The sequence below is a fragment of the Lissotriton vulgaris genome, chromosome 12 (assembly GCF_964263255.1).
Source record: "Lissotriton vulgaris chromosome 12, aLisVul1.2, whole genome shotgun sequence".
Classification (NCBI taxonomy): Eukaryota; Metazoa; Chordata; class Amphibia; order Caudata; family Salamandridae; genus Lissotriton; species Lissotriton vulgaris.
Window position 1 is genome coordinate 740,905,493 of NC_141700.1, and position 102,069 is coordinate 741,007,561.

Consider the following 102,069-nt stretch of genomic DNA (forward strand, 5'->3'; position numbering starts at 1 on the left):
CTGCTTCAAGGGTCAGAGCAGGGCCAGAGAATAGTTGCAAGTAGGCAACAAGGCGCCAGGAAGCAATTAGCAGCAGGTGTCCAAGTGGAAGTTCATTTGTTTGTAACCCTTTTGTAAAAGGTTACAAAGAAATTATGTTCAACTTTTGCACCTGCTGCTGTAACCCCTGCTTGGCTGAAAATTCGTCCCCGCTGATTCTCGGATTTTACTGCGATTTCGCAAGATTCGCGGAAAATCTGCAAATTTGTCCACGAAACGGATTTTACGCCCACCCTTAATAGGGACTTGTTCCAGATCCTTGGTGCATAGATGGAAAAGTCTTCCTGTCTTTATTTTATTTTTTTACACATCTGCAGTCCGATGGTGCCCTGGTTGCAGGTGTTTGCCAAGACCCACCACAAATGGTGAGGTAGTCTACAGGATGAGTGAGGCTGCTGGTTGTGATGGCTTTGTAAATGATGCATCTAGTTTTCAAGATGGTGAGGGCGGCAAGTGGAGCACAGGGTATTCTATCAGGATAGGCTTGATGTTATCAAATTTGTTTAAGACCAGGATACGTGTATAGGATACTGCTAAGGGGTGCCAAAGTGGAATCTGGGACTACATGGAGTAGGGTATATCCACCATACAAATATAAGTATGAGGGCATGAAAAGCAGTTTTGAATTAGCTTTCTGAAAGAAATTGGTTGACTTTCTTAGAGGAGAGAATTGGTAGAAGGCCATGTTTGTAGTTCTATACTGTAGTAGTAGTTGTACAATGCTTTATTTCTGTCACAGACCATCAAGCAATACACAAGTCAAAACAGATGAAGTTAAAAGTACTGTGAGTTAAAAATAAGACACATGGTCAACAAGACTAACCTGACATAACATTTCCACATAGAGAATGAAAATATACAAAACAAAAAAAATGCTATAAAGTGAGTATAAATATAGGTTAGATGGGGCATTTCCAAGGTGGCATCCATGCAATAGAACCCTTGCAGAGCTCCTCCATGCCTACTTCTAAATCAGTGGATCCCAGAGGGCTGGCCATTCCTTGGTGCTGGCACAAGATGGTGGCAGCATGAGATACTGACCTGGGACCTGTACGCCCAGATCGAAAGCCTCGGAGAGGCGATATCAACCGAGCGCCCATGCTGACCAGTCTGTAAGAAGGTGGCTGGGTGGTCTTGAGTGGGGTTGGAGGATGATCAGAAATCCAGACTCCCACCAGCGCACTGGGGCACATCCGGAGATTCAACAAAAGCTGGTAGTTGTGTGGCAAAGGATTGGCCGGGGTGAGGGTGAGAGGCCTATGGAGAGTTCGCTGGCTGTGCCACATCCCACCTCCCCCACATTGGAGCTGAGCTGAGAGCTCCTGGGACTCTACTGGCCTCCCAAACGATGGCGGCAACTTGAGGAGATAGCAGATCTGCAGCCCAGTGGCAGCCTAGCAGTGCCAACTCTTGTTCCGATAACCCCAGCACAGCACCAGGGCCATCCCGAGCACAAGATGGCAGCTAACAAAGGCTGGGAACTCACTGGGTGCCCAGACAGTGGTGGAGAAGGGAGAGCTTGTGTGTAGAGGCAATGGGATACTTGCAGTTTGGATCCCATGTCCTTCTACCCCAACAGAGCACTTTTTGGCGAGGGCCCCTGGTCAATGTACTGCTCATATACCTATTCACTGATTGGAGGCGGGGGAGGCTGGTTGACGAGGCGACAGTCCGGTATCAGAGGGCACAGACATTGAAGGGGCATTCTTGCAGTAAGCCTTGACCTTTGGTAATGACACCTGGTGAGACCAGCTGACCTGACCCTCAATAAATGAACACCAGCTGAATAGGAAATCCTCTGGTCAATGCGCTACTGGGCCAGATGATCTTATTGAGGGGACGTTGTAGGCCCAATCGACTTAGCATGAAGGAGCACACCCTAGCCCGCCACCACTGAGAGGTTGGGAGTCAGAATTTTGAAGCGCACATGAAAGAAGGGAAGTAGTAATAGAAAAGGTCACTCTGGTGCCCCATCTCTTCTTGCTCCTGGCTGTTAAAGGCCCTGGACAGGACAACATGAGGCTTGTGGCAGAAAGGAGTTTACCCAGCAATGTACACTAGCACCATCCGGCAGTGTGGGAGAGGGGTTCTGCCTGACTGCTGTCAGTGAAGAAAGATGCACGTGACCAGGAACACACTTGAGAAAGGACACCAGACCTATTTACAATGACTTTAGCCAGGCCCAAAAAGGACTCCACCATTAAAGACCTCCTCGCCAAGGGTTCCACCAAGCTAACGGGCCGGCCCTGGAATGAGCCTCTCTTAGTCATTCCACCACAGGTCCTCCGAAGAGACAGGATGAAAGTTAGGAGGCTCCAATCACACATGGATTTATGAAAGCCCTCTTCAGCATGCTGCAAGACAATATAGCGAACCTGAGGACGGAGATGACTTCAGAGGTTAAGGGCTTATGCCATGAGATGAGTGAGCTGGAACAACAAGTAGACTATGTGGAACAGTCTGGAGACACCTGAAAAGAAGAACTGGAGGAGTGTTTCAGGGAGATCCTAGAACCTAGAACCTAGAACTTAAAGACTGCAATGCTGACCTGAACTAGCACCTGAAAGACCAGGAAAATAGGTCCAGCAGATCCAACATCCGCATCAAGGAAGTCCCGTTGCAGGCAGATGCAGACGGCCTTGAGGAGTAAGTCTTACGATTATTTTGCCATATTGTCCTGGAGCTGGAGGGGAAGGATATTTCCTCTAGACCATACAAATAGGGCAGGCCTCCACCCCAGGTGCCCGACTCTCCACAAGACATTCTCACATGCCTCCATGATTAGCGAAAAAAGGAGATCATAATGTCTGCAGTGCGGGCTCTTTGAAGGGAACAAAGTCTGCCTGTTCCAGGATTTGTCCATTATTACCCTGCAGCGATGGTGTACCATGAAGCCAGTCAAAGGATTTTTGAGATACAAGGGGGTGCGTTACATGTGGGGACACCCCTTCCATCTTGTCTTTGTCTGGAATGGAGAAATTCATGTGGTCCGCACACTGCCTGAGGCAGCAGCGATTCTGGAGTTAGAGCTGGATCAAGGAGCTCCATCGCATCAGAAGAGCTCTCGGGTGTCCCCACAGGAGCCCCTGCCACCAGAGGTTTTACTCGGGCACGAACACAGCAGCAGCTTAGCAAACTGACCAAGATGGTAAGCATCAGAGAGAGGTCAGCACCATTGCAACAACTCACGGAGCAAGGCCAATCCCCAGAAAGGGAATATGAGTGACCAGTGTCGGGTTGAGACCTGGAATGGGAATGCTGATCACTACAAATGTTGAACATTATAGAAATGGTGATGTTGGTGTCTCAGCAGGACGTGCTGAGCTGGCATCGAGGAGGGTGCCTTCGAGTCCGTCTCCAACCAGCTGATAATCCACTGGCAGCGGCGGAAGCTACTGAACTTCCAACACTCCTTTGAGCACTGACACAAGCGACCGACGACATGGACCCCTACTACAGAATCACTTGTTTTGCACCATTTGTTGCTCTTGTTTCTCTTGTTTTAATGTTTATGCAGTTGTTATACATCACCATGCCACACTGTCACACCTCAACACACCTGAAGGGAGAGTGGACACCGACTGTTCCGACCGGAATACATGTAGCTGCTGGTAATTATACCACAAACACAAGGAGATGATGGACGGAGAGCATAAACCTTTCAGACACTCACCCCCAGTCACAGATCTAGGTTGAATCCATCATTGTTCTTTAGCTCACTTTGCCACCTTAGTTCAGACCCAGCTATGTGCAAATCAGTGTTGGCCCTGTGCTTAATGGGAACAGTCCAGCCTGAACTGCCAAGCTAGGTCTTACCTGAACCAGAAACAAGCATCTGTGGACCGGTTTTGAGGTGACACCCCTCATCAGCCAGGCTAGCAGGAATCCAGTGACAAAGTGAACAAGGGACCCACTTCTGGGCATACCCTTGCAACTTAGGGTGAACAAAGCAAACACAAGGAGATGATGGATGGAGTGCTGAAACTTTTCAGACACTCACCCGCAGTCACAGATCTCAGTTGAATCCATCATTATTCTTTAGCTCACTTGGGCACTTCAGTTCCGACCCAGCTATATGCAAATCAGTCTTGGCCCTGTGCCTCATGAGAACAGTCCAGCCCGAACTGCCAAGCTAGGTCTTTCCTAAACCGGAAACAAGCATCCTGGGACCGGTTTGGGGGTAAACCCCTCATTAGCCAGGCTAACTTGAATCCAGTAGCAAAGTGAGCAAGGGACCTACGTCTGGCCATACCCTGCAAATTAGGGTGAACAAAGCAAACACAAGGAGATGATGAACGGAGCGGGAAACTTTTCAGACACTCACCTCCAATCACACAACTACACCGCTACATGGTGCGGATAGGTAGCTTGAATATGAGGGGCCTAAACTCAACAACTAAGAGAGTAGCATTACAGGCCCAACTTAAGACCACCAACTGTGATATATGTCTCCTACTGGAGTCACCTTTGAAAAAAGATGGGTTGAATGCGATCTACAACATTTGACCATCAGTTCTGTTCTGCAGGGCTGGGGAAGAAGACAGGTGTTCCCATTCGTGATGCCACTCATTTCCATGGACGAGTCCTCCAAAAACACTCCGAAATCACTGTCTGCATGCTATTGTTGTGCATATCTCTCTATAACTACACTTTTATAGTAGCATGCATTTTAGCACCCAATGACCACCAGGAGCCCTTTATACATTAGACAATGGGTACCATCCTCACCATGCACAATTTAAAAATAGTAATGGGGAGACTTTATTTTGGTGCCTGATACCTCCATGGATTGATCACTTCAATGGGCAGGGCCCACCCGGTCATTCACCCCACAGGGAACCCGCTGGCTGAAATATGCAGGGTTGGTTGACGTCTGGAGGACATTACACCCTTCCACACAGTCTTAATCCTTTTTCTCAGCTACACATCAGTCCTATGCCAGAATTTATTACTTTTGAATCATTGTCATTTGAAGCAGTGCTCTCCTTTTTTTATCTTGGTATTGGCATTTTCAAGATAGAAACAAATACTTATTAGGCAGCAATATATCACAGAATTGAAGGACAAATGTGATCAAGCAACCATACCAGAAATCAAGGTCTCCAGTGGACTACATTAGTTGGGGTTCCATATGCAAGCGGATACATCCCATCCTTATATAGAAAGTTAATATCATAAGAGATTAGCAATATTATCAATAATAACAATCCTAACACTGGCTAGTAGGTGGGAGAGACCTCCCTAATAACATAGAGAAAGTAGAGAGGATACCACAGGAAACAATGTACTCATTAATAGTGTTCAGGACGTGAGTGGAGGTGGGAGAGAAAGTCTAATATGTAAATTATGTAAAAGGATAATAGTGAAACGAGTCTCCTCAAAATATTGCTGCTATACTGCCGCTTATAACCCCTCAATCTCAGAAATGTAACCGAGGAAGATAGGGTAGTTCCCAAGAGTGCACTGTGTTGCAGGTTAGGACTGAGATAGATGACTAATGTCCAATATATCACTGTTGTACCAAGAATTCGCTGGGACTCATTGAAGTTGTTAGGTGTTAAGGGGTGCTCTTTTCCACACTTTCAAGTACCACACATGTGGTTCAGGTTGGCTCTTTTTGGAGATGAATCCAAAAGCCTCTGCATCAGAGCTGTATCCCAAGAGGGATGCTGGAGAATTTGGCATTGTATTTACTTACATCCTTGAACCAGTTCCTCTGTTTTGTAAGATAGTGATGGTAAATGTGATAATGTACTGCTCACTAGTATTCTACTTTCTGGTAGTAAAAGTTGGCAGGATCCTCTGGTGATTTACCTGTTTCTTACATCAACTGAATGATTTTTACTTCCTGCGGAGGGCCATCTACTCCATGTCCACAACTCAGCTATATATTTATCATAAGCAGCACCCAGAGCCATGAAAAACACAACCTTACTTATTTATTATGAGTCAAGCTACTGCTGCTATGGGATCCGAAGCTCAATACAAGTATCCAAATAAGTATCTTACGATACCACCAATATCACAAAATCCAGGCTCCTTGCACAATTCTAGGTCCACATGAGAAAAATTAGATGATACCTGTACAGTACAAGAAGCATCATTAGAGAATGCATGCTGGTTATACAGTTCCAGCAGAACAACAAAATACAAATCAATATAGATAACAGGAATTAAATTCACTAATTGATTTGTCCATCCAGGAGCTCAAGCAGTAGCTCTTGGCCCCATAATTTTACTCATCCATCCATTCTTGAAAACAGTGATATGCACTACAAATCACCTACCTAGATAAGCAAACAGACTGCTTTACCAAATAATAAAACGAGCATTGGCAAAGCCAATGGGTCGGGTCTATGCAAGAGCTATTGGCTTTGTCAAAAAGTTATAGCCAAGTTGTACACCAGTGTGACTACTGTTCAGCATAGTTAAAGGTTACTGAGGTAAAGGAGAGTGGTGTGGAGTGAAGTGTCATGCAGTGGAGCAGAGTCGAGTGTCATGGAGTGGTGTGGAGTGTTGTGGACTATTGTGGAGGGAGAAGAGTGAAGTAGAGTGAAGTGATACAGAGTGTTATGGAATGGTGTATGTTAGATCTGGAGGTCTCTAGTTGGCAGAGGTAGGTATCACTGTCCAAATAGGGACCCTTGCTTCTAGTCAGGGTAAGGAGGAAACACTCTTCAGATAACCCCTGCTCACCCCCTTAGTAGCTTGGCACAAGCAGTCAGGCTTATCGAAGGCAATGTGTAAAGTATTTGTACCAACACTCAAAGTAACACAGTGAAAACACCACAAATGGACTCCACAACAGTTTAGAAAAATAAAGGTATTTTATCTCAACTAAACAAGACCAAAACGACAAACATCCAACATACACAGTTCAAGAATATGGTTTCAAAAGAGTTCTTAAGGTTGCAATAAAATAATCCACAGTTGCGTCACCTTTCAGCCAAAAGTACCTTTAGATGCGGCAAAACTTCCAAGTAAAGCTGCAGCATTGAAAAACAAGTGATGTGTCACTCCTGAGCCCCCCGGTGAGGCGATGCAACAACCCCGCTGGTCGCAACGGCCGTGTTGCGGTGACTCCGGTCTGTTTCGGGAGGGATGCGATACCTTGTATGGATTCCGGTGCGCAGATTTCGTAGGAAGCGTCTCGCAAAGGTACGATGTGACGATCTTCGGGGCAGCGACGATCTCTGGTGTGGCGATGATGTGCGGCTCAGCGTCGATCTTCTCCTCTCGCGGCCCCTCGATGCGATGGTTCTGCGATGACTCTTGCAGCGACGTGATGCGGTCCGCAAGCAAGCGGTGCAGCGATCTCACCCAGCGACGACAGGCTGCGATGGTAATCTTCCCGCACTGGACTGGTGCGTTCCGCAAGCGAAGGATGCGACGACTCTGGCAGCGGCAACAGGCGCTGCGAAGATCTCGGCCTTCGCGGCGGCGGGAATTTCACACAATGACGGGGATGCACTCCGCAAGTGAGCGATGCGTGAAACTTTGCAGAAAGTCTTTAGAATTTTTATTTCCAGCTTCCCAAGGCAGGTACAACTTCCAGAGGCACCACAACTGGCCGAAGCACTCTAGGACGGACGGAACTCTCTCAATAGAGTTCATGGACGCTGAGGGTGAAGTTCTTTTGTTCATGGGACTTCTTAACAGGGAGCCAGATCTTCTCAGGCCCTTGGAGATTCCTTCAAGCAAGGGGAAACAGCACAAAGCAAAGTCCTTCCCCTCTCCTTGGCAACAAAGCAACTGCAGGTCAGTCCACAAGCCCACAGCAGGACAGTCTTCCAGCTTTCTCCTCAGCAGAAGTTCCTTCTTGATTCCAGGATGATCTTATTTTCTGTTGTCTGGGCAGTCTTTCCTTTGTTCTCTAGAGACAGAGAGGCCTTGGCGTGTTCAGAACCAGTTGACGTCAGTTTCTGAGCTCTTTGTTTTTCTGTCTTCTCATTTCCTTTCAGAGAGAGGGGCAGGGTTGTCAGCTGCCCAGCAGGAGGTGGAGCCAGCATTGTGGAGGGAAATCACAGCGCTGGAGCACTTTTTTGACATGATTCCTTCTCTCCTTTCACAGTGAAGGGCAGAGACATCAGACACACCACAGGGGGTGGAGCCAGCACTGTGGAGGGCAGGCACAGACCTATTCTACAACTCTTCCCTCCCATCCAGTTGCAGATCTCTCTATTCACCACTGGGCAGACTCATTCTGTCTCCTGGAATCCCTCAGCCCTGTCACTCACAAACCAGACAGTCAATTCACAAACAGCCAAAGGCACACAGAAAGGTCAGACAAGAAAGCAGCCACTTTCTAAAAGTGCCATTTTCAAACACAGGATTTAAAAACGATCCTTCCTAAAAGATGTGTTATTAAATTCTGAGTTCAGGGATACCAGACTTCAATATTCTATCTTGCTCCTATGGGAAGATATGCTGGTAAACATTGTATACGGCATTCCCCATTATAGCCTATGGGCAGGATAGCCTTTCATATACTGAAAAATTAAAATGGCTGTGATTCACTACTAGAGCATGTCACCCACACTAGTACATGCTCTACCTTTCACATACACTGCACCCTGCCCAGGGGGGTACCTTGGGCCTTCCATAGAGGTGTCCAATGTGTACAGAAAGGGAATAGTTAGGCCTGGCCAGTGTGGACACTGGTCATGTCAGCATGGCAGTTAGCAACTGCACACAGGCACTGTGGTGGCAGGCCTGAGACACAATTTTAGAGCTACTCATGTGGGTGGCACAATCAGTGCTGCAGGCCCACTAGTAGCATTTGAATCACCAGGCCTGGCACACTCAGTGCACTTTACTAGGGACCTACTGGTAAAACAAATATGCCAATCATGGATAACCAATCACAATAACAATTTATACAGAGAGCATATGCACTTTAGCACTGAACAGTAGTGGTAAAGTGACCAGAGGCCTATTGCCAACAACCACAGGTCACGGAAAATAAAGGAGGAAGAAGCAAAAAGTGTGGGGATAACCCTGCAAAAAGGACCATTTCCAACAGTGTAGAGCAGAGCGAAGTGGCTAAGAAGGTATTGCCTAGAGTGGAGAAGAGTGTTATAGAGTAGAGTGGCATAGAGCAGAATAGATTTTCCTATTGTGGAGTTGCATAGAGTGGTGTAATGTAGCAGAGTGGAATGGCATAGAATGTAGTAGAGTGTTACAGACTCAAGTCGCTTAGAGGATAGAGAAGTGGCAGAGAGTAGAGTGGAGTGGTGTAGAGTGGAGAAAAGTAAAGTAGTGTGCCATAGAATAAAGTGGAGTAAAGTGGCATGCAGTAGCTAGAGGGAGTTGCATAGAGTGTTGTAGAGTGGAGTAGTGTTGCAGAGTTGCAAAGAGTGGTGCAGAGTGTTGTATAGTGCAGTGTCATAGAGTGGAGTATCATGGAGAGGAGTAAAGGGATGTGGGGCAAAGCAGAGTGGTGCAGAGCAGATTGGCGTAGAGTGTATTGGTTTTGCGTAAAGTGTTGTAGAATGCATTGGGTACAGTGCAGTGATGTAGAGTGGCATAGAGTGCAGTGCCATAGAGTAGAGTGGTGCAGAGTGGATTGTAGTGGTGTAGAGTGCAGTGGTTCTGAGTGCCATGGTTTAAAGTAGATTATTTTAGAGTAGCTTGAAGTGGCATAGAGGGCCGAGGTTCAGGATAGAATGGAGTGGTGCAGCATAGAGTACAGAGGTGTAAAGTAGAGTGTGTAAAGTGCAGTGTCCTTGAGTAGAGTGGTGTATAGAGTATTGGCATGGAGGGCAGGAGAGTGGTGCAGAGTTGAGTGGTGCAGAGTACAGTGCCGTGGCATAGAGTGCAGTGTTGTAAAGTGGAGTGGCAAAGAGTGCATTGCCATAGAGTGCATTAGCGTAGAGTGGAGTGCTGCAGAGTAGAGTGGTGTTACAGCACACAAATGATGGACTGAATGCTGACAATATAAACATGGGAACAGTCCAGACCGAACTGCCAGGCCCAGACGTGGGTCCTGTGCTCACTGTGCCACTGGATTCAAGCTCGCCTGGCTGAAGAAGGGTGACATACCCTGAAACCGGTCCCAGGATGCTTGTTTCAGGTCCAGGGAGGACCTGGCCGGGCAGTTAGGTCTGGACTATTCCCATGGGGCACAGGATCAAGACTGATTTGCATATGGCTGGGTCCAAACTGAGGCGATGTAGTGGGAAAAAGATCGATAGATTTAACCCAGATCTTTTGACTGGGGGAGAATGTTTGCATTGTCAGCATTCCATCCATCATTTGTTTTCTGTAACACTTTTTGCCCTAAGTGGGATGGGTATGCCCAGACATGAGTCCTTGCTCACTATGCCACTGGATTCAGCTAGCCTCGCTGAAGAAGGGTGATATACCCTGAAACCGGTCTCAGGATCCTTGTTTCCGGTCCAGGGAGGACCAGGCCTGGCAGTTCCGTCTGTACTGTTCCCATGGGGCACAGTGTCATCACTGATTCGCATATGGCTGGGTCCAAACTGGGATGGTGTGGTGAGCAAAAGAATGATGGATTAAACCCATATCCTTGTGACTGGGGGTGAATGTTTGCATTGTCCAATATTCCTTTCATCAACTGTTTCTTTTGCAGAGTAGAGTGGTGCAGAGAGCAGTGGCATAGGGTACAGTGGTGCAGAGTAGAATAGAGTGTTGTAGAGTGCAGTGACTTACAGCAGAATTATGTAGTTAGTTGTACCATGCAGTAGCATAGCGTGTAGTGGTGTAGAGCACACTGGTGCAAAGTAGAGAGGTGTTCAGTTCAGTGGCAGGGAGGGCAATCTTGCAGAGTAGTCTTGTAGAGTACAGTGGCATAGAGTGAAGTGGCATAGGATAGAGTGGCATAGAGTAGAGTGTCATAGAGTAGAATGGTGCATAGTAGAGTCCACAGAGAACAGTGGTGCAGAGTGGAAAAGAGTATTGTTGCATGCAGTTGTGTAGCATCCAGTGGCATAGAGTGCAGTGGAATAGAGTACAGTGGCGTAGAGTAAAGTGACCTAAATTACAGTGGTGCAGAGTGGAATACTGCAGAGTAAAGTGGCGCAGAGAGCAATGACATTGAGTACAGTGGTGCAGAGTAGAATAAAGTTATGTAGTGTGGAGTGGAGTGGTGAAGAGTGAGTGACGTAGAGTGGAATGGCATAGAGTTCAGTGGGACATGGTGCAGTGGCATAAAGTAGAATAGTGCAGAGTTAAAGCTATGCAGAGCGCATTTACACAGTAGATTGGTGCAGAGTAAAATAGAGTAGCATAGAGTGGAGTAGTGCAGAGTAGAGTAGAGTGATGCATTTTGTGATTGTTCCCATCTTATTTGAGAACAAAACAATAAACATGAAGAGCCTTCTTTACTGGACTTAATTTCCTCACATAGTTCAGTATACATCACCTTAGAACAAATGTAATGTTGTCACCTGCAAGACCCTAGGCAAAGGCACATGGAGGTATCTCCTTGAACTAAAGGTTGGGGAAATTAGTGTATGGCCTCCCTCTTCACCAAAGCATTCTGTTACTGACCTGGATATGCAGGTTTGGGGTGTCCTTTGGGTATAGGGACTGCTGACTGAGCCTAAAGGGACAAATGCAGAGGAACCTCAAGAGAAAAGGGAAAATGGTGGGATAGAGCAACTACATAAATGGTCTTGGTCATCTGTCCACAAGGAATTAGTGGAAGAGACAATTTCTTAGCTTATGGCCAATAGGGATGTGGCAGCATCACAGAGCAGTTACCCAAGCTGGCGAGGTAGTGCACAAGATAGTTCTATAGTTTTTGGAAGAAGAAAAGGTGGAGCTTGAGCTTGGGTGGGATCAGCCTGATCATATGTTAAAAGTGAGAGTCTCTGGTTACAAGGGCAGCTGTCAAGTTCAATGATGATATGGGTCTAGGCATCTCAGAATTGTTGACAGTTTGAAAATACCTAGTGTCATTCAATGAAATGGGGAGAGGATGTATCCTAACAGCTAGGGCGGTCAGCCTCGAAGCTGGGAAACTGGGTTTTAGTCTCAGCAATGATGCTAAACATCCTGTGATTCTGGGCAATTCACTTAATCTCCTCTTGCCTAACAAAAATAATTGTGTCCTTCTGAGACAAAACTGGTGTTCATGTAAAGCACTCTCATACCCGATGTCTCTGGTCTAGTTCGCGCTATATAAAACTTTAAAAAAAACATGGATCTAAGGACTCGCGTACTCAGTCGTGAGTGCTTAACCAAGCATGAGGAGAAGCCACTAACATGCACTAGTCAAAAGGGGCATGAATACTGTATACACTGTTGGACATGTCGGATGCTGAAAGGTGAAGTACGGAGAATAGAGAGTAGAGATTGTGATATCCACTATGGTGCATGGTTATTCTACAGGTTGAGCTGATGATCATATCTATTAGCAGGAGTGGTGGATAATGGGAATGCAAAATGGTGGACCTCACCACCCTTTTGGCTACTTTAGGGCCCACTTAAGTAGTAGCTGAGGTACTTGACTGACAATGAGACCATAGTAACATTGCGCTGGCAATAAAATCTATGTCCACATGTAATCCATTCACTAGAGGCTGCATTATTCAGAGGGCAATATTATGGAAGTATTCAGGATGGCAACAAGGAATTAGGATCCGTACTGAGTCTTGATCTAAACTCTAGACCACAGCTCATTCCAATCACGGATCCTTCAACATTGTGAAATGCTCTACCGGAGGATATAACGCAAAAACCTGATTTGTACCATTAGAAGTGTGGACAGTGAAAGACCGCCATTACCTAATAAGGAAATAGGGCCCACGGTATGAATGGCCATAAAAGTCCGATGGGGTCAATAACAGTAATTATTGCCCCCCTTGGGGAGGAGGTTTGGATACATATTAGTGAACACGGCTCATATTAGAAAGAGAACTCAGGAGCAGCAATAAATTAATGCCCAGCCAAAAGCAATAATAAATATTACCTTTTTAGCTCTACTCATGCAAAGGAAAGCTATGGCATTCACAGACAAGAAAACATTCCATTTCCCCCTTTAGGTTGAGGCTCTAATTTTTAAGCCCCTGTCTCAACGGGATTGGAGTTTATTAGACCTGGCACCATTGCATGGGTCTCCCCTGCACTTTTTGCCTTTGCCTTTTGCGTTTTTGCTGTGTGTTGGACTCTGTTTTGCTGGTCTAGAAACTTTGGCACTTTGGCGCGGCTCTCCAGTGCCAAAGTGCAAGTGCTCCCTTTGTAAAATGTTGTTATCGATAATTGATTCCATGATTGGAATTTTTGATTTACTTGTCAGAGCCTAGTATAGTGCACTGTGTGTGCCCAGGGCCTGTAAATCAAGTGCTGGTTGTGGGCTGCAGCACTGATTGTGCCACCCACAGAAGCAGCCTATAAAATGTAACTCTGGCCTACCATCGCAGAGCCTGTGAGCAGTCTGGGACTGCCATGTCGACTTTGCAAGTGCACACACTTGCCGGTCCCTAAACCTTCCCTTTTCTACATATTAGTCACCTCTAAGGTAGGCCCAATGTACTCCTGTGGCAGGGTGCATTGTGTGTGAAAGGTAAGACATGCCCTAATGTGTTTGGCATGTCCTGATGGTGAATTACTGCCACTTTTGTTTTTTCCTTATTGCAAGGCTGCCTATTCCCCTGGGGAGAATGGAGAGTTTGTTTAGAAAATCTTATAAACATAACTACCCGTGGGAACGAGGTAGAAAAAGTTTAGTATGCCTGAACTAAGAGTGTTAAAATTCATCTTTTAGTGAGGGTGATTTTTACATTCTGTGTTTGAAAATACCACTTTTAGAAAGTAGGTATTTTCTTGCTTAACCATCCAGTGTGCCTCTGCTAGGTTTATGCATTTCATGTCTGGTTATGGGATGACAAGGGCTCAAGAGGGGCAGTGGCTCCAGAAGTCTGATGAGTCAGGGCTGGGCTGAATAGACCTGGGCTGCATTCAGAGTCGGGAGGAGATTTACTTTTCACCTGAATGGGCCTGGTCTGCCTTCAACAATGTTGTCTCCACCTGCTGCCAGGAGCAGCAATAAATTAATGCCCAGCCAAAATGATTATTTTTAAAGCAAAAATAAATATTACATTTTTAGCTCTACTCATGCAAAGGAAAGCTATGGCATTCACAGACAAGAAAACATTCCTTTTCCCCCTTTAGGTTGAGGCTCTAATTTTTAAGCCCCTGTCTCAACGGGATTGGAGTTTATTAGACCTGGCACCATTGCATGGGTCTCCCCTACACTTTTTGACTTTGCCTTTTGCGTTTTTGCTGTGTGTTGGACTCTGTTTTGCTGGTCTAGAAACTTTGGCACTTTGGCGCGGCTCTCCAGTGCCAAAGTGCAAGTGCTTCCTTTGTAAAATGTTGTTATCGATAATTGATTCCATGATTGGAATTTTTGATTTACTTGTCAGAGCCTAGTATAGTGCACTGTGTGTGCCCAGGGCCTGTAAATCAAGTGCTGGTTGTGGGCTGCAGCACTGATTGTGCCACCCACAGAAGCAGCCTATAAAATGTAACTCTGGCCTACCATCGCAGAGCCTGTGAGCAGTCTGGGACTGCCATGTCGACTTTGCAAGTGCACACACTTGCCGGTCCCTAAACCTTCCCTTTTCTACATATTAGTCACCTCTAAGGTAGGCCCAATGTACTCCTGTGGGCAGGGTGCATTGTGTGTGAAAGGTAAGACATGCCCTAATGTGTTTGGCATGTCCTGATGGGGAATTACTGCCACTTTTGATTTTTCCTTATTGCAAGGCTGCCTAGTCCCCTGGGGAGAATGGAGAGTTTGTTTAGAAAATCTTATAAACATAACTACCCGTGGGAACGAGGTAGAAAAAGTTTAGTATGCCTGAACTAAGAGTGTTAAAATTCATCTTTTAGTGAGGGTGATTTTTACATTCTGTGTTTGAAAATACCACTTTTAGAAAGTAGGTATTTTCTTGCTTAACCATCCAGTGTGCCTCTGCTAGGTTTATGCATTTCATGTCTGGTTATGGGATGACAAGGGCTCCAGAAGTCTGATGAGTCAGGGCTGGGCTGAATAGACCTGGGCTGCATTCAGAGTCGGGAGGAGATTTACTTTTCACCTGAATGGGCCTGGTCTGCCTTCAACAATGTTGTCTCCACCTGCTGCCAGGAGCAGCAATAAATTAATGCCCAGCCAAAATGATTATTTTTAAAGCAAAAATAAATATTACATTTTAAGCTCTACTCATGCAAAGGAAAGCTATGGCATTCACAGACAAGAAAACATTCCTTTTCCCCCTTTAGGTTGAGGCTCTAATTTTTAAGCCCCTGTCTCAACGGGATTGGAGTTTATTAGACCTGGCACCATTGCATGGGTCTCCCCTGCACTTTTTGCCTTTGCCTTTTGCGTTTTTGCTGTGTGTTGGACTCTATTTTGCTGGTCTAGATACTTTGGCACTTTGGCGCGGCTCTCCAGTGCCAAAGTGCAAGTGCTCCCTTTGTAAAATGTTGTTATCGATAATTGATTCCATGATTGGAATTTTTGATTTACTTGTCAGAGCCTAGTATAGTGCACTGTGTGTGCCCAGGGCCTGTAAATCAAGTGCTGGTTGTGGGTTGCAGCACTGATTGTGCCACCCACAGAAGCAGCCTATAAAATGTAACTCTGGCCTACCATCGCAGAGCCTGTGAGCAGTCTGGGACTGCCATGTCGACTTTGCAAGTGCACACACTTACCGGTCCCTAAACCTTCCCTTTTCTACATATTAGTCACCTCTAAGGTAGGCCCAAGGTACTCCTGTGGGCAGGGTGCATTGTATGTGAAAGGTAAGACATGCCCTAATGTGTTTGGCATGTCCTGATGGTGAATTACTGCCACTTTTGTTTTTTCCTTATTGCAAGGCTGCCTATTCCCCTGGGGAGAATGGAGAGTTTGTTTAGAAAATCTTATAAACATAACTACCCGTGGGAACGAGGTAGAAAAAGTTTAGTATGCCTGAACTAAGAGTGTTAAAATGCATCTTTTAGCGAGGGTCATTTTTAAATTCTGTGTTTGAAAATACCACTTTTAGAAAGTAGGTATTTTCTTGCTTAACCATCCAGTGTGCCTCTGCTAGGTTTATGCATTTCATGTCTGGCTATGGGATGACAAGGGCTCAAGAGGGGCAGTGGCTCTAGACGTCTGATGAGTCAGGGCTGGGCTGAATAGACCTGGGCTGCATTCAGAGTCGGGAGGAGATTTACTTTTCACCTGAATGGGCCTGGTCTGCCTTCAACAATGTTGTCTCCACCTCCTGCCAGGAAGCCGCACCAGTGAGGACAGAATTGGTTTTGGCTGGGTACAGACACTCTCTGCCTTCAGAGAACAAAGGATTTTTGTGTATAAAAAGAGGTGCTCTGACCTCAGACTTTTCGATCACTTCTGGGAAATCAAGAGGATCTTTTGCCAAGGAGAAGAGCTGGAGAAGCTGAGGAGGAATACAGCCAAGTGCTGTTTGCTGTCTGGGGTTTGCTTTCAGTGGCTACTTGCTTCCAAGGAAAGGAGAAAAGGACTTTGCTGCTTGCTTTTCCCCCTGCTTCAGGAAAAGATCTCCAAGAGCTTGAACTGAGCTTGCCCCCTGTTCTAGAGGTCTCAGGAAGAGCAAAGACCTCAACGCATCTGTGAGTACCATCTTTGATCGTCTCCGCAGAAGAAAAAGGGTAACCAACTCTGTCATCGAGTCCGTCGCAGGATTTTGTGTCCTGAAATCACAGCAGAGCGCAATGCCTCTCTTCGCAACACAACCCTGGTCTCACCAACTCCGTCAACGAGCCGCTGCTTGCAACGCATCCTGTGGGCACTGCACTCCACAACACTTCACTACACACTGCAAGGACGTCACCGACTCCATCGCTGCATGACCCAATAATTGACCGGATCCATCGCTGCACCGTGACTTGCCAGCACTGCAGTGAGCACCATCTCACCCTTCAATGCAAGCCCTGGTCTCACCGACTCCATCAACGAGCCGCTGCCTGCCCCGGATCATGAGGACACCGCCTGCCGCAACTCTCCACCTCACAACCCGACCACGATGTTTGCCTCGACCGACTCGCACCAACATGTTGGTCTCAATAAGAAAGGTGCGGTGTCCGAGCCTAACAATGCTTTAGCTGGCCCGTCTTGACGCAGCCGGCTGAAATTTTTAGACTTATTCAGTATCGGGGTAGCCCAAGGAGGAGCTACCGAGTCAGAAGAACTGTGATTTATTGATTTTCCTGCAATTTAAAGGTTATTGTGCACAAGTACTATTTTTCAAGAGACTTGTACATTGGATTTTTATCGTATTTGGTCTTGTTGTTTTTGGATAAAGATTTACTATTTTTCTAAACGTGTCTGGTGTCCATTTGTAGTGTTTTCACGGTATTACTGTATGTGTTCACAAATGCCTTACACACTGCCTCTGAAATAAACCTGTCTGCTCGTGCCGAGCAACTAAGGGGGTGAGCAGGGGTTATTTTAGGAGTGTATCCCCCTACCCTGACTGGAAGCAAGAGGCCCTCATTTGGACAAAGGTACCTACCTCTGCCAACTAGAGATCCCCATTTCTAACAAATGTATTCCCCATTCACTGCTGGCCTCATCCAGGGAATACCAACTAGTAGGTCTTTACCTAAAGAGTGTACTCTGACTCTTGGATTACAATCAAGAGTGCCTTAGTTCCTCAGCAGTGAGTTCCCCGGGGCCTTGGATGCCTGTCACAAGTCTTGCACACTCCAGCAGAGCGAAAGAGTACAGCATCTTGTAAGAGGGTCTCGTCCTCCGGCATTCTCAACAGCTCTGGTCCTGCTCCGGCGGCTGCATGCACGTTTTAAGGCAGCAATTGAAAGGCACAATCTTTTCTCTGAGCCATTGCAGCTGGGCTGCATCAGTGATCCGAGGTGTTTCCATGATCCTCCTCCAGGATAAGTGCCCATGCTCCCCGCTTCTCAGGCACCTGCATGGCACGATGATTCCTGGCAGCCCCTCCTGGCACATAGGGTTGCTCTGCCACTGCCATACAAGGCTACGGCTCCTATCATGCAGCAGTCCTTACCACAGCAGACCCTCCTGGTTTATGGGTTGCACTGACTTCAACCCTTTTCCACAGGGCAGTCCGCGATGGTGCCGCCCAGGCTTCCTCTCTTCCAGCACAGCAATCTTTACAAGGCTATCTTCATGGCAGCCTCTCCTGGCATATGGGGGTCACTGATTCAAGTCTGCACAAGGGACAAAACCTCATTGGTGCAGCAGCCACCACCTCACACCTTGCAGAAGCCCATGCGGCAGGATTCTCCATCGGACCTTGCTTCCTTCAGCACTCTCCTCTTCCTCACAGAATACACTGGACTTGTTAAGAAGGAAGGCTTTGGTGCTTCAGGCTCCAGAGCAGGTGCTCTTAGTTTCCTGGGTGATGTCCTTTCACCAATCAGGAAGACTAGCAGCCTTTATCCCCCAGTCCTAGTCAGAGACAGAAGTCTTACAGAGCTTCCCCTCCTCACACATCTGGCTGCCTTGCAGATGATGACCTTTGGGGTCTCAACAGCTGTTTATATAGTCCAATTCCAGACAACAAATGTAATTTATGGTCTGGGTCTTTGACATTTTATTTGGGGTTCTGTTTCTTTTGAAGTACATACTTATCTACCTTTTGAAAATTCATCTGTCACTGCAGGAGAGACCTTGAATCTGGTGGTCACACCACCCAGGCCACAGTAGTGACTTGAGTTCACACCTGGATGACATCCACAGTGATATGTGCATCAAGAGGTTAATCTCAGGCTCACAGTCACATTCTTTGTGATTACCCTAGCAGCCCCTTCTCCTTCCTGAGATGCATCCAGGCCTCTGCCTTGTGATCTCTCACTGAATCAAAAAACTTCCCTTGAGGTGTAAGAGGGGAGGCTTGCGCTCCTCCTCCAGTGTGTCTCATTCAACTCACCGGAATTCAGCACAACACAAATCGATCTGGGGGATTCCTCTTCCGCCTAATATCTTCATCAGGCAGTGCTAGGCCTCCCAAAATAGAACCCAGGGTCCACCATGAAATCTACCATTACCAGCACACCTGCACTCTGTATATGTACACAGCACACACACTATCCGCATCTGTTACCTCAATGTGTTGTGCCACCACAGACACACATATATTCAGCAAAACACTCTGCGTGCACTACTATGTACTGTAGTCCTTCTGTGTAGACACTTGGAGGCTCCACTCCTGCATTGCACATCACTTCACATCTAACTGTTGTAGCCCAAGGATAAGTTAAGCGCATAGTAGCAAACATTTAACAAGTAAGTGAGCTTGTAGACCTCCCTCCAGTGATACAGTTTAAAACGAACCTGTTCACTCCCAATGATGACTGCATGATATGCTACCAACAGTGCCCTCGTGCTGCTTAACTCCTGGTAGAGGCGGTAGCGCTCCACCACTATGATGGTGGAGCTTTGGGCGTTCCTCCCAGTCCAACAAGACCACAATCCATGAGACAGGCCTATGTCATGGTGCACACACACATGATCTGTGTTTGCCTATCACAATAAAATCAGTATTAGGGATCCAGACATCAGTTCAGTAGGGCTCCTATGGCAGAGACTATTCCATACCAATATTCTCTAAGTGCCTTTCCAAAGGTCCTTGGGGGGCTTTACAAACATACCCCTGAGTTTGATTGGAATTTAAAAGACTAAATCAAAAGCAAAAATCTTTGACTGGGATATGTTATGTTATGTTAAATGGGGTGCTTCTATAGCGCACGGCTACTCCGAGAAGTGTCCCGGCGCTGTCAGAGCCTCACAGGTCTAGAGTGGGAGAAAAGACGGGACGAGCGAGAAGAGCATAGCATGGAAGGGTTGGAGTTATTGCATGAACAGCAAGGTTTTCAAATCTTTCCTGAATGCCAGCAGGTTGGAGCTGGATCTGAGCGCAAGAGGAAGATCGTTCCACAGCAGGGGGGCAAGATGTTTAAAATAACGCCCCCCACAGCGGGCACGATAGATAAAACTAATTAGTGCATTCTCCTGGGTTCCATCCCTGTCAGCCTGAAATTGAGACTACGCTCGATCTACCGCAACCAGAGACTATCATTGGCGCCTAGCGCTTTCTGGTGCTATTATTACTTAAAACTCCTACCTCTGATTTTCCTTATTAGCTTTCTCTCAATTTGATACCATTTTGTAAATAAGATCATGCTCTCTTTTTCTACTTCAGTTTGAGAGTCATTTATGTTTTGCATTTTGGCTTTATAAACGGATTTGGTACTGCATACATACCTTAAATAGTGTCTGTTCTGTGCAATAGCAGTTTGACTTAGTGACTTTAAAGGTTCACCCCCACAAGAAGTGTTCTTATGTCTTCGAGATGGACTGTTCCTCTTCTTAAAAGGGTACTGATGAGGAAAAAAACAGGATGCCTGAAGTATGGAAAAAAAAGGATGAGGAAAAAAAAGGATGCCTGAAGTATGCTGATGGAATATTTTTGAAAATGTTCATAGAAAATTCTATAATAGTTCAACAGAGAAATTCCAGATTAAGTTGTCTTAAGGGAAGAACGGGATGATTGAGATGGTCATTTCTCTGCTACTGCTAACTAGCACTGGAAATCCAATAGACCCGGCTTGTTTTATGTGCTTGTCTGTTACTGTGTAATAAGCATAGATGGCATGAAATAAAGCTGGGAAACTTCAGTGTACATATTTTAAGCAGCATCCTTCAATATCTAGGCCGACGCCTCTTGGAAAGATTTCCTAGTTATGCTTAGTAGGCCATGCCCCTATCATCATCCCACTTAAAGCCTGGCCAAGTGTCTAGGCTTTATTTCTGCACATCACACAATATTTGCCTTAGATAACTCTTCCACCTGTTTGCTGATGGTGAACGAGGGAGCAATGATTTCCAAAGGTCATTTCCCAAATGTCCGGCCTATGTCTAAATACAGTTGAAATGCTATTAGAAACTCAGGGCCTCATTTACAAGGCTCCTAGAAACACTTTTGCACTGCAGTAATGTGACTTTTGTGATGCTCCGGTGGCACAATCTGCCACTGCATATTTACAAGGCCAAATAAAGCCACTTTGCGTGATTTTTGAGGACCTGGGGTCTCATTTATGAAAAGGGACGCATCGCTGCGTGAAAACAGCGATGCGTCACTTTTCACTGCGCCCTCCTTGCGACACCAACGATGCATCATATTTACAGTATGAAGCATCATGGCGCAAGGAGTTACAGATACGTCAGTATTTCTGACGTTTCTGTATGGCGCAAAAGTGACGCTTTGCTGGAGTGTGTCACAAAAGTGACGCAACTCCAGCAATGTGTCCTTTCACATGGGGCAAGCCACATGTGAAAGGGCCTGCGTCAGTCTTACGCCTGCTGTGAGGCAGGCGTAAGAAATTGACGCATTTGTGTCCTAGAAGTGGCGCAGTGAAACCTTATAGATTTCACTGCGTCACTTCTATGGCCCTTTCTTGCGTCAGAATGCCCCCCCTGCATACATTATACCTGGCGTAGGTATAATGTAGCGCAGGGGTTTACAAAGTGACGCATCTACCTAGATGCGTCACTTTGTAAATATGGTGCAACAGGGCACATTTTTTACGCAGCTGGTGCGTCACAAAAAGTGGCGCCCCGGCGGCGTAAAAGTGACGCACGGCCTCATAAATGAGGCCCCTTGTACATATGTGCCTCTTTCAGGCAAAACACAGCATGAAAGGATCTTTTCACGGGTGTTCTGGGCATTCCCATGCAATACCCATGAAATCTGAAGCAATTCCCAGTTTCATGAGGAATCGTAAACCTGGGAATGCTTAAGATTGTAACATTAGGGAGGTGCAATGAGAAGAAATATCCTTATTTCCCCGAGTTCTTTCCTCCTTCTATGTTTTCCGCATTCGGCAGCACAATTAGAAAAAGAAAAACACCTCTTGTGATTGTTTTTGTGCAGGAAAGTGTTTCTTTGTGCACAAAAACAATCACCCTTGCAATGCAGACACCCTTGCACCATGGCGCTAGGGTGCCTGCGTTGGCGCCTGGCAGCCCATTGTGCGCCAGACAGGGGAAAAGAACAGGAATGCAGCATTTCTCATAGATACAGCACATTCCTACGCGTTGCTTTTGGTGCAGGGCAGCAGTGCACGATTCCTTGCAACGCTGCCCAACGCCAAAACCTCGTAAATGAGTCCTCTAAATCTTTACGGCAATTTATCGATGGAACTGCTTATTCGGGACGTAGACTATGTAGTGGATCATACTGATAGGACATTGTTATTTTAGATGCAGATTGTATTGAACAGTGAGACATTGCAGTTGGGTATGAGTGAGCAAACAGGGGCAGTGGTGACCAGCTTTTAAAACACTGAAGTAAAATATCGAAGCAGACTAGCAACCTGCTCATGTGTGTTACATCCTGCACAGTGCACAACATCGCGTAGAGTGGGGGGGGGGGCATGTTAGAGGAAAACAAGTCTCTAAAGTCTGTATCCTAGTCACAGGGAGTTTTCCCAGGTGAAATTCTGATAATAGCAAGGACATCAATTAAAATATTCTGCAATTATGCACTTAAAGTGAACCACTCTTCTCCTCTCATCTCACCCCTCCCACACAAAGGCCAGGCTAAGTATATAAAGCCTGGGACCTGCTACATTACTCGCTGGTCGACCCACACCTGGCCCTAGACCCAGCTGACAGAGTGAAGGCACTCTCCTTGCAAGAGGGGAAGCCCGGGCTGGAGCTCTGCTCCTCCTCACACTTTAAACAGCAAGCCTGATATTCATATAATATCTGTACATCCACTGTTCCTGCTTTCAGAAGGGTAGTTGACAGGGCTAGTTGGAAACACTCAGTGCATGGTGTATCATACCATAATATATTGCATAGGTATGTACAGTGTTGACAGAGCACTACCAGGGACATTACTCTTGCCCTTTCCATACTCGTGTGATAGCTATAGTGGCCAGCCTTTAATCATCCACAGGCTAATGACTTCTTGAAGTGAATAGACCAATAGAAACCCACAGTTCTGCTGCAGATATTTGCAGTAATATTTATCTAATTACCCAACCGCAGCATCAGCACCAGTAGTAATTCTTCAAAGGGAAGGAACTCTTGTGTCCACCGTTAATTTATCTCTGCTTAGACCAACTTTTCGCTCTTATTATGGCAGCACCAGCTCTGGGCTGAGGCCAATATGGCCACCTGGACCCAGGAGTCCATGTCTACAGGAAGGCCCATGGAGCGGTCCCTCCCAAAGAAGGTCTCGCTCTGTGTCTTGATACACTTTGTGCTGCTGGTGAATGATGCCCAAATGATGGACCGGGCATGTCGACTTCCCATCAATGAGGTGACCGGTCTATCCAGAGACGGAGACCTTATTCTAGGTGGGATCTTCCCCCTTCATGATGACGTGGAATTCCAGCAAGCCAACTTCACTGTGGCACCTGCACCGGTCACCTGCCAGAGGTACTGTAATGCAATCCTGTATCGTGTTCCCCCTTTTTTACGCCATCTATCAGGGCCTTCTACCTGCTGCACGAATGACCGCCAAGCCCCTGACCAGAGGCCTCTGAGTTCCTCATTTTTCTCTTCTCCACATCTCTATCCCTCTCTCCCTTCACTCATCACCTTCACCCATTTTACTCTCTACTCCCAAATCCCTTACGTTCTGCATCCCTCTTCCTCTCTTACTTGTCATTTCTTTTCTTTCTCCCTTTTCTTCTGTTTGCTTCCCTTTACTCTCTGTTTCTTGCCCACTTTTCTCTCCTCCCTTACTGTACATCGTCTTCTCTCCTTCCGCTTCTATCAGCTTCCTACAGTTCCTTCTCCCAATCCACTAATCTACCTATCTTGTTTATATCCAATTCAAGAATTTCTCTTCAACATCTATATTCTTTCTTAATTCGTCCTTCTCTCTCTCTCAATCTCTTTCAAAAGTTCTCTCTGATATCCTTATGTCTGACATATTTCGACTCCCCCCTCTGTAATTTAGCCTTTTCTTATCTCCTTTCTCACTTTTTTCATCATCTCATACTCACTTTCGGATCTTTATTCTCCTTGCTATATTCTGTCCTCGTTTTTTCTTTCCTCTCTTCTCATTTCTCCATTATGTCTTCCCACCATTTTCTATATCCTTCGTTCCCCCTTTCTCTCACATTTATACCTTCCTTCTTTCCCTCTTTCTCTCCCTGCCATTCTGATTTTCATCCTCTGTTTCTTTTCCCACGCTGAACCTCCCCACTCCTTTTCTATCGCCTCCATATCTCTTCGTCCCTCTCTGCGTCCTGCCTTCTGTTTTTCCATTATTTATTTTCCCTATCTTTTTTTCATTTTCTCTCCTATCCCAACTGTTGTCCCTATTCCCGTCCTTTTCTGTACATGTTGTCCTTTGTATCTCTTCATTCTTTTTCTCACCGTCCCTGCCACTTGCCTGCTTTTTCAGTCTCCTTTATATCTCACATCTTTTCTCGCTTGTCTCCCTATCTCCCACCATCTTTTACTCGCCTCCCGACTTCTATCTTTCCTCACTATCCACTTTCATCATTATCATTATCGCCTTCTTTCCTTCTCTTTTCCCCTTTCTGTCTTTTCTTCTCTTCTTTCACGTTCCTGTCTTTCCGATGATAATTTGATCAATAAAAAACCGAGACATCGTTTTATAATAAATAAATACACAAGTCACGTTCTCTAGTAACTAGTCATTATCCTGCTCACCCTACCTGGTATCCAGCTTGGCACTTGCTTTGTCTAGAAAGTGTACCTAAATTCATGTGCACCTGGCACTGTGCAGTAAGCTGCAGAGTGAAGTAACATTAAAGCATTTTGTACTGCTGTATGTGGTCTAGTGTGGGCGAAATTAAGGCTGTGGATCCAGGGTCACAGGCCTATAGCAGTCGGGCAGTGACAGACAGGGCGGTCCGACAAGTCAGGGTGTGGCTGTTGGCCTGCTTTCTGGCGTTTATGGCCCTGTTTTATGGATTGCTCGGCAGGTTCCATGATATGAAAATAAACATTGCATATAGCAAACTCAAATCCACGCATTCTTCCTTACCCTGCATAATACTTATAGAGCTTATTTTAACAAGTGCAAAACTGCCCCAATTAGCAAACTAAGCCAATTTTTAAAGCTATCCAGTTCATTAATGGGGCCGTTTTAATTTCGGTGCCCGGGACCTCATCTGTATACCAGCCCGACCGACCTTTTTGTTATATTCTCTGACACTGAAAGTGCTTCAGCTTTAAATTATATATAAAAACGAATTTGTTGCAAGCACATGTTATTTTCTGGGTCTAAAATATTCAAGAAATTAAAAGTTTCAAATGAAAACATAATATTTTATTCAGATTTTCTCTAGTAGAATGTTTTTCCTGCAACATTTAGATCACAGTGAACAAGATATTATTGCCTAACCCATTTTGTAAGATGCATTTTGATTGCATTTTAACATGCTTCACAAGAGTGCATTCCTTTTCTGCTGATATGTACATCAGTCAAGGATTTCAGATGCTTAAAACGTGGTTAGATATTTGAATATTGTTTTGTCTTATTTTGACCATATTGCACTTTCTATAAAATGTCAGCATTCCTCAAGTATTTTACACAGTCCGTCGCATTCCATAGTACTTTAGACCGTATTGTGGTACTTTTCATTTATGTACTGCCACACGCCTACAGAACACTTATCAGAGGCAGCCTGTCTATAGGTGTGCCAAGGCTCCGCCCTCTCCCTTTTTGAGAGCAAAGGTCAGCCTGACAGATACTCACCATCTCAGGGTCAACCAGCCAGAAGTTCTGATTGCACCAATGCACAGGCGCCTGGCATCCTAAGTCAAGCGTTGCCAGGCTGAAGATTTTGTTAGGGCTGGCGGCCATCTTATAATAGTTTCAGAGAACTAAAGTGCACATAAGACAAAAGGAGAAAAAAAACACCACACATGACAAACACGAGTCACTTACAGCCCAGCAGGGGGAAGTGGACACCACTCCTGCATTTTTCGTCGGTGGATCCAGGACAACAAACAGGAAACGATTCATTTGAAAGCTTTGTGTTGTGTTGTTAGCTGGTTTAGAGATAGTTTAGCTCGGCTCTCAGGTGGGTGGGAATACAAGGATGCCTTAGTTTAGGACCACCCCTCCCACCAAGCAGTTGCTGGGTTTCTGCAGGGTGATGCAAAATTGAGGCGTCTGATGTCAAGATGCTGACTGTAGGGGCCTCATTTATGAAAAGTGACGCATCGCTGCGTGAAAACAGCGATGCGTCACTTTTCACTACGCACTCCTTACGACATTCCTGACGCGTCATATTTAATGTATGACGCATCATGTCGCAAGGAGCTACAGATACGTCAGTATTTCTGACGTATCTGTAAGCGCAAAAGTGACGCATTGCTGGAGTGTGTCACAAAAGTGACGCAACTCCAGCAATGCGTCCTTTCACATGGGGAAAGCCCCATGTGAAAGGGCTCGCATCAGTCTTACGCCTGCTGTGAGGCAGGCGCAAGATTTTGACGCAACATCGTCCTAAAAGTGACGCAGTGAAATCTCATAGATTTCACTGCGTCACTATTACGAGGCTTTTTGCGGGGGAACACCCCCTCTGCATACATTATATCTGACGCAGGTATAATGTGGCGCAGGGGTTTAGAAAGTGACGCATCTACCTAGATGCGTCACTTTTTAAATATGGCGCAACGAGGCGCATTTTTTACACTGCTGGTGCGTCACAAAAAGTGACGCACCGGCGGCGCAAAACTGACGCAAGGCCTCATAAATAAGGGCCTAGGTTTCTAGTTGTAGTGTGAAGCCGGCATTTTCAAGCACATCCAGTGTTTGTTCTTAGTAAAACCAGAACAAATTGAACTTTCCAATATAATTGAATCAAAAAAATGTACATGTTTAGGATTTGTCATGGAATATTATAGGATTTGCAGAATAAAATGCTATGATAGACGTCATAATTTAATGGCAAATATTGTAATAGCTATAAGATACAATGCAAACTACTTTTAATTAAATTCGGTTCTAGTATCCACTGGAAATCAGGGTTCTGTTTTCAGTGCTGCTGAACAGGTCAGAAACGTTAGTTAAGTTCACGCATGTCTGGGCGGACTTATTTTTGAGTAATCCAAGCCTGTTTGTCAGATTCCTGGGACTCTGAAAGATAGCACAGCAGAACAGAGGTGTCCAGAGAGAGTCCCCATAATGAAACATTGGAGTATCCAGGTCCATAGTGCGTGGTATCACCAGATGAGTATCAGGAGGGTGATACATGAATTGAATGAGGATCATTGGCAGGGAGTGGTGAACATGCAACTGAGCAGCACAAGGCCTGGAGGAGATCACAATAGCTTCTCATAGAGATAGGGGTGAACTACTTCAAGTCCAGGGAGCAGATCACATCACAAGGTCAGTGTAACTTAAGGTTGCCACTGGGTCATTGGTAAATCTTCAAATCACACGAAGTGCACCTAATCAGGTCCCCGGCGAATCATATGAGGCGTCTGTAGTACATCACCCACATCTACCATTATTAGTGTGTGCATGGCTGCTATTGGACTGAGCTCTATATCTCATCGTAGGGTTGCGTGCACAAAGCGAAGGCCCTTATTGCTCAGTGAGTCAACCTCTGTTGAGGAGGACAGCTTATAATTTCAAACTTAGGTTCATCTTGAGCATAAATGACCTTGGTGTCAAGTGCTGCTCTGTGATGATGCAGAACTTATAACCATACACACTCCTATGAAAATCGACTAAGCCAGGATAGACATACATTTTTCTTATTTGCTGACAATCTGTAAAGGAGTTACAATTGAAATAGTCCTGTTGGTTCACGAAACTGGGCACGGCTAATGAGGTCATCCCCTGACCCTGGCCAGGAGGTAATTTGATGGTTGGTGTTTGGTGACTGATCAACAATCAACTGAAGACTTCTTTTGTACTGTATCCATGATGCATACAATTCATTCTCGGTATTCTCTGTTTATTCTCCAGCTTCCGCACCCAGAATTACCAGGCGCTCCAGGCTATGATATTCGCTGTTGAGGAGATCAATAGGAACCCCTTCTTCTTGCCCAATGTCACCCTGGGTTTCCAGATCTATGACTCCTGCAGGATGAGGCAGCGGTCCCTCGAGGGGACCTTGTGGATGCTGGCTGGAAAAAAACTCCCTGCACCAAACTTCCGCTGCCAGCAGAACCTGCCACTTGTGGGCATCATTGGCGATGCTGGGTCATCGTCTTCAATCGTCATGGCACGGGTGCTCGGCTTGTATCGATTTCCACAGGTGAGATACCATGAACTACCACAGAACAACCATCTACAGTAATTTGCCTAGCAGAGTAAGAGTAGGATTTGAAGAAATGTTAGGACAAGAACAAAGTTTGCTCAATTAAATGTACCACATGTGGTTCCACCTACATTTGCAGACCTGCAGCTGTTACTTGAGGAATCTCCCTGACATCCCACCTCAGTAGTATGATTGCCACTACCCAATGGGATTGTCCCGAAACCCTCTGCTTTTTTAGATGGTTATTTAAATCAGAAAGTTGTAGTGACAGAAAAAAGACAGAGTGACCACCTCCATCATATCTTTATGGGCTCTGCTTGCAGTCCTGGACTTTTGTGTGATATATATGTGGTAGTTATTCCTCTGACCATCCTGACCATTACCTCAGAACTTTTGACTCACCTAGGTGCAATTACAACATGCAAGGACAGTAGCTGGCTAACTGTATAAAAAAGAAAAAGAAAACCCCAGATTAATAGACCCAGAACTGGTCTGGGTAACTTACAGTTCTTGTGTTCCATCCGAAATTACTTTCTTTCAATGCTCCACTTACAAAAAGTGTCCACTACTAACCCTGAATCAATTTCTTCTCTTTGTCTACCCTAGAGACGTTTTAAGGCAATGGCGAAGTGGGCTCTGGCCCCAGTCTTTCAGGGGCACCTGAGAGATCTGGCTCTGTTCTCCACACAGTCCTGCCCTGATAACCTTGAATGATTCTTAAACATAGATCGTTTTAAATACTATTTTCCTTTAATATGTTTTTAATACGAGTGATGTGTGGGAGTTACATATATTTTGCACAGAAACTTTGTTTTTTCAACACCATGCAACATCCATAAAAATGTTCCTTTTAGATCAAAAGAGGACCTCGGTCACAGAGAAAAATTGCAATGTTATTAGTGAGCTATATTACAGTGTTGAAAACACACATTAGTATCCCTGAATATTAGATAGAAACACATTTAGAATTTGAACTGGATTGTCGGTACAGTGTCTGTCAACTGGCCAAATATATCGTGAAAAAGCTGATCATAAATCTAAAAAACGGTGATGAATCAAGCCTAATCTGTTGACTGGGTAGGAGTGTTCTGCTTAATTCAGATACTCTGTCCATCACCACCCCCTTTTCTGAATCGTTTTGTCCACCATAAGCGTGGAAGGGTATGCTCAGACATGAGTCCCTTGCTCACTGCACCATCAAGATTCAAGCAAGCCGGGCCGAAGACGGCTGTAATGCCAGAAACCGGTCCCCAGAAGCTTGTTTCCTTTCCAGTAAAATAATTGGCTTGGTAGTTTGGTCTGCCCTGTTCCCATGATGCACTGGGCCAGGGACAGACTAATTTGCATGTAGCCAGGTTCTGAGCTGGGATGGTGCAGTGAGCTAAATAACGGTGATGGATCAAGCCCTGATCTTTGGACTGGGTAAGAGTGGTCTGCTTAATTCAGACACTCTGTTCATCACCACCCCCTTTTCTGAATCATAAATGTAAAGCTGGTCCGAACAGGGGCCCCAAAAATATATTTGGCCCAGGATCCCCAAAATCCTTAAGATGTCCCTGACAACATCTCCTACGAGACACAGTCACTTTAACATTTTTCCTGGCAAAGGCCCCAGTTAGAAATTGTCAGAAATGGCTGTGCTGAAAATACCTTCCCAGCAGCCTTTCCCACCTGATTCAATTAGCATCCTTGTAAATTACAGAATAAGTGGAATAATCGGTTTCCACCTGTAAATCACAAAATCTTCTCTGACAGCAGTGTTTGTGACTGGCCTCTGGTACTTCAACTGATCTCTTGTGGTACCAGGCATGTTTTCATGATGATTTGGAGCAGAAAAGTATCCAGTAACTCATTCATCATCATACTATTTAGCTCCCCTTGTTAGTGGCAACAACATAACCAGGGTCAGAAACCTAATGTGTGCATAAGTATGAACCCTCTACATCCTCTCAGTCACTGGAGGCCATGGAAACTGAACTCAGAGTTGCCTTTAATTTAGAGATACCAGAAAGTGTGAGATATTATTCCTAGTTTTTTGCAAAGGCCGTATTACTGATCCTTTCATTTGAAATAGCACACAAGTAGGGGAGGCTTTCTGGGTGGAGTGCTACTGACTGCAGACAAATTTCCACTTAACATCAAATCCAAATAATGCACCGAGCTTATTACTAAAACATGGCTCTTTGGTGACTAGATGTGTGCTCCTGAACTAGGTCCTCAGCAAAAGAAGATCAGCACAAACAGTGGGATTACTCCAAAGTGTGCCATTAGGAAAGCAAGTGATCTGTATTAGATGTCAATAGTTTACATTTGACCTTAATTCAGTCTCTGTCTGGTTCTATTAGCTTCTTCCTTTTAATATTTTGTTGTTTATTGAATTGAGATGGGCAGGTTGATTGTTTGCCAAACAGATCCTTCATCAGATACTCTTCCTCCACATTGTGCTACTCTCAGAGCATACCTAGGATTGGGGCCGAGACAATGAGTGAGTGATCGAAATTAGTAACAATCAACCCTACTTCTTTGATAACATGTTGTGGCGCAATTTGTTTATTTCTATCTATTTGTACATCACATTACCTGAGTTAAACAATTGTTTAAATTAACACATTTCTGAAAAGAGAGGATTTCATCCACTACATTACAAAATGTTCTTCCTTACAGATCAGCTATGTTTCATCAAGCCCTCTCCTGACTGATAGAAACCAGTTCCCATCCTTTTTCCGCACCATCCCCAATGATAACTTCCAGTCTCATGGCCTGACCCAACTGCTGGTGCACTTTGGTTGGACTTGGGTTGGTCTCCTCATTGAAGACAATGACTATGGCCAACAGGGTGCCAATGTGTTGAAGCAAGAGTTGGCCAACACCCGGGCTTGCATTGCCTTCTCTGAGAACATTATCCTAAGCCGTGCTGACAGGAATGCATTGCATATTATACGGGTGATTAAAAACTCAACAGCCAATGCCATTGTCATCTTCTCCAGTGATGCTGGAGTGACTCCTTTAATGGATGAGATGATGAAGCACAATGTAACAGGGAAGGTCTGGATTGCCAGCGAAGGATGGTCTACATCAACTGTCTTATCAGTGAAGAAGTATTCGCAGATCCTCACAGGTGCTATTGGGTTTGCAACCTACAGTGGGGAAATACCTGGCTTCGAAGAGCATCTTAATAGCGTCCATCCTTCAAGATCTACTGATGAGATGTTTGTAATGAAGTTCTGGGAGGAGGCTTTTGGGTGCAAGTGGGTGAATGCAGAAGAGTCCAATAGCCTATGGAAGAACTCATCTACTGTCTGCACTGGAAATGAGAAATTAGACAAGCTCCATATCGACTACAATGATGTAACAAATTTGAGAGGGCAGTACAATACCTACACTGCAGTGTATGCTACTGCTTGGGCCTTACACGATCTGAATGCATGCAGCAATTGGGAACACTCACTCCTCAATGAGATGTGTGCAGATATCTTGAAATTCAAACCATGGCAGGTACAGTTGAAACTCTTATATGGACACATTTGCAGGATTGCTCTGTAAACATATTGATGAAATAAAAAGCAGGGGAGTGACAAATTACAAACATGTGCCTTGACAAACCAAACAAAGTTGTTTTAAATGTCCTACATGAAGTATACTGTAATTCAATTCAAATATAAAATCCTTACAAAAGTAGGTTTTATCATGCAGAGTTTCTTGGGGAAAAATGAATTTTAGCATTGATGCAAAATTTTGCTAATTATGAATACTTCACAAGCTTTGGAAAGATCATTGAGAATGATTTACATTTGGTGGTTGGGATACTCAGTCCCAAATGTGGCAGGTGTCCCGCTGCCATGCTACAAGTGCATTATAGCGTTTGGCTCTTGTAATACAGCAATTGGAATAGGTGCAAGGTTTTGAAGGAGTATCCCATCTGCTAAACCATAAATTAGGCTCTTAGAGCCATATGTATCAACACATTTAGCCATAGACACAGAATGGGCAAAAACCTTTGATACATCTGGCCCTTAGTGTGTTAAATTGAATTTGAAATTTATATATCACCCACCCTTACTTACTGGCACATTCTTAGAGCATCTAGAGGCTCCACCCACAGAGTGAAAATGAAACTGACATTTTACTGTGGTGCAAGGTTTTACAATGCCCCAAGCATATTGATTCTTTTTGGTTTGTGCTGCTCATATCCCCGGTAACATGGCCATTTACAACACATTTTTAGGACTAGCTTGAAAGTGCAGCTGTCACCAGACCATATATCATCAACAAAAAAAAGCTTAAAACATTAATGAGAGGTGGAATTTGGCTTTGCTCAAATGTTGATCTTCTTCCCTACAGAATTTGATTGCCAGAAGTTGTGTTTGCCTGCTGAAAGAGGTTGCTTGTATTGCACATATTATGCTCAATGTAGTTGGTCTGTGTTGATTATGGTGGCAAGCCAATGATAAAGGTTGTAGGCCACATTGATTTATTGGGAAACCTTATGTGAGTTGCCTTAGATCTCATCTGTTTATTGTGAAAAGTGATGGCAAATGCAGTGGGTCAGAATTTTTTTGTGTGAAATACATATGTTAAAATCAAGAGGCCTTTAGGAAACTGCTGGGTAAAAAAAAACATCTGAAGTGCCTTTACATTGTGACCTCTGCTAAATGCAAAAGGAAGGGATATTACATTGTGAACCCCCTGAGAATTTCGATATAAAGGGGTTTGACATTTTTCTCCCCATCCCATTACAAGCACCATAAGACAAGGCTTTACATTTTGGCGAATTTGCAAATACAATATGCATGAGTATTACATTGTGAACACTGACAATTACAGTAATGAGAGGATTTTTGAATATGTATATTTTTTTTCAGTGAATTTCTACACTTTTTTACTGTACTTTCTCATACTATAACACGTTTTCAGCTAACTGCTCACTGCTCAGGGTCTTATTGAATTTAGTTGGGAAAAAGCACTGGACTGACATTGGTTTAATGAGTGTTAATGATTTGGATTGCTGTGTTCTAAATTTATAGCTCACTGCACCTCCCTGAGTCAGCATTGTAGCACTCTACTTAGTTACTTTTAGAGACGGGTGTTAAAATGGGCTCTTAGTCTTAAGATTGAGGGTCTGGGTTTACATGCCCAAACACATCAAAGATGAAGAACCCCCATTTGATAGAGTTGGTTCTCATTATGTCCTACTTTATGGGACCTCTTGAACTGCAGGGTTACCCGCATACTTTGTGTCTTCACCTGCTTGTTTTCTGAACCCGTTCCTGGTGGTTTACAGGACTCTGCACTTTAGTACTGCTAACTAGTGCTAAAGTGATTGTGCTCTCTCTTCTAAACAGGGTAACATTGGCTTATACCCGATTTGTGCATTTAATTTACTGGTAAGTCCCTCGTAATGTGGTACTACTTCTACCCATGGCCCTTTAATATAAATGCTACTGCGGCACCCGTAGCACTTATTATGTAACATACTTAAGGATCTCCATAAACATGTTTCAGGCTTGCCTTTGCAGCCTGCGTGTTAAGTTTTAAACAGTCATTTCGACCAGGCAAAATAAACATTTTACTAGTCTCAAACCTGACTTGTGATCCAGATAAGTTACCCCAAGGGTAGGACCTAAGCAGCCGACAGAACAGTGCGCAATGCGTTTAAAAAGTAGGCCATGCAATTTAAAGTTTTACATGTACTTTCATTTTTCACTACTGCAAAGCATGCTTCCCACTTAGGATAACATTGGAGTTGCCCTATAACATTTAATAAGCCATAACTTCCAAAGGAGAACAGGTAAACAGTTCATGTTTGGTGTCTTTAGAATTGTAATGTAAAATCCGCTTTTCATGTAAGGTCGGATTTTAAATTACCATTTTGAAAATGCCACTTTTAGAAAGTTGCCATTCTGCTGCCAAAGCCATTTACTGCCTGCTGCCTCTCCCTGGGTCACATGACTGACTGGGTGTAGTTGGTAGTTGGTCTTTTTTTATTCCTCCAAGACAGCCATATGCAGTAGAGAGCTTAGGGGTGCCTGGATGGCCCATCTCTGGCAGGATAGGAGGGCAGAGTTAGGCACAGCCCCACTTACACCTACATAGGCTATGTCCTGCCTTCACACATAGGATTGCATGCCCCCTCTAACTACTGTGGAGCCAGGGCAGGGGAGGCAGGACACCTGTGCCATTCAAAGGGAAATCTTAGAAGCTCCTCTTACTTTAAAGGAGGCACCTGGTATTAATACTTGACCTCAGGCACCACCTCCTTGGTATACTCCTGGACCTGTGGATAACTACAGAAGAAGGAATGCTGTGTTAATTTGCTGCCAGAAGGACTGCCATTCAGCTGCTCTGTTATTCTGGTACTCTGCTGCCTGCAGCCCTGTTTGCTTTGAAGGACGATTGGACCTGCACCCTTCATCCCAGTCTGAAGTGACTCCACAATTTAACTAGCTGACATGCTGTTTTTAGACACAGGGACATAATAAGCTCAAGAAGCTCCCTGCAAATGCTCAACTGACTTGCTGCCTAGGCCTGCAACTGAATTTGCCTGAGACCTGCTGACCTTTGCTGGAGTGAATTCATGTTACCAAGTGGTGCCCATCAGGTCCTGAACCCTTGGTGTGACCTCAGTCGAGCTCGTCGAGAATGCAAACAGGCTGATTGGTGCCAAACCTTGCAGCTTATCCCCATCACCAATAGGAAGTCAGAGGTGCTACAGCATTGACTCCCATGGTGATCGCCGACGCGAAGCTCCAGCTACAACCGTCTGCCACTTACAGGATCTTCACGCTAATGCAATGACTGTCCACTATGCCCGGTCAGCCCTTTGCACTAGCTCAATGGCCATCCGCTCTCCCTGCCCCTCACGGCCCCTTCCACCACAAACGTAACCCTTTGCAGTGTACTGAGAAGGTAAATCTTTCAGCAGGACTAACCTGGTTCAAGTATCTGACCTGCACTCCACGCGGTTGACCTGAAGAAGTGACTTTCTCCTGGTCTCCCATGACCAGATAGCTAGGAGTGCCACTTTGTGCTTCTAGGTGCTATTTTCACCTAAATCTTTAAAATTGCATATCTCTGGATCCACTGATGGGATTTGTGTACTTTTGTATCTTGTTTTATTAATTAAATTCTACTCATTGTTTTTAATTTGTGTGAACATTTTCTTATGTTGTATTCTCACTTTATTACTGTTTGAAGTGCTACATGAATACTTTACATATTTCCTCTAAGTTAAGCCTAACTGCTATGTGTCAAGCTACCAAAGGTTTGAGCACAAGTTAATTTGGGGTTTGCTTATGACTTCACCCTGACAAGGATTGTGGTTGTTGCTTGAGTAGGTTTTCAACACCTTAACCAGCAACTCAATTTTTTACAAACCATATTTCTTATTTAAAATAGAAAGTACATTTATATTTAAACCCTCTGAAAAACACCCCAAGAAAGGGTTTTACATTGCAAATTCCATGCCAAATACCATTGGAATGTGAATTAATCAATCATTCAATCAGGGAAATGTGAAGCGCGCTATTCATCCGTGAGGGTCTCAAGGCAGTTGAAGGGGGGGGAGGTGGGGGGGGGGGGGGGTGCAGCTCTGAGTCAGCCAAAGAGCCAGGTCTTGAGGCTCTTCCTGAAGGCGTGCAGAGTAGTGGAGCCTCTTAAGCATGGGTGGAAAATCCTTTCCGCTCGCGGATTTTGCGGATTTTCGGTAAATTCGCAATCCGCAAACTCTCGCGAATTTACCGAAAATCTGCAAATTCGCACGCCACGGATTTTTTTTCTTGGTAATACAATATTGCGGCGTGCGGCGTTCACTTACCGTCATTCAGTGTTTTCCAAGTTGTTTTTTCTCGATATTTTGCGAGTGCTGCACCATTTTGGATCTTGCTGCGGGATCCCGCGGGAGTTTGGCGACGCATCGCGCGAGTTCGCAATTGCGAACATGTAGGTGCGGCGGGCAGCAACAATCTCGCACTCGCAAAATTACAAAATTTGCAATTCTGCACAAGAAATCCACTAGCAAGCAGCATAGACCTTCTGAAAATTATGATTTTATCAGAATATCTCCTCAGGTTGACATTTGCCTGCACTTTTTTGGATTTGAGGCCTTTTGACTTTCTTTGGATCACTTTTGGATTAGAAATCAACTTTCACAAGTAAGTTTGTTTGGGGCATTACAGTTGCTGTTCTGCAGAAAAACGAGTTTTGCAAAACTGAAAGCACTCAGCAGGTGCAAAAGTTCGAACTCATCATTAGTAACCATTCCCTGTAGTGCTTCCTGACTGGGGCCCCTCCAGAGTTCAGTTGCTAGTTGCAACAATTGTATGATCCTGCTCTGACCCTCACAGCAGGCTCATAGAATAGCTACAAGTAGGCCACAAAGGTCCTGGAAAAAAAATTGCACTGCAACAGAAACCACAATTACAGATAAGGAAGCAGGTGCCAGACTGGAATTTTAAAACAGTGACACATTAATAAATCAACCCCAAATTAATTCATGTCAGTTGAAGCAGGGCAGGTGTGCTTGCTTTCCCCCCCCCATAATCTACAGTGATGAACCAGAGGGTGGGATTGATGTACCAGAGGGTGGCATGGGTGATACAGGGTGGCAGTGTTGAAACAGAGGGTGCTGTGAACCTGTGATGATGAACCAGACGTAGAAACAACATAGTCGCGACCGTTGCGAGCCGACAAGCAAGTCTGCAATTGCAAACTGGTACAAAACCCTCGCGAACTGGCAGAAACCCTTGCGAACACAAAAAAAGAAAAAAATCCGCAAATTCGCGAGAATTCGCGGATTTTGCGGATTGCGAGTTCGCAAATATGCAAATTCGCGAACGCCAGATTCACAAAATTCGCCCATGCTTAGAGCCTCTGATGTTGACCGGGAGCACGATCCAGGTCTTAGCCGTGACATAGGAGAAGACTCTTCCACCTGCTCTGGTTCTGCGGAAAGGGGGGTGTTTCTGCTAGGGAAAGGTTGACTGACAGAGCAGAGGATTCTTTTGGGAACATCGAAGGAGACTCTTTTGTTGAGGTATTTGGGTCCTGTGTTGTGGAGAGATTTGTAGTCATGGGGAAGTAGCTTCAAATTTACTGTCTTCTTGACGGGGAGCCACTGGAGGTCTCGCAGGTGTTGGGTGATGTGCTCATGTCGTGGGATGCCTAGGATGAGTCTGCTCACGGTGTTCAGGATGATGTTGTGAACTTCTGATGAGGGGGGAATAGGAACAGATTTTACATAGTAAACTCTCTGACAAAAGCAATATCAATGGATATTCCACTGTGAAGCCTATGTCACATAAAATAGAAATTGGCTTTACCTTTTAACTATGTGACAAATACAGTAGAAAGGGTCTTTACATTGTGTACACTGGCGAATGCAATAAAATAGGAATTAGTACAGAGTCCCTTTTTACGTCTGACCACAGTAAATGCTAGGTGTGTCCAGAAGGGGACTTTATGTTCATGTCAATGTGTACCTTAGTAATGACTTATACAGTTGATGGGTCTCTCTAGGCAGAGGCCACATGGTCCTGTTTATGTTCATATTAAAGGCAAAAGCCTTCCTGTATTGATTTTTAAATGTGATGACACAAGAACTAGTCATCGCATGTTACATTGTGAATTACTTGACAAATCCTGTAGGCCTAACATTGCTCATCATGAAAAGCTTTGTGTGTTTATTGTGCATGTCCCTCTAAGGGGGATTTCCTTAAAACATTTTGCTCTTTGTCATCCTAGTCTTTGCCTACACTCTGTTCGTAACCCTAGGATTCTGGGTAGTGGGAAGGTACAAGTACCCTTTCCTCTCAGGTTAGGAATAGGGTGCTGATGTGATTGTTTTTAGTGTCATCCCTGTGGCAGCCCTGTAAATAGTTACACCACATACACAGGGCTGGTATGGCGCTGGCTAGTAGTGAGGTGCAGCGCTGACCATGCTCCCACTGGACTCTCGAGCGGATCAAATGTTCAGCTCTGGTTGGCTTCCCATACTCGTGATCCAGCACTGGGGAGACCACCCCCACCACAGGAGCATCCCTAGGGTATGTCCCAAGGAGTCAAGTTCGGGATAGGTGAGTGGCTGTGCAGAGGCACAGGTGTGTTCACTACTTGAGTAAGGAAAAACCCCCAGGTGGGTTCTCTCTACCATGGAAGTAGACTCCTTCAAGTGGAACACCTTCTGGGGTTGCCAAGGCTCCTGTTGTGGCCTTATGGCCCGGGACACCTCCCCACTGTTAGGTGCAGTGTGGAAGTGCACACTCCCTTCAAACCCATGGTGTTCACCAGTTGGGGTGAAAAAGATCTACCGCCTGCCATTGCAAGCAGTGTGCATGGTGGCACCAATGATGTGCTGAGCATGTGCCTGACCTACTATTACAGGTCGGTCTGTGCACTTACACCAAGGATGTTTCTAGACCCAGGCCACCAGCCTGCCATGACAGACTGGTGTGTGCGATGGCACCAGTGATGTGCCCAGCAGGTGTCCGGACTGCAGTTGCAGGCCTGTCAATGCACTGACAGTAATAGTGTTTTCAAGACATGACTCACAGGCCTGGCTTGCACGCAGGCCCCAACAATAGAATTTGAAGGCGTCCGACCTGCCCATGCAGGCCAGACCACGCACCAGGACCAATGATGGGGCGAACCATAGGGCAGGTCTGCTATGGCCGGCCTGCCTGTGCGCACTCACCCCAGTGGTGCTTTAAGACTATGTGTCAGACCTGTCAATGCAGGCCTGGGTGCCCAGTTGCATTGATCTTGCTTTTGAGCATGTGTCTATCCTTCCACAGCAGGTCTGTGATGGTGCCATTGCATGTTTACTCAGCTGGCCTTTTTAAACAACTGACCATCTGTAATGACCGGATTCTCAGACCAAGAATCACCCACTCACCTAGATACAACCATCCCGGCCAAAACGTAACACCATCCCTTCCCGAACCTATTTACAATGGTTCCTGAATACTTACCCGGGAATGGGGCACTCGCAATATACACGCTTATATCATCAAAAGCACTGCTAGATCTAATGGGGTTACTAAGAATAATCACTAATAACTATGGGATTCCATGTCCCATCCTATGATTTTACCTTATAGCCCCGCGACAATCTGGCCCGGACTATTCTACCCTCCTTCTCATAGTGGAGAGCAGCTCACTCTACCACACCAACCACAATTGGTGTTCTCATTAATGCCCTATCTTGAGCGATCTCACTACACACCAATCACAATTGGTGTTCTCATTAACGCCCTATCTTGAGCAATCTCATTACACACCATCCCCAATTGGTGCTCTCACTAATGCCCTATCTTGAGCAATCTCATTACACACCAATCCCAATTGGTGCTCTCATTAACGCCCTATCTTGAGCATCTCACTGTCCTATTAATACCTTCTGCTCTCTCTCTCTCTATTGGGAGGTACCTAATATTCACTGGAAGTTATTTCCTATCAAAACTACCCTGTCTTCCATTTCTCAGTTACCTGTAAGAAGGGAATTGTCCATCCTTCTATACGACAGCACCTGGCTAAAAAGAAAGGTTAATTCTGTCCTAGTAAAGAACTCTAAAGTGCAATTACTACGTATTGGAGCCTCTTTACACACTAATAGAATAACAAGGAGGAATAGCAATATAGATGGAAGGGAATGCACACATACACACCTAAAGATACACACATCTGACTAATGCATTTGCAGTTATTCTCTTATCAGAAGCAGTACACTTCACTGTCTTCAGTTACCTATAAGAAGGGGATCACCAGCCTTCTGTACGTCAGCACCTGGCTACAGTGATACTAATGCACATTGGGGCCTCTTTATTAGAATGACAAGAAGGAAGCTTTATTACTAAAATAACAATTCACACATGGCTGAAAGAAAAGTGATTAATCATGATGTACAGGCAGGTATTGGGGTCTTTATTAGAAAGAGAACAAGACAAAGAAAACATTGCAATACTACAGTAGGGTAGAAAACAAAAAGGGATGAATGATTATATATAGTGCAAACTAGCTTAGAATACCTCACCCTGTTAAGAAGGGTCCAACTTTCTGTTCCTCTCTCTGGTGGAATCAGGACTCTCTCTCCTTCACCATCACCAACGTACTAGCTTCACTCCAACTGCACTCCAAATGTAACTTCATCGTCTGTCAACAATTCCAACTCTTCCATCTGCCTGGTAACTGCTCCACAGATCAGCTGTCCAACTCACAGCTCCAGCTCACAGCTCCAGCTCTCAGCTCCAGCTCTGCAAACCAACTGACTCCTTCAATTCCAAAAACCATCTAACTGCATCAACTCCCAAAACCATCTGACTGCTCTGCTCTTCTGTTCTCTGATAATATGGGAAGCTCTCTGCTCATGGAAATTTCCAGCAAGTACCCCGCCTCCCACTGAATTCCTGCACCAAGCCCCGAGCTCCCTGCGCTCCCACAGTAGCCAGCTGTAGTTGCGTCTAGAGCCCGGGGAAGTAAGCACATTCCTTCGATAAGGGCCGGTCCTCACCGGTTTCTAACTAGTGAATAACAGGCTCAACTCTAAACATCACTTCTGACCTACAAGCGCCTCAGACAACTGAGGCAGGAAGACAAGATGGCTGCTCTCTAGTTTAGGCCTTTAGGCCCGAAAAGAGGCAAAAGAGACATAGAATCATGTCAAAGCCAATAGGCAAAACCCTGCAAATAGATAAATACTGCAAAGGAAAGATTTGGGCAATGGCTAGTTTATGTAGAGGGTGGCTACAAGGGATTTTGTTTTTTAGTTTATTCAAAACAATGTCAGTATATTCAAATCGTAGGCTCATTAAATAATTAATCCCAATGTATCCACAGGATTACTTAAACATTAGTTGAACAGTTTTTTTAGAAGAAATATATTCAATCTAGTAAAAATAGAACAAAAAGAGAAGCAGCACACAGCCAAGAAAAGTTATGTTTAAAATAAATTGTATTCGAATAAATCACAGAGAACAAATCATGGGGACAAACAATAGAACAAAACTTTGGATAAAAGTCATGAAAAGCAGTATATCTATATTTACTAATCAGTTCATAACATTTCATCAGCTCCTAAAAAATTAAATGAAGAAGACCAAAATCAAAGATGTATAAAGGTGTCCTTCAATGCATGAAAGCTGAGGAATTGATGACTTTGGTCGACGTTTCGGTCTTGTCTGTTGAATTTTAAAAGACCATCATCAGGACTTAGTATTTCAACAAGTAAAAAACCCCTATGTACAAAAACAATTATATAAAATGAATTGATGTATCAACAAAAATCTATGACAACATTAACTGGTCATTTTCATGCTATACATAACATTCAGACTGTGTGCATACCATCATAGTGATAGGACTCTAATCGATGGGTAAACCATTATTATATTTAGATAGTCTGTTTCTCAAATCAGACCCTTATCTTATTCAAAAAGTAGGGAATTTCATGGCATCTCATGGATTGAGCTCAAACAATTGCTTCTATGTTAACAAAATCCCTTGTAGCCACCCTCTACATAAACTAGCCATTGCCCAAGCCTACAAGGGTTTATTGGGTTTCCCCACATCCTTAAGATTGCAAAGGAAAGATGGCTACCCCCTAGTTTAGGCCTCTAGGCCCGAAAAGAGGCAAAAGAGACATAGAATCATACCAAAGCCAATAGGCAAGCCCTACAAATAGGCTAAAAATAGGGATCTAACCACTATACTAGGATGGTAGTAGACCAAAGTCACCATCACTCAGAAATAGGACAAAATATCCAGTCACTACACCATCCTAAGGTGCACTTTCGCTTCCTTTCAGAGTGGAAGGTGAACGGCTGGGCAGGTACACACATTTGCGCCCTGCCCAGATAGTAGGGAATGACCATGTGTGTTTTCCCTACCTATGAGGCTCGCTCTTCCCATAGGTTAGCATGGGGACTGGTCTACAGTACTTCAATCTGCAATAGTGGATTGCAGTTGCGCAGCCTCATGATGTTTCCTATCAATTGATTGAATGGCTGACCACCATTGCCATTTGCGGGCCTGGCAGAATACCTGGGAGGAAGAGGCTGTTTGGAACTCTTAAATATATTTGGAAGTTTGTGCATAGTATTTAGTTGTTTTGTAATTGATTTAACTAATCTTCCTTTTTAAAGAGGACATTGGCTGAACATTGAGTCATTATTATTTTTGTGTTGCTGTGTTTTGATTGTCTAGACCACACCAGCTCCCTGACGTATCCTCAAAACGATTTGTACCATTACTCTGATATTAAAGTGATAATACGTTTACTTGGTCCCCAGTTTGAGAAACTACTGTACAGGTTCTCCAGGATACCAAAGGAAAAGGACCATAGTGGATTCAGATGGAACGCAAAAACTATTGAAGGCCCTGGGACGTCTTTACCTGGAGTTCTCAATTCCAATCTACAGGCATTTTGTATAGCAAACTTTCTATTGAATATAATAGGAGGATATTGTCATTGTGATCTCCTTGCCAAACATCATAAGAAGTATGAGCTCTTTGACAAATGAAAGGAAGAGGTTTTGTATTGCAAACTCTCTGACAAGTACATTATGAAGAGGGTTGTCAAGTCTAGCAACTACAAGAAAACGGGTGTCTACATTGTGAACTCTGTGGCAAATGCCACAGTCCAGGTCTTTACATTGTGCATTTCTGACAAATTCATGTGGCAGGAATTTTACATTGTGATCTCCAGGTGACAAATATACACAATGGGGATTTACATTATGAACTTTCTGACCTATGCAACAAGAAGGGGGATTTACTGCACATGTCCCTTTCCTTGGTCTGAGAATACAAATGCTTGATATCTTCACGGGGAGATTTAAGGTTCAAAACAATATATAGGGCCTGATTCACAAAGGTGTACTTACACTTTGTAGTAATGTTACTACAGTTTTGGTATTCACAAACTATGAGTGTAAATTAACTACTAGTAATTTTATGAACGCGAGTCTGCACTCATGATTGAGACTCACAGTTATAAAACTAATAGCAGTAAAATGACACTCAAAGGGCAGCTTCACAAAGGTAAAGTTAGATAAAAAGTATAATTTGGACCACAAGTCTAACTTTACTACTTTTCAGTGTTCACAAAGGTAAGTTACTACTTGTAAAAGTATTCATACTAAAGTTAATAATAGTAACTTACCTTTGTAAATACTGTAAAGTGGTAGAGGTAGACTTTTTATCTAAGGGCTTGATTCACAAAGGTAAACTTAGACCTGAAGCATAAGTTTAGACCAAAAGTTTAACGTTAGACCTGATGTCTAACTTTAGACCAAAAACTTAACTTTAAACTTCAAGTCTAAACTTAGGGCCCGATTCACAAAGGTACATTTAGAACTAAAGCTTAACTTAGATCAAAAGTCTAACTTTACTACTTTTCGGTATTCACAAAGGCAAGTTACTACTAGTAACTTTACTACTACTCATTTTAGTAGTAGTAACTTACCTTTGTGAATACCAATTAGTAGTAACGTTAGTCTTTTGGTCTAAGTTAGACTTTTGGTCCAACTTTACACTTGTGAATCGGGCCCATAGTTTGCAAAAATGAAAACAGTAGTACATTTACTGCAAAGTGTACTTGTGCCTTAGTGAATCAAACCCATATTTGAGATATTCCTAAAATATGTGATGGTTATTGGAATTGGAATTGGAATCGGTATTTATAAAGCGCGACTTTCGCTTCGAAAGAAGCATCCTGGCGCTAACTGGAAGGAGTGCGGAGGGGGAAGAATTTAAGGCAGGATTAGATGGCGTCCCGCGCATACTCGTCTGATAAGCTGAAGATCCATGTTTTCAGTTGTTTCCTGAATTGGCTTTCCTTTGTCAGGGATCTCAGATGCTGGGGCATTGCGTTCCATGCTTTGGAGGATAAGTGGGTAAGAGTTTTACCCCCTTTGGTTTTTAGGTTGAACCTGACTAGTGTTAGAAGGTTGTTGTTGGAGGATCTCAGGGACCTGTGAGGATTATAGTGAGGATAGCGTTTGACTAGGTACTTGGGACCAATATGGTTGAATGACCGGAAAGCCACGGTTAGGATCTTGAACAGGATCCTTTTGTGCAGGGGTAACCAGTGGAGGGTTCTCAGGGCGGACGAGGCTGAGGATCTTCTGGGGAGTTTGAGCACGAGCCTCGCCGCCGAGTGTTGGACACTCTGGAGTTTTTTGAGTGTGGATTTCTTCACACCTGCCAGGAGGCCGTTGCAGTAATCTATGCGAGATAGGATTAGTGCCACGGTAACCGTCTTTCTGGCTTCAATTGGAAGGAAATCAAAAAATTTTTTGAGGGATTTGATGATTCCGAAACAGCTTCCTGCGACAGTCCTGACATGCTGGTCAAAGGACAGGTTAGTGTCGAAGGTGACGCCAAGGTTTCTTGCAGTGGTGACGGTCTGTGGGGGGGCTGTGGAGTCCTTTGGCCACCAGAGATGGGGACAGAAGTTGACGTTTTTCCCTATGGGGAGGATTTCTGTCTTCCCTGTATTACATTTGAGGTGGTTGGTTTCCATCCACAGGAAGACATCTTTCAGGCAGTTTGTTAAATTTTGTTCGGCACTTGTGGAGTTCTCCTCTAGCGGGACTATAAGTTGGGTATCGTCGGCGTAGGATGTAACAGTGATACCGTATGACTCGATCAGGGAGATGAGGGGTATGAGATAGACGTTAAAAAGCAGGGGGCTTAAAATGGATCCCTGTGGGACTCCTGATCGAATCTTTTTCTCTGTGGAGTTGAAAGGTCCTAGTTTCACGGATTGTGATCTTTCAGAAAGGAAGGATATTATCCAATCCAATGCCCGGTCGGCGATGCCAATGTCCTTAAGTCGGTCTAGGAGTATTTGGTGGGAGATAGTGTCGAACGCTGCCGTGAGGTCCAACAAAATCAGTACAGCATTTTTCCTTTGGTCTTGGAGGGTTTTTATGGAGTCAGTCAACTCGATCAGGGCTGTTTCAGTTGAGTGCTGAGGACGGAATCCTGATTGTTGGGGGTGGAGGATATTGTTTGCTTCCAGGTGGGCTTTGAGTTCCCTATAAACTATTTGTTCTGTGATTTTACCCAAAACTGGGAGGAGAGAGATAGGGCGTAGGTTGGTCAGATCAGAAGGGGGTTTGTTAGGTTTCTTCGTCAGAGGTTTAACAGTGCCATGTTTCCATGCACTAGGGACGATACCAGTCCTGAGGGAAGTATTAACTATTTCATTGATGATGGGATTGACAGTGTCGATCAGTTGATGTAGGATGCTAGGAGGACATGAATCGGAGGGAGAGCCTGATTTGCATGCTAGGATGACTTCCTTAGATTGAGCAAGGGTGACCTGTGAAAAGGACCTTAGATGAACCGGAGTATAGTCTTCTGGTTCCTGTCTAGCTGGCGGCTGGGATCGTTGGTATATGGGGAAATCCTTCTGAATCAGATGGATTTTCTCTTCAAAGAAATCTGCTATTTTGTCGCAGAGATCTTGAGAGGGGGGTATTTCAAACTGTAAAGCTGCAGGATGGGTAAAGGATCTCACTATTGCAAACAGAGTTTTTTGCTTTTGTTTTGCGTTATTGATGGTTCTGGTGAAAAAGTCTTTTTTGGCGTTTTTTATAGTTGAGTGATAACTTTTCCTTAATAGGATATAGGATATCCTGTCAATGTTGTCATATGTTTTCCGCCATTTGCGTTCTCCTTTTTTGCAGAGCAAGTGCGCCTTGGCTACTTCTGGTGTGAACCAAGGGGCATTAGTTTTAGTTTTAGATTTTGTACCATTTCTCTTGGTACGCTTGGGCGGGGCACGGATTTTAATTTCGTGGGATATCCAGTTGTGGAAGGATTGTGAGTCTTCTTCTGCATCTCCCGACATAATGGGGGTTTGGGTCTCAGAGATGGGGTTAAGTTTGAAGGCTTCTTCTACCTTTTTCCAGTTGACCTGGTTCTCTGGAAGAGGGCAAGGTTTAGTTGCATTTATATGCTGCGGGGTTCTGATGAGGAATGGGATAAAATTGTGGTCAGTCCAGATGTGTGGTACTGGAGTGTGAGTTTCTAAAGAGGGGAGATTGGTACAAATCCCATCTAAGGTGTGTCCCGCTCGGTGGGTGGGTTCCTTGACCTTTTGTTGGAGGTTGAAGATCTCCAGTGTTTGATGGAAGTTAAGTGTTTGCACGTCCTCTGTGGAGTCGAGGTGCAAGTTAAAATCACCCAGCATGGTGACATGCGGGTATCTGATTAGAAGTTGTCCGAGGGTGTCACTAAGGGAGTCTAAAAATTTGGTAGCGGTACCTGGTGGACGATATATAAGTCCTCCTGAGAATGAGGTGGACTCGTTGAGTTTGATGGAGAATCCTAGGGATTCGGCGCCATTTAGTGAGTCGAGGGTGAAGGTGTGGCATTTGAAGGAGTTTCGTAGTAGGAGGGCTACACCTCCTCCTCGCCCCTTTGGTCTGTCGTGCCTGTATATGGAGTAACCTTGTGGGAGGGCAGTGGCTAGATCAGGGTTACTGTTGTTCGTAAGCCAGGTCTCTGTTATGAAAAGACAGTCGATGTTTGATTCCTGAATGAGGTCAGTTATGTCTTGGCTGTGGCAAGTCATGGATCTTGCGTTGATCAGCCCTCCGATGAAGGGTGTTTTTTTTTCCTTGAGGTTGATCAGTGGGGCGGGGGTCATGGCTGGGGAGGAGGTCCATCTGCAATGCCTGCAGCTAAAAGGCCCCGTGGTGGTGTAGATGTCGACTTTACAGGTACAGGGCGAATTGCTGCGTAACATTTTTAGCGAATTAGCATTGTAACATATAGTAAGGGGACCGGGGGCAGAGTGTCATGCGCCTGTCGCGGTCTTGGCGCGGACGGGCGCAGACGGGCTTGCCTTAGGCGCGCCTTCGGCGCGCAAACGGCGCTCCCGCTGCGCTCGTCCGCTGCGCTTGCGCTGGAGGCACATTTGAGGCGGAGGTTGTGGGCGTGTCCTGCCAGGTGGCGTGGCCTCGTGTCACGAGGGTTTAGCGTTCGTGAGGAGACTGAATTAGACTGAAACACCTGACAGCGCTAGGTCCGCTGTAGGTGAAGTGCTAGCCTGGCAATAGGGAAACACGAGCAGTTTTAAAAAAGTGTAACAAACAAATTAACAGTTTTTAAAAGAGGTGCGAGCAGCTATCCTCCGGCTTCCGCCTCAGAGGGTGTCAATACCAGCAAGAAGCGCAATTGGTCAGCGCAGTCTTAAGGCGGAGGTTGTGGGCGTGTCCTGCCAGGATGCGTGGCCTCGTGTCACGAGGGTTTAGCGTTCGTGAGGAGACTGAATTAGACTGAAACACCTGACAGCGCTAGGTCCGCTGTAGGTGAAGTGCTAGCCTGGCAATAGGGAAACACGAGCAGTTTTAAAAAAGTGTAACAAACAAATTAACAGTTTTTAAAAGAGGAGCGAGCAGCTATCCTCCGGCTTCCGCCTCAGAGGGTGTCAATACCAGTAAGAAGCGCAATTGGTCAGCGCAGTCTTAAGGCGGAGGTTGTGGGCGTGTCCTGCCAGGGGGCGTGGCCTCGTGTCACGAGGGTTTAGCGTTCGTGAGGAGACTGAATTAGACTGAAACACCTGACAGCGCTAGGTCCGCTGTAGGTGAAGTGCTAGCCTGGCAATAGGGAAACACGAGCAGTTTTAAAAAAGTGTAACAAACAAATTAACAGTTATCTCTAGGCAGAGATCAAATGGTCATGTTTACACATTTTAAAGTTAAGCACAAAAGGCTTGCTTTATTGATTATTACAGCCCGATTACTATGTCGGGCGGAAAGCCACTGACCAGCTGTCAAAGGCTTTCCACTCAACTTTGTAGTTTTCAGTCTGACCTCCATATTAGAAGGACAGTGGTCGGAGGGAAACCTGCGGGGGTATTCTGACATGATTCCGACAGGCACCATCGGGATTATGATGGTACTTTCCGGCAGCCTTTTCATGTCTGCCTTTCCGACATGGAAAGACTGTCAGAAAGTTTTTCTGGCGACCCTTAGCAGGGCCACATTCCCCTGGCCCTCCAATATGGAGTATGGGGGCTAAACATCCCCACACCATGTGGCAGGCACTACCCCGCCCCACAGTGCAGGGATGTTAAAAAACATCCAGCTAACAGTGGCAGGTTGTGCCTTGAGCATTTTCTGCCCGCCATACGAGCTGCCATTATAAAATGGATGTTCCCCGACTGCCCATAGGGTGGTCACATCTTAACACTCAGGTCGGAACTGCTGGACTAAAGTCAAGGGGTTCCAGACCGCTACAGTGTCGGACGGACCTAAGTCTGCCTGACATCGCAATGAGCCCATTAGTGTGATGGCAAAGGTGTAGTCCTTTCATTGTATTCATAAATTTCTTTTTATTCGATTTTTGTACCAAAACACAATAATAAATTAAAGAAACAGTATGTTCAGCCATGTGATAGGATTTTACAACTTCTACACAGCCTCATCTAGAATATTCAGTAGGCCCATTTTAGGAGTAGAATTTAGTGGTTGCCCAAGTGCTGCACCTTGTGCATCACATATGATTTTCCACCAGGGGCGGAGTGACCCACAGCTCCATGTGGTATGTAGAAAGTAACTCTCTAACACATTATAACTAATACAGTTACAGTTAGTGCTTCTATTCATCCACCAGATTGGTATCAAACATGTGTGATGTAATTATTTAAAGTAAACGAATAGGAAGATCACCAAGACTGCAGATTCATGAGAGCCTATCAATGTCAGTACCTACTCATCAATTCATCCCAAGTTTTCTTCCCATTTTCTCCTTAAGTCAAAGAAGTTGCAGGTGTATTAATGACTATTGTCTTATTTATTGTCAATACCTGACCACATTTCGGTAAGTGGGACAGAATAATTTTAGCATCCAGTGGATTATATTTCGTCAAGTCTATGGTCTCAGGCAAGCACAGCGTAAGTGCGTGCCATCCGTGTAGGTACCTGACAAATTGGGATTTTTCGAACTCATATTACAAATTGTCAAATTACTTTAGCCCATTTGTTTTATTAAGATATCAATGGATGCTATTCCCAACTCAACTCCTAAATCCAAATCTGTCTACAGCACTAACCGGATGCAATAATACACTGCATCATAGAGGAGTGTCACCAGTGAGTGTTCTCATCCTCATGAAAGCATTTAAGTGATGTTTTCCAGACTGTCAGAGGTGTCTTTGTAGCCGGGGTCACATTCAGTGGAGGCTTCTCTCCTTAATGGTAGTTTATGGGGGATTTTTCTCCCATCACCAAAAGCTACAGTCTGTCCAGCTGGTCATCTCCTGGGAGTATCTACCATTGCCCGTCGACCATAATATGTTGATTTACAACTTTTAGTAAAGGCCACACAGTGAGGATCATCGTCCCTAAAATGAAGGGGGTTAAAGTCATCCCCAGTACATGAAAAGGGTAATTTAGTAAATTGCAAAGCAGGATAATCTCTTTGATCAAGGCGACTCATTCTAGCAGAAAAGCAAATAGCATTGAGCAAAGTTATGTTGGCTATCATGGCTTGTGTGGCATTGTCAAAAACTTACATCACCAGGTGCCAGAGCCCTGTGGGATGCCTACAGAGGTAGGACATGTGAAGAAAGAGTAAGAAAGGCGCAGAAAGAAGCAAGAGAAATGCAGAAAGAGGCAACAGAAGTCCAAAAAGATGAAGAAAAGTGCAAAAAGAAGTAAGATATGTGCAGAAGGAACCAACAGAGGTGCAGAAAGAGGCATTGTTTTAAAGTCATCCTGTGGCCCCAGATTCTTACTGACTGGTACTGGTGGTAACTGACTGTGAGTAACGAGGCCCATGAGTCAGTGCTATGCTGAAAGACACTTAGAATACAGTGAAAACATCTACATACACAATGGTACACTATGGGTTGAGGTATCCCTGTGATTGGCATGACCTCCCCTGTAAGGCCCTAGTAGATAATAGTACAGGGGGATTAAAAGTACCTATAAATCAGAGGTGCAGAAAGAGGCAAGTGATGTGTATAAACAGGCAGGAAAGGTGCAGAAACAGTGAACAGGGGGGTAGAAAGAGGCAGGAGGGGTGCAGAAAGAAATAGGTGCAGTGCAGAAAGAACCAAAAGTGGTGCAAAAAGAGGCAAGAGGGGTACATAAACAGGTAAGAGGGGTTAACAAAGAGACCAGAGTGTTACAGAAAGAGGCAGGAGGCATGCTAAAAGTAGGCAGAGAAGTGCAGAAAGAGGTAAGAGAATTGCTGAAAGAAGCAACAGAGGTGTAGAAAGAAGCAAGAGGAGTGCAGAAAGAGGCAAGTTGAGAGCAGCAAAAACAAAGAGCAGTGCAGAAAGAAGCAAAAGAGGTGCTGAAACAGGCGTGAAGGGTGCTGAAAGAACAAGAGAAGTGCAGAAAGAGGCAACATATGTACAGAAAGAGGCAAGAGATGTACAGAAACAGGCAGGAAAGGTGCAGAAACAGAGAAAAGTGGTGCAGAAAGATAAAAGAGGGGTACAGAAAGAGGCAAGAGATCTACCAAAAAAACAACAGAGGTGCTGAAACAGGTCAGTGAGGTGCTGAAAGAGGCAAGTGCGGTGCAGAAACAGCCAGGAAAGGTGCAGAATCAGGGAACATGGATGCAGTAAAGGTAACAGAGGTGCACAAAGAGAAAAGAGTGGGGCTGAAAGGGGTAACAGATCTGCAGAAAATAGAAACAGAGGTGCTAAACGCACAAGTGAGCAGCAGAAAGAGGCAAGAGATCTGCAGAAAACAGAAACAGAGGAGCTGAAAGAAGAAAGTGAGGTAGGGAAATAGGCAAGAGGGGTGCAGAAAGAGGAAAGAGCAGTGCAGAAAGAAGCAACAGAGGTGCAAAAGGAAGAACAAGGGGTTTGGAAAGAACGACGAGCAGTGCAGAAAAAAACAACACAGGTGCTGAAAGAGGCAAGAATGGTGTAGAAAGAGGCAAGAGAAGTGCAGAAAGAAGCAACAGAGGTACAGAAAGAAGCAACAGAGGAGCAGAAGGAGGCACAAGTGCTGCAGAAAGAGGGAAGGGAGGTATAGAAAGGGGCAAGATAGTTGCACAAATAGGGAAGAGGGGTGCCGATAGAGGCAGGAGGGGTGAAGAAAGAAGCAACAAAGGTGCCAAAAGAGGCAAGAGAGGTGCAGAAAGAGGCAAGTGAAGCGCAGAAAGAGGCAGACGAGGTGCAGAAAGACACAAGAGAGGTGCAGAAAGGTGCAAGAAAAGTGCAGAAATTGACAAGAGAATTGCTGAAAGAAACAAACGGGGTTTAGAAAGAAGCAAAAGAAGTGCAGAAAGAGGCAAGTGAGGTGCATAAAGAAGCATGAGCAGTGCAGAAAGAACCAACAGATGTGCAAAAAAAGTCAATAAGGGTGCAGAAAGAAGCAGGAGCAGTACAGAAAGAACCGACAGAGGTGCAAAAAGAGGCAAGGGGTGCAGAAAAAGGTTAGAGGGGTGAACAAAGAGGCAAGAGAGGTACAGAAAGAGGCAGAAGGGGTACAGAAAGAAGGAAGAAAAGTGCAGAAAGAGGCAAGAGAATTGCTGAAAGAAACAACAGAGGTGTAGAAAGAAGCAAGAGAAGTGCAGAAAGAGGCAAGTGAGGTCCAAAAAGAAGCAAGAGCAGTGCAGAAAAAACCAACAGAGTTTCTGAAAGAGGCAAGTGAGGTGCAGAAAGAGGCAAGAGATCTTCAGAAAAAAGCAACAGAAGTGCTGAAAGAGGCAAGTGTGGTGCATAAAAAAGCAAGAGAGATGCAGAAAGAAGGAAGAGAAGTATGCAAATAAGTAACTGAGGTGCATAAAGAGGCAAAAAGGGTGCAGAAAGACAAGATGGATACAGAAATAGGCATGAGAGGTGCAGAAAGAGGAAAGAAGGGTGCAGACTGAGGCAAGAGGGGTACAGAAAGAAGCAAATGAGATGCAGTAAGAGGCAATAGACGTGCAGAAAGAGGGAAGAGCAGTTCAGAAAGTAGAAGTTATTTGCAGAAAGAGGCAATAGAAGTGCAGAAAAAGAAAGAAATGTGCAGAAAGAAGCAACAGGAATGTAGAAAGAGGCAAGAGAGGTGCAGAAGGAAGTAAGAGTGCTTCGCACACCATTAGCACCAATGTAACCCCCACATTTAGCAATAAGTAACATGTGACCAGTCCAGGTTTGCAAAGGGCCTTCCACCACACTGTAACACTTGTCGTTGCATTTTAGTAAGGTTTGAGCCGTTTGAGCTAGAAACAAGGCTTTTTTTGTTCAAATCTGCAGATTAGGGAGCAGATGAGGAATTATGTGGCTAATGAAGAAAATGTATAATAGTGCGAAAGTCGGTGCAGCCAAACAGTCGCTTAATTCCAGTGGCCCTGCTCATACCTCTGACTAGGTCTACAAGTGCTCCTCAGGGACTCCTACTTTTTGTGTCTCACTGAGTTCATAGTTGAGCTTCTATCGAAATGAGGAAGACTAAACCTGAGGTTACCACTCCACAACACAGACTAACATACCACCTAATTATTCTCTATAACACATAATACCACTCTACATAACTTCTATACACTAAATACCTCATCATTTCTATCCACATAATTTCACTGCACAACATACCACATATTTCCTCTACACACAATGTACATTCACTCCACTCCCCAAAAAATTATCAAAAAACTTTTACATTGACGCCAATAACTTAAACACTCGCAAATGCGAATCCTATTACATTGCAAACACTTCTTTAACTAGTATTCACGTTTGCAAAGTGGTGGAAAAAGGGTGCTGGGCCACCGGCTAGAGCTCAGGAATTCCGCTGTGTAGGATTTACAGGAGGTACCAGAAGGGCTTCTTGGCCCACAAAGTACCTCAGGAGTAAAGTGGGCTTTCTTCCCCCATCCCATAGTCTGCCAGGATGCACGTTTGCAGATTGGTGGAGAAAGGGGGCATAGCCTCCGAAGACGTTTAAGCAATCCCACTGTGTGGGACTTACCAGGGTTAAGAAGAGGGGTACTTGGCCCCCAAGGACATCCTTCGGGTGAACTACCCCTCCTATTTCATCTAGTAACTACCACACAGCAGGATTGCTAAGTTCTCATAAAAGGCCACACCCCCTTTGCCCAGTACTCTGCAAATACGCTCCCAGGCACGCTCTTGGATAGGGGTTGAAGTCCCCTTCACTACTTGGGGTCCTTTAGGGACCAACTAGCCTACCTCTTACCTCCAGTAAGCCCCACACAGTGGGAGTGCTGAGAGGTGGACACGAGCCACACCCTCTTTCTTCACCGCTCTGCAAAAGTACCCCCTTGCATCTTCTAAGTTGGAGGATTAAGTCCCCTTGAATTCTGATGGTCCCTGGGGGCCAACTATCCCACCAGGTACCTCCACTAAGCGCCACACAGCTGGATAACAGAGAGGTGATCCGAGGCCATACCCCCTTTTTATACCACTCCGCAAACGTGCCTTTTGGCCCACTGCTGCTCGTGGGATGAAGTCCACTTGTGTCCTGAGGTCCTCAAGACACAAGAGGACCTCATTGCACCAGCAGCAGTGTGCCAAGAGGCAAGTTTACATAGCGGTGTAAAAAGGGGCATGGCCTCGGACTACCTCTCTGCAATCTAGATGTGTGGTGCTTACTGAAGGTACCTGGTAGGCTAGTTGCCCCCCAAGGACACTCAGTATTCAAGGGGACTTAATTCCCTAACTTAGAATGTGCCAGGGGGCGCGTTTCCAGTGTCATGCATGGAGTGGACGGGGCCTTTGGCGATTTGCCGGTACCGTTTTTCCTTATATTATGGGAGGGGGCTGCGTGGCCCCGCTTCCCTGGTCCACCTTTGGCCCCAGGGGCCCCATCACCTGGGGCCAGGCATTTTGTTTCTTTTTAATAACATTTTGAGGTGTGGGCTGAGTGGCTCCCCTCAAGAGGCCAATTATGGCCCCGGGGAGCCCATCCCATGGGGCATGGCCAGCCTTATTTTTGTATAGTTTTTTTGGGAGGGGGGCCATGTGGTCTCCCTCCTCAGATCAAATATGGCACCAGGGACCCCAACCCCCCGGGGCGGCCTGTCCATTTTTATCATATATTTTTTTCCACTACAGGGGAGGGGGACCGCGTGGCCCCCCGCCCCTCCCGGGCCACTTCTGGCCCCGGGGACCCCATCCCCCAGAGCCTGGCCTCACAGTTGGGGACCATCGGGGGAGACCCAATGTCCCCATGGTCCTAGCCGACTCCCCGCCTCCGGTGGGAGCCGGTATTGCTTTTGCACAAGGGTAGCTGCTGATATGCAGCTCCCCATGTGCAAAAGCAATCTGCTTTGGTTTTAGGACGCGCGAACAGGTTTCCTGCTCTCGCGTCCAAAAACCAAATCAGAGTTTGCTATGATAGGGCGGGTGCTGTGCTCCCGCCATGCCATAGCAAACGGCAATATACCGGGGGTGAGTACCCCGGGACATTACATGAGGTGGCCCTGGTGGGTGGTGGTCCCCAAGGCCATCAAGGGCTCCTGGAGGGGGGCCAATCAGCCCCAGGGAGGTGGTGGTCCCCGGGGGAGTGGGGGGACTCGAGCCCCCCACACTAATTATTACTTTTAGCCATGGGGAGGTGGCGGAACCCAGAGATTGGGGGGGTCGTGAGGCTCCCACCCAATTTTAACAAAGCCCCGGGGAGGTGGTGGTCCCCGGCGCTTGGGGGGCCCATGAGGCCCCTCGCCCTTAAGTATTTAAAGACCTGGGGAGGTGATGGTATCTGGGGCTGCAGGGGGCCTTGTGCCCCGCGCATTAATTATGAAGTCCCAAGGAGGTGGCGGTCCCCGGGTCTGTGGGGTCCCCCATGAGACCCCCACTCCTTAATTTAGAATGGCCCACCCATGGTCGGTTTAACAAATGAAGCGCGGGACACCACGCTTCGTTTTGTTTCATCAATTTGGCCGGATTTGCACACCCAGTGCAAATTCGGCCGAAATTCTTTATTTTTTACCTTTTTTTAACCTTTTTCTTGTGACTCAGTTACATTCCAATCACCAAATTCACACTTGCTACCCCTGGCCACTCGATTCAGTGGCCTGAGGTTTCTGTATGTGAAACCAAGAAAAATCCAAACGCAAATCTGGTGCTACATTGCGCATCCAGGAAAATTCACAAGTCTCTTCTGTTTAAGTTTGTAAAGTATGGCTTTATTCCATATTGATATAACACGAGCAAAACTTCCCAACATGTTTTGGAGAACGGCGTTTGCTTGATCACTGGTTAGGGCGTACACGGTTTTCAAACCACTGTGGTATAAAAGTGAAAAAGGAAAGAGGGCTCAGGAAAGTACCACATGGCATGCTCGTTGTTTCTGTGAGTGCCATGTTTGAAATGCACATAAATCATCCGTTTTCAATACTTTCCAAATGCTTCTTACATGTTTTGTAGCAGAGTGCTTTTTGGAACATGTCCTCCAAATACATCCAAACCCTGAGAACATGTCATTTGTTGTACGCAGTTCTCTTGCAACATTCAATCTCATATATATTAGACATTCAATCTATTTCAAAATACCATGTATCTGTTCCTGCACATGTTGCTCTATCAGGAAAGCATTTCATATATGTGATTAATAAGCCCCAGTGGGAAAATGGCTAATCTCGATACACAACATAATTTCTAATACTGATTCTGCCCAAGTGGGCCAACTCCATAACTCACTTTGAGAGGAATAATCAACAAAAATCTCCTTTTTCAGACTTAAATTCTGTATCTTCTTATAATATTAAACCAAATTCACAGTACCTTGCATTAAGTGAGATCTTAAATTAAATTCATATCATTGCCACATGTTTGTGGTATAAATTGGAGAAGATATATTTGCAGTCTTTTGCACTTCCATAATATATTATCTGTCCCCTATCCATGACTAAAACAAAAGAGACAAACAATTAAAATAAAAACAGTGTACATTACACCTTACCCAAATAAAAGCATAAAATATTATCAAAATGTTATCAATATTACAAATACAAAAAAACAGGTGATTTTTGGGAAACAGTAAGGCTATACATCTAATGTTTCATGTATAAATGTATAATAAGTGGGAAGAAGTTTCACCCATAACTGACTTTAATCAATATTAGATGAAACCTGATTAACTTAAATGCCTAGTTCAAACCGTGCAGCGACTGGAATTAATTAATGAAAATTGATTCAAGAAATCTCAATTCCAGCACTCGATTACAACCTCTTATATTAACGGGTATTTTGTCTAAAACATCAAATGTGAGTAGATTGGCCCTACTAGAGTGTTCAGACTCAAAATGGCTGGCCACAGGATATTGTTTATTGCCATTTGTAATGGCTCTCATGTGTTCAAGTACTCTCAGTTTGGCCATGTGTATGGTGCTGCCAATGTAATATTCATTTCAAGGCAATTTCCAGCAATATACACAAAAGTCAAAATAACACCTTAAATGTTTTTTATTCTCAAAGTATGTGTTTTCCATTTTGAACTTGATCTTTTTCATATTTTCAGTGTGCTTGCATGCTTCACATTTCATGCATCGGAAAAAACTTTTGGGTTTGGTTATGGTTGATTTTCTTAAGTTCTATATTCCTACATACTATGTCTTTCAAGGACTTGTTATTCCTAAAAGTTAATCTGGGACGATTATTCAGGTATTTGTTCAGGATGGGGCCAGTTTTTAAAACATGCCAAGGTGTTTTGAAACTAGTTGGATCATTTTAGAATCTGTCTTATACAATGTTATATATCGCATGGAAACAGATTCAATGCTAGATATAGACTCATGTAACACCAGAACCTGTCATTTAACATTGCTGGCTTTTCTCAAAGCAAAATCTACATTCTTTTTTGAGTATTCCCCTTGCCAGGAATCTTTTAATCATGCACTGGTATTCCTTGAAGAATGTTTAATCTGAGCTGCAGTTACACTTTGCCTTTAAAAAATCTCCATATGGTATCCTGAGATTTAATTTCCGAGTATGGTTACTGGAGGCATGTAAAAGGCAATTTTCTTGTTTCTAGTTTGTTTGTTTGTTGTTAGCTACCTATAAGTGTAAATCTAGAAGCTCCATCTTCTCTTTATTTATATTTCTGGTAAATGTTAAATTGAGAATATTTGTGTTCAGATCTTTCACAAATCTCCCAGGAGTATCCTATGTCCCATTCCTAATGCAAAATAAGTCATCAGTATACCTGACAGAGAGGACAGCATGAATGTCAAACAGATGATGATGTCTGAACACCCATTCCTCCCACCAGCCCAGGTATAAACCTGCATAACTGGCAGAAAAGCAAGTGCCCATTGTGATTCCCTGGGCCTGGCAATATATGTTTTGATCAAACATGAAATAGTTATTGGTTAAGCAATAAGCAATTACATCCAAAACCATGACTGCATGTAAAAGATCTGAGAGAGATAGTGTTTTCAAGAAATGCCTGCAAGCATGCAAACCTAGATTGTGAGGTATGCACGTGTATAAACTAAAGTCATTAATAAAAAGGTGTTCTCCCACAATACCATCAATGATCTGTAAGAAATCACCTGGATCCCTGATGTTAGATGCTAAGACTTCCACAAAAGGTCTTATAAAATGAGCAACATATCAGGGTGTATTCTCGAGTGAGGTCCCTGGTGGGAGAGTTAGCATATTTGTGTTATTTTGGCAATAAATACAAGACTGGTAACTTAGGAAAATCACACTTTAAAACATGTATTTGATCAAGTTCTAATGGTGCCTCATCTCTAGTTTTACAAGGTATTCATGATACCTGTTAGATCGTAAAGCTGTTTGTTTGTCTGATAGGTTGCAACTCAATTTTGTCATTTATCTGTCTTTGACCTTCTGCTAAATACGTCCCTATGGACATTACCACCATAATGCTCCCTTTCTCAGAGGGTTTAATTATAATAATACTGAATTCATGAATAGCTTCAAAATGGCAGGGTTGCAAATTCTTCCTATTGTGCCTGGTGATAAATCTAATCTATTGTAGATCTTTGATAACCCCATTCTCAAATACATCTATGGCATCGCTAGAGACATTAGGTCAAAACAAAGATTTTGGTTTAAAAGTGTTAGGACAGTCAGTTTAGATAATTATTTAAATCAAATTTACCAAGTTCGGGATGGGATCACCACTAGTGTCCTTGCCCTCATTGAGATTGCACATAGTTTGCAACAAATCAATATTATTAAATTCCTAAATTTGTAGGATTAGATTTGCTCCATATACTGGTTCATTTCAAACCAGCATTTACATTTTAGTTTCCTCGTAAAAGGAAACAAATTAATTCTACTCTGTGTGTAGTTAAAGTTCATTGTGGGGCAAAAAGATAGCCCTATTGCAAGGACTTCAATTTGAGTATCAGTAAATACAGTATTTGAAAGATGTACCACATTTCTTTCTTGGCCCATAATTTCTTTGCTGTTTGGATACTTGTTTTAATTCCAATTGAGCCATTGTTGTCTTTTGTTGACTTTATGTCTCTGGCTTTTACTCCTCCTTCTGATAGCCCATACTTTTTTTGTGCTCCTCCTAAAGATTGCGCTTCTGCTTTTTCATTGGAGAGTAGTTTGAATTCCTTAAAAGGCAGGTTTTTACTCATTTGATATCTGAACTTGCAGAACTAGTTGACGTTCCTGATACATCACACTTACAGTTGTTATTTTCATCTTCAGTTGCTGTAGATGTGTTTGATCGTAGATTTGTGGTTCTAGGTCTAATGTTATCGTCTGATCTCAATGATTCTGCCTTTCGTCCGCATTTTATGTCTAAAGGTCAGTATCTTTCCACTTTGAAAAATCTTTGGATTCTCTATGCAATTATTGTTGTTTTTAGCTTTGATTTCTTGTTCTGCTTTGTCCAATCTTTTGTCCACATGCCCCATTTCTAAATCATACTCTTCTTTTCTTATATTTATACTATTCTGTTACATGGCTTGACAACTGAGTGTGCCATTGGTATCCACAATAGAGATATGAATTTTGAATCAAAATATAATCTTGATTTTATATCTCTATAGTGAATATAAAAGATTATAACTCCTTCCCCAATTAATTTGATACAAAACGTGACCAGTCTCATAGAAAAGCTCCCCCATAGAATCTCTTTGATGTAAAGCATTGCAGGTGCATGTGCCATGCACCAGGGACATTAGAGAGAAATATACACTGTTTTATTAATTGTGAATTGTCCCAGAAAAAAGGTTGAAAAAAAAGAAAAGGGGGCAGGGAAGAAACACCCTGACCTTCTATGCCTCTTGGAGGTGTTCCCAGGGACCCCTCAGTGCTAAAAAAGAAGCATTTGTTTTTTAATATTTTGACGGGGTCTGTGGATCCTACCAATTGTTTTTTTTTTAAACTGCAGTGCTTGCTCCCACACTTCATTGGTTATTGACCCCCGGGTTGGGTAGGTCCTAGGGGCGTTTTTTTTAAATATGGGAGTGGGGCGCACAGGCCCCCATCCTGGTGCATATTAATGACCGGGACCACAACCTCCCTGGGGCTTATACATTTAAAACTGGGGGCCCTTTTGGACCTCCCAGGTCCAGGGACCACCCCCCCTGGTGGTCACATGCTTTAAAGAAATCGGAGGGGCCTTTTGGACTCAACATGCTCTAGGGTCCACCACATCCTCAGGGTAAATATATCATTATGGGGGGTGGGCTCTTGGACCCCTCCTGGATCCAGGGACTACCACCTCCCTGGGGTCAAAGTGAAATTGCATTTGAGGGGACTCAAGGAGCCCCAAGGGCCCTGAGGACTACTATTACGTAATCTAATTTTAAAATAATTGGACGGGGGCCATGTGCGGCCCCAGGGACTGGCATCTCCACATGGCAGGACCCACAAATTTGAAAGGAGAGGCCCCCTCCTGGAGTCTTAGATGGCCCTGAGGACTGCCACCCCCTAGGGCTGGCTCCTGCTATGCTCCAAGCCATAGCAAACTGGAACCTGGAAATGGAGCAAAATTGGTTTCATAGAGAGGGAACTGCATGTGCAGCATCTCCCTCTCTGTAAAAGCAGTGTCAGCTCTGGGAGGAGGTGAGGAGCCAGCAGGGACTGCTCCCCCTTCAGGCTCCCCTCACAGTACCCAATGAAAGTTGGGTGGGATCAGGGTCCAGGGGGTGGTGTGCCTGAGGCTGAAATCAGACCGGCAGCCACGAGGCCCCCCTCCCACCTCTGAAAAAACCCTGGCCCTGGCGGATGGAGTCCCTGTGCTGAAATCCCTCCCCTATTAAATGAAAAAAAACATGACTGGCCTAAAGCTAGAGGCCCGCCCCCTTTCACCAACACTATGTAAATGTGCCTCCTGGCACACAACTGGTTGGGGGAAGAAGTCCCTTTGGCTGCAGAGGGTCCTTGGGGGCCAACAAACCCTTATGTAACCTCCAGAAATTCCCACACAGAGGGATTGCAGAGAGGTCTTTGAAAGCAATACCCCCATCTCCACTACTCTGCTAACGTGCCTCCTGGTGCACTACTGGTTGGGAAAGAAGTCCACTTCACACCTATGGGTCCTTCCGGGCCAACTACCCCCCTGTTAACTCCAGTAAGTCCCACACAGCTGGATTGGTGGGAGGTTGCCATAGGCCATGCCCCCTTTTTGCACCACTCTGGAAACCAGCCTCCTGGCGCACAACTGGTTGGGGGATGAACTCACTTTCGCTGCTGATGGTCCTTGGAGGACAACTACCCCTCCTGTTACCTCCAGTAAGTCCCACGCAGTGGGATTATTGAGAGGTCTTTAAAGCCCACACCCCCTTTCTTTACCACTCTGCTAACATGCCTCCTGGTTCACTACGGGTTAAGAGAGGAAGTCTTCTTGGATGCTGAGGGACCTTGGCAGACAAGCAGCCCCCCTGTTACCTCCAGTAAGTTCTATACAGTGGAATGCCTGAGAGCTGGTCAGAGGCCCAACCCCCTTTCTCCAGCATTCTACAAACATGACTGTTAGTTTAAGAAACATTGAAATTCACTTATAGTTGGGCTAAGATTTCACTTGTACAAAACCAGTGAATTTCAGTAGTTATAGTTACTTAAGCAACCTATAACTTTTGCCACTACTATGCACTGCTTATGACCTCATATTTTACATCACTCATGACATGGTCAATGACATCACTGATGATATCACTGATGACATCTCAAATGACATAACTCATGACATCACAGATGACATCATCCACAGAATCCCTCACACACCCATTTATAGACCTATACCACGTTTGTGGAGTAGTTGAGAAAGGAGAGGATGCCTCCGGCCAGCTCTCGGCAATCCTGTTGTTTCATTTGGAAAACTGTCTCATTCAGATCCAGCATTCTCCTGTCTACTACTGCTGCTTCACCTCAAAATTGTTAAAGTGTGGGCCACAGTTATGTCTTCTGTGCTAGAGAAACGGCTAGAAAGAGTGGTATTGACAGATACTTGGGTTTGGCTAATGTGGACAATAAATGGATTGTTCAGAGAGGGTTCTAGTGTCTTCATGTGCAGTCTTTGGTTAAAAACATTGTGGGTACCCAACCCCCTAACCTCATGATTGAGTACTGTGGTGGCAATGACCTATGCACACTGACTGGAGTAGGACAGGAAATCCTAATGAAGAATACCTTTCCTGAATTAATTACACTTTTCCCTCACACTGTCTTGGTGTACTCCAACATATGCCAAAGGCAGATATGGAAGTAGTCTAATCAATTCTGTCGACAGATTGACAAAGCCAGGAAACATGTTAATAAACTTTTTCTGCATTCCTCAGAGATCATAACAGGGGCTCTGTCTCTAACAACAACCTGTGATTCGACAGCATGGAATCTATAGAAGTGATGGATTTCACTTTATAGATCAAGGCAACAGGGTGTTTTTAAGCAACCTAAAACTCTGTATCCGGTCTTATGTGAATCTGTCATATACACACAATCAACAAAAAGGCTCTTGTCAGAGCCCCCCTAGTGTCCAAACTATTCTTAATTTATATTATAAATATCTTTTTTTAAAGTTATTTTGTCAACTGCACAGTCACAATTCATAACAAAAAAAATTGATTCTAACCATCATACAACATACATTACAATCTAAAAAAACCCTCTAAACGCATGTATGACTCTCTCAATGTGTCTGTCACAGTGTGTATGACTGTTTGACTGGCAACACTGACTGGGTGTGTCAGTTTGTCAGTGGATCTCTGAGTGACTAAGTGGCTCTGTGAATGGGTACATAAGTATATGAGTAGGTATGCAGCTGGATATATCACTCTGTGAGTAGATCTGTGCATGATTGTCTGACGGGTTGTGTCAGTGACTGCTTGAGAATATCAATTAGTCTGCAACTGAGTATGTCATTGTCTGTATGTGTCTCTGAGTGACTTGATAAGAATATGAGTGGGTCTATGACTCAGTGCAAAACTCTCTTGCTAGGGTCTGTGAGTGGATGTATAAGTCTCTGAGTCAGTCTGTGAGTGGATCTTTGAGTAGGTGCACCAGTTTTTCTGAGTGGATGTCTGAGCCTCCCAGTGTGTCTGTGAGTGGGTGTAAAAGTCTCTGAGTTGGTCTGTGAGCGGGAATCTGAGTTTCTGAGTGTGTCTTACAGTGGATGCGTCAGTGTTTGAGTGGGTCTGTGAGTGGATGTATTAGTCTCTGAGCGGGTCTGTCACTGGGTGCATCAGTGTCTGAGTGGGTCCATGAGTGGGTGTCTCAGTTTCTGGGTGGGTCTGTGACTGGGTGATTAGTGTCTTAGTGGGTGTGTGACTGGGTGCATGAGCCTCTAAGAGCATATATCAATGGGCACAAAAGTGTCTGAGTAGACTGGGTGTTTGACTCTTTGGGTAGATCTGTGAATCTGTGTCTGAGTCTCTAAGTGAGTCTACAGTGAGAATGTCAGTGTCTGAGTAGATATACGAGTGGGTGACTGAGTCCCAGAGTGGGTCTGTCAGTGGGTGCATCAGTGTCTGCATGCATCTATGTATGGGTGTATGAGTCTCTGAATGGATCTCTGAGGGTGCATCAGAAACTGAGTGGGTCAGTGAGAGGGTATCTGAGTCTCTGAGTGGGTTTGTCAGTGGGTGCAACAGTGTCTGAGTAGCCCTGTGAGTGGGTATCTGTGAGAAAGTGCCCTCTTTCTTGCATGGTATGCCCCCACGTTTTGCTGAATTGCTGATGTACTTTGACTGAGTGTTACCTGGGCTCCTGCCAATCAGGTACCCAGGGCATGTGTTCCTTCCCTAAAACTGCATTCAAGCCTAAACCCAATTGGCATCTCTGGCCACATATCCGCCCCTGGTAAAAGGTACCTTAGGTACCCAGGGCACTGTGACCAGAGAAGGCCCCTAAGGGCTGCAGTACTTATTGTGCCACCCTAGGGGCCCTGTACCCTGACACACACACACTGCCTTGGCAGGCTGCGTGTCTTGGTGCAGAACAAAACAAAGAGTCGACATGGCACACATCCCCATTGCCATGCCCACAACACACTGACCTGGCATACATCAGTCACCCCTCTAGCTGGGTGCCCTATGCCAGTGGTGCGGGTACAGGTGCATGAGCCCTGTACCCCTACAGTACCCAGGTCCATTCATGGGCACTGTAAGTGCAGTGCTGCCATTAAGAGTATCTGGTGCTGGGATTTTGTCATTACGAACTCCACGGCACGATAATGGCTACACTGAAGACTGAGACATTTGGTATCAAACTTCTCAGCACATTAAACCCACACTGATGCCAGTGTGGGATTAATGTAAAATGGACGACAGAGGGCATTTTAGAGATGCCCCTTGAAACTCGACCAACTCCCAGTGACCTGACTGACTGCCTGCCAAGGCTGCCACCCCTAGACATGTTTCTGGACCCCTGGGTCGAGAGCTTGCCACTCTCGGGGGCCAGAAACAATGCACATCATGGGACGAGGTGCGAAGCCTCCTCCCCAAGGATGGGCAGAGTTCAGGAAGGAGAAGCTTCAAAGGCATACCACCTTTGAGAGCCTCTCCAGACCACTTGTACTCAGCAACTGGTCCCCAATAGTTCTACCCCCCACTTTGGGCGGGAGACCCAGCGGGAAAAACAATGTGAGGAAGAGAGGTTTGCCCAACTCTACCAACTCCACCCCTAGGGTGGGGGAGGCGAGGTGAAGCACAACCTCGAGTCCCCACCATCTCGAGGACGGGGGGACCCAGCCAACCAGGGACAGGCTCCTACCCCTTCCCACTGGAGAGAGGCAGAATAGGGGGTGTACCCACCTCAGGGAAGGCACCCATTGGTCCCTGACCTTTACCTACTTGTAACGCCCCTAAGTTTAGTATTTAGGGGCACCCTGAACCTTCCTTCCTCAGATCCAGCAACAAGAAGAAAAGAAGAAGGACGAGAAGCCGTGCAGAGCTAACAAGAGAATTACACCCACTGACTTGGCCCCAGCCCTACAGGCCTGTCTCCCCTCAAACCTGCTCCTGCAAAACCCCGGTGTGTCCAGCTGCCATCAACCTCACAGACCCCGGAAGACCTGCCTGCATTCACTTCCCAAGCTATTTCTCCCGCTAACACCAGATGTGTTTGAACATGAATCCAGCAAACTCTGCACCCGCCAAGCCCAGCCCGTGTTTGAGTGAACAAACACCACAAGGAGGTCCCCCGGTGATCCTGACCCAAGGTCTGGCGACCCCTGACCTGCCTCAAGCTCCCAGATGACGCCTGCAGCCTCAATCCAGAGGGCCACCCCCTACTGGGACCAGAGCAGGTAAGAAAATCTGACGTTCAAAGCCACCCCTGCACCCGATGCCCCACGGCCTTGTGTGCCCAATACAGCGGTGCCTAACCATCCCTCTACATCCCAGTGCCACTGAGGGTGCAACAACAGTGCATCACTGACCCTGGGAGACCCCTGAGTCTAACCCCAGAACCCTAACTCAAAAGACCAATAACCTACCTTGAAACGGATAACTAATGTGTCCTCATAGGATAACATTGACACTTTTTCTCCCAGTGTCAACTTTTGAAAACTGCAAATATTCCTTACAAATCAGCCGAATAACCAAAACGCATTTTCTCAACTGTTTTCAGGAAATGTCCCAGTGCTGAATCAAGGATCCAGCACTGAGTAAGAAAAGGTAACGATAACCCAACTTACCTGCTAAGTGAATTTCCTCCCATAGGATAACATTGGTGATTCTATGTGAAAACGTTTCTTAGTGTCAAGTTTTGAAATGCAATAATATTCCTTAAAAATGTAAATGTAAATGTATTTGAGCTTATATAGCGCACAGCTACCCGCAGTGGGTTTCCCGGCGCTTGCTTAGGGAACCCGTCCTGGTATTCCCCTGTGAGATAACCCCAGCAGGGTATCCACAAGGTGAAAGCCAGGCATCCCGCCGCGAGGGGCCGTTGTGGAGATTAAGCAAGCTATTGCCCAGAGTCGCAGAGTGTAAACCCGTGAGTCGAGAAGGCACCGGAGCGAGAATTATCGAGTCCGTGGAATTTTTGGCCCAAGACCCGCCGAGGCGGGGAATTGAACCCTGGTCCAGGGCCGATCTCAGCTTCCGGGTCTGCCGTCTCTAACCCCTGAGCCACACTTCTCCAAAATCATACCTTTAACCAAAAACGCATTTACTCACCTTTTCAGGAAATGTCCCAGGACTGAATACAGGATCCAGTCCTGTGTCATCAAAAGTAATCTGAAAAGTAATTAACTGCATTTTACCTAAAAATCCTATTCAATTGAACGTACTATACCTGCATGTGTTGCAAACTGCTTTCTTAAAACTGTAATCAAAACCTGTACAAGTTACACTGCTATTTTGAACTGTGTTCATACAAGTAATTTACCACTGAAAAGTATTTTCATGCTTACCTGCACCAGGCTTGCTTGGTTCTAGAAATAAAACAACAGTATATTTGTTTATACAAAACAATTGGCCTAGAGTTCAGTTATTGAGTGTGTGAGACCATTTGCTGACTGAGTGTACATCAAATGCTTTACACTGTCCTCTGATACTGCCTTACTGCTCGACCAAGCTACCACTTTAGAGAGAGTAAGGTTATATCTAACTTTAGCCTCTGCCAAACCTCTGGTGACAGCTGGACTCTGTGCTCACTGTACCTTGCTTTGGTGCAGTATATACAGAGCCACTTTCTTACTGTGTCTGAATCTCTGAGTGGGTCTGTCAGTGAGTGCATCAGTGTCTGAGTGGGTCTTCCAGTGGGTACATTACTCTCTGAGTGGGTGTCTGAGTGTCTCAGTTGGACTTGGAATGGGTGCATCAGTGTATGTGAGCATCCCTTATTGGGTGCTCAGTCTATGAGAAAATCTCTGAGGGGGTGTGACAACTCTGAGTGTGTCAGTTAGTGGGAGCCTGAGTCTCTGAGTGGGTTTGCCACTGGGTGCATCGGTGTCTCAGTAGGGCTGTCAGTGGGTGTATTACTGTCTGAGTAGGTGCCTGAGCAGGTGTTTGACTGGGTGGTTGACTCCCTGAGTAGATCTGTTAGTGGGTGTCTGAATCTCTGAGTGGGCCTGTCAGTGGGTACATCTGTGAATGGGTCTATTAGTGGGTGCATCAGTGTCTGAGTGGATCTGTGAGTAGATGTCTGTGTCTCTGAGTCAGTTTGTCAGTGGGTGCATCAGTGTCTGCATGCATTTGTGAGTGGGTGTCTGAGTCTCTGAATGGTGTGTCTTCTTCAAAGAGGGGGGCCATGCGGCACACCTCCAGGAGCCAATAACGGCACTGGGTACTGCTACCCCCTATGGCTGGCTCCTGCTATGTCGCGGGAATTCACCCCGGGACATAGCTGTTTGATGGAGCTTGGCAGGATCTTTAACTGCTCCTTCCAAGCACCTGCAAACACTCTGCTTTCAGCAAACGACAGCAGTGAAAATGCTTGTCATTGCTGTAAATGGAGCATTCCTCTGTTTCCCTGCCCACTGTAAAACGATCAGGGAAACAGACAAATTGCTTTCAGACACAGGGAAATGCACTTTTAGCAGCTACATGTGTGTGGAAGCAATGCCAAATCCCGCAGGAGTCAGGGGGCCGGCAGTGACTGCGGGGGCTTTGAGGCTTCCCCTGCGGTCCCAATGCAGAGTGTGTGCCCTGGGGGCCCCCAGTAGAAATGGGCAGGCAACGGGGATGGGGTCCCTGGGGCCTAAATAGGTCAGGGGAGGGAGACCGTGCAAACCCCTTCCCCATTTCTAATTGGCCGGGCCCGGGGCCAAAACCAGCTGGGAAAGGGGGGCTACGTGCCTACCTCCCCTAATAAAAAAGAAACAGGTGAAATCGGCCCAGGGAGGATGGCGGTGTAGTCCCCCTCCCTCATTGTTATAAGATTGGGTCCCAGGGATGGGATCCCTGGGGCTGAAATCTGCTGAAAAAGGGGAGCCACACAGTCTCCCACCCCTTTTAAAAAGGCAATTTAAATGCCAGGCCTTGATGGGATTGGGTCCCCTGTGCTGAAATTGGCCCGGAGAGGGGGGCCATGTGGTCCCCCTTCCCTATTGAATTAAGGCCGTGCCCCCGGGGATGGGCACCCTGGGGCCTAAATCAGGCCAGGGAGGGCAGCTGTGCAGCCCTTCACCCCCATTAAAATATGGCCTGGCCACTCAGACACCCACTCACAGACCTACTTAGCCACTCACAGACCTACTCAGAGACCCACACAGACACTCACAAACCTACTCAGAGTCCCACTCAGAGACTCATGCACTCACTCACAGACCCACTCAGATATTCACAGACCAACTTAGACACTCACATATCCACTCACAGACCTCCCTCATTTCTAAATAGCCATGACCTGGGAATAGGGTCCCCAGGGCAAAAATCTGGCAGGGTCGGGGGCATGTGGCCCTCTCCCCTATTATAAATCAAAAATGTTAATGGCCCATGGGCCCCCCTTCCTCATAGGAATAAGGCTGGGCCTTGAGGAATGTAATCAAGGCTGGGCACCGGGGAATGGGATTCCCAGGGTTGAAATTAGTCAGTAAATTAGGGCTGCGTGGCCCCCATCCCTATTATAAAGTCAAAAAAATTAAAGGCGAGGCCCTGGAGGATGTGGTCCCTGGGGCTAGAATTGGCCCGTGGAGAGGGACTACATGGACCCCATCCTCCATTTCTTAATGCTGTGCCTCTGTGAAAGAGTGTGTGAGTGTTTGGGTGAGTGAGTGGCTGTGTTGAGAGACGGTATTGGTGAGTGAGTGGATATGTGAGGGGATGTATAGGTGAATAATTGGGTATGTGAGTAGCTGTTTAGGTGAGTGTGTGACTCCGAGTGGTTGTATGGGTAAGCAACCGATTGTATGAGTAATTTATGGGTGAATGAGAAGTTGTGTGAGTGCCTATATGAGTGAGTGAGTGGGTGTCTAAGTGGCACTTTGGATAAGTGAGTGGTTGTGTGAGTACTTGTATGGGTCTATCTGTAGGTATGTGATCGGATGTTTGGGTGTGTGAGTGAGTGTATGAGAGGTTGTATAGGGGTATGAGTGGGTCTGTGAGTGGTTCTGTGGATGAAGCCATCAGTGATGTCATTGTAGATGTCATCATTGATATCATCAATGAATTCACTGACCATGTCACGAGTGATGTAATATGTGAGGTCATAAGCAATGCATTGCAGAGGCCTAAGTAACTGCTGAATTTCTCTGGTTTTGCAAGACTCCATCAGACACACCATAGATACTATTATCCCCATGAAAAAATCATCCGCAGCCACCACTCGCCCCTGGTACTCATCAGAGTTGAGATCAGAGAAAAGCAAATGTAAAAAACTAGAACGCCAATGGCGCCGAACTAAAGACCCGACGGATAATGAAAAATACAAATCGAATCTAGATATATACCACAAAAATCTAAGAAATACCCGTAAAAAGCACATAGCCACACAACTTGAGCAATCAGACAACACCTCTAAAACTTTGTTTCATATTCTTAACACCCTTATTAATCCCAAAGCATGCAACCCAGATGAAGAGCCATCCCAATAGCTATGCAACAGCATAGCTGATCATTTTACACAAAAAATTGAGGACATTTATAACATGATATCCACTTCCAGCACCAACTCCAGGCATAATTTAACGAATGAGCGCCCCGGCCCACTCAATCTGTGCACTTTGAAAGATTTTCTGCTGCCTACTGTACAGGACACAGAATTCTTACTAAAATCTGCTAAGTCAGGCTCTCCCAAAGACATAATATGGGTTGCATGCTTTGGGATTAATAAGGGTGTTAAGAATATGAAACAAGGTTTTCGAGGTGTTGTCTGATTGCTCAAGTTGTGTGGCTATGTGCTTTTTACGGGTATTTCTTAGATTTTTGTCGTATATATCTAGATTCGATTTGTAATTTTCATTATCCGTCGGGTCTTTAGTTCGGCGCCATTGGCGTTCTAGTTTTTTACATTTGCATTTCTCTGATCTCAACTCTGATGAGTACCAAAATCCCAGCCAAAACTGCTAAAAAACTCTCAGCTGAACTGGCCAGCCTCTCTGTTCCATCCTAAACAGCTCAATTAAACAAGATAAACTTCCTAAAGAATGGAAAGATGCTCAGATCATGCCAATCAGGAAAAACTTTACGTCCCTGGCACAGCACCGAACTAGCTCTGGTCAATGTAATAAACGACATTCGAATGCAGGCAGATGCCGGTAGTGCAGAAATTCTCATACTGCTCGACTTGACCGCCGCATTCGACACCATCACACACCAGATTCCACTAGATAGACTGCACTCAATAGGCATTCAAGACACAGCCCTAGAATGGTTGTGAGACTTTCTCAAAGATAGGACCCAAACAGTAAACCTTGGATCTTTTAAATCCAATACCACCCCAGTAGCCAAAGGGGTACCCCAGGGCTCCTGTCTCAGTCCCACTCTTTTCAATGTGTACATCGCCCCCCTTGCTGCACTCCTAAGAAAAATCGGGTTCAACCCGATTTTCTACGCAGGCGATACACAACTGATTTTGGCCTATGACAAGAATACCCCCAATATCCAAAAGATAAGGTCATGAAAACGATAACATCTTGGATGAGCTGCCACTTCTTGCAGCTAAACACAGGAAAAACAGAAATCATGCTCTTTAAAGATGAAGTCACTAGCTGGTCTCCCAGCTGGTGGCCGGAAGAACTCGGATCAGCGCCTTCGCCTAAACCAGTGGTTAAAAACTTAGGAGTCCTTATTGACAACAACCTGAATCTGGAAGACCACATTGCAGCAAACAAACAAGCTTGCTTTAATGCCCTCAGCCTGCTGTGTAAAGTCTTCCACTTTCTCCACTCTTCAACACGTAATACCCTGCATTAGTACTCAACCGCCTGGGTTTCAGCAATGCTTTGCTGATCTCCGCCAAGGATTCAGCCTTACAGAGTCTACAGGTGGTGCAGAATACAGCAGTCCTTTTAGTAACCAGTGCTCCTTACTGCGCCCCCTCTCTTACTCTCCTACGTAAACTTCACTGGCTACCAATTTGTAAAAGAATTCACTTCAAAGTCTGCTGCATAGTATTTTTCAAAGCCTAAACCAGTTGGGTCCGGCCTATCTGGCCGACAAACTGATTAAATACACACCTTCGCGCACCCTTCGCTCAGAAGGGAAAGGCCTTCTTGTCATCCCTCGCATCAGGCAAACCAGACTGGGAGGCAAATCATTCTCTTATCTTGCTCCCAAACCCTGGAATCAATTACCCCTGAATATCCGCCTCTCCACTAACTACCTAGGCTTCAGGAAAAAATTTAAAACTCTGCTGTTCTGAAAACCCTGTCTGTACTACCTCTTCACGCCTGCAGCGTGGAGATACCCCATATGGGGTATTCAGGCGCTTTACAAATGACAAAAGCAAAATAAATAAAATTGTATGAGTGAAATCTGATCCTAACTATACTTTCCCCTAACCTTTTCTTTTTTTGTTAAACTTTCTTAGTTGGTTTTATAAGATACAAGAAAGAAAAAATGAGAGGTACCCCTTAACAAAGATCAAGGGAAGTAGGGTTAACCAACCAGTAAAAATGAAAAATTCCCTTGAGCAAAGAGTTAAATTCATAAACTTTGTGCACAGAACCACAAAATGCTGGCATCATGCGCCCCTGGTTCCCTATTTTAAATGAACATGAAAGTACCCGACGAGGTTTAACTGTGGAACATTGCTAAGGCTCAGCGCTCCTATATCAGGATATTTAACCGGCAACTTAACCTGGAGACGCAATCGCATTAAGGAAACATGATGCCAGCATTTTAAGGCCCAGAACACATATTGTTTTAACAAAATAAAATTCGACTATACCCATAAGTGGTTTCAAGGGGAGATTTTATTGACCCCAGAATTACGACAGATAGAACGTGTAGTCTTGACAAAGGTGGATAGAATTGAGACCAACCACCGAAACGCGTCGACGCATCCTCCTGTATAATTCTTAACTCGGATACCTTTGTTGATACATTATACTATTGTGCACAAAACATGGGTGTCAGATAGAGTTTGAATATACGCCTAGTACTGTACGAGTCTATGTCTTACTGTTGTCTGTCTTTTTGTATCAATTTTGCTGGTCAATATTGAATCCTATGTGTTTTTAATTTTATTTTCTCCATTGTTTCAACTGTTTTTACTTGTGCTAAGTGGTGCTATTGTCCACTTTTTTTTAACTATTGTGTGACTAATAAATTGTGGTCTTTTGCTTTATATATGAATCTTGTTGTTGGTTCTGTGCACAAAGTTTATGAATTTAAGTCTTTGCTCAAGGGAATTTTTCATTTTTACTGGTTTTATAAGATACAACAAATGACATAACACTGTCGATATGACTGCAAGCCAACAGCAGCTGGAAGCTAATGACAGTTCCAGTTTACTAAAGATAATTGGATGACACAATGCAAAATATACATGTAAAATTGAGGCAATATAACAGTCATCCCGTGTTTTAAATAAAAGACATCAAAGCTTGGAAAACGTGTAAAAGGAAATTACAAATACAAAGATATGAACAAACATTACTTGCAGAAAGGGTTCATGGAAGCCCAAGGACTCAGTAGTGAGTTCTGTTGTATGAGTGGGGAATACTCTTGTGTATAATGCTTGTTATTTTGAAGGTATGAGAGGGTGCTATAATCTTTGAAAGAGGCGAAGTGCCCTTATTCGGGTTTGGCAGAAAAGAGAGAGCCCCTGTGAGAGAAACCATACCAACAGTCCCAAAATGTAATCAAAACATTTCAGAGTGACAGCTAGAATAACTGTCTTTCGCACCATTGTAGGAGCCTGCCAGAGTCCAGCATGCCATTGGGACACATATGAGGCTTCAGGTTTCTTCCACTCTGCAGCCAAGACCACCTTTGCTTCCAATAAACAAAGCCATAGAATAGAGCAGTGGAGATAGTAAATCTGGCAAGGCAATGCTTCCAGCCTCCTTTGGGAGGGTCAAAGGTTTGGCAGAGTCTGGCGCACTGTCCCTGCCATGTGAAATTTGTGATCATCGATCGAGCCATTGAGAAAAATTCCCTATGCACATCAACTGGAAGCCCTTGAAACAAATGTAATATGCGGGGAAGTACCATCATTTTGACCATGTCTACACGGCCAATCTAGTTGAGCTATGGTGGAATCCATTGCCTAAGGTCTAATTTTCAGAATTGTAACAGGGAAGGATAGTCTGCTTTCTATAAATCCGCCACTCTGGACGTGAGTTTTATCCCCAAACAAGTCTTTTTTTTTAATCCATGGAAAGGGGAGCAGATTAAATCTCTGACATCGTTCCACAGAGATCTGCACTATCCCTCATTCTTTTCAACTTATTCCTGGAACCAGTACCATACCACTTAAAATTTGCTAACATCAATTATCATATGTATGTTGATGACCCTCAGCTGTATCTAAAAATCACCTTCCCAGATAACATTATATCCCTCAATTTCATCTTGCAAAATACACATTTCTGGCGTACAGAAAACATTCTCAAACTTACAGCTGCCAAAACCGAATTCCTTCTCATCTAACTGCTGAATAACATCCGTAAGATGAAGCTTTGGTTGAAACATCTTACAGCCCTTAACTGCTCTTCTCACATCATTGACTCTGCTAGATCCTTGGGTATTACATTAGACAAACCTCTGACTATGTAGGAGCACATTAATGCTGCCACCAAAGGAGCAAATTACCAACTGAGCATTCTGCTGAAACTTAAACTCTACCTTCCACATGAAGACCTCAAACACCTAAAACAAGCCGTCCAAGCTCTTTGATTGCCCAGACTGGACTTATGTAGTGCCACACTATGTGGCTTACCTCAATACAATTTGGGCCCTCTAAGAGCCTCCCTCACTGCGGCAGCCAGACTTGTCTCCAGAACAAAAAGAAATGCACATCTCCCCGGCCCTAAAATCCCTGAACTGGCTATCGTATGAAGCAAGAATCCAATAAAAAATTGAATGCTTGACACATAAAGCACTACATTTCAATACCCCCAGATATCTGCCTCAAAAACTGAAAAAATCAGAGGACTGCAGACCCTTTGTGAAGTGCGCACACCCTGCTTCTGAAATCGCAACGAACCCACAAAAAGAAAACGGACCCCAGAGCTTTCTCGGTTGTCGCACCTAAGATATGAAACTCTCTACCACTGGATTTTCGTCTAATCTCATCTCTCCGCTGCCTTCAAAAAAGAAGCAAAATATTTTTTGGTGACTACGTTTTTACCCTAAGACAATATATCTGTGTCTATGGAATAGTAACCATACTAACTTCTCTCTTACGATTGACCATCTTATTACTGACTATAATTGAGATCAATCTTTTTACTCCATGTACTTTCATATATGTTTGTCATGCACACATGTTTCTTTTCTTTACCAGTCCAATTGATACCCTACTCCTCATCATGTAAAGAGCTCTAATACCCACTAGGTTCATGTTCACGTTATACAAAACTTTATAAATAAATACATCTCTATCAATAGGACTTTCAAATTATGCGAACAATGCTATTGAAGGTTGACCCAGAAGCCGGCCACTGTCTCACAGTGTCAGAGGGCTGTCTGAAGAGCCGGGAGTGATGAACAAGACGTAACGGATGACAGGACATCATCTGCAAATAGAGATATCTTATGTTCAACAGACCCAAAGTGAAGCCCTTTGATAGCAGGATGAGCCAGTATCTTTGCAGCTAGGGGTCAATGCTGAGGGCAAAAATCAAGAGTGAAAGGGGAACCCCTGTCTTGGCCCCCTAGTTAATTCAAAGAACTCAGAGGCTGTGCCATTTATTAAGACTCAAGCTCGCGGTTGGGAGTAGTTGGCCTGTATCATGGTAATAAAACGGCCCCAATTCCAAAGCAACATAGAGTTTTAACAAGGAACAACCAATTCGCTTGATCAAATGCCTTCTCTGCATTGAGTGCCAATAAGGCCACCTGGATGTGCTTCCTAATTGCTTTTTCTATCAAGTACATTACCCACCACAAATTGACATGGGTTTGTCGGCCTTTGATAAATTTTGACTAATTGAGATGTATCAAATCAGGCAAAATCTCCTCTAATCTGTTGGCAACAATTTTAGAATATAAAGTTGCACAAAGATTAAGAAGAGAAATTGCTGTTTGTATGCACTCTGTTACGGGCTTTTCTCTGGTTTAGAAATGACTGTAATTAGGGTTTCTGATGGAGACACCGCTTGTGAACTAAGAGCCGTGTGAAAATTAGCATTAAAAGTCCACCAGGACCATTTTTTTTATGAAGCCTAAGAGAATCTATTGCAATCTGTACTTCTTCTCTCATAAATTATTTATTTAATTCATTGACTTGTAAAGCACCAGAATGACCCCAGAAGGTATCTCTGCGCTATGGATGTACAGCAGTCAAGGCAGATTAGAAGCCGGCATTTTTAGAAAAGCTTGGTTTTAAGGAGCTTTCTAAATAAAAGGTATTCTAGGCATTTATGGACATGAATTTGAAGCTGATTCCAGTAATAAGGGGCTAGCTGAAAGAAGAGTTTCCCACCCAAGCGAGATTTCTTGAAATTTTGCTTCTGAGGAGAGGGGTCTGTTTGGCTGGTATTGAATACGATTTTCTGCTAGATAACCAGGACCTTTACCATTTAGTGCTTTATGCACCATACAGCATGTCTTAAATCTAACCCGCTTATGTATTGGTAGTCAGTGTAAACAATGCAGTAGCGCGAGAGAGAACATCTTGTCCGCTGAGTACGAGACAAGATGAGCCACAGAGTTTTGAACTGCCTGCAGTCTATTAAGAGAAAACTCACTATCTGAAATCAGAAGGGCATTGCAGTAGTCCAGGTGACTTATCACCAGAGCTTGGATGAGTATTTTACGTACGGTGAGGGGAAGAAAGGGAAATACCCTGCATAGGAGGCTTAACATACCAGACTTAATGCAAGTGAAGGTGGCCAAGATGCACAGGCTTCAGCATCATTTCAAAACCTGGCGACTGGCAGCAGAGCATTCCTCCAACGTTGCTTGATTTTGCCAAAGCTGAACATTTCTGCCCGAAATGTAGAACTGTGTTGAATATGGGGGACCAAGTTGTCCAAACCATGTTGAACACCATTAACAACCATTGTTGTTAATTCGTTTTTCCCCAATTAGGCCAACTGTTTGGTGCTAGTTTTTTGTTTACATTTACATGTTAAAAATCTAAAAAACTACAAAATAGTTGGAACCACCTATTCTGGTTTAAAAAAGAAAAAGTATTTGTTGTATGAATAGATGAATAAAAGGGTAGTGTCTGCGTGGTTGGAGGAGTGCATGCGCTGAGTGTCACTAATTGGATGAGCGCATGGGTAAAGCATGAGTGAATGGATGAGTATAAGGCTAGTACCTGGATAATTGAATGAGTGCATGGGTAGTGCCTGAGCGAATAGATGAATGCCTGGGTAGTGCCTCAGTGAATGAATGAGTGCATTTGTAGGGTCTGAGTGATTTTATGAGTACATGGGTAGTACCAGGGTGATTAAATGAGTACATGGGTAGTGCCTGAGTGAATGGATGAGTGCAAGGATAGGGCCTGGGTCATTGGATAAGTTCATTGATGCTAGCTGGGTGATTGGATGAGTGCATAGGTACTTCCTGATTGAACGGTTGACTGCAATAGTAGTGCCTAGGTGATTCGAGACTGCATGACTAGTGCATGTGTGATTGAAGGAGTCCATCCATAGTGCCTAGTTGATTAGATGAGTGTATGGGTAGTGCCTCAGTGAATGGATGAGTGCAAAGGTAGTGCCTTGGTAGTTTAATAAGTGTGTACATAGTGTCTGAGTGCAAGGGTAGTGTCTGGTTCATTGGATGAGTGTGTGGGTAGTGTCTGGGTGATTGGATAAATGCATGGGTAGTGCCTGAGTGAATGGATGTGTGCAAGGCTAGTACTTGGTTCATTGGATGAGTGCCTGGGTAGTGCCTGAGTAAATATCTGAGTGTAATAGTAGAGTGGGTGATTGGATGAGTACATTACTTATGCACATGTGATTGCATGAGTGCATTCATAGTGTCTGGTTGATTGGACGAGTACATGGGTAGTGCCTGAGAGAATGGAAGAGTGTATGTGTAGTGTCTGAAAGAATGGATGAGTTCAAGGATTGTCTTTGAATGATTGGATGAGTGCATGGAGTGTGCCTCAGTGAATGCATGAGGGAAAAGTTAGTGCCTGGGTGATGGTATGAGTACATGGGTAGTGCTTGACTGAATCGATGAGTGCAGGGTAGTGCCTGAGCCATTGCACAAGTGTATGTGTAGTACCTGAGAGAATGGATGAGTGCATGGGTAGTTCCTTAGTGAATGGTTGAGTGCAAGAGTAGTGCCTGAGTGATTGGATGAGTGCATGGGTATTGCCTCGGTGAATTTATGATTCCATGGGTCATTGGATAAATGCATGGCTAGTGCCTGAGTAAATGGATGAGTGCAAGGATAGTGCCTGAGTGATTGGATGAGTGCATAGGTAGTGTCTGCATGATTGGAAGAGTGCAAACAGAGTGCCTGAGTAATTGGATGAGTGCAAGCATAGTACCTGAGAGAATACAAAAGTCCGTTGTTAGTGCCTGAGAAATGCCTGAGTTGAAGAGTAGTGCTTCAATGATTGAAGGAGTGCAAGACTAGTGTCTGGGTGATTGGATGAATGCATGCAGAATGCTAGAGAGAATGCATGTGTTCATGAGTAGTGCCTGAGTAATTAGATGAGTGCATGGGAAGTGATTTATTGAATTGATTAGTGCATGGGAAGTGCCTGGGTAACTGGATAAGTGCATGGGTAGTACCTGAGAGAATGCCAAAGTGTATGCATAGTTCCTGAGTGAATGGTTGAGTGCATGAGTAGTGCCTGAGTGATTGGATGAGTTAATGGGTAGTACGTCAGTAAATGCAAGGGTACAAAGAAACTGAGTGATGCCTGGGTGATTGGATGAGTGCAAGTGTAGAGCCTGGGATATTGGATGAGTGCATGGGTAGTACCTGAGAGAATGCAGCAGCCTATGTGTAGTGCCTGCGTGATTGGATGAGTGCCCAGGTAGTGTATGGACAATTGTAGGAGTGCCTGGGTAGTGCCTAAGTGACTGCATGAGTGCATGAGTAGTGCCTGGAAGATTGCATGAGTGCATGGGTAATGCCTTAGCCATTGGATGAGTGCATTGGTAGTGCGTACATGATTGGATGACTGCAAGGGTAGTTCATGAGTGAATGGATGAATGCATGAGAAGAACATGAAGATATGAATAAATGGAAGTGTTAGTGCATGATTGTTGCTTTGAATGCAAAGGTAGTGCGTGGGTGAATGCATGAGCACGTGGATTGTGCTTGAGTCAATGAACGAGTGCATAGGTACAGCTTGAGTAAATACAAAGTTAGTCACTATTTGATTTATAAGTGTTCTGGTAGTGTGTACAAATGGATAAGTGTATTGGTTGTGTAATATACAGTACATTCTATCATTTTAAACTTATGCCTATTAACTCTATGATATATGTTAAAAAACGTCTTCAAATGAGAACATACATCAAACTTCAAAACTGTAAAATTTTCAAATATAATAAAAAGCACTTTCAAAAGTTGTTCTGTATAAGGAAGAAGAAGTAATAGATACATTTCTTGTACTCAAACATAGAGAGCATGTAGTGTGAAACAGGTATTCTGGTATTTGAAGGTGTCTTTTGATGCATCATGTCACCAAAAAGACGCACAGACACACACATTGAGGTCTTGAGGAGCATTGCGACATTTACAACAGAGACACTAGAAGAGTTGGTGTTTTATATTTGGCTAGGCATAACATTGTGATCAGTCAGTGAATAAGGAAGCAGCTTATTATGTATTCTTACCTATAAAGTAATTTAGTATATATTCACTAAATCTGTTTTTGAGTAGTATTGTCCTAAACAGCATTAAAACTGTTTTCGATCTTGAACAGAAAAAGAAAAACCTGTTATTTAATGCTAATATATTAGAGAACTTACAATATTATATTTTTGAGAACACAACAATAATTTACAATTGGATAACATTCTCACTTTCCCTTTTTTGCTGTTCTCAGACTGCACATAACTTCACCATATAAAGTGATTTCAATGTGCATCATCATTGAACAGCGGGGAAAAAACAATGAAAGCGATTGTAGAAAAGAAATCCAAATCAACATACTACATCAATATCAATATGTATATCTATGTGTTTTCCTATCGACACTTTGTTAATAACTTCTTTCATCTACATTAGTTCTAATATTTATCACAAATACATTTGAATACATTTACAATTTGATTTACATCTGGTACAATATTGACAACAAATATTTAAACTATTTGCTTTAAAATTTTCAAAATGCAATATTAATTAGGCCAAATAATAATCAAATCACTAATTGTAAAGACCAATAGATTGCAGTGCTTTCTACTTTCTATTGCCACCTTCCCCAATAGGCTTAATGATGTACCCAACTTTGGTTGGAGAAATAAAATATAAGACTTTGGTAATTGATAAGGCAATCTAGGTTTGAATTTCAAGTGGCCATCATTGAAATGCGTCCATCCTTTGTTACACTTTAAATAAACAGCATATTGTCCAGATGTTGTAGTAGGTCCATCAAGGAAAATATTAGCGCCTGTTATATAGGTTCTTCCGGAAATAGATATTTGACTTCTTTTAAAATCTGTTATTCTTGTTTCTTCCATTTCCTCTACAACGTTGTAACATTAATATGACATATTTCCAAAACTTTCTATATGTAACATAGACAACATCTGTGATCTACAATGTGAACATGTCATATCCTGATTTGCTGTTTTCATCAAATTGTTAAAATGTACTGATTTGGAGTCTGGTATTGTTAAGTATAGGAGTTGTTCTGATTGTATTTGAGTGGTAGAACTAAATGAACACTCTTTGCAGTTATTGTCCCATTTGTAACTTAGTCCAAATAAGTTATCAATCTGTATTATTTTGTGTTCTAATAGTCCAAGCATGACCATTAGAAATTGTTGTGCATCCTGTTGTATGTTTAGAGTAAATGTCAATGAACCAGTACATCTATCTAAAAGATGCTGAATGCCAGAAGCAGTATGCATTTTACTTCTGTCACTTACCAACTGTTGAAATAAAGGATGTCGTGCAGAAAAGAATCTTTTTCCATGATTTTCCATGGTTTCATGATAAAGATGTGGTAAAAGGGACACAACATTTAGAATCACATTAGCATAACAATTGACAGCTGAATTATTTTCCTACTGGTATCCTAAAATCTCATTATCACTTTCCACTTTTTTTTTCTTCATGCTTTCTATTTTCTCTTCAATTGTTTTCATATTTTTAACCTCACTTGAATGTTGTGAATGTTTGATGTATTTCCATTTTGGAAACAGTATACATTTCTCATATATTGGATATTCCCCTAAATGAGGAGCATAGGGCCAGATGTATCCAGTGTTTTCTCATTCTCAAACGGGACAATTCACAGAATCGGCCCATTTGCGAACAAGAAAAAACCTTTTGGGATGTATCATCCCCCCCCAAAAATTAACAAAATCGGGAATAGCAAATTTTGTGATGACCTATTTTGCGAATGCAATTAAGGAATCACAATTTTCGATTCCTTAAATGCTATGTAGGAAGCAAAAAAAAAATTGCGACCTGGCTCAAGGAATCGGAAATTACCACCAACGCCAAGTTAGTGGTGATTAGAGAATTCCAAGACAAATTCACTTTTTTGAATGTTTCTAGCTGCCATGTGGTGTACATACATTCCCTTAGGGCATGTATGTGCTCCACATGTGCACACATTGATTTCCATGGGCCTCTAGCCCCATGGGAATGAATGGGAAGCCATTCCTTATTTGTGACTCGCAATTTGCGAGTCAAAAATGAGGAATATGTAGGAATCGCAATTATTATTGCGAAACCTACTTATATTGGATTTTGTGATTCCATATTACCGAATCGGTAAAATTCGCTATTATGGAATCGCAAAATCCAATATTGATACATCTGGCCCATAGAGTCTTCCTAAACGATTTTACCTGTAGTTTCTCATTAAGAAGAATTGTTACTCCCTGATGTTCACATTTGTCAATAGCTTTAATTTCCTGAATTTGTTGTTTTTCCAGTATGAGGACTTGTTCATTAAATGTAGAACACTGTTGCAGTATGGGTATTAGGCAAAGTATTGGACTGTTTTCTGCAAGCACATTGTACATTACTTCTGCTTCTGTTTTTTTCAGATGTATGCAAGTTCCTTAATAGCTGATGTTTTAAAGCTTGTTTACCATGTTCCCTCAGCAGACCAACTCTTATATCTTTAAGAATATTTCCACAATCTTCATCAACTGCTTGTCACATATTCTTAGCAAGTTCTTCATTTTCAAAGCTTAACCAAATATTCACATTCCCAATACTTCGCAAAGATTTCCTTGTGTCATCATGAAGAAGCATTTTAAAAACAGGTTGCCCTTTAACAGGAGCAAGTTGTAGTAGGTCTCCAAATACAATGAAATGTTTTCCTCCAAACAGAATATCATAATAAGTTTTTAAAATCTGTTGCTCGCATTCTATGACTTAGCTGGACACCACGTCTGTTAGGCCTGTTTTACTTTATATTTAGGAACCTCTTTGCTCCACCATTTTTAAGAATTGAGTTCATGATCGCTTTGCCCTTTTGCACATTGTCACTGTAAATTGTATCTGTAAGAATTTTAATTGTGTTTTATTTAACTTTTAACAGTATACTAATTTTAGATACTTTTAATCAAATTGTACCTTCCACCAGAAGAACATGCACCTCTCTTGGCTGGTAACGGGGAAGGCTTACTCTGCAGCACTTCCGCTTGTCCAGGTAGTACTCAGGGGTGGGTCTACAGTCTAGATGCTGAGCTAGAAAGAATGTCAATAAAGCTCTTTCTGCTTACCTCAGAGACCATAGGATGGGCTTCATCTATAACAACAATCTACGTTTTGATATGCTTGATATCTACAGAAGTGATGGAGTTCATTTTACAGATGAAGCAAATAGAGAGTTTCTCAAAAACCTTAAGCTATGCATCCGCTCTTACATGTAGCTCCAACAAAGTCATAATGAACACAATGGCTCTTTTTAGAGCCACCTTAGAACGTAACAGTGAATCTTTTTTCAACATACATACTCTTTTTAAATGTTTTCCAGATTTGATAAGCTATAGCAAATTTGCAAAACAAAAGCACAAATTCAATGTTCTACAACACAGTACACTTTTCAAATGTAACTTTTAATATAAATGTTGTAATTATTATCTTCAATCTCACTATCTCTATAAAAAAAGTTCACAACACTACATTCTGAACTATATACTATCATTTTTTTTATTTAAGATGGATCCACAAATCTACCGCAACATTGCAACTGGGGGTCCACACTGAGAGCCGTGATAGGGTTGTGACTCCTATCAGAAGAGAAAAAAAAAAAATATTTACTGCCCCCCCCACTACCATTGCATGATATCTGCCCCGTGGCCAGGTCATTAAAAAAAATCAATTAAAAAAATAAGGGAGGGGGGCTGCTTGGCCCCCCTCCCAGTCCAGTTTTGACCCCGGGGCCCCCTCCCCGGGGCTTGGCCAATCCTTTAAAAAAAAGAAAAAGAATAGGGGGGCCTGTGCGGCCCCCCTACCTGGGTCATTTTTGGTCAAGGGGACCCCATCACCGGGGCCTGGCCATGACGTTAGGGACCACAGGGAGAGCTCCAATACCCCATGGTCCCTGCTGGCTCACCACCTCCTGCAGGAACCGGCATTGCTTTTGGGTAAAGCGACCTGCAAACATGCAGCTCCCTTTGGCCAAAAGCATATCTGGAGCCGTCAGTGGGGGGCAGGCAGTCCCCAGGACCAAGGAGGGTTTCTAGAGGGGGGCCGTGTGGCCTACTCCCAATAGGTTTAAAACCCTGGGGAGATTGTAGTCCCTGGACCTGGGGTCCGCAATGGACCCCTGCACTGAATTGAGGTGGTGGCCCTTGGGGCAGCAAGTGGGAGCAGGAGCCCCATACTATTTTTTTTAAAGCCCCAGGGAGGTGCCTGTCCGCTGGGCCCACGCGTCATGATTAAACATTGATTTCGGGACCAAGCCCACCCGGGGGCTTCAAGCAAACAAAGCATAGGAAACCGCGCTTCATTTAAAAAAGAAATTTAGCAGGATTCTCAGCCCCAAGTGACTTCTGCCAAATGTATTATTTAATGCTTTTTTTAGCCCTCTGGGTCCCTGTGGGGCTCCCTGAGCAGGCCTATGGGGTCAGGGTGTTTCTACCCGGACCTCTTTTTTTGATTTTTCACCTTTTTTCTTGTGACTCAGTTGAACTGAGTCACAAGATGGCTGCCAACACTTCCTGGTTGGAACTGTTGCCAGCCAATCAGAGTCAGGCTCTAGATCAGGAAGGTTTGTGGATCCTTTGTGGCCACCAGATACTAATATTTGTAAATATATGAATTCTCAAGAACTACTGAGCAGATTTACGCTATTTAACGAAAAGAGTGCACTCTGGACCAAGAGCTACCTTTCTGGCAAATTTGCTGTAATTCTGTTCAGCAATTCGGGCTGTAACTGCGTCAACAGTTTCCTAGGAAATTAACATGGAGAAAATGCGATTTGGGACCCCGTTTTTTCTTGGCACCCTCTTAACGAATCACCCCAAAACTCTCAAGACAGGAGCTGACCTGAGATTCTTCAAATGGCGCCAAAGATATTGGCAAAAGAAAAAATGATTTTTGAATAAACAAGGTCATAACGATAACTACCTACTGGCGATCGCCAGTAGGTAATATATATAAACATATCCCTTGATTTAGTGATTTAGTGTTAATTCAAATTAGGCCTTCATCAAGATTGTCCACTTTCCAGTAGGTTTTGCCCAGATAAATCTGCCAAAATGTATGGGGTAAATGTGAGAGAATTACCAGGGTATGCACATTTCTGTTTGGTACTAATCCAATCTGAAGGTCAAGTTTCTTTATTGGGAACAAACTCGTACACAGGAGGTATTTGTTACAACCGATAAAATAGGACCCAGGGGATTCGGATTTTATTGGATCCAACTAATATAATCCCACATATGTGCTACTCATAATGATGTCCATGTCTTGGAAGCATGCCAGTGTATTGCCATGAATCATCTTCAAAAAATAAATGTATAGCATTTGGATGAATCGGATAATTTGTGTCATGCACAAACATGCCTAATAATATGTTTTGAACTTCTCAGAGGTTATCAAAAGATTTTTAGTGGTGAAAACTTAATTACAGTAATGTATCAAGATAGACCTGTTGATTGCATATAGTTGGCACATCACCACTTTTTTCCAATAAATGACACTTTTTCCCATGCAGAAACTTAAGGTTCATGATCACAAATGACCCTAAAAACTATCCCAACTGATTAGAGGGAGGGGTCTTGCTGTGGAGCTTTGAAATCTGTTGATAGACGTGTGACTAGAGTTGCACTAGAATCTTAGCAGTAACCTAATGTGCCTAGTGGTGACAGTCGAAAAAAAAACTGTACATCAAGCCACCCAAAAACATCATTCCATCTGTGGATGGCCAAAGCTTGGGCCCTGTAGCTAGTTATTCCAATTCATGCATGTACAAAATGCTAAAGTGTGAAAAAAGAGTAGGTTGGAGAAGAAAATTGACTGGCTATTGCAAGAAAATCATCTAAGATCCTGTACTTCATTTTCTTCAGATCCTTCACTACATTAAAAACGTTCACTTTAAGAATAAAGGTGGCGGCCCCGAGGTGTCCTTCAACCAGTTTGGTGAGGTTCCTGCTCAATATGACATCATCAATTTTCAACAAAATGCAGATGGCACTCTCAGGCATGTGAGAGTAGGCCGATATGACTCCAGTGCTTCCGAAGGACAGACCCTCATCATCAATACTAGTGCTATCCTGTGGGCATCAGGGGCCACTCAGGTAAGGGAATAACCAGTCAAAACATGACAGATATCCATTCTGTTATATTCCATGTGTCAAAGGCTATAGTGCACTTAAAATACAGCAGACAGAATATCCTCCTAACTTATGTTTAAATTTCCCACCAGCTTAAATCTAAAAAAGGCCCATAGCCATGATGGGGTCTGTCAGGTGGTGTGTGGAGAAAAATATTGACATCAATTAATTAACTGTAAATGGCAGCGGGCAGTGTGTAGGCAACTTCCATGCAGTGGGATATTCTATGCAATTTGATTACTGCTGGATGTTAAGGGCCTGATTTAGAGTTCGGCAGACGGGTTACTCAGTCACAAACATGATGGTGGATATACTGAACTTGCAATATGGCGGACGAGATCCCAGTGATGTTTGAGACTGGGTATCCCATCATCTAAAGTCTAGGGGCCAGATGTAGGTAAATCACATTTACCGATTTTGAAATACCGAATTATACCGATTAGGTATTTCAAAATCGGTAAATGGGATGTAGGTACCATCATCTGGATTTTTTACCGATACCTTAAAACTCGGTATTTACCGATTCAGTAAATACCGAATCGGTATTTGCTATTGAATCCTATGGGCCTTGAAAATACAGAGTTTGTCAAGGGTGAAGGGGGTGTCACTTTGACACCCTCTAGCACCCCCAAAACGGGCATGTGTGCAATGTGGCACACAGACATGCCCTAAGGGCACGTCTGTCTGTCACATGGCACATGTGTACATGCACAGATGTGCATGTACACAGGAATCGGTATTTTACCATGGATTTGTATTTCATGGTAAAATACCGATTCTGAAAGCCATGTGCCAATGGAAAATTGGCTACCCACATATCATTCTAGCATTTTCGGTAATTTTACCAAATCGGTAAATATTACCAATTCGGTAAATTTACTGATTCAGTGATAATACCTATTCGGTAAAATTACCGAATATGTGCACCTACATCTCCATAGCCCTTTACCGATCGGAATCGGCCGAAAATACCGATTTTCGGCCGATTCCGATCGGTAAAGGGCTACCTACATCTGGCCCTAAATCAGGCTCAAAAGTCAGTGAAATAAGACATGGCACATGGTTGTGAATCAAGTGCTTCAGTGGGCAAGTCCACGTTTCAATCCCTAGCCCACTGAGTACAGTGTCTCATCAATGATAGCTAAGTTAAACACTTCCTTTTCTAGCCGGCTATTTAGATTTTTGATACTGAATTTGGTAGTGGTAATGTTGCTATTTTTTATTGTTGTATTATTCATGAGGTAAATGTTATAATCAATGTTAGTATCTGTATACACATATTTTCTTCATAGCCATAAATATATTTAGTAATACTATTAGTAATAGGAGTAGTTATGGCAGTAGCATAGTAGCAGTCATATAAGAATTCCTATTATTGTTATTCATGTGATAGCTCCTATAACTATTTTACAATTTATCAGGAAACAAAATTACAGGTATTTGTCTTCCTCCAAAAGACTGAAAGAATTATGCTAATTTGGACATAGTTGAAAAACAAACAATAAATCTACATAACTACATTTTAAGTGGATTTACAGACGTTTGTAATTCCTCAGAAACTTCAGGAATATTCCTGGGAAATGTCAACAATCACAACGTTCCAGAAATATTCACCTGCTTGAGAATTTATATATGTGTTAATACACCTGGTTTAGGTTTGTGTGTGCAAACGTTTTGAAAAAGTGTTTTTACCATGCCATAATTGTTTTTCTACTCTCAAAATATTTAGATGTAAAAATTTTGCTGTGAGCAGATTGTCCATTAAACAAAAGCACAGAAGTTCTATATACAAAAATTAAACCTTAAGGCCCACATTACCAGCAGTCGTGCACCTCATAAAATCTGACTCTGCTTAGTCGAAATTTATTAAGTGCAATAAATGCCACCCAATTATATTTTTCGGGGAAATAATGTGGATTTTGATACTTATTGTGTCAAAATCTGCATGTTCCTCACTGCTTTCATGAATATCAACATGTTTTACCACAAACCACATAGGTCTTGAATATTTAAACAATTGTGTTGCATTTGCATTACAAAGGATGTCACAGGGGCAACTCATTCCTTAAGTCAGATTTACTAAACTGGCCCTGCGTTGCTTGGTAAATCTGGAGTAATACAAGGCAGCGGAAGTCGCTGCCTTGGGTTATTCTGCGCCTGGAAGAAGTTACTTGAGTAATTGTTCACAAGTATCTATTCATGATTTTTTGGCATTCCCAGATTTACAAAGACTGTTAAAACTGGGAAAGGACCGCCAGGCACATTGCACCATGGCGGAACTGTGCCTGTGTTGGCACTAGGTAGCAAATAGTGTGCCAGCACAGTGAGAGAGCTGGAATGTGCTATATGTTGGTAAATAAAATGCATTGTTGCCCTCTCCATTTAAGGTAGCACAGCACAGCACTTTGTCTAAATCCAGGCCTTAATTGCAATACATATGCAGTAACACAAGTTGCCATACTTAACCAGGCCTATCGCTGAAGGAGGGGCTGAGCAGAGCAAGTATTTTGCAGCATAGCCCAAAGCACATGATAAATTACCAAGCATGCATGAGTTATTCATTGAAACCAATGACTAATTTGCCCTAGGTTTCCACACCACATCTCTAGTACTAAATATTTTAGAATGGACATTTAAAGGTGTAAGCAGCAGTCTCATGGGCTTTAGTGTATGAGGTTGGCTAAAACAGAAGGTATTGTTTGTGCATCTCATGAAGTGGGGAAGATTTGCTAAGAGTTCACGCAATGCAGTGCAGCAAGTAAAGTTGCTATGACAATTTGCATGAATGAGAGAGAATACAACTGCCCCATAGCTACAAAAGTGGTGCAGTTCCTTTTCTCCCTGCACTGATGCACTTTTGGCAGCTTTGTGTCATTGCTGGCACCTTTATCATATACTGCAAGAGAGCCTGCACTTTGGTCAGCCTCGTTTTTTTGCAGGTAAGGGGTTCTGTACAAATTAACTATGCTATAAATCATTTCCCTCTGCATGTAGAAAGGGAAATAATATGAGGAGGAATTAAAACAGTTTTCCTTGTCATGCCTGCCTCAGACAGGCACAGGCTTTTGGTGCAAATCTCTGTCTACAATTGTTTGGTGATTGGGGTTTGTGCCAAAGCTCATGGGTTGTTGCATTGGAACCCTTAGGGGCCCATTAGGATGGCGGGCGGATTGCCCCCGCCACGCTGGCAGTAGCCACCGCCGGCCTGGCGGGGGCAATCCGCCCGCCATCCTCACATAAATGACCCCCCACCATATTAGGATGGCGGAGGGGGACCACAGCGGACGGAAAGACCATCTGCCGCTTTTCCGCCCCAGTCGCAAGGTGACCGAGGCGGAATAGGTCCAATAGGTCCAATATGGTGGCGGTGTCTAATAGACACCTCCATCCATATTAGCATGTGCTTGCAGAGATGCCTTTCTGTGCCTTTCTTCACTTTGGGGGCCCCCTTTGGGCTCCCAGAGTGAAGGAGAGGTGGGTGGTGCACAAGGGGTTTATCTGTGGTACCCCCTTGCATTTGCATAAACAAAGCGGCAGGCACCGAGCGGTGTCTGCCGCTTTGTTTATGCAAATACATACGTGCCTTTTTAGCATTGTAGCGGGTGGTGCTGAGAGCACTGCCCGCCACAATGCTAAAAATGCAGGATGCGCCCGCCACAGTGGCGGGCGCATCCTAATACCCCCCAAGGGACCCCCGCCCTTATCTGATAGGATGGCGGGCGGACTAAGTCCGCCCGCCATCCTAATGACCCCCTTAGCATCACCCATGGAATGTCCCTCAATTCCAAGAAATGCAAGGGAAGGTGTTACTGTGGACTACAATTCAACACAATTTGTGATTTATGTTAGATTTTATACCCCACTATTAGACTTTGCCTCTGCTCTGCATTAAAAAAGTACAGCAAATTTGACACTAAAGCCAGATTCAGATGTCTGGTCATCCAACAGCTAGTCCGAGTCTCCCGTGACATCAATTGTTTCCCTCCCACCACCGTATTAAGATACCGGCAGTCGGATGAAAACCCATGGTAGGATACGGCTGCGCTTCCGATGAGCTCAAAAAGTCCAACGGAGCATCGGAACAACTCATAACTACATTCTGATGGTGGAGCCAGGCTTGGCTCAGCCGTTGGGAATATGATGTTGGTTTACAACAGCATGTCCATGTCTGCGGTTCTGAACTGGAAATACTGTCAGAAAGGGACTTTGGGGGACCCTAGCAGCCAACATCACCCAGCAGCCTCTGCAATGAAGCCTGAACTGCACCTGCAGTATCCTCCTACACATTTCTGCACTGTGTGACAGGCCCCACATGCACCACTCAATGCAGGGACGTTTAAAAGGTGTATATTTTCTACTGAGTATGGTGCTGCAACCCGCAACAGAAGCCTCAATAGAAACAATACACTTTGTGATCACCGTAAGGGCGGTCGCATCTTAATTGTGGAAGAGGAACCGTCAGGTCCTTATCAGGCAGTCTGTTCAACAACAATATCCGTCGGACGCAAGTCCGACCGACATTGTCATCAGGGACAATGTCTTTGTAAATCTTGGCAACTCTGTCTTCCCTAATGCTCAGTTCCAACAGTTGCTACAGGACAAAAACCCAGAATAGGCTCCCATTCAGGCACATCCCTTTGAGTATCATGGATGATTCTATGTATGCTCCCACTACATCCACTATGACAAAAGTTAGCAAAGATTTTGCACATGCTCTCACTCAATTAGTTCAATGCAAATGCCCACATGCAGCTAAGTTGAGGTGTGCCAGAAAGCTTTGTAAATCATGCATGGGAAACATTAGCTTTCCATCCAAATTCTTCATGCATTTTGTATGCAAAGGACCTTGGAATCTGACACTGAATCTATCAGGACTCATGATAGATTGTTTACATTTGAACAATATTTCTTCTTAGTACTCTCTTGTAGGATTGAGTTTATTCATATATTGCAGATTCCGTCCTCGGTGTGCACTAAGAGCTGCTCTCCTGGCTTTAGGAAGGCTGAGATAGAAGGAGAGCCTCTCTGCTGCTTCCTGTGTGTCCAGTGCCCTCTGGGTGAGATCTCCAACCAAACTGGTAAGTGGATCAACAGCTTTGTGTAGTCTTCTTTCATGACCCAAAAAGTGACAGAAACCAGATATTCAGGAACCATGCCCAGCTGTTCCAAATCCAAGTAATGCTTATAGTTTTTGAAAAATTTGATTTATTGAAAGGTAAGTGTGTACAGAGAAAGTAAAAGAGACACAGCGTTATATCTCTCCACAGGTAATTAAGCAGTGAAAAAGAAAATACATATTCTCGGAAGCATCTAAACTAAGAGGTTAAAATTACTTTTGTAGCAAAAAGACAACTTTGTTGCATGAGTTCTACATTTTTGTGAAAAAAGTACCTCCACTAGAATCTGTGGTCCTACCAAATATCCAGTGTCTAATACAGTGTTAATGTAAATAGTTATAAGTGTGCTGGGGGACACGGAGCAGCCCTTATATTCCTGGGAATAAAAACATTGTTGGGCTCATGTCCATGCCTATAATCAGGACTACTGGCCTACTAGTTAAGCTTGTTAGTGGAGTGCCTTAATACGTTCTACTACTCCAACAACTCACAAATGTACCAACATGCTCTGAGGCTAGGTTACACAATGCTTAACTCCCCTTGACATTTATTGTGCTCTAGGACATATCTGAGTTAGTGAAGACAGGTAAAAAAAAGTTTGCCAACAGTGGCAACAAGGCCTTTTTGTCCACTTCTTGGGTATTATGGATATTGACAAAAATGTTCTACTACCACACATGCCAAGATATTGTCCCCCCCTTCCCCAGTAGAGTCTTCTTGGTCTCCAGGATTAGAAGCTGTATCTTCCAGTCCCACCAAATGCTCCATCAGCCCAGAGCAGAAGAAGGGTTTTAGGGACAAACAATCAGTCTTGCCAATAGAATCAGCAGATTAATCATGAGTTCAAAATACCCCCAAGGCTACCAAACACACACACACACACTGGACATAGGTTTGAATGGTATTAAACATTTTGGACGACAGCACTAGACAACATTTGTTTAAAAAGAAATACAAGTATGTTGATATTAGCAAACAGAAAAAAATATTCATATAATATGAAAGATAACCTTTACCATTGTTTGTCTATGCTTTTTACATATCCTATCCCCTCAAAGCTGAAATGTTTTCATAAAGAGAAATATGATATAGGTCTTCTGCACCTGCATCAAGGCTGCAAACAGCCCAAGCTAACACAGCCTATGCATCGCGCTGGACTTTGTCTGGAAAAGATGTGGAGTTTCTCACATGATAAAAAAGTGTGTGAATCCCAGGACTAGTACCTTTGACTTTGATGGCTTATAATCAGTATGCAATTATACATGTATCACTAATAAAGATACCATACATATCCAGTATATAAATGAAACATGGGTACACTATCGTAAAAAGGCAGGCTAATCATGAAAGTAAACATATCATTATAACATCATGTACAGCAATAGTTAAAAAAGCAGAGGGCATAAAGTTGAGATCAGGCTCATAGGTCATATGTTAGAGATCATTTAGGTCTAACACTGTAAGAAATATTAGTATGTATTAATGATTTACCATAAATGCACTTTTGTGTTGACCCCAACAATAGAGCCTGTTTTTTAAGCACTGAAATACAGCATACTTGATTGATAAGGAGAAAGGAAGCAATACTGTTGTGGACACAAACAGTCTTTTTCAGTACTGCTGTCCTAATAATGTAGACAAAGACTGTGAGTGCACAAATGTTTTGACGGTACCTGTTGCAGAAGTTATCAAGGGTCATCGGTGTGCACTAACATGCAAGGTCCATGTTTGCCACAAAAAGGGGAGGGAAACAGAGGCTCTCCAACTGCTTTGACTCAGACCTCAAAACGGTCTACAGGACAAAACCCTCCATTCCTGTATGAATAAATTATAAACATAAATTGTATTTTGAGTTCGTAAAAGTTGAAGATTAATAATACTCTGTAGTCAAAATAATGAATAGGTAATGAGATTCAAGAGTTTTTCATAAGCCAACATGTGGTTCACTTTAAGAAAACAACAACGGCTTCTGTGGATAAATATGTAGCACTTATAATCAGCATTATGCACAATGGCAATGTGGGTGGTGAGTTGGACGTCACAGAAAGAAGCTGTCTGCACCCTTAGCCAGTTTGATAGTGCATTTGCATAGATTATATTGACATAAACATATATTTTTTAACATGGTGTACAAAATGTTTACATACATTGTGTAACAAGTGACAGTGTGTCCCAAGTGAATATATCATAGAACCTACACTACTATAGTGACAAATAAATAACATATGGAAAAAAGGAAGTTTATTTTTTTTTGTTTGGTTTCATCAGAAAGAGGCAACCAAGTAGAGTATATCAAACCAATATACAACAGTTGGAAAATTAGGCAACTAATTTTTGCGGTTTGTCTCTTTTAACTGTCGACGGCGTTTCGACCCATGGTGGATGTCGGGTCTCCTCAGGAATTGTCAATGTGGGGACACCTACGGAGTATAATGAGGGGGAAATGTTAGCTGGTGGGCAAGCGGTGTGGAATGCCTTCTAAGCTATAGAGTGGTAGTATCACTCAAAGTGTATATGACAGTACCTGAAGGGGGCTTGCGCTGCTAAGTAAATGTAAATGTGGGTGTACTTGTAAAGCGCACTGCGACTCCATGGAGTATCCTGGCGCTGAAGACCACAGGGGAACCCGTCCTGGTTTTCCCTGTGAGATGGTCCCTTTCTGGGTTTCTACAAGGTGAAACCAGGCATCCCCAGCGTCTGTGGGGGGCCGTTGTAGAGATGAGGCAAGCTTAATGCCCAGAGTTGCCGAGTTTGCTCCCTGGTTATGGTAGGCACTGAGTGAGAATTATCGAATCTGTTTTGACCCTGGTCCACGACCCTGTCCTGTCAGGAATCAAACCCTGGTCCCGGGCCGTTCTCTGCTTACGGGTCAGCCGCCTCTAACCAGTGAGCCACACCACTCCACTAAGTATCAGGAGTGGTGGCACCTTGCAGTATAGGTGAAGGAAAAACTCGCATGGATCCCAGCCGGAAGCTGTGGAATCATGACAAAGAAATAATGGTGTGAGACTCTCTAAGCAATATAAAGCGAGAGTGACATATTAAGGATTATGGCTTGAATAAACACTTACCCCAGATGAGGGTGAAGTAAGCAGGCACGCATGTATAAAGAGCCGGTCCAATTGATCCGGAGTACAAATGATCGTTGTGTAGCAGGAGAGGCAGGGAACTGTAATGTGGAAATAAATACACGGAAGACAGAAGGCGGTGAGACTTGTGAATAGGATTAAATAAAATTGAGGCACTGTCAATTCTTACCAGGATGCACACGAGGGTGCTCTCTGCTCAGGTAAGCTTGTTTGAACGGATACACTGATTCTTGCCGAAATAGTGGTGAATCATTTCAGACAATGCTGGCGTTGCAAGGAAGGGTCTAGTGTTAGTCTCTTCTTCACTATTGGTGGGGTTTGCAATGAGCAAGGTCACATGCTCTGATTTAGTTAAAGTTGCCTACCTGGTGTTGGCGTGGTATTCTTTGATAGCCTCCGTGATGTGTCCTCTCCTGCCGGTGCGATGTCAGTTACTGTCTTGCACCTCGTGGTGTTTTATACGGAAATGCCGTCAATGTGGCGATTTTTTTGGGGGGGGGGGGTGCTGGTGAATAGAGGACAGAGCTCCGATGCACTCTGTGGATCTGTTATCTCTAACAAGGGAATTGAATGGAAATGGCAGACAGACTGTCAGTGGCACCTGTAATGTCTGTAAGAAAGCTTAATTGAGCATACATTGTGCAAATGCGCAGTAAGCCAGCAATAATTTATCAATTGTAAATTATAAATTGTGAATTATAAATGTCACTCATGATCTCGGAGAATGTAGAGAACAATGGGGCCGACTGATGAAATCTATAGCGTGTCCCGAGCAACTGCAGAAATGGCGTGAAATTAACCCTACATCTGGCTATGTTGTTACCTACAATTATGCATAAATGTGGCATTTGTGTATCTATCATACTATTGTCATCATCGCATATACAACCGTTCCACTAAGTATATTTCTACTAAGTCATGTGTCAATTATCGCTGACTTTTTTGCGATTTCGCGCGAATTCGCGGACAGCAGAGCCGCAAAATTTACCCATACTTAATCCCTGTGAGTTTTTCCTTCACCTATACTGCACGGTGCCACCACTCCTGATACTTAGCAGCACAAGCCCCCTTCAGGTACTTTCATATACGCTTTGAGTGATACTGCCTCTCTATATCTTAGAAGGCATTCCACATCGCTGACCCACCAGCTAACATTTCCCACTCATTATACTCCATAAGTGTCCCCACATTGACAAGTCGTGAAGAGACCCGACATCCACCATGGGCCGAAACACCTTCAACAGTTAAAAAAGACAGACCACGAACAATAGTTGCCTAATTTTCCAAGTGTTGTAGATTGATTGGATATACTCTACTTGGTCGCCTCTTTCTGATGAAACCAAACAAAAAAAATAGAAACCTCCTTTTTTCCAAATGTTATTTATTTGTCACTGCAGTAGTGTAGGCTCTATGGTATATTCACTTGGGACACACTGTCACTTGTTACACAATGTATGTAAATATTTTGTATATCATATAAAAATTATTTTTTTATGTCTATATAAATTATGCAAATGCACTACCAAACTGGCTAAGTGTGTAGACAGCTTCTTTCTTTGATGTCCAACTTACCACCCACAGGAGCTATTGTTGTTTTCTTAAAGCTTTATACCCAGGCTTCCAGTGAGTAGGGTTCCCTTGTTTCCCTACTCTAATGAGTACAACAGTAGGAAAGTGTTGCATTGCGGAGGAGTAACATTTACTATTCCCACTCCACTTAGCACAACAGTAGGGAAAGGGTTGGATAGTGGAGGGGTAAACTGTACTATTCCTATTCCCACTCTTGTCAAAGCAACCATAGGGAAAGTGTTGGATTGCTTAGGGGTAAAATTTACTATTCCCACTCCAATAAATACAACAGTAGAGAAAGTGTTGGATAGCAGAGGGGTAAAATGTACTATTCCCTCTGCAGTCGGAGCAACATTAAAAACAAACGAAACATCTTGAACAAAATAAAATTATTTAAAAAACACCGTAAATAAAGAAACATAAAAAATGATTACAAAAAATACAAATATATTTAATATTACACAACAAAAACATATTACCATGTTAAATCCATATCACAGATGTGCAGGATTTTTACTGCATAATGCTAGCATCCTCTCTTGCCGAAAATTTAGAAAGTTCAGATTTTTTAGTTTATGTCTATCAACCACTGCATTATTCAGTATGATGTACGTATGTTTATAGTATTTTCAGACAAGGTCTAGTGTTACAGCATGGTGTTTGGTTTGTCAATCTTCTCTGGCAGTGAAGTTTCCCACCCTCTACTGGCTAGTCGTAAACCATCACTAATACTTTGCCAAAAGCGATTAAACCAATACCACAAAAATCACTAGGTAAAAAGACAATGCAGCTCATGGTGGCCTGTTTGGCGTCTTTGCCGTTTTTTTTATTCTTAAAACAAGCAAAACTGGGTTTTCAGCTGAAAATAAGATGGACATGTTCTGACATAAAGTGTCAAAGACATTTTTACATATTTCCTGCCTTACATGGTGGATGGCAACAGAAATAAATTGCATTGGAAAGCACACATGAATTTAAGGAGTTCTTCTGTCTCTGAAAAGCTGGCAACCATGAGGAGGATGGGTCACTGGCTAAGGGTTTCGGATAGTAGAGCTAGCTGTGGTTCTCCTGTTGTAAGTGCAGCGGCTTTTCCAGCTCTATCTGAGGCAGGGGAACACAAACTATGAATGTAACATCTGCTGACTTTCACTGGCTGTTCCATTCAATCTACATGAGGCCAATAACAGTTTTCGTATATTAGAACAGTGTGTATTCCCAGAAAAAAGGGAATCTATGATTAAGGAGATCCACATCGAAATGATCTTAACATTCTCACAGTTCTATGTTTGCAGTTATTTGCTGGCATTTTCAATGCCCTCTTCATGCATATCTTTACCTTTAAGTTACTGCATGGACTATCAAAGGTAGACAGAGAACAAACCAGCTTAACCACATCGCTGCTGTGGTTATTTTTCCCCTGTGCTGGAAATTGCCATTTTGCTGGTGTCATGACGGGCTCAGCTCGTCATCAGCACAGCTCAACTGTGCCTCATGACGAGCTGAGCTCGTCATGAGCATGGAAGGGGTAAGGCCTTCCAAAATGACAGCAGTACACTGGTGTAAAGTGTCGCAAAATGCGGATAAGAGCACTATCTGAAAGACATAGAAGGAATCAGAAGTAGCTAGGTAAAATTTGCCACAAGTCTTAGTCAAAATAATGCACACAATCAACAAGGATATGAACTTTCAATAAATGAGTACATCACTTACGTCATAATAATATATGAGGCACTCAATATAGGGGTTTGATATTCTAAATACTGGTTGCTAAAATTGGTTGCAACTTGCACCTAGTATTTTTGCACCCAGTAAAGAATGTTATGAAAAAACTATGTAGCTATAAGTCAGTTTGTAAAATTCCTATTTGAAGCCAGTTGTAAACAGAGTGTTTGCGACCGTTCAGTATATTGGTACATCTGGCATGTGAATCTATAAAAGCTGATAGACCAACGTATCATTAATTAATTAAATAGGTGAACACATATCTTTCTAATGCCTTTTATATTCTTTCTTACAGACTCTGCTGATTGCTTAAAGTGTCCATGGGATCAGTGGCCAAATGACCAACAGGATTTATGCATTCCAAAGAGCACAGAGTATCTCTCCTATCAAGACACTCTTGCAGTCATCTTGGCAGTCATCTGCATTTTGTGTTCATTGATTCCTTCTGCAATGTTGTGCCTCTTTGTCCATAACAGAAACACTCCAATTGTGAAGGCCAACAACCGTTCACTCAGCTTTCTTTTACTCTTGTCACTTTCTTTGTGTTTTCTCTGCTCTTTGGCTTTCATTGGATTTCCCACTCCAGAGAAATGCCTTCTGCGACAGGTTGCCTTTGGTATCATTTTTGCTCTTTGTGTTTCCTGCATCTTGGCTAAGACCATCATGGTGGTCATAGCCTTCAATGCTACTAAACCCAATAGTAACTTAAGGAAATGGGTAGGACCACAATTATCATACGTGGTCACCATTTGTGGCACACTCATACAGATATTCATCTGTGTATCTTGGCTGAGTATCTCCCCTCCTTTCTCACAAAGTAATATTCTCACACATCCTGGGACAATAATCATTGAATGCAACGAGGGATCGCCTATTGCTTTCTGGCTCACGCTGGGCTATCTTGGATTTCTGGCTACTGTTAGTTTTATAGTGGCCTTCTTAGCCAGGAAGCTCCCAGACAGCTTCAATGAGGCAAAATTCATCACCTTCAGCATGCTGGCCTTCCTTAGTGTCTGGCTCTCATTTATTCCAGCCTACCTCAGCACTAAGGGCAAGTACATGGTGGCCATGGAGATTTTTGCTATCCTGTCTTCAAGTTCGGCCCTGGTTTTCTGTATATTTTCCCCAAAATGCTACATAATCTTACTAAGGCCAGAAATGAACACTAGGGAATACCTCATGGGCAGAGAAAAAGGACAAAGCAATTAAAATAAAATATCTTAAACGTCTCCTCTTCAATACTCTGCAATTTATTCCTCAGCTTTCCCTTCATAATAATTAAATATATTGTTGTTTGTGTATGGATTCCAATGTGGTGAGGTATTATTGTCATGTCTTCAGAAATACATTATTTGTCCTGTGTTTTATATGAGGGTTAATAGTGATCAAACACGATTTGGATATATTCATAAAGAAAATCAAACAGATCTAAATGTTTGAATTGCATGTGTATGCAAAACAAATAGCAAAAGTTTGATGCATAATGTGAATGAAAAGTATCAAAATTGATATAAAGGGTTATCTAGCTTCATATCTGCCATTACCAAACAAACTCATTACTAGAATGAACACCAGTTTTTGCTTAGCTGGAGAGCAATAAGCTAGACTAATTGTCTCCAATGAGTAGCGCATGTGTATCCTGTGTGCAGTGCTGCTGAGTTTATTAAATTAGGAGTTTTTGCTTGGTTAAATTAATGTATGTAGATCTAACATTGAGAGTGTGTCTTCAAGATGAAACCCCTACACTGATGGAAAGAAACATTTATTGAATTTCCAGAATCCACATAAAGCTGATAATTGAGTGATAGATGATGATGTGGCACTGGGAAGATGTATAACTAATATTGTTAAATTGGTGCCAGTGGCATTGCATGGCTGTTTCATATTACCCATGTAGAGGGTATAGGCGAAGTAACAGATTTTATCATATGTTACTGGTGCTCTAGAAAAACTGTTGGCTACCATACAACTTCATATGTAACCCCCCATAATCCGGGTGGTTAGTAACTATTAAAAAAAAGTGCTGAGCACTCAACGATCAAACAGATTCTAAAGTCCTATTGAAGGGTTGTCAACTTTTAGTCCACTTTAATCCACTTTATCAATTCAAGCCAAGGGGAAATTTCCCTGTACATCCAATTGGAACAGAGGCCGTACAAATAAGACTTTCAGCCAACACGTGTTTCGTTGAATAGTAAGCTATGCCTCATCTACGTACATATTTTACATGAGAATATTGGAAATACGGTCCTGAGAACGTGGATATTTCTGAATTAGATATGTATCTGCAGTTTAGGCCGAGCCATATGCAAATCAGTCTTGACTTTGCTTCCCATGGGAACAGTCCAACCCAAACTGCCAGGTGAGGTCCTCCCTAGACTGAAAACGAGTATTCCGCCCAACATTTACTCTTTTTTGCTCTGTCACCTTAAGTGTGAAGGATATGCTCAGATATGGTCCTGTGCTCATTGCATCACTGGATTCAAGCTAGACTGACTGATATGGGGTGATACCTTGAAACTGGTACCAGGATGCTTGTTTCTGGTCTAGGAAGGACCCGGTTGGCAGTTCAAGGAGAAGGAGTAGGGTCAAGACTGATTTACATATGGGTGGGTCCAAATTTGGGTGGCATGCTGAGCAAAAGAACAATGGATTAAACCCAGATCTTTGTGACTGGGGGTGAATGTTTGAATAGCTCAGCATTCTGTCCCACTTTGGTATCCTGCCTACGTCAACTGTGAATCTTGCCCAGACATGGGTCCCATGCTGACTGACCACAGCATTCAATCTAGCCTGGCTGATGTGGGGTGATGAGAACGCTGTCCCAGGATACTTGTTTCCGGTCCAGGGAGGACATTGATTGGCAGATCAGGCTGGACTGTTTCCAGGAGGGCCAGGGTCAAGACTAATTTGCACATGGCTGGGTCCAAACTGGGGTGGCGTGGTGAGCAAAAGAATGATGGATTAAACCCAGATCTTTGGGACTGGGGGTGAATGTTTGCATTGTTCAACATTTCATCCATCATTTGTTCTTTCTGCATAGAGTGGAGTAGAGTGGCCTAGAGTGAATTGGGGTAAAGTACAATAGTGCAGAATGGATTGGTGTAGAGCACAGTGGTGTAGAGTGCATTGGTTTTAGGCAAGTGGTGTAGAGTGCATGAGAGTCCAATTGCATAAAATTGATTGTTTCAGAGTTGAGTTCAGTAGTGGCATTGAGTGAAGGGGTTCGTGTAGAGTGGAGTGGATTGATGGAGGGTAGAGTGCAGAGATGTGGAGGAGATGGTGTAAAGTTCAGTGCATTGAGAAGAGTGGTGTAGAGTGCATTGATGTGAAGTGCATTGATGCGGAGTGCAGTAGAGTGGTGCATATTTGATTGGTGCAGAGTAGAGTGGTGCAGAGAGCATTGATGTAGAGTATAGTGGTGCAAAGTAGAATATGGTGATACACAGTGCAGTGCCATAGCACATGCAATGGAATCGTTTGCAGTGGTGTAGAGTGCAGTGGTGCATAGTAGAGAGGTGTTGAGTTCTGTAGTGGAGAATGCGGTCATGCAGAGTAAAGTTTCATAGAGTGCAGTGGCATAGAGTAGAGTGTCGTAGAGTGCCGCAGAGTTGAATGATGCAAAGTAGAATGGTGCAGAGTAGAATAGAGGGGGCAGCATGCAGTCGCAGGGCATGCAGTGGCTTAGAATGCTGTGGCATAGAGTAGAGTTATGTAGAGTAGAGTGACAGAGATTAGAGTGGCACAGTGTAGGGTGGTGCAGATAGCAAAGGCAGTGAGTACAGTGGTGCGGAGTAGAATAGAGTAGTTTAGTGTGGAGTGGTGAAGAGTGAGTTGTGAAGAGTGCAGTGGCACAGAATGCAGTGGTATATAATAGAGTAGGGCAGAGTAGAGTTGCATAGAGTGTAGTGGTCTGCAATAGATTGGTGCCGAGTAGAGTATAGTGGCATAGGGCGGAGTGGTGCAAAGTAGAGTAGTGGTATAGAGTGTAATAGTATAGTAGAGTAGTGCATATTGTAATTGTTCTCATCTTATTTGATAAAACACAATAAACATGAAGAGCCTTTTTTTCTGGACTTATTTTTCTCATTCAGGTCAGTAAATATCAGCTCAGAACTAATGTAATGTTTCCATCTGCACGGCACTAGGGAAAAGGCACAAGGAAGTAACACCTTGAACTAAACGTTGGGTAAATTAGTTTGTGGCCTTCCACATCACCAAATCTTTCTGTAACTGAACTAATATGCAGGTGTGGGGTATCCTTTGGGTATAGTGGCACCTGACTGAAACCTAAAAGAGACAAATACAGAGGAACATCCACAGACAAGGGTACATCCAGAAATGGAGCAACTACATAGATATTCTTTGGCACCCGTTCCTAAGGAATTAGTGGCAGGGACAATTTCATAGCTTGTTGTCCATCAAGATGTGTTAGCATCACAGAACAATTACCCAAGCTGGTGAGTTAGTGGCAGAGATAGTTTGATAGTTTGTGGAAAAAGAAGAACTGAAGCTTGTGCTTGGGTGGAATCGGCCTGGTCATATGCTAAAAGTGAGAGTCTCTGGACGAGGGTGGTTATCAGGTTCAAGGATGATATGGGGCTCGGCATCTCACGATTGCTGACAATACAGAATTACCAAATGTCATTAGATTATCTGAATCAAACGACTGCTCATGTCCAAGTAGGGACCACAATGCTAGTCAGGGAAAGTCACTACACAATGTAAATTATCCTGTGCTCATCCTCTGGTAGCGCGGCACAGAGAAGGCATGGTTAATTTAGAAGATAATTTGCAAAGTATTGTGGAATAAACCATACAGTAACACAGTGAAAGCACCGGAAAAAGACTTCACATAAGGTTAGAAAAATATATTATGATTTTCGAGGCCAAAATTACAAACATCTATCCACTAGAAGGTAAGATAATATTTTACAAGAATAAATGCAAGCAAGTAGAGACAAAAAGCACTCAAAGAGTTAATTGTTCACGCTAGACTTGGTCAAAGTCAAAGGTTCAGGCCGACCATGATGAAGTGCAGGCCGTATACCGGAGACTCAAGCAGGGCCCACTGAGCAAAAGTTCCATAATCCTGGTTGCAACAGCGAGATGCCTCATTGGTTATCACACCGGTGAGGTGTTGCGCCGAAGTTCTCCACGGAACTGTGGAGATGCATTGGATCTGCGAGCAAAGCATCAGGTCCAAAGTGCAGCAGTGCTGAATGCGATGGACTGGGTTTCTCGACACTGTAGAGGGGATGAGTCAGTCTTCTCCATGCAGTAGTGGTGATGCATCAGTTCAGGAGCGCTGTTACTGAGTGCAATGCAGCGATTCCGAGTGTGATGCATTGAATCCGGTTCCAGCAATAGTGTTGTTGCGTCGATTCTGCTCTTGTACTACAGAATGCAATGGCTCCACTGTTGCAAACCCCTAGGTCCACTTTAAAGGGTCCACATGTGGGTGGCAATACAGAGACAAGCAGATGAGCCCAAGGCTTGGAACAGGATGTTCTACGATTCTTATATCTTTGAGACGTAGACAACAGAATGCAAGTCATCAAGACCTTGGAATCACTGTGGGTTCAAATGATGCAGGTCTATTCCTTCTCCCCCAGGCAGGGAAACAGGAGGGTTCTAGAACTGCTAAGATGTTTGTGTCCCTGAGACTTAGGCAATAGAAGGCAATACAGCAAGATCTAAAAGTCAATATGGGTTTGAGTGATGCAGATCCAGTGCTCCTCACCCAGCAAGGTAAGAGCGGGCAACTGGGTAGCACATCATGGAAAGAGGGCAGCTAAGGCAGAGTTCAGCAAAGTGAAGGAATATAAATCGATATTGTATAATGTTGGCCTAATGTATCCAATATATTAGCATGCCACCATAGGTAAACCCTTCGCCAATACACTCGAACCATACATACACTAAGAATCGGGCCTCGACTGAACAAAC

The 102,069-nt window shown here is 43.8% G+C and overlaps 1 protein-coding gene across 1 annotated transcript; it reads left to right on the forward strand.

Moving 5' to 3' along the window:
- Positions 1–18,127: 18,127 nt before the first annotated feature.
- Positions 18,128–97,329, forward strand: LOC147678513 (extracellular calcium-sensing receptor-like). Its single transcript, XM_086945660.1, has 8 exons — positions 18,128–18,583; positions 23,169–23,464; positions 27,990–28,281; positions 30,949–31,779; positions 84,357–84,587; positions 85,297–85,305; positions 89,578–89,701; positions 96,416–97,329. The coding sequence occupies exons 1-8, from the start codon at positions 18,128–18,130 to the stop codon at positions 97,327–97,329; spliced, it is 3,153 nt and encodes a 1,050-aa protein (XP_086801786.1).
- The last annotated feature ends 4,740 nt before the right edge of the window (positions 97,330–102,069 follow it).

Coding starts and splice junctions, on each gene's coding strand:
- LOC147678513 (XM_086945660.1), top strand. CDS start 18,128: ATGGTGCCGCCCAGGCTTCCTCTCTTCCAGCACAGCAATCTTTACAAG. Junction 18,584..23,168: donor TCCAATTCCAGACAACAAAT/GTAATTTATGGT, acceptor TTATTATGGCAG/CACCAGCTCTGGGCTGAGGC. Junction 28,282..30,948: donor GCTTGTATCGATTTCCACAG/GTGAGATACCAT, acceptor TCTTCCTTACAG/ATCAGCTATGTTTCATCAAG.